Raw genomic sequence first — 123,929 nt, 5'->3', positions numbered from 1 at the left:
ATTGCATGCATTCTTGAGGCTCAAACTCTCAATAGATCTGAGTACGTAAATAATGTATATAATGTTGGATGCAGACTATCTGTTGTAAAATGAAAAAGCTTGATGAGAAAGAATTGTCACTTGCAGCTGCCTCAGGCTCATCGCAAGAAGTTATACCAAAATTATGACTAAAGCCACATCCTGAAAAAAGATTGACTGTCTTTAACGTGGGGATGTCAGCATTGTGAGGTGCATTCAGGTCAGGCTATGGATGTGTTGAGTGGCATCATGGAGGAATGAAAACTGGAGAAGCTCCAACAATCCCAGATGCATTGTGAAAAGTATGACGCGAGTTGCGTGTCGTTTGTGGGACTAATAGGAATGGTATCTTTGCTGAGCTGGTTGCCCTGCGGCACAAAGTAACTGGGAATGGTGGCTGGGGTGGCATTTTTAATCACTGTGCATTCAATAATGTATAGCGGTCGTCAAAAATTTGATAAGGTGCCACTGCGTTGTATTTGAGATGCTCAAGACATGTAACTGCTCCCTTTTCCCATACTTGCTGCCTTTGTTGGCTTTGATTTGAAAGTGTGGAGGAAAGCCACTTGGTTTTGGACTGAATGGAGGTAAACCGTGCTTATAGACAGCAGAGAGTGAAATCAAGGCACTTCCTTTTTTTTTCCTCCATGGCCAGTGTGGAGTGAGTACCTAAGCTGCATAGCTAGCAAGCAAGTTGGTAGAAGCAAATAGCTGTCGCATATTTAAAGCCTTCGCTAATGCAAAGTCCTAACTACTACTAGCGCTCGTGCTGCGTTGTCTGTCTTGTCCCATTATTCTCTTGCTGCTTTTTTTCTACGAGTCGGTACTAACAAGCTCATTATCACACCCTCTTATTCCATTTTTGATTTTATTACCTTAAAAGCCCCATAGGGGCATTACATAAGGAATGGGCGTAGATATATTTATTATACATCAGTTTAAGAATAACAGAGCACAAGTTATGTATACAACACACGTGAAAATACATAATTCCATCTCATTTTTAAGCTTTAAGATCTTTTAAGGTGATAATATGTGCTGCCTAAATGGATTGTCACTGCATATATGGTGTGACAAGAATTCTGAGAGCAGGGGTTTCCACAGGAATCGAATCAAGGGGGCGTGTATCAATGGCTGGGGGGCAGGGCGCAGGGGAAACAGGAGGCTAGATAAACTATACAAACTGTTTCTTTTTTAGTCCACTAGTTAAATAATAGACGTCTATTACCCAAATGCTCATCCCCGTGACGTATGTTTCCCTTTTTCTCTGCATACACCTGGGAGGCGGTGTTTTCTATTTACCTGAAAAAAAAACACTTATTTTTTAGAAATTAAGTTTTTACCGAAAAAGGTCAGTATTCAGTTTTTAAATATCTTACCATTTTTCAGCGTATAAGGACATTTTCAAACTTGTTTCCAGGGCCAATGACGAGATTTAAGGTTTTGAAACAACGTTTCGGGAGTGCACGAATTATGCAGCACTTATAAAGCGGGCACCAATTGCCTTTTGACGCTCACAATTTATTAAAATGCCAGGATTAGCTTCCATAGCCCTTGTGGTAGTGGTGGTGAATTGTAGCGACAGGCGGGTTTAGCCTGGCGATCAAGGCCGGCAATTGCTCCGCCCGCCCGTAGCCCTTCGCTTCACCCATTTGCGAATTTTAAATGTAGATGTTGAAAGAGCTTCTTCAAAGGTCAGAGTTGTAAACAAAGAATGGCCCTGAATCAATGAAGAAAGTAAATTTTATGTGTGTCTACTACACTCGGTTCAAGTCAAAGGTGGCCTCGGTTGAAATAATTTTGGGTGAGAACTTGTAGGTATATGCCTACTCAGCAAAGCTGTGACGCAGCCAGATAAACCAAGCATAAACACAGTTAAACACCATAGACCGGAAGTTTCGTGGGACATCTCCCAGTTGCACCACCTGTTGGGATTTTTTCTTAGGAGGGTCTATATCGATCCCTCTTGGACTTCATTAGATCTGCAAATCTTTTTTCATTCATTTAATCATCCTTATTTGCCCGCATCCCATACCCATGTATGCCCTGAGGCATTTACCCTCACATAAAAAAAAAAAAAAAACACCATAGAGTTATAGTGAGAAACTCTATGGGAAGCACCATGTCTGCAGGCTGTTTCTTTAAATTTAATTGCTTTATAAAATTTGCTTTAGGTTGTATCACTTGTTTCCAATATTGATTAGAGTTGTTCATATTTAAAAACATTCTCAATTTATAGTTTCGTGCGTCAAACCACATTCGATCCTTCTTCTTTTCACCTGATGCCCACTGCAGCTAAAGCTTCCTATGAGGCTTCAGAGAAGTTTGGTCCCTGGTTGGAAGTAAAGCCCCTTAGATTAAAGTAGACAGGTGCGTATTTTCTCTTTCTGTCTCGCTTTAGATGGTAACGTGGTATTTCACTCCTCCTTTTATTGGCACTTGACCAAACTGCCCAGACGTTTAATACAAGAATTGAAATGAGTAAAATTTAGAGATTCATGGGGGGAGGGAGTGTAGGGAAATCACTGTCTGAGAGCACTGTAGAAATATAAAAGATTAAAACTGGAGTAAACGCTTGAAAGACGCAGTTTTTCTTTTAAAAGAAATTAGAAAGACTGCATTAGCTAATATAGTTGTTGCGTTGGCTGTAATACAGTCCATTCATATACATGGCCAAGGAGTCCAAATGACTTCATTCTTATGTGGTTTTCCCTGGCATGGTACGCAAATAAACTTTTTCTCTCTTTTTTTGCGTCAAAGCAAACAGTACGACAACTACAGTGCCGATGATGTTTTCATTTCAGAAAATTAGTTTTGTTGGCGCTGCAGCCTTTGCCAAAAGTTCCGAAGCCATGCCCGCTACGGGGGTAGCCTTTGGAGAACGCCCGCCCAACGCCGCCCACAGTTCACGCCTACACGGTGGCTTTCGAACTTTTCGCAAAGGCTGTACTTTTGACCACGACTTTAACACACGGACTATTCTCCTTAAACGTCCTTATACCACATAGCAAGTGCGACTGTCAGCCAAACGGTGCATAACACCGCGCGCGCAGGAACTGTTGAATTACGCGCCGTTGATGTACAGATTAGTCACGGCCAATATGCACGTTTCATAGTTATTATCAAGCTCTGTGGCGAGTTACTCCGCGATAACCGCAACCTTCTATGCAAAACGTGAATATCTTCGATATCACGACGACGGTGTAAGAATATTATCACGACGCATGGTCTACAGCGCTAAACCGTAGAATGAAGGCTAAACAGGCATGGATGGATGAATGAGGCTCTACCCTTTGAATCGGGCGGTGACGGCGCGCGCCACCTAGCCTTGACTATGCTACATCAGCGCCGCGCTGGTTCTGTTACGTGAGCATTATTTTGCTCGCAGAAGCGAGGCTACGTGCGGTTGTCGCTGTGTCGCCCCTCCGCTCGCTTTTCAATCCTGCTCAAGGCGCGAAAACGTTTGCGCGCCTGTGTTTGTGGGCCGCGTTGCGTGTTGGAGGCATCGCGCATCACTAGTTCGAGAATGGCCGACGCAAGCTCGCAGCCCGCCAAGCCAGAGGGGTAAGTTGAATGAAAGCGACCAACGCGGGAAGCAACGCGGCAGCATGCACTTTCTGTCGACGCGGTCTCGCGACCCATGCTGCTCAAACAATACGCTGTGTAGTCGAAAAAAAGAAAAGTGAATAATATGTCGCGGCTGGTTGTGGCTACGTTCCCGTGGACCTCGGAGGTATGCGGCGCGCTGTTTTATTTGAGAAAAAAAAGCGCGCGGAAAGCGCGCGCGCAACGTCATTTTTGTGAAGCCACTGCGACTACACGGGCAGACTTGTTTCCCCCGCGTCCTTTTATGTCAGATGCGTGTTTCCTAAATCTCAGGTTGCGTGGTCAGTAAGTAAGACGTCTTAAGTGGTTATAACTGACTTAAAGTTTGTGTGGAAGCCTTGAAACCCCACTTAGCGCTTGTAAATGCACCGCCGTTCATTCGTAACGGACTTGTCAATATGCGAGCGGAGGCCCTACTGCCTTCTTTCGGTGTTATTCTTCAAGCTAATATCCTTGAGGCTCGTTATAACGGTGACGTCTGCTGTATGCGAAAATACAAATTACTATTACAGCCATTTTTCCTGCTACTCTGGTCAGTGCATCACAACCGGGAATGTGTTAACCTCACAATTTGACTACGTTCGCCCGACCGATGGGTTGTCAGTATTTCTGTTCTCGAATGCGCACTTCTTAACGATTAGCAGCTGTCTGAGACATTTTTCAAAGTAGTTTATGACGGCTATGCTTCCTTAATGTCCCCTTCTGATATGTTGAACAACGAATAACAACAGCACTAGCGGTACTATGTTCCACTGTTGTTACCATGACAATAGGTCGTCTTAGTACTTGATTGTCGTGCACAGAGCAGAGTACTGTGGCATAGTACAGTTAACTATTAATCAGAGTCTCATAGACAACCGTTAGTAAGTAGCACCAAGTGATGTGATCGTACAGACAACAGTAATGAATTAGGTGAACTTTTGAGAAGGCGGCGTCTTGGAAGTGGAAAGGTGGTCTTTGTTTCCGAATGCCTCTACAAGTATACTGGTTGACCAGACAAGCCTCTGTCATTGTTTTAATATACTGTAAGATTCTGCTGCGCTGGGGCTCAATTTTTGTACGAACGTGCTGTTCATCTCTTGTAGTGCAAATGCTTCAAAATTGTCAGTATGCTCTCACATTTCAAGACCCTTGTTTTTTATAATATGGCACAATTGGGTCAGTCAAGTAATCAGCTGTTTTTGAATATCTGCAACTGGACTACAGGGGCTTTACAATGCCCCCCTTCACCCATTACTGCACCTTGGCCTTCCTGATGTCTTCTACTTCTCGTGGCATCACGACATGTCTTGTCATGGAGTATAAAGGCTGCTGTTGTGAGAAAGGTAAAACGAAGTGCGGTCATTCGTGAATGGTTGAATATTCTAAGTGCAACAGATCCTGCACTGGCGTGTAGGACTGCTTTTGCATCACTGAAAGAAGACGGCAGATGAGGGAAAGTAAAGCCTGTTTCACGTGCTGCGATTCTGTGAGGCGGAACATTACAAAATTTAATTCTGGGGTTTTGCGTGTCAAAACCACAACCTGAGTGTGAGGCATACCATAGCGGGGGACTTTGGAATAATTTCAACAATCTGGGATCCCGTAACGTGCATCTCGGCCTAAGTACATGAACGTTCTTGCGTTTCACACCTACCAAATTTCGATCTCCGTTGCCGGGACTGAAGTTGGGACATCGAGGTCAGCAGCGCAACGCCATAGCTACTGGGCCACTGTGACAGCTCATGGAACATTTCAACTAGTGGCACCATGCTGCTGTGTTGCGAAGTTCGTTTCACAAGTTCGAGCATTTGTTGCTGCTGCAATAACCTCGTCCTGCGGCAAGCACATGCCCCCCCCCCCCTCCTCCTCCTCCTCCTCCTCCTCCTCCTCCTCCATCTTTGAGACGTAAGCACGATGATTGGGTGGATGGGTAGATGTATGGATGAATAAGCTGACCAGATTATGGACTGTAAGATCTGAAAAAATGGCGAATTTGCTCTTAGTTTGTGACCATAGCCAGTAAGACCACAACACTATTCTTAGAATAGGTTGTCATGGTAGCATCAGCCCTTCTGTTGATGTTCATTTCGGTACTCTGCAAAATACACTGCCTGGTATGTGCTGTATGCATCACAACTCTTTACAGAACATGCCTCTGAGCTCTTGTTTTACTTAAAGAGCCTTGTGAAGGGCAGAAGTACTTGTATGCATCCTATGATTTATATCACCTTTTCATAACGAAACTTTTAGGCCCTTTTATTATGAGTCATTGTCATTATTTTGATATTTGTATATTTTACACACTTTACAGCGACCCATTTTTAGGCCTCCTTACAGCCACACATCTACCTTTTTAACTCAATTTGACTATTTCATCACTTATACAATTCATTACCATATGTCATAGCGTTCCTTGGCCATAGGTGGCCCTTGTGCCGTTAAAAGCCATACATCAATCAAATCAAGGCACAAACACATTGTCGCCGCTGTTGTGCTATCCCTGTGCCACTGACAGGTCACGCATAGAGTGTTAGAGGGTCTCTAGAGATGCTGTGTATTTTGCAGCTGGCCACGGCAGCCTCATTTTGATGGAGGGGAATCGTATTGTGGTTTTGGCATGTGAAATCGCAGAATACAATTTTTAACATTTTTGTATTTGGCAGCTAAGTGCCAAATACTAATACTTTTTACTGTCGACGTTACACTTAACTGCTTTGGTGGTGGAGCAAGGGCGACATTCTGCCTTCTGCTGCTGGCACGAATGTTGTATGCAAGCACACTATGAGCATGCTAGTGTTCCTGCTGAGCAGCTGTGTGATTGTTCTGGTCTGAGCAGTGAATGCCAAGATAACATTATAATATTTCACTGAATGTTGACTAATGCCGCCAATTTCCTGTCGGTCTCATCTCGTGCACTATTGAGGTGCGATGCCTGCAGCGCCACTGGTAGGTGCCAGGGCGCTGATCCTTCTGCCCAGCAGGAGTTGCTTTGCATGCTGCGCCATGCCAACCTTGTCACAGCTGTGTGTGGTTGGAACACTGTCTGAAAAGTTCTAGTGCAGCATTAAACTTTGCTACCGCTGTGAGTGTTTCGCCCCTCAGGCAAAACTGGTACATATTGAAGAACGAGCTAGACCACATCAGTGCTCTAATTCTTTCCTTCCTTTCTTTTTCCTTTCTTTACAAACACTGTATTGAAACATTTTATGGACAACTTGTTTCCAGGGAAGCAAAGCCCAAGACAGAGCCCTCGGTGGAAGCGGCTATGCTGCTCTTCCAGGGCAAGAGACACCTCATTGTCCAGGATTACACATCAGCTGTGGTGAGCCTGCAGGAGGCCTGTGAGCTTCTGGCGAAATTGTATGGCGAGACTGGCAAGGAGTGCGGGGAGGCCTACCTGTGCTATGGACGGGCATTGCTCGAACTTGCCCGACAGGAGTCTGATGTGCTGGGAGATGCCTTGGGTGAGTGAGGTCCGTGTTTATTTGGCATTAGCATCATGGAGGAGCTTGCTAGCAGACAGATCGGTGTACTGATGTCCCTTGTATATGGGCTGGTCAACAGCTTTCCCACTTGTGATGTCACGTGCATGACCCTGTTGACATCATGACGCTTGAAGAAAGGACCGAGAAATCTTGGAGAGGAGCAAGTGACTGTTTTTTGAAATATTGGTTGGTTATTTACATAAGCCAACAGTCCTGAAATTTCGCTTTGGCTAAATTTGAGAGTGATTTGGATCAGAGCAAACGTGTGCAGCTGATATTCTAATTGACATTGAGAGAGAAAAATGGCGCTGGGCTGGTCATCTAATGTGCAGGTTAGAACAGAATGGGTACCAAGAGAAGGGAAGCCCAGTAGAGGACGGCCGAAGACTAGGTGGTGTGATGAAATTAGGAAATTTGCAGGTGCTAGTTGGAACCTGTTGGCACAAGACAGGGATAATTGGAGATCGCAGGAAGAGGCCGTTGTCCTGCAGTGGACATAAAATAGGCTGCTGCTGATTGTGATGAAATTTGTTAAAATTGAGCAGTACATACGACTAGAGCAATCTTGGCAAAGTCGTATGGCTGGTAATTGCATAGTTTTTCTTGTTAGCAGCCTTTTAACATTACCTAAGCAGGTAACACATGCACCTGGTAGTTGTTGCTACAACACAATTCCCAGCACACTGAGGTTTTTCAGCTTGCCACGGGCAGCTGCAGACACCACCTCACCTTGAAGGTCACGCTGAGAAGCCTCGTGCTGTATGTCATGCCGTAGGTCATGCTTTAGGTCTTGTGCTGTAGATCACGCACAATTAGCGCTGTGTCCTATTGTTCTTTGTCGCTGTCCATCTGTTAACCCTTTATCATGCGTCACTTCCGGCAAGCAGTAATGAGGTCATTTTGTTTTGTTTTGGTATAAAATTTTTTTTTTTTGTGAGCTGTGAATGCCAAATTTTTGCATGGAGGCTTCTCTATATCTACACTATCCTAAACTAGGTTTTTTACGCCATTCGGAATTATGGTCTATTGGCCTTCAATGTCTCAAAACAACACACAGACTTTGAGGCTCCGTAGTGGAGGGCTCTGGATCAGTTTTGACCACCTGTGGTCGAAATAATTGCCTAAATGTGTGAGTGAGTGTTCTTACATTCCACTTCCATTTATGTGTGGCCACGATAGCTGGCTATTGAAACAACAGCCTTGTGCTTAGGTACAAAAAGATTCCTATTTGTGCATTTGACAGGAATTTATTTTCAAGGGGGCAGTTTAGACCGGTAACATGTTCTTGGAAATTGCAATTTGCATTTCTTGCAAAATGCTTAATGACTAGCAGAGAAAATGACGGCCAGCCTATTGGTTATTTGTTTGCTGCGCATACTGCAGGGCAAGTATTCTCCACATGTCATAGATTTTGGATTTCATGGTGTTTCTCTGTATTTAGGTTTATATGCAGTAAAAGTATTTATAATGTACATGTTGATTTCTTACTCACTTTTGAGCGTAACGTAATTGCGCTCTTAAAGTAAAAAAAAATTATCGAACCACAAGCAGATGCTTAGGAATTCCAAGGTTGCACCGACCTTTGCGAGCATGCACGTGTCCTTCTTTAAGCTCTTGCTAAAAACCTTCCTTTTCTGAATCTATATCTGCAGAGTCTGAAGAGGAGAAAGACGACGACGAAGATGATGACGATGAAGAAGAAGATGGAGAGGACAAGTCGCGGGAAGAGGATTCAGCTGGTGAGGGCTGCTTCTTCACCCGTTGTCTGATGTGGAAGTGAGCATTACACCTTGTCCAGTGCATAGTGCATAATGCTTGTAGATTCTACCTGTATAATTGTCATGCAGCCATCTGGAGCACGTACCATTACGGTCACACGAAACACCAACGAGACAGCTCGAACAGCGATGTAATGTGGTTGGAGCACAGAAAATGTAGTTACAGAATCTGAAAAGAGTCCTGACATGACTTTCTCAACTTGTAATTATTTTTCATTTATTTTGTGTTATACGAAAATCTAAGCCCTCTAAAGCTCTTCAAAAATACTGGAAAGCATCAGATTAGGGTAAGTAATTTAGTACAATATATGTTTTAAGTAATTTACTACAATATATGGGTTTTAAGTAATTTACTACAATATATGTGTTAAGTAATTTACTACAATATATGTGTTGTGATGAACTGGGGTCACCTTCAGTACCTCCAAGGTGGATGCAGAACATTGTCGTTACACATGGATTGCTCCGTTCCGGCAACTTGACTGCTGCATGAAGAAGCGTCCACCAGGAGAAATGCGTGCAGCACTGTTAATTATTTTTTTATCAGTCATGCCTAGCTTTATCAGTATAGACAACATTGGCAAGTTTGCTGTTTCATGTCACAGTAATGCCGATTCTGCTTTTATATTTTGATACCACTTTTAATAGTATCCAAGTATATTATAAATGTTTTCCGACATTTATGCTTGCCAAGTGTTATCCTTTAATGGCGGCTATTATATTGTGTTATTTAATACAAACTGTGGACACAGGGTTAATGTAGGGAGCGCAAAAATAAATGAAAAAAAAAAACACACACAAAAGTACCCAAAAGTGTGAATACAATTGTCACGAAGCCAAGTGATTCCAGCATAAATGGTGCCTGGAAAAAGAGTATTAAATGTGTTGGTTCGGGCAAAATAGAGATTAAAGCATTTTGATTTATATAGTAGGAGGGGTCGAGTGCCGGTTTGTTATTGAGTAAAGAAATTTCAGTCATAATTACTTCTTAAGCAATTTAAGTAAGGAAATGTCATTAAATTAGTTCTGGGGAGCCGAATGTCAAAGGTTTGTTGTACACAAACTGGGCAGCCTACCTTTGGATTCATTCAAGGCTGTTTATGGGAGGACACTGGTCTTAGACAAATAGTGGAAAGGTCAGTTTTTGAACATTCAGGTCAGTTTGAACATCCTACAGTGTCTGATGCATTATCTCGGAAATTTTACTCATCTTGTATCAATATTCTAGCCGTAATCGCGTTTTATACCGTATAGCCTTGTTTAAGGGTCGCACATTCATTTCTTTTTTTTTTTCACAATTTTGACGACACGGGACTGAACCTTTTGGTCGAAATGGTACCGGCGCAGTCATCACTTGCGCATTCCGGATTCCCGGATGTGCTGTTACATCACAAATCAATGCGCATCCCTCGCCATCCAGCAGCGGCACGCAGAAGTACGCAGCGCGCGAAAATTCGCCGATGAGCGCTCGCGGCATTGGGACACCGAACGTGATTGCTTCTCCCTTGGAAATTTCCTTTTCCAAATTTGGGGCTGCCAAGTTGAAGGTGCGGCTCGTACACGAGTCAGTACGGTATCACACCCATGAGCACTATTTTTACTCATGAACGCACAAGAAAAGGGCCCTTTTGCGTGACGCGCAGTTTCCATTCTACATTGCCGATCGCAACCATCTTGGCCTTCCTCCACGAAAGAGCCACTCTTGCGTAGTTTTCGCGCCATATTCGCGCCACCGCTGCTCTGTGCGCTGAATGATGAAAAAAAAAGCCCGCGAAAATGTTGTCCCGATGCGCGATTCCATTCGTCGACTGAGGCACGTGACCGCAAGCACGCCACACCATTGGCCGATTTTTGCCTTCGTCTGTCCAGTCGGTCGTGGTCTGTCCTGCCGCGCGGGCGTGCGAAACTCGGTACGTACTGATGTCCAATTCAGCTTGTTACAAACCATAAGAGGCGCTGACCGTAACTTAGGCGATCAGATAAAAAACGAGGGTTGTTTAAGTTTCGAAAGTGCGTAGTAGCCGCCGCCGCCGAAGCCTTTCCCTGTGATTGCGGAATAGGCTTAGCAGATGAGTGCGGTTCAGGCAGGCGCCGCGTTCGTGCGGCATTTCAGCTCAATTACTGCGGCCCCACGATTTGCAAAAGGAGGCCCAAGAAAAACGGCAAGACTTTGCTTCAGTGCCGGCTACCAAGCGAAAACGGGATTTTCTCGCTCACGTTGACGTCGCCTTGGCTAGCTCGGATGCGATGGAGATGCGCTTCGTTATCGTAAGCCTCAATTCCATATATGCTCTGTTGTAAAGCGTCGTTTGCACGGTGTAGGTGTGGCAGCGGGCGAAGGGGAACGTTGTGACTGCGGTCTTGCCATAAAGATAGTCACCTCGCGTGCGATCTGGGCTTATCGCGCCTCGGCGCGTTATTCGCCGCGCGGGAGCGGCGTCTGATAACGTGCTATCCGTTCCTCGCGAACTGCAGAATCCAGGACAGCTACAGCTGTAATCTTTTTGTTTATTAAGTTAAATGCATGAAGCTTAAAAGTGCTGCAAGATTTTCTTTCCAGTCTTTATTTGCTCTTGTTACTTGTTCATTAGTAGCTTACTGTAAACACTGAACTTTTGATGAGCTGCTACATTGCAAATTGTTGTTGGATTTGGAAACTGCTTGCAGCACTTCACTCCTTGAACATTGTGCTGACCAGTTATGAATTTTTATTGCTTTTGCCCCAATATTTTTGTCTCGGCAAGCAATAGTAATGGGCTTTTAATTATCTACATAATTATATACTTTACCAAAAAATAATTGCATTTTCGAACCCATCTCAGAAAGCTCAATAAGGCTGCATCTTTTAATTGAATTTGGTCTAAAATTAAGTAAGATAGCTCTAAGAATTAAATTCATGACAGCCATGGAAGAATGCGCGACGTGCCATTACCATGATAACTATGTCGATCCAGTGGACCAAGTTCTCTGCTAATTTGGGTTGAAGACTAATGCTCGTGTTCGTAGTGCCACATTGGTCGTTGAATCACCATTCCAGGAGGAGGAAGCACATTTATTTTAACAACAAACACAGGCAGGTGACCTGCTTGTGCGCGGAGGCGCCCTCAGTTCAGGGCTCTTGCAGCTCTTGCTGTCTCCCGGGTCCACGGCACCAGCAGTTGCTGGTCACAAGGGTCCGAGCTTCACCATGTCCCCCCACCCCTTATGTTGCACTGAGTGTAGGGATCCCAGGCAATACAGGTGTACTCAAGCTTCGGTCGAATTAAGCAATAATAAGATAAGAGTTTAACAGATAAGAGAGCTTTTTGAAGCTTGTATTTTAGGAAACAGCTTTCGAAGCATGGTGGCACATATAGTATTGCAGGATGTGTTGCCAGTCAGGGTGACACCTTTTCTTGCGAGATAAGGGAGAAAAACAAGTTTTTTTTTTTCTACATTTGGGTCACCCCATTGCTTGCACCAATGCAGAATGCTATTCAGGCTGTCATTCAGGTCATTTCGGTTGCTAGTACAGGTGATTTCATTAAAGATGCAATCGTCCAGAAGTAGTTGTATTTGGATATTTTGTTTAATAACATCAACAATGCCATTGAGAAGAGGAACAACTAAAGGCCCACTACAGTGCTTTAATTTGTGATACTCCAGATGTGATCGGAAGGCGGGCTGTGTTGCCCGCCAACACCCACAAACTCTTCACCACTTCGCTTAAGTATTTTGCGGTCGAAGAAACAACTAATTCTGGAACGTCAGTTTATAAGCTTGGGTATTAGTTTATCTTGAGGTATCTTATTGAATCCCTTACTAAAGTTTAGAAAATTAAATAGTTGGTTATTATCAATAAAAGATGATGGTAGTTTCTATGACCTGGAATGTCTCAGTATTCTTACCATAGGTAGAATGTGAAAGTGGACCGTTCGACTTCAGTGAGACATATATTGTTTTGATGTTGACTAAAACTGTCCTGTTCGGCTTTCATTTAAATGTTTGTGATGGTATGTGCAAATTCTAATGCTTGGTAACTAATGTCACTCAAACAAGAAAAATTTGAAGTGCTTTTAGTCAAATTTGTTGATTGTGTATGCTAACCTGTAGCCTGGAAAACAAGCTCTTTGGTCCCTCTTGCTACTGTAAACAATTAATCAAATGCGCACCTGTACTGAAAAATATGCATGCCTACGTGTAAGTTAAGTACATTTTGCCCTCCATAAGCTTACAATGGCAGCTGCATCGATATTGGAAGTAGTTAAGTTTAGGATTTCTACAGCTGGTTGTGAAAAGGGATGTTACTCTATATGGCGAACAAATTTATTTCTTTTGCCTTTTGTTTCAGATTTCCCCTTTTTTCTATTGTTTTGGAAGGTTGGAGTGAGGGTTCTTTACAGTTGAACCTCCATATAGTGAATTGAATCTTGAAAGTATGGTTACCCATGGTTTATTTCGTTGAGTACACATATTCTTGTAGTGAAAATGCGAAATGCTCAGCGAGAGTAACTTGAAACTGTGTGTTCTAGATTCTCCTGAGACTTGAAGACAGCTTATGCACATATTTGCTTTTGGTTTTCAGTGGTATGTTTAAAACTGGAAACATTTCTTGTTTAATTGCCACTACCAGATGTCAGAAGCAGCATCTTCACGTGCATCAACAAAGTAATCATATCCTCATCTTTTATATGTTAAAAACTACTGATTTGCATAAATGCAGAGATTAAGCAGCATCATGTGGTGGGTTGCCACATGTGCATTTTCGTGTCATTCTGTGGTATTGGAAGCGCACTCCATTACTGCTTAAATAATTTAGAAAAGGATTGAAACCACTGCTCAATATATGAAGTACAAGGGGTCTCGGGATGCTATTACAAAGGTGTTTTCGTGTTAGATGCGATTTTGTTAGGCTGTGCTTTGACTGTATATTCAGAGTCATTGTACATGTGGCAACATACAGTGGTTGAAGCCAGGCTTGTTGATGCAACAACTCTGCTGCCCTGAGGCGCTAGAAGGCCGGCTCCACAGTTTTTCATGTGGTTTCCGGCTAAGTCTTCCGCGCCCTTGTCCCAAATTGCTTCCGCAGGATCTTCTAAGGAAGGTAGTGATGAAGAGAGCGAGAAAAAGCAAGAGCAGCAGTCTGGCTCCGCTGCAGATGAGAAAAAGCAAGAGCAGTCTGGCTCCGCCGCGGAGCCATCAGAAATTCCAGGCGTAGCGAAGGCTGTGGAATCGAAAGACACTGTTGGTAGTGGTGATGGTGAGGCGGTGGCAGGTGCTGCCCCTGAGGTGAAGGCACAACAGAATGGTGGAGGTGAGAGCCTGTACTTCGGGTTGCTGCAACAGCTCTTCGTACTCCTGTCTTTTTTTCTTCTCTCATCGCAGTCCGATTCGATTCCTGCGGACGGCTGTTTTCTTTAACACCCTCTTAACATCGAAACTTTCAACCATCATTGAGCCGACATTTGGTTTTAATGACAACTGGCATTGATGCCTCAATGACACTCGAGCTCAGGCAGTGGTGTCAAGTAAATGCAAAAATATTGCATATAACATTGGCTTTCCGCATGTACAGGCACAGCCGCTGCTAGTAGGAACACGGGAGCCTGTGGCATCGCTCTGCAAAGTGCCAATATTGGTGCCTAATGAAGTCTTGGCAGACAACTCGCCACAGCAGATGACTCTGGACTTTTTCCCAGTTGTTTTGATTATGCCTATGCTGCAAGACTTCATGCAGCCCCGGTGGTGAGGCACTCTGCGGAGCAATGCCACGGGCTGTCGTGTTCCCGTTAGCAGTAACTGTCCCTGTATGTCGAATACCATTCGGGATGGATTAGCGACACCATACATGTGCAGGAAACTTGAATTCTATGTAAAATGGACTGTAGTTGAGTTTCCTGTTTGCATTTCAATTTATAGTGATGGTATCTCTGGCCACAGAAGTTTTTGGGGAATCTTTAAAAGTTTGTTCAAGCCATCCTGAAATTAAAAGGTGCAGTTAGTCGCTCCACATGCGATAGCCACGTTCTGCCCCCGAATTCCAGAGTGTGTTGGAATAGCGCCAAGAAAATTTAGCTTTTTCGTAATGTCTGTGCTTTTTGCAGTCAGATATGTTAGCTGTAAAACATCCTCATATGTAACTGAGCAGATGATACCACAAAAAGCACAGGTGCAGTATCTTCCCAGGAAGCTGAAACAGAGCAATGAGGCATTGAAAAGCCAGAAAACGGATGCCAAAATAATTCAGGATTTAGCAGCTTCTGGTTGGATTGTTTGTTCTACATTTAGCATGATTTTGAGAGCTTGTGCTTAGCCATAATAAATGAGTAAAGCTTAACACTTTTGGATAAAGAACACTATTATTAAAACGATTGCGAATTGCATCTATAATCAATTCATTAGTATTGTAGACCACTAGAACCAATTTGGCGCAGCCACATAACTTCGCTTTCTTACGGAAGCTGTGTTAGTGCAATAAGGTGTCATTCACTTCAATGCCAGTTGAAAAATTTGGTTGTCATTGGTTTCCAAAGTTGTCAAGGGCAACCGTGTAAAGAGATAACACTGGTTTGTAATGAGGCTGGCCTTGCAGATGCATAGGCATAGTCACCTGGACACGGTATCTGTTGTTTTCACTTTTGTCTTTCTCCTGTTGCATTGTATCTCTTCTTCCATTTCCCCTGAACCCTGATGCTTGTCTTGAAACTTTATCAATTCTTGCATCTCTGAAGCTGCTTTCTTATTAACAGGCATCACTTTTCTGGTTTGCCGCTAGCATTCTTCTATTGTACTCCGAGACATTTGTCTTGCTGCTCCAGAAAGAATTGGACTATTCCACTCCATTTTCTTTTGCATGATGCTACATTAATTCTGTTTGTGTATCTTATCAGTGATGTTTATATTGCGTGAGATAGTCTAACAGTGTGTGCTCAAGTATAAGCGCCCAAATACTGAACATGGTCATGCTTTTTCATGAATTATTTTGCTTGCTGTTCTTCTAAGCTCTCTCCAATTCACTGTGAGCTTTCTGTTGCTTTTTAGAATGAAATTTTCTAAGGTGCCTGTGTGTTCTGACGCCATGACTTTGCAATTGGTTATAGTTTGAAAGAAGCCCCAAGAGAGAATCCTGGATAAACTTCCATACAATTTAATCTAGATTTTTTTCGGTCAAAAGTGGTGTAACTTTACTTAATAACTCAGCAGCGCTGGCTTGTTGCAATGTTTAGGTTTCTCCACAGCATTTGTTACATGTGCAGAGTGTCAGCAGCTTCGTAGTTTCTGCACACAACTGTAATGATAGCTAATGATAATGATAATGGTAATGATAACTGCCAAATGATGGTAAACTTGTGTGTTCCAGCTACACTCGCCACATGATATCCCAAATCATTTCACACCTTCTCAATGGGTGTAGTGTGGGTGTAATTTGTTAAAACAGAAGTGATGTCATTGTCGCAGAGCAAAAGCAAGAAAGTTGACAAGCCTAGTGCGAATAAATAGCGAGACTTGTGAAAGGTTGGCATGATTTGCCAAAGTTATTCACACGTGCCATCACTGCATTTCGAAAGGGGTGCTTATACCACCAAATTCTCAAATATGGGGGGGGAGTCTACAACAAATGTTGACAGCAAAATCTGCAAACTGTTCCTAATGTGCGCTGGTTAGCAATGGCGCTGTGCGGTTCCTAGGGCTTTACCAGAGGGAGGAGATAACGTGTGTACTTGTGCGATCTATATTTTAATAGAATAGGGGAGTAGATAAAGACTGGCTGAGGATGTTATGTCAATTGACCGAAAGAAAAACCTTGTCACCCTTATTCACTGGCACTCCAGTTTGGCACACCAAGATCTCGCCGCTACTTCAATATGTTCGTCACTGTTTTCATCATGCATGCCATGGGTTCACATAGTTTTAAAGAGCTGGGAGCTCGTTGATGCCATCTGGGCATGTTATCAAAAACCCATTTCAAGGTCCACACAAGATGACTCCATGGCTTGTCTTCGAATGCATAATACTAAAGTTGAGAGCTTTCAATATGTGCTTTGCACCTCTGTAAGGCTGCACTGGTGCTGCAGAAAATGAAGAGGATGCGGAAGAAGACCTTGAGAAGCCCGAGCCAGCGTTAAAGGAGGACACAGAACCCCCACCAAGTGAACCTGGAACTTCAACAGCGGGTCCCAGTGGTTCATCGTCTCCTCCAAAAGAGGTGCCTGTGTTAATAGCACCTTTCACGCCCTCACCTTGCTCTGCTTGAGTTGTGGCAGACACACTAACGTAGACACGGGGTGTAGGTTTGAACATCTGAGGTTAAATACAAGTTTGAAATTCTCTGAATGTGGGTTGTTTTCACTTTGAATGCCCATTGAAATGCCTGAGGTGTATGCGAATATGAAGGTGAGACCCCTGACCCACCTTCTGCAGTACCCCGGTAGCTATAGCGTTGCACTGCTGAGTTAAGGTCACGGTTTCTATCCTGGCCACTGCGGCCACATTTTGATGCGGGAGAAATGGAAAAGTGCTGGTGTACTTAGATTCAGGCACATGTTAAAGAACTACCTCCTGTATTATCATCCACTCTGTAGAACCAATACACTATGCCAGGCAAAATTTTGACTCCCTTTACACGAATATTTTCCGAATAAACTTTCTGAATATTGCTGTTTGTTGTACAGACTAGCTTTGACTATGGAGCAGAGAGCCTGTTTAGTGTGTCTGCAGAGCAACGTGTCAAACTTCTTTCATAAATGACATGAAAACTGTTTACAGCGCAAACACATGCAACCACAAAGTATAAGGGACAGGACACAATTCAGCGCTTGTGTCCTGTCCCTTATACTTTGTGGTTGCATGTGTTTGCGCTGTAAACAGTTTTCATGTCAAGTATGCACCAACTCGCCCAGAAAGAAGTTTTAATGAAGTTCTTTCATAAATGGTCAGCGTCTCAAGTGGTAAAACATTGTTCAGTATTTTGCACCAAATTTTAGCATTGTGAAGGTTGTCAGGCCTGCTATTTGGATTAAGGGGAAAAGTAAATAGTGTTATCTGTCGAATGGTGAAGACACAAAGTACAGATAAAGAGACAAGTAGCTTTCTCATCTGTGTGGTGTTAGTGTGGTGACCTTTTTCTTTTGTACTACTTGTGCTCTTCTTTATTGCTTCTTCAATAAATTATTCTGAGTGTTTTGTTTCTAATATCTTGTTATGATGTAATCTGTGCTCCTACAGCAGTTTCATTTTCTCAACTGCTGGCTTCACCATTGTGCAGGAAGATGTTCCCAATCTACAGTTAGCATGGGAGGTGCTTGAACTAGCCAAGAATATATTTAAAAGGTATTTAACATCTTCCATCATTCAGAATGCTTTTTCTTGAACAAGTGTACTTTTTCTGAGCATTTCGCAATTATTGAGGAGGTCCCCCTTCAGCACTGATTCTGGGATCTTCAATCACATTAGCTGTGGTGTCAGTCTTAATACAGTAAACTCTTGCAAACTCAAATTTTGCTATTGAAATAGCTTGATATACATGTCTTGAAATCTGCGGGATCGAATCCTGGCCACGGCGGCCACATTTCGATGGGGGCGACATGCTAAAACACCCGTGTACTTAGATTTAGGTGCACGTTAAGAACCCCAGGTGGTCGAAATTTCTGGAGTCCTCCACTACGGTGTGCCTCATAATCAGAAAGTGGTTTTGGCACGTAAAACCCCATAATTTTTATGTCTTGAAATCTTTTTCTGGGCATGGCGTCAACCCAAATGATTTGCACCTCGTATATTCAAAAGTTCTTGCACTAGACTTCAGATATCTCAACCTCGACTTCAAAAATACCAAGGAAAAGGCAACGGGCAGCATCGGTAGCATCACTTGCGTTCTCTTTTCCCCCTGCAGCAGCTCGCTAGCTGAGCCAGGTGCGTGCCAGGCCGCACTCCCAGCTTGTCTTTCTCCCTTATTTCCGTCTATCGCCACTTGCTCGGTGCCACTATGTTGTGGACTTCCACAGCAGCGGTGAGCTGGGTGTCGGCCATCTTTTTTTTTTTTCCCCCTTCTCATTTAGGATACTGTCAGTGATGCATCAATGTGGTTACGAATTTGAGCAAATGATAGGCACTTCTGAGCAGGCGCGGTCAGCCCCTGTGTTGTGCTCGAAACAAGCCTGCATCCAAGCCTACAGGGTTTCAGCGAGATCATGGCTTGACAAGGATGCTCTCATCATGCTCGCGTTACTGTGAGGCATAAATGATGCGCCACTTGTCGGCATCGTCTAAAGGCATGACAATTGTGCTCTTCAGTGCAGTTTCGGTTTTTGAAGGTAAATTGTCCAGTATTCATTACGGGGCAGAAAGTCAGTGTCGGCTTTATGGATGTCTGGAACTGTTTTTACCAAATGACCGGCTTCAAATATTGCACTACGATCAATTGTCTTGATTACGTCCCGCTGATAACGCTGTTGCCCACATACGCTCAAGTGTTTGCGTTGCCCAATCGATGTGAAAGTGACCGAGCATATTACTGACAAGATCTTGGAAAGAATCCATGTGGTCCTTGCACGGCCTGCGTGCTTCTATTTTAGTGATTTTGCTTATCTTGAAACTTTTTACAGCTTCAAGGTAACGGGTTTACTGTATGTGTGATAAGGCTTATCAAACCTGACCTTATGTAATTGTTTTTTTAACAGGCACTAGAAGACCTTTCTCAACATGTTTAAAAAAAAAAGTTCCAAATCTGCAGGCAACGCTGCTGTGAACATGCAAACCAAATATTTTACTGCATGCACCCTATTGTCCAAAATTGTTCTCTCCTGTGGCGTTTTATTTGCCCTAAGCAACGTCAGTGATGGCATTACTTCAAGTGTGACGGCCGACAGACACCAGCCATTGAGCACGCATGCACAGCCGGGTTTTATAGGAAGCGAGGAAGTGGTGCTATCTTTAATGTGTCCCACTTGACGTGCGATTGCTCATTTGTCATTCTTGGGCACCTTAGGTGCCAGCCTGTAAGTGTTGCCATATGCGTACTATGGAAGGAAAAAAAGAAAGGATTGATGAGCACGGCATTGCTATTGGCGACATTCCAGATCAGAGGAATTAGATAGCAACACAGGTGAACCACATAGTAAAAGAAGCGACAGCTTAGCTTTCTCGACGAAAGCTGTGCCATATCATAAAATAATCCATGTGCAGTAAAACATTGTTACCGTGCAAACTGCTATTACTGCAAACTGCTATTCCAAATACAGTGAAAGGATGCGTGCATGCGCAATTTACTTATTACCAGTGCAGATGACTTTGTCGCAGTCGGCAAGAATGGCGTCGTCCTCCGTGTCACCAAGGTTATCAGACAGCACTTCAGAAGTGCCGCTGGCACCCTCGAAGACAGCAAAGTTGTTAGATCGTGTGTTTTTAAGCACGCCTCTATATGCGGTAGCAATCACGGTGATGCCTAGTAGTTTAGCGTGTAGTTTGTGCCAAAAAGAAAAGAAAAACTTCTATTCCTGTCACGGTCCTGGAACATCAGGCGCATTCTGAAGCAGGAGAACTTATATTCGTGCAAACATGGTAATTCACATTTCACGAAACTGGAAGGAATATCCTGATTGCCCTAATGTCAAATTGTCAAATGTATAAACAAAACAGTAAGCAAATGCTTACTGCCTTGTCTTGATACCGTGTTGTCTTAGTAACCATGAATCCAATCCAACCTGTCCAATGTGCAGTCTTAACTTGCCCTTTAGAAGTCAGGATGTCCATAGTTCAGTAGTTGTGCATAGACCTTATGGACAACATTTATGCACTAACCAGTGCAGAGTCATTCAGTGCACTGTAAAAATGTGGGCATGATCCCAGAGTTCATGCAGTCAAAGAAGAAAGAAGGTAAGGTTCGGAAAATCCAACGTAAAGTAAAGGTCTTTATGTAAGAGCAAGCAGATACAAAGTAAGGTAAGATGCTTTAGATAAATTTAAGGAGTTACTGCATCAAGATGCCTCTGTTTACTGAAGGAATTCATAGCCCTCCTGTATATTTTGCAAGGAATTAACATGGAAGCTGCAGTTTTCCTCCCGTGATAAGCGCTCACAGCAGCAAGGATCGTGCTGCAGTGGAGACTTTTATTCTGAGTAGACACGGTTTTTACTACTACACGCACATCCTGATTGTTGTGCCATTAGTGCATGAACTGATTGTCCATCGCTATGTGGTCAGCAGGTTTGATGTGAGTGCACGGACTGCTGTAGAATCGCTTTTCATTCTCAACGGCTTCCACCATATTTGTGAAATGCTCTGAGGGCCGTCCAAATCAACTTGTGCTTAACAGGGCTAGAGGGCCAGTTTGGCTTATCCTATTTTCCTAATAACAAGGTTTGAATTAACAATATAACAATATTTTACTGGGCTACCCATCTTTCCCATGGTGGTTTAACAAGTGCGGTGCCAAATTTCCACCGAGTGATTTTAGTAGGTAGCAGGTAGTAGTCGGTTAGGGAGGCAAAACAATTTACAGTTGAGTCATTATCGAACTTTTTGTAGTATGTACTATTAGTAAGGGCACTATCGATAATGTAACGCAACGTGTGTCTGTGCTATGCATGTGGCGGTAACGATAGTAGTGCTCTGGTTTGTAGCAGTGTGTGATAGTTTTTGTAAACTATCATACTCAATTTACCGGTAGTTTTGCATCACTACTATCACTACTTGACGGAACCTGTGGCAAATGTGTCACACGCAGTTGTGAGTACGACCAGTCATACGTCGGGTTTCTCACAAAATCTTACAACGCATCTCCTGTTCTAGTTCTCAAACAGCTGATTGGGTCATTGCAGGCAGGCGGAGGAAGAAACCGAGAACAACAGGGACTACCGTCTGAAGGTCGCTGAGGTGCTCCTGAGGCTCGGTGAGATCAGCCTCGAGTCGGACAATTGTGAGCAGGCTGTGGAGGACTTCAGCGAGTGCTTGAGCATCCAGCGCGAGCTGCTTGAGCCCGACGACCGCAAGATAGCCGAGACGTACTACCAACGGGGGCTGGCCTACTCATTTGGCGGACTGTATCAGCAGGCCTTTGTAGATTTCACCGACTCCGTGCGTGTCCTCGAGCTGCGCGTCGAAAATCGCACCCGGTGAGCTATGGTGCAATCTTGTTTTGTCGGGTCCCAATGGCTTGTCACTTGACGGCTGTGCTGATGCTCTCGCATTATGTCCATGTGGGAGTTGGAGCTCAGGCAAGCACAGCCTTCCCTTTATATATATCACTGTTGAAAGATTGTGCACCCGTACTGCTCGCAACAGATAAGGCTAAGCACGTTCACCAAGGTATACTTAAGGTCCGTCTTAAGACCAGGTGTACAGACCCTCTCGCGCGGTGTTTGTTGTGGTGTTATCCGGCACAGTGGCCGTGCATTTGTTGTAAAGCAGCAAATCGCCTGGCGAAGACGCCAGATTTCTTTCATTGTACAGGAAAAGTTATTTGTTTTCATGTTGTCCTTTATTTTAAGGGCGCGCAAACAGTAATGACATAACAAAAGAGTGCTATGGTTGTGTTCGTCCGTGTTTTTCTTTTGTCTGTTCATTTGCACAATTATTTGTCATGTCAAACAAACCAGCCCGAACCCTGCCACGGTGGCATTACTGGCTTTGGCTAGGCTGCGATGGCCACATTTCATTGGGGGTGTAAGGCAGAAACACTCGTGTACCCTGTATTCGTTGCATATTAAAGAACCCCAGGTAGTCAAAATTAATCCTCCCACTACACCATGCCACAGAATCACACGGCGGTTGTGACTTGGAAGTACCGGGCTCGCAGCGTTAAGGAAAGGAAAACCCGCCGTGGTTGCTCAGTGGCTATGGTGTTGGGCTGCTGAGCACGAGGTCGCGGGATCGAATCCCGGCCACGGTGGCCGCATTTCGATGGGGGCGAAATGCGAAAACACCCGTGTGCTTAGATTTAGGTGCACGTTAAAGAACCCCAGGTGGTCAAAATTTCCAGAGTCCTCCACTACGGCGTGCCTCATAATCAGAAAGTGGTTTTGGCACGTAAAACCCCAAATATTAATTATTAAATTAATTAAGGAAAGGAAATACGGTCAAGACAGAGGATGATTATTGTTGTGGGACAAGATAAGCCCCAAAGGGTGCAAATTAAGAGTGCATAAACTTGAGGACACTTACTTATTATTCTGAAGATGCAAGAAATGTGGTGAAACCACATTTTCAGTTGGCAAAATTAGTTCGCACCTGCATGCCTGCCGAGTGTCCTGCACATTTTTTTAACCTTTATGCATTTGGGCTTGTTCTACAATTTAGCATACAAAAAAGTAACTGACAGCGACAGGGCAGCACGAGACCAGAGGTGTAGGTACATGCTTCGAGTAAGCTTATTCAGAGAAGTTCCCGAAACATGCGAAACCGGCAGCACCAAAGTTGCTGAAAAAGTTGCTGCGATCTAAATACGTATTGCTCTTTCAGCCTCTGCTGTTCCTAGTTTGCTGCTGCTTTATATAAATTTTAATGTTCAGTTTAGTGGATATGTACTTGAAGAGTATAAATATCACCAGATTGCTTTGATTTGGGCAATCGCTGTGTTTCTGTGACCTGCAGTGGCTGTTGGGCTTCTGAGCTCAAGGTCGCCTGTCGATGCCACATTTCAATTGGGGCAAAATGCAATAACACTCCTGGTACTTGGATTTAGGTACACATCAAAGAACCCCAGGGGGTCAGATTAATGCAGGGTCCTCCACTATGCCATGCCACATAATCATATCTTGCTTTCGACAATAACCCAGAATTTAATTTTCTGATCCTTTCAGGTTTGTTAATGAGAACAAGGACAAGGAGCGCGAGGGCAGCTTAGAGGACGACCCCGTGTGGGTGGCCGAACGAGAAGTGGAGGACTTGAAAAAGGTGTTGCCAGAAGTGCGGAATCGCGTGGAGGACACCGAGGACACCATCCGGCAGGACTGTCGTGCCCTCAAGGACGCCACCATCCAGAAGATGCGGGAGCGCTTACCCGTAAGTTGCAGTTTGCCACTTTTGCACTCTTGAAGTAGTGGTTACGCCCCTTTTTGCTCGTCGATGGATGGCAGCCATCATGTTTGATGCTGGACCGTGGGAGAACTTCCCGGGAGAACTAAAACAAGCTTGAAGGAAACTGGTCCACAATGTACCACGTATGGCTGCCGCAGCTAAAAATTCAATCAGTCCATCAAGCCGTTAGTCCACATTATGGATACACATGCCGGGAGCTTGAGAAATTACTTGATTATGCCTGTGCCCTCTACCACAAATGAGCGGTAGGGGGCACACAGTGCGGGGTAAGTTGGCGCGCGTCTCGACCGTGGCTACGCATGGCTGTAAGCGGGGCTGAGTAAATATGCTGCTGTGCACTCTACTTGAGACGCAATCTGCTACGCGTGTAAAAGAGTGCGCGTGCTGAGTGGATGTGGCACCTTGTAAGCTGTCTTCCCGCGCGCTTAGTATTGGAAGTTGTGTAATCTCAAGTTCCAGTGACCCGTTCAAGCAAGAGGTAGACCTACAGCAGGCGGCGCTATCAGCCGCGGGGGCGGAGTGCATGTGAAAGCGTAGCTGGCTTCACTTAATTCGAACTGCAGATGTGAAGGTGTCGTCGATGTAGGTGGCACGAAACCGTATTACCCTATTTACTCACATGATGATAGCACTTTCTTGCGAAAAACATTGACGCAAATTCAGGGGTGTGATCATTATGCGGGTTAAATTTCCCACGAAAAGAAAACTTTTTTTTTTTTCATCCCACATTTGTTGCGGATGACAGCAGGTAAATAAATAGGCGACTGCCGCTGTAACAGTGTGGAACACGAAAACAAAAATGGCGGCCGGCGGAGCAAGCTGAACACACCGAACGAGATTTCTTTTCTTCTTGTGAGTACATTATGCTCATTGATACAATTTCTTCCGTATCAGTAACGAATATCGTTATTATCGGCAAGTTTGCGGCAATAACGTAGCAATGACCACTTTGAGGGGCAGAAACAGAGATGGGCCAGTGACAGAAACCCATGGCGGGCATGCTGCGGAAACTGCGGCAATTGTCTTCACTACTATCTTAATACAGCACGCTTCCGCTAAGGGTGGGCAAATAGCTGTGTTAAAAGCGTCGGCGTATGAATAGGGTACACTTCGAACGTATCAGCGTAAACGTGGCTACTATCGCAACCGCTTGCAATTTGTTGCGTCCCCACGACTGCAGACACGAAGAATCGAAAAACACCTTTTTTGTTGTTGTTGACCACAACCATTATAAAACCAAGGCAAGTTTGGTTGTAGCTCTTTTTTTTTTTTTTTTAGTGGAAGTGCGGTAAGTGATGGATGAAATGGAGCATCTGTTAAAGAATGTTCGGTGCGTGCAGACCGCTTGGTATGTCTTGAAGAGTCGTTTGCATATCATTCGACAGATGGTAATCGCGATCACCATTATCTAGACTTGGCACACGACATATCTCTGTGGCAAGTTCATTACACGAGAAAGGAAAAAAAAAAAATCGAATTTTGACGCCAAAATTCAGGGGTGCAATCATTACACAAGTGCGATCATTATGCAAGTAAATAGGGTATTCGTTGCAGACTTCCAAATTTGCAAAATGAATTGTTTTCTTATTCATATTTGCTTTTTCCCCATTGCCCGATAATTAGGAAAATTCTACAACCTTCAAGTTTTTGTATTGCGCAGTCAAGCTTGTACAATGCTTCTTTCATACCAAAAACCAGTGTCAGCTGAACTGCCTTCCTGCTTCCATCGCCACTGTTCCTGATATGAAAAGTTTCAGAGCTGCTAATTAGCTTGTGTTTTGCTAACCATGTTTCTTTTCTATATCTATGTACTGCACAAGCTTGTGTATTTCCGCATGTTCCTGTAATGGCTGTAAATACAGTAGAACCTCGGTGTAATCTCATTACGTACGATGTTCCAGCGCCAGCATTTCGCGATTGAGAGCACAAAATGACCCAATACAGTTGCACCTATTTTTTACCAGTTTGTACATTCCTGGAAAACGCGATCAAGAACAGTAGCCGCCTGCTGCAGCAACTTCCCTGCAATACTCACGCACGCGGCCGCTGTCCGTAACGATTTCACTAATCTGCGAGCTACCCGCCGTGGTTGCTCAGTGGCTATGGTGTTGGGCTGCTGAGCACGAGATCGTGGGATTGAATCCCGGCCGCGGCGGCCGCATTTCGATGGCGGCGAAATGCGAAAATACCCGTGTACTTAGATTTAGGTGCGCGTTAAAGAACCCCAGGTGGTCGAAATTTCCGGAGTCCTCCACTACGGCGTGCCTCATAATCAGAAAGTGGTTTTGGCATGTGAAACCCCATAATTTTTAATCTGCGAGCTGGCTAGGCCTACTTCGTCCGCGGCTGCGGCATTTTTTGCGGTTGGTGGCGAGCTATTCTCGATGCTTTCTGAAGGAATGGAGCACTTCTGAAAGTTATAAGCTGATCGCTTCTTTTTGCCGAACTTGTGCCTCATGGCGAACTTCCCCGTTGGATCGGACATATTTGGGCACTTGTCACAAACCTACGACGAGACGCGTCGTCGTGTCGCCTGTGGAGTGGAGCAGACAACAGGAACCTTGCGCAGCCAACCACAGCACGCATTTTTGGTCACGTGCGCTAGTCAACGAATTGGATCACGCTTTCTGACTTTTTTTTCTCCCTGGATTTCAACGTCACTGGTGTACCGACGGAGTCACTTTTGGCGGGAAATTAAAGAAGGAAGGCTGCTCTGTCCGATGAGACCAAGATGACTGCGATCGTGCGCATAGAAAAAGAGCTATGCGCCGCGATAAAAAAGGCCGTCTGCGCGAAATTCAGCTCACAGATGTTATAAATTGATATTACGGACAAAATACTCTTCCGTGAGATTCGAAACTTGGTGAATTAAAGGAATATTAGCTGTAGATATCGAAAATTTCATTTTCAAAAAATAATTCTTTCGCAGTTTTTTTCGCCGCAAGGAGCAGTGTCCCCCCTTAAACTGCACTACAGTTAATGCATACTTTGCGGGAATGCCAAGCATTGGTTGCCCAGAGGCAGTAGGCTTTCCTGGTACTGTCACTCCATTGGCCTGTTGATGAGACCTATAAAGAATTGTACACATCATAAAGCAAGCCCGTCTATCAAGCCTCCTTGGTTTTTTGTTTTATATAGAGTTGGCTTGGGAAAGTTGGTGGTGAATGATCGATGTACAGCACACAGAGAAATGAGACAAAAAGAATGCCACAGGCACACTCGTGTTGTTTGTTTACGTTTGTTTTTATTTCAACTGTTTTATACTTGTCCAGTGCCAAATTTACTAAATTATTATTTTTTCCAATCCCTTTTTGCAGGCAACATCTCCAGTCAAGAGCTCAGATTCGGGACCTGTGAGTGCAACTGACGCTACTGCTGCCGTTTTGTTGACAGTGGTTTATTTCTTATTGAATGTGCCATGAGACATTTCAAATATGTCAAGTTTGCCATTGTCTCGTGCAGGAATCAAGCCGTCCAGTCAACGTCATCACACATCTGATAAAGCGAAAGGTTTGGTTCTTTTTTTTTTTCATTATCTCTTAACTACAAATGAAATCGGTAAAGGAATATACTGCTGGGCTAGTCAGTTTGTACTTGCAGTTAACGAGCACGCACACCTTTAAATGGGACGAAGGAAGGCTGGCACAGGACAAGTGCTAACTCGCAACTAAAGTTCGCTTGTAGTAGACAGCATACATATGAAGTGAGTTGCCTTGCCAATCAGAAAAACCAAATCACATATTTTGTAGAAACCTTTGTTCGCTGCTGCGTAATGTTACAGCTGTGCCATTGATACCAGCCTTCTCATTCTTTGGTGATGTTTTAGCAAGTTTAACCCATATCAGACTGATACTGCTTCACTTGCTTCTTTCTTGCACATTTGGTGCAGACCATTTTAATTGGTCGTCGCACGGGCACCACAGCAGAGAGCATGAATTTTTCCGGTGAGGTTTCTTTCAGTGGCATGTGCTGTCGTCAGACAGAGTTAGTGAACCAGGAGCAGAGTGTCTATTAACTGGGAAAACTGAAAATTTTGAGGGATTTTGAATAGTCTGGAAATACTTGGAAAAACTCGGGAAATTTGTGCTTATATCAGGGAAAATTCGCTGTAATTTTATTGAAAGGGAACAAAAGTTGCCCTAATGCTGACTGGAGTAACAGCAACCGTAACTAAACGTCTTTGATGCCATGTCGTTGGCTGGAAGAAGTTGCCAGCGTACAGTCAGTTTGACTTGACCGATTTTCCCGACGCCCGATTTTCGGGACATGCCCGATAGTTTGGACGGCTTCGCAGCTTCACCACGTACCCCATAGAGTCAATGTACAAGAACATAGCAAGTTTGGATGCTATAACCCTTTGCCGTCTCAGTTTCCGGATTTTTCCGGCATTAATCAAAGCCACGACCGCCACCATTTTGATTACCTTGTCGCCTCGAACCGGCGCTCTCGCACGCAGATCCGCTGGCAGCCGTAGCCACCACTGTGGCAATGCTAGGCCTAGCTGCTTCGACATTCTCTGTTAAGCTTCTTGCCATTGGGTGTGGTGTTTTCCATTGAAAGAATTTCCTGCTGTGAGCAATGGCACTGACTCCGCCTTTGTGGTCATCGCGATTGGCTTCGAAGCTCTAAAAGCTTCTGTTGCATAATGTAGTTTCCGAAAGTCAGCTTCACCTCTATACAGTAATGTTACTTGGTAAAGCACAGGCAAAAGTATTGCAGTGATGCATAAAAAGCATGGGAAGGGGCTGTTGCCACAGGACACAGTGTGTATTCCTTCATTTTACACACATTCACCTGCTATCTCCTGTCACAGTATGAGCACCAGTATGCCTAATACGTGTACTGACAGGCCTTCAGAGCTTCTTCAAATGTACCTGTGGCGGTTCAAGCCCTGATAGGCAGTAAAAGACATGCATTCATTTTTTCCAACTGGCCGATTTTTCGGACGTTTTCGCAACCCCCAAGGAGTTTGAAAAATGGGATTTTGACTGTACAATTGACCAAGAAGATGCTTCAAATGGTCTGTGGGGCGAACAAGAGGCGGAAGGAGAACAAGAACAGAAAGGACCTACAGATTAAAATACGAGAAAGGAAGCGTGCTGCCGCCGTTTTGAAGGAGCTTGAGCTCAAAAAACAGTATTGGCGGATGTCGAGATGCAGGTGTCCCTCATCCAAACCAAAATAAACTCTTTAAAGCAGTGAAACGCAACACTGAGGCGTCACGCGCGGGCTGAGAGTATGTCAGGACAGTTGAGGTTGACATAAGAGCTGTTGAGAAAGAATCTAAATTGTGACAAAGTTCCGGTCTCATGCCACTAAGCTTGCTATCAATTGGTAGAAATTCAAAAATATTCGCTTCTGTATGCATCTTCTTTTTATTCGTATTTGAGAATATCCGACTTGATTTGCAATTTTTTTTCGAAGACATCTTATTTGTTGCGCAGAGCTAAGGCTGCTGCTGCTGCTATTACCATTTCACTCATTTGCACTATTGCCTGGTGCTTCATAACATTGGCTGTTTTTGTGCCTCAACATCCTCGCCTAACTGCTTCTGCATGGGAACTGCTACGTCACTCTGTTTTGAGTCTTGAGCATGGCTAAATTTTAGTTACTGCTAATCGTGGAAGCATGTTCTGTAGAGCACGCTGCATCTGCACCATCCAAAGCCTTCTTGCATGTCAAAGTGAGGAAGGTTGTTTTCTCGGACAAAACAGCCGGACGCATTGCAGAGAACAAGTGACGAAGGCGGCTCTGCGGGAAGCTCCGCTGCCACGCCCAAGAAGATCAAGCCTGAGGCCGTCGACACCAATGGCGAATCTTCCAGCAAACCCCTGGCCTCGGTGAGTTTAGGTTAGCTTCATTGCACTAGAGCAATGTTATGCAGTAAAGCATGTGCAAAATGTTTCGGTGAACAGGACATAGTATGCATTCGTTGAATATACAAGCATGCAGGACAGCTGTTTCTGACTGTACCCACCTGCTTTGCAAAAAAGAAACCAACTGTGTGAGCACCGTCGTAGCCTCCCTTCCCCATTCCCAGGTACATTTCAGCAATTCTCCGGAATTTTGAGGTCCCTAGGTTGACAGGTACCGTATTTACCCGCGTATAACCCGCCCCTGCGTATAACCCGCACCCCTAACTTTGAACTCGGCGGAAAAAAAAAAAAAAACTCGCGTATAACCCGCACGTTTACCTGAAAAAAAAAATGAGCGCTAGAAAGATGCAACTCACACTCAGTGATCATTTCGTTTTCAGAACATTTATTCAAACGACCGCCACCACGTCACTGGTTATCCGATTCTTAATCGTCGCCGCTCTCACTACTGCCATCCAAGGCTTCATCGCCACTCTCAAAGACGTAGTCGTCCTCGGAACCATCCAGACTATTACTGATCGCACATTTTTTAAAGCTTTTGCGCACCAAATCGGCCGGTATCGCTTTCCACGCATCCACGATCCACTGGCACAGCAATGGAATATCAGGCCTTCGCACGCGTCCCGTCGGTGTGAGGGCGTAAATGCCGTCGGCCATCAACTGGGCATACAGCCGCTTCACGTGTGCCTTGAACGGCTTGTTCAGGCACACGTCGAGTGGCTGTAGCATGGACGTCATGCCGCCAGGTATTATGACGAGGTCGGTGCTGGTCTCGGCAAGGCGAGCCTTCACCGCATCAGTGCAGTGGCCTCTGAAGGAATCTAGTACGAGCATCGACCGGCGTGCCAGCAAGGCACCTGGTCTTCGCTCCCAGATTACTCGAAGCCAGTCACCGACTCGGCCACTGTTCAACCACGAATTTTCTTCCGCACGCACAACGATTCCTGGGGGCAGTGTTACCGCAGTGGAATGCCAGGTGGCGTCTTGCGTTTGAAAATGACATACGGGCGCAGTTTCGTGCCGTCAGCCAAAGCGCATAGCATGACTGTGCAGCGCAGCTTGGCATTTCCGCCGGTCAGCACGCTGACTGATTTGGAGCCCTTTTTTTCCATGGTCGTGTCCATCGGCATCTCAAAGTACACAGGTGTTTGATCAGCATTTCCCACCTGAGACAGCAAATAGCTGTGCTCCTTCCGAAGTGCGATCACATATCGTTGAAAGTTCAACAACTTTTCCTCGTAGGCTTCAGGAAGCCACTGGCACATGGTTGTTCGCCGCCGCATAGAAAATCCATGTCTTCGCATGAAGCGCTGAAGCCATCCACGGCTTGCACGAAACTCACGTGGAATGTTCAATTCCCGGGCCAACTTCAGGGCTTCCATTTGCGCCATCTCAGTCGAAACAGCGTGGCCACGACTTCTCTGCTCCTCAATGAACTTCGCAAGCTGCGTCTCGAGGTGGGGGTACGCGCCAGTCTTCGGACCCCGAAACGCTCGCCTGTTCCGGTTCGTTGCTTCGAGACTCTCTTTTTTCTTCCTCCAGTCGCGAATGCACGACTCGTCGACGTCATGCTGTCTTGCAGTAGCTCTGTTGCCGATTTCTTCGGCAGCGGCTATAATCTTTAGCTTCTCTTTCGCTGTGAAACACTGCCGTCGAGTCGCACTCATGATGCCAAAACAAAGCAGGCAAACAGTGCAAACTGGGGTAAGTACACTAAACAGCGCCTAACGCGAGGCTCAACAATGCTGGCCTTTCGTTGGCCCTTCATCGGCTTGACAAGCGTCGATGACGATGGGGATGGCGGACTACACGGGGAGGCCGCCGCACATTGCGGTGAAACCGACCCCCCCCCCCCCTCCCAAGGAAAAAATTCGCAGATAACCCGCCCCCCCACTTTTTAAACGCGTTTTTTCACATTTTGGTGCGGGTTATACGCGAATAAATACGGTATGTAACTGTGGAATTAAAGAAAAATGGGTTTTGGAAAACCATTGAAGCCAGGTAAAACTGGAAGAGCCCATTCACTGCCAATTATTATGCATATGCGCAAGTGAAGCGGGACTACCGAAACCGCAGCATCGCGCAACGCGATTAAGTTCATCCGACCTCATAACGAGCCGGCCATTGTTCCGTTATGACGCAGCAGCGCCAGGTTTCCTTGCCGGTGGCCGGGCAGCCGTGAAATGGTTGAATGTCTGCAACGCCAGATTCTCTCCTAATCTTGGCACAAAATGAGTCGTGAGCAAAAGGATATATAGCTCTTTTTCTGTGAATTTGCATATTTGCAAATTTCACTGCGCCTCTTCGAAAAAAAGGTTTTGCACTCACTGCTGCACTGTTCTTGCTCAAGTTTTGCTGACAGATCGCATTTTGCAGTCTATGTTGTTTAGTATAACACCACAGTTAATTGCCTGGTTTTTAACAAGAAAGTATGAATTCGCCTTCACTTATGGGGATGCGAGCTGCTGTAGCAACGGCGTTAGCATAAACTTGTCGCCGCTTGCTGGCAGCTGCAGAAAGCAGTCGGTCAGGGAGGTTTGTGAATATTTCATTAAGCTTCATAAATGTTTCTGCTTGACTGTGGCACAGACCAATGTTGTGGCTATATAGAGCGTTCCTGTACACAGTCAGTTCATTTAGAGCAGTCTGCTTGCTTGAACTGAACATACTGAATAACATTCCCAGGTGTCTTTAACTAATGCCTAAGAGCAGCCAATGGCAAGTGCGCTTTAGCCTGCGGAATTTAAACGCGCTGCTCCGGCCAATCAGCGCTCCACATCACATTGCGGGAAAACGCCAATAGCAACTCAACCGCACCGACGATGCCATTTTGCAAGGCGGCAAAATAGAGACGAATTCACGGTCAAAACGACACCAAGATGGCACGGGCAGGCCGCATGGGCCGGGAATGGCGCGCGCGCGAAGTTTGACTTACTTTCGGAATTTGCGCGTGTTTTGTTGGCCACAGTGGCCTCAAAAGTAGCATTTTTTGGGGGTACTTTACGGTTGAATTAGGTGCTGACAGAACAGGTAGTTTTATGAGACATACAACCCAAAAATATGGTTTCTCAAAAATCGACTTTATTGCAATGTTTTGGTTTTCGTAGGCCGCCCCCCCCCCTTAATCTACCCGAATTGATAATCCTCCTTAATACATCTTAAACCAATCATTGATCAACTGTGAATTAACTTTGCTAATCATTAATCACCGCTCGTCTCTTACACAAGAAGGGACATGCTTTGGTTCGCTTCTGGCCTTAAACCGCGTGATATTTTCTGTACCTCACAACACGACCTTGAAACATGAACAGAATTCGAGCTTTCACCTTAACCATAAGATTAGTCCTGGATGTCAGTGTGCATTCCTTTGTTTTAGGTTGGTGTAGAGCACCTATATTTTTGCTTGTTGGACCGCTGTACAATCCTTGTGATGTGGCCTTTGCCACAATCACAATGAACATGTTGTGAAGTGTCTTTTTCTCATTTTTTCAAGATGTTTTTGATGTTCTCGCAGTTCTGTAGTGATGATATCTCTGGTTCTATTTTTCTATTGTAATAATTATTTTCTTTGTCAGAAAGGTAGAGAGTTAGAGAGCGCTCGCTGTAGGCTCATAATATAAATATTACAGAATTTTCCGAAAGGTAATAAGTTGCTATTTTCCTGGTGTTTCTCATTGGGGTTCCCTTAAACACCTTGTTGGCCATGATAGTAATACCGTATTTATTCAAATATATGTAAACCATTCTTTTCAGAAATATTACCTGTAATTAGCAGTCGGCTTATATTCGTAACTACAAAGTCCTAACCTATATTTGTGATCAAAGCTGGCAGAAGTACCGAGCTAATGAAGTTCTAATGTGGAACAGAGCTGCCGCCGGAGCCGCGAGGGATTCTCAATTCTAGTGCGCACCCATACAGTACAGTAATAACTAATTTAACAAGCATGGTGTGACATGCACAAGCAAACATGAACACATCTCACTCGATGACTGTGGAAACTCGCTGTCGTAACACTCTAGTGAGGGAGCGCGGCACCACCTGCGCTTGGCCCAGCGCAGATCGCTTTCAAGGTGGGGCCGAGGCGATCATATCGCTCAAGTGGATCGTCGTGTACACGTCCTGTTTCGATCCGCTGTGTTGCTTTCCTTGTGAAGACCACCTCCTTCGGTTTGCGCCCATCTCACATGCAAGTTTCGGGTACTCTGAATGCCCATGATGCAGCCCGATTTCCGTCAGTCTCGCCACACACGATCACTTTCCCTTTAAATGTGGCGTCATGGTGAACTCATCACTTCATGCTGATAAAGAAAAAGCAGAAAATAGGAAGGCAGAGGGTGGACTAATGCCTGAGCACACATACTGCAGCGCATGGAGGAAGCTGAGGCAGCTAGGCTCGAAGCATGTGTGAGGCAGCCAACGTTAAATGCACCGTTTCTAATGGGTCTACCTGTAGTCGAGCAATTCTTTTTTATTTCTCGGAGAGCACAACATATATGGGTCGACCTGTATTCGTGCTCAACAATTGTTCAAGTAAATACGGTATTTTGGCAGCCAGCACAGCAGGCAATTGTGTATTACCTTCTGCTGGGCAATTTCGGAGGAATATTTAGGGTAATAGTGCATTGGGGGTGAAAGCTAGGGCGGCACTTTTCTGAAGTGTTTGCTACCATTGCACCAGTTACTAATCAGTGAAATTGTGTTTTACTTGGTTTCAGGAAATCCCGAAGGCAAACGACTGTGAAAAACCTGCCACGTCTCCTTTAAAGTCTGTGGCATCTTAGTGGATTGTGGATTTTAACGGCACATGCGCTGGAGACTGTATGCCCGCTTATCGCAGCGAGCAGTGCATGTGGAAACACGCCCTTCACAATATTTACTGCCTTGACCAGCATGTCTGGGCAGTTGTCAAAACCTTCACATCTGTCCGAGCAGCCGTTAACGTATTTTTATTAAGTGTGCGTTCCAGTGTACCATTTCATACTGTATAAAAGTACCATTGGCTGCATTGTATTTAAAAGTCAAACATATATTTCTGCGCGTGGTGTGTTTGCTTGATTGTTACTAATAAAAAAAGATGTCCCTTTAATGTAAAAACTGTGTGCTGCTTGTTATATAAATTTGTAGTTTCTGCTTATAAATCGGCATTATGCAGCAGTCTTGGTTTCTATTTTCTTAGCCCCACGAAGCCTATGGATGATTTTTGGTGCTGAATTTGTTGCCTAAACACTTGTGCAGGAAACCTAATGTAGAATCCATACCAGCATTTTTCACATGCTGGAGAGAGTTCTCAGTTGTCTTTGGTTCAGCAAATCTATGGCAAATTATTACCATATAATAAATTTTTACTCGATTATAATTTCACTGTTTCCTTCATACCAATATACACTCCGTGGCCAGAAATAAATGTGAAAAAGCTTTAATTTTCTTTGACGTGAAATTGTGTTTGGGCTGTGGTGTTACTTGCAAGCAGTGCTCTTATATAACAAGACAGCCACCAGGGGTGCAGAGAACTTGTCAACTCTTTCCAATTTGCCTGAAAGTCTCTTGAATTTACACAACTCCTCCCGATTGTATGAACATAACTCAATATTTCTCGAATCTTTAAGTGCCGGCAGAAAAATCCAAAAGTGCGTTCAGAAAATTAATTTTTTATTGAACATCTGGATAGCAATTTTTTGCAGATTTGAAATTACATAGCTGTAGTAAATTCACAAATTGCATCTAAAAATATACAAATGCACAATGAGGAGGCACTGGCAGAAGGTTCCCTTCATGTAACTTTGTTCATTGCCCTGCTGTATTAAAACTATTGCAATAGTAGACATCTAAGTCGCTCAATGTGTCTAAGCACTGAAAACACTGCCAATCATTGTCTCTGCGTTTATGCAGATGTAAATAATCTTCGGAGCTTGTCGACTCAATCAAATGAAAGTCTCGGTAAATGCAGAAGTGCACAATTGGCAGCTGCAATTTGTAATACCTCCACTGGACGAACGGAGCCTGTAGGCTCCTTAGTGGGCCAAGGAGGAAACCTTAGTAGGATGTCCAAATGGATTGCACCAGCTCGACCTACTACTGGCTGCCTAGAAGGCAGCCAAACACGAGGGCAAGACACATAACACTTCGTGCGCCACGGTGCTTAAGGGCACTTCAACTCTGTTTATGAAAATATACTCTGTGCGTGCCTGCGAACTCTGGATTGTTACAGCATCGGGTGTCAACCATGTTGTTTGGCCGAGGAGAGTATCTCCAGATAACTTTCCTACTTCACGGTTCACTGCTTCATCATTCATGCTGATTATGTGATTATTTATTATTTGTGATGGTTGTGTGCGTGGAGAGTGAGTACACAGTGATATTCAGTAAACGTAGGTAGGCTATTCAAATAAACAGTGTGTCGTGTTTGTCTCTTTATGTTTAAGGCATGAGCGCTATTGTTTCATTCCTTCTGTTTTTCATTGATTTCGCTGGGCTTGTGGGCTCTTTTGTTATCATGGGACAATGACAATTTTTGAGGGGTTTAAGAACAAAATTTTGTCTACTGCATATGATAGATTATGGAATATAGAAATCGAGTTAGTGTTTTCAAATACATAGGTTTCAAAACGAAAACTTTCCTCGATAAAAATTTCTCAAGCCAACAATTTTGTGGCAGATTAAAAAGGCAAACAACTGAAGTGAAGGCAAACAACTGCTGCATATGTGGTAATGAATCTGGTAATGAGCTGAGGGACCAGACTTGCATGACGTAACAAGCTGTAGTGTCATGTAAATGTGTGGCGCTTTAGCTAGACCTCAACGACACATGCGATCACCCAACACTCTACCTAACGGTTTTTTTTTCTTTCGTTTCTTCATTCACACTCGGCCATTGCATCTTTGCTTGCTTACACGGGTATAAGCCAAACTGATATTTTTTGCATCACTGGACGAGACACCGCTTTTTTAGACTGAGCCATTATACATTGTGTAGGATGAAAGTGAACAATTGTGCATAGTATGTATGCGTGTGTGTATGCATGTATATGTTTTCATGTGTTTTTCGATGATTGTCAATTCCATTTGCTCCATTCCCAGCAGAAGGTTGCTGGTCTGCATGGGACAACCTCCTATCTGTCCTTCGTTTCCTCCTTTTTAGGGGCTTTTTTTTTTTTTTTTTTTTTCAAAATGTAGGAACTTTTTTTGTGAATGCAAACAATTCTGCAAACTAACAAAGGAAGCCATCACTGCACACTGGTGAATTTCATTAGACATTTTGACGTTGCATGTTTCAACACTGTACATGCACTGTATTGTAAAATTTGCCTCGTGAACCTCGACTGTCTAAATCACCATCCTTTCTTTTCAGCACTACGAAGATGCCCTTTTAAAATAGGTGACTGGCAACGGTAAAAAAAGGTTAACATTCAAAACTTCGTTCAATGGGCCGCTTGCGCCATCTGGTGTTAACAGCCAACACAGCAACACATGAACTCAAATTGTCTCAAGGGCTGCATGAATTATGAAACAGTGCCGGTCAAGTTGGGCTTGTCATTCATCTTTTGCAAGTTTGCGCTTCGCGAGCTCGGCTTGTCTTCTGTCCTGAATAGGCCAAGATGGGCAGAGGGTTAGTGCCCCCCTCCCACTCCTTGTGCATACTTATGGTTACCGTTCATTAAGAAACATTGCTGACATCCTCAGTGACCATGAAGTCGCATTTGTGACAAGTTTGTTTTATTCCATGGTGGCCAAAGGTTGCACGAGTTCAGCATGCAAAACATCAAGGATCAGCTTAGGCTGAAAACTAGCGAGAGCTGTGGGGGTGCACTCTGCGCATTTTATTGTGCTCACTAGATTGCGTAGCTCAAAGTACCAACATTAAAACTGTCGAACTGCCAACACATAAGTGCTAACCGCATCGCAAGCATGCTTGATCAAAGGAATGACTAGTTCCACCTCTTTATGTGATTAGAGCTTCTTAAAGTTGCGTGAAGGATTCCCTTTGTACATGTTGCATTCTTTTTGTTGGTTCATGCTGTATGTAAAAATCACACGGTGGATCTTGGCTTCAGTTTTTTTTTTTTTTCTACTTTCAAGCAGCCTGCTATTTTAAAGATCACCGAAGGTGGGGGGAAAAAAAAAACGTGGTAAAGTTGCCATACTCAAAATGTCTTGCTAACGAGTGGGAACAAACCTTTCCGTGTTTTCCACCAATGTCTACGGAAACTTAAACATATGCACATTTATTTTAACTACCGTGTGTGATGTGATAGTGGTCTTGCAATGGCAGTGTTTCCCTTATTTGGACCGTTTCGGAGATCCCTCGTATCTTGGCTTGATTTGAAGTGACAGTGTGCTTATTGGATCGATTCTATGCAGTCACTCCTAACCTTGATCTATCTTGAAGGGTTTGTAGAGAACGCTTTCATTGGTGGTATGTTGCAAAAGGCAGGTACAACCTACCAGTCATGACCAGCAATTATAACCCCACTGTCTTAAGCATACTTGCTAGTCTGTGAACTTCCTTATTTGTAAAAATTCTCTGGACCCGACACCAAGAGGGAAAAGAAAGTACATGGCATACATTTTTTTTAAAGCTTGCCCACAGCACATGCCTTTTATGGGATATGTATACACACTTTATTAATGCTGATTTACTGTTAGATGCAGCACACAAGCAGCAGCAAATTTGGAACAACCTAAACTTTACAAGCTTTGCTTTCTTTTTTAAGTCTCAGTGACATTTATTTGTTGCTGATTTCACCTGCTTTGGGAACTTCTTTGTAAACTTGCTCAAAGAAAGGTACTTGCCTTTGTGTCCTTTCACCACCCAAAGACTCCAACATGAAGTTCTGACATTGCTGAGCGAATCCTTTTCAGAAAATTTATTTTTTCGCAAAACAAGGCCAAATTCGTAAACCTTACGAAGAATTCAGGAGAGTTGGCAGGCATGCACCTGGGGCAAAATCAATAATTTACAGGATTTGGTCAAGAACATGCACAAGATTATACAAATGGGAGAAACACCAGTTTTGGTATGTGTAGTGATGTGTTGAATTGGGCTGATTGCCATATGTCTAACTTCAACGTAGCAGCGTTAAAAGACTGGACAAACGCGGTGATGACTAACAATTTTTATTGCATGTCTAAACAGTGCTGTGTTCTTGTCATTGTCCTGTCTTTAGTATTACCTTCAAGCTATAGCATGTGTAATATTTGTGCAAAACTTTCAAAATGGACACAAACTATGTAAAGTTCTACTGCCTAACCTAAATGCCACGTAGTTATGTGGAACTCTTTGCAGTGTTAAGCAAGACCTTCAGCTGTGTAACATGATGCTGGCTAGGTTTAACCCCTTCGCTTCGGCCCGTGTGGCACTCAGCCCCGCCTGGCGTTCCATGCAAGAAAATTGCTCTAAAATCTGTGACAGGCATTGCACTTGCTAAATATCTGATTTATGTTCTGAAAAGGCTTCCGTGTCGGATGCAGTAAAAAACTAGAAAGTGAGCTTAATAAAAGTTTAAAACAAGCAGGAATGTGGAGTTCACTTTTGGGTATTTTTGCACTCTGAACTATTGGGCTTTTGAACTTGGCCCTTGAAAACTAAGCACAGCATTGGATCTTTCTGCTTTACAGTTTTCAGTAGTATGTGCTGAAAAAAAATGAGCTCTCTGAAGCCTGTACGCTTTTTTTTTTTTCCCTAGCCTGGTAGTCTTTTTGCAACAGCTACAACAGAGTGCAGTTTGACGAGCAGGAATCTTTCCATTATTCTACAAAGAACTCCTGCTGAAATTGTAGACAAATATGTTCACATCTATTGTGCAATACCCAAACTAGAACATAGCCTGCAATGTGCTGCCATCTATGAAAAATAGCCAGAAACAGCCAGTCATTGAGCAGCTGGTGAATAGCTGGCTGTAGAAGCGAGTGGGTTAAACAAGCATCAAGACCAATGATTCCGCTTCCTCATGTCAGAGCACCTAAGCTGCCATCACTAGCATGAAGTGGCACAGTACCTCTGCCAGTAAGTGCAGCTGTGAACTTGTAGGTTATAGTTGGCAACAATGTGCTAAGCAGTAAATTATCGGTCCAAAACAACTGTAATGAATTACAAGCCATGAATTGAATCTATGTAGGTGTATTAGCTAAGTGCCTTTGCTAGTGATCACACATATGCTTGTGATCCATGTTGCTATCTTCACTGTTAGGCATTGTGGCAGGATTGTGCGCCTGAAGTGCAGGGCGGCCCAACATGAAAGGGAACACTTAATGATTAAGAAACTATTGCATGTACATGCAAGTTCAAACATTGCTTGCTAATACTTCCAGAGTGACTATTGTTTTGAATGATTAAGTGCAACAGCACATTTCCTCTTGAGCAAAAACAATGAGAATGGATGGTCTTGAACGCAGTTTGGGTCCTTTCATCAATTCCCTATGTACAAGGGGTAATGATGGTGAGTGACGGATGAACCGTGCCTTCTGTTAATTCTCAGCGGTGGCTCACTCTGCAAACAAAGGTGAAGCGGTTTCTTGGTAGCCGTTTAATTCGCGTCCCACTATAATCACCTGCTCGTATGAATGCTTATGCTGGGAGCATGACCCTGGCATGTGTGCCGTTTTCTCCTGGACCTGTGCTCGCAGAACTTGTTTCATACAACACTGCTTTGTCATTGGCCAGCATTTGCGTGCCCATCACTCGTGACAGCAGCCAATTGCAGAAGTACAGAAAGCATATGGGGCTGCTTCCAACTAAGTGCTCTTTGCTTGATCCTCCAAAATGTCAAGTTGCAATACACTCCCTCTGGCTGTCTATCTAGGTCCAAGCATTTCTTTGAACCTATTTAACAAATTTGCAGATGAAGTTTGTTAGTGATGGGTGGCCTTTTAGCCTTGGCATTAATCAGTCTGTATCACAATGAAGCAGCTGAAGGGGTGAAAATTTAGAACTGCACCACAGACTGCTTTACTTATAAAATGTGGCATTGCGGACGTGCTGCTTAGCAAACTAACAGAAGCTGCACATCTGTTTCACCAATGTGTTTTTAACAATTATACATTTTAACATTTTAATTATACATTTTAACTTTATACAAAGAGCAACATGCTCAACAAAGGACTGACATCCCTATCAATATCCAGCCTTGTGTATGCATCGATGAACAGGTGCCTGTAGTGTTGATAATTTCAATGAACAGCCACACAAAGAATCTGTATTAGTGCTCACGTTTTGGCATACCTGGCTGCATTGGTAGCAATTTCACCTCTGGTGAAGATTATCATGGCACAGAAAAGGAAACGAAAAACAAATCAACACAGATTAACAACACAGAAGTAACTACTTATCACCAAAGAGAGCCTTAAACTTTTCGACATGCTTAGCACTGTGCTTGGTAAAGTTTGATTCTCTTATGAGCAAGGGTACTGTCTTCCCGCTGAGACACAGCCTGTTGACTAGCTCATTGAGGCCCAACTCTTCTGCGTCAAGATTTCCTGAGGGACGATGCTTTGCGTATGACAGCACAAACGTTGCGAAGGCGTATCCAGTCATGAATGCGTCAAAGCCCGCCCTGTGTAGCCCTGTTGTGAATTTGCGCTCTCTGTTTGAGACTTCTTCAGGAGAGTCGATGTCTGCCTCATCCTCTTCCATGGCAGTCAGGTCCATGGTCGAGTGCTCCGAGTCGGAAGCATTGGTGGGGTCCCGGGGCGATGACCCTTTAACTCGGTTACGTCTGCGGCGTTTGGATGCTTGGGCGTCGAGGATGTCGTCAACGTTGTGCGAGGCGCAGCATTGGTCGCCCTTGCCGCACCAACCATACCGCTGCAAAGGTGGTAAAAAATAAAGAATGCAGCAAGTGTTTTTACAGTTTGCAGTAAAGCAGATGCAAAGAAGACATTAATAGTAGTCCATAATTAGTCATTGTCTTTTGTGGCAGGTTAAATGCCTTTCCCAGAGATCTCCAATTATATAACCTGCATCAACCTAACCCACTTTATGTGTGAGATTTTTGTTTTCTCCTTGAATTCTTTAACCCACTTTATGTGTGACATTTTTTTTTCGTCTTCTTGAATTCTTTGTAATCTTAAGAGGACAATAAAGTGATAGATTAGTGTTTAAGGATCTGTAAGGCGTTAATATTATTGCAAACAGACCCTTAAAAATAGAGAAATTGAATATTTACTTTTTTCTGTTACTTCTGGATCACCCTGCACTTTTCTTTTTTAAATTGGTAAGCTGCCTGCCCCTTGCGATTTGGGGGTGTGTGTCAAATGCGCTTGAATCACTTTTCAGTCACCTGCAGATTTTCTTCTCACAATCTAGTTTTTTTGCAAATACTACGGCACCTTCACATACTGTGAAGGAGCGTGGTTATCAGTGGCAAGTTGGTTAATTTTATAACTTTGAAATGGAATAGTGAAAGTTGGTTATTATTGAGCCAAACTAGTCACTGCAACAATGTTATACCAGCGCTGGGCTGCTGTGTTATGTCGACAATCTCTGTAACACCAGCCAGCGTGTATAAGGCAAAATTCCCTCGGGTGTTTTAAGTTTTGCACACCCAAGCTTTGTGTACCCAAAGCTCCACACCCTGCTTACTTTCTCTTGTATGCCTGGCAGTTTGTGTCTTCTAGCTTTGGGTGCATAACATGAAACTCCCTTTTTTTTTTGTCCAAATATAGAAATGACATCCTCAGTCTTGCAACTCACAGCGAAGTTTTTGCAGATGTCTGCAGACATCTTCGCCGGCTCCTGTCTCAGTGCACAATCCCCGTGGTCAATTGAGTATTCCTGGTTGTACTGAAGAAACTGGATGCTGACGAACTGTCGACCCTTTGCCTCCTTGCAAGCATTATCTCTTTGCCTGCGCAGAAGTTGCAAATGATAGCTGAAGATCGCAACACTCGGACAAGTGAGTTTAATTCCCACAAAGCCCAAACACCATTCTACACAAAAGAAAAAAACTTTCTTCGCCTTTATTTCTGACCACGGAGAGTACATTATTATAAAAAAAACAGTGATTTATGTTATCATTAATTTAGTAATTAATTAATTAGTGATTGGTTTTCTGAGTTATTCGCAACTGAAACTCTGCTTTCACGTGTCAAAAACCCTAGAATGAATTTTGCATTAGATTTCCTGTGCTTAAATCAGAATTTTGAGGTAACGAATTCAGGGCATCAAGAATGATATGTATGTGGAGTTCAGTTGATGCTGCTGAGGTGACGGGCTTGCATAACAAATTCTTGCCATACAAGATGAAAGGGGGCTAACTAAGGGGCCTGATTTTTTATTAATCGAGAAGACAACAAAGAACGACACCGAGTACAACACAGGGGAAATTGCTTGTACTTACTAAGTGAATTAAAGAAACAATATATTAATGGCAATGAAAGTGGGTGAAAAAAAAACAACTTGCCGCAGGTGGGGAACGATACCATGTCTTGCAAAGACTCAGTTCGCAAAGACGGCAATGGTACATCAAGAGTGTTTACAATTACTGCTCAGTTAAAGGCAACATAGTCTCTTTGTTTGCATGTCATTAAGCTGCTTATAGCGGAATGCCCAAACACTTCACAGAATTGTGACCCCCCTTGACAGAAAAGGCTGCCATTTAATACAACATGTTTGCGACAACGGGAGTGGCCAGCCAAAATGTCTCCCTTTTACATCCAACTAAGTTATTTCTTGCCTAAGAAAAGAAAAAGAAAGGGTATGAAGTACCTATTGCGGAAGACGTACTCCAGGTACGACGCTGGCAGAGAAGCCTTGGCTTCTGCAATATACTTTGTGTCGTACACACGACCGGGGAACAAGTCGTTCAGGTCGGCTAAGAATGTCTGCAGAGACGGAGGCAATGCCAGGTACAAGCTATGGTACAGGAACACCGCGTCCATAAAACCATTGTGGAGGACAATTGGCTTCTGATGCACAACCAGCATTGAGAAGAGCTTGCGGAGGGAATGCGCGTTGTCCTCTGGATGGTTGGGCTGCATTAGATGCAATAAGCATTGACACCACTATGCTGTCAATCATACGTGAGAAGAATTTATTTGTTTCCAACTAATTATCTGGTGTACTTAAAGAGCACAGCAGGCAGACTTAAATATGAGTTACAGCATGAAAGCAAAACATGGACAACATAAAGCATCTGTACAGCAACAAAATATGGGCTATGATAGACAAATGATCCACAAACATAGAGCTAACTAATGCATTCTTTCATTTCCAATTTCATCACCACATAGTTGGCATGATTTGTCCCTGTAAGCTTAGTTTGGGGCTTTTATTAACCAGATATGTAGTGATGCAACATCACACGCTTTTGAGTTATCGCCTGGCAGTGGTGGTATTGATGCTTTCCTGTGCATACAGCATTAACTATACATGTCTATACAAACAGGTTCAAAGCGCAGTAAAAACGCAGCACAATAAATGAAACCAGTGAAATAGTCTAATTTGCACAAACTTGCCAATGTTTTTTAATACATGACATTACCAGCAGCTAACCTTCGTATGTTCGAAGAGTAAAATGCTCAATAAAATGCAAGTATCATGCACAATTTTTTTGAGTGGCTCACTTCTTAATCTGGTTACGTTCTGTGGACATTCCCGTTTTGAACTGCTGTCGACGAGCAAAGGCGTGTGTTTGTGCTCTGAAAGTCTGATCCAATTAGGTGGCATTGGTGTTTGGAGATATCGAAAAAAAATTTTTTCTGTATTGTAAAATTGCTAGAGATGTAAGGGCACACAAGAAACAAACTTACACGATCATTGCCTCGGTAGTAGGAAACTCCGAGGGAGTATTGTCGGTTGAAGTCAAAGCCATGACTGATGAGAAACTGCAACGACGAGGGCTCCACGATGTAATTATCTTGACAGAGGATAAGTATGTTGAATGTCTGAACGGTGAATCTGCACAAGACATGCACGGTTGAAATTGCCTGTCAGCGGCTGGTCACGAAATTGCATCGTCGACAAGACTGTCTCTTTGTCGTTACTAACGCTCATATTTGCGAACGCATAGGTCTTACCTAAGTGGGCCAGTTTCCGCCGACCTGGCATCTTGCCGAAAACACGAAAGTCCCATGGATATAATGGCTCTCGTGTCAGCTACACGGGACATTGCAATGTACCTATCTTCCACGGACCTGTGCGAGAAAACGAAAACAGTATCGGCGCAAAGTGATCACTTATGTCAGTAGACGTAGCAGTCTAAAATAAACGTACTTGGCATTGATTTCTTTTCTCTTTCCAATGCCACTAAGTTCCTGTGGAGAGCACAAAGTTGTTAAAGCCGCAAGTCGTAATGAAATAGTACGAAGGAATTCAAATCTAAACGGACTTATGTCGCCTTACCAGATCTATAGCTACAAAGAGGGATGTCTTCACGGCGAGAACTAAGGAAGGCCATATGTCGGCGATGTTGTCTTTCGTAACGTCCACGACGGGAACGCTCGTTAACTCGCTCATCGTAAATCCCGCGCTTATTAACCTCAATCGCTAAGCGTTAAGAGCTTGCTACCACCGACGTCACCACTGAAGCATTCGCTCACTGACGTTCAAGAACGAAGCGCTCATGCTTGAGCATTCGTTTCCAAATGAAAATCCGGGGTCCCGAGCTTCAGCGAAATGTTTCGGTGCGTAAACGAAACGCGCACGTTTCCGCGCGTTTATCGCCGGCACTGCAGTGCACTGTAAGTGCGCTTCCCTGCATGCCACTTGCATGCGGGTAAGTCTCGTATTTCGTCGCCATTAGTTCTTCACTTGTCGGAACTCCTCATTCTTGTGAAATCGCAGCTCCGTTAGTTTTATTTACGACGAAGGCACCGACACAATTCGACCCGGATGCTCTACTTTCCGCCGGTGACCCCGCTTGTTTTTCTTGCTACGCATCTCTCTCCCTAATGGCCTTCGGCTCACTTCCGCTTCGTACCTCGTACCGCCGCTTGGTGTTGTTAGTGTTGTGTGTTGTTGCGGGGCCGCAAGGCGTGCAGGTAACCTGCCAGCTCCCTGCATCGCAGGTGAAGCGAAGCGACAAGTCGTGCGATGCGTCGCCGACGGACGGGCGACGTCGCTACCGCTCTGGCCCAGCCTTCGCACCTCTAACCGACGACAGCGCGAGTGGCGAGTCGCGATGGCGGCGGACAAGCCAGTACAAGAGTGGACAGTAGGCGAGGTCGGCGAGTGGCTTCACGACGTTGGCTTGGGCAGGTACGAAGCGACTTTCGACGAGCACCTGATTGACGGGCGCGCTCTGTTGACCATCTCGGAGTCAGACCTGCGGAAGCCGCCGCTCGAGATTCGGCTTCTGGGGGACATCAAGAACTTGATGATCTGCATCCGAGAGCTGCAATGGCAGAACGTGGCCGCTGTCAGGCAGCTGCTGGGACCCGGCGAGCTGGTGCCCGCGTCGACGGCCGCGCAGACCATGAGCCGCCGAAATTCGACGCGCAAGAGGCGCGGTTCCTCGGACGGCACAGCGCCGTCGACCGACGTTTCCTTCGAGTACGACGACGATGAGAACACCGACGATGGCTACTCCGTCGGAACGGCCGCTGCGAACGGCGGCGCCTGCAAGCAGCGCCGTTTCAAGCCCGAGATCTGGAAGACGGTGGTGGGCATGCTCTACTTCCTCGCCGTCACCTGGATCACCGCCATCGTGATGGTCATTGTGCACGACCGGGTGCCCGACATGCAGACGTACCCGCCGCTTCCCGACATCTTCCTCGACAACGTGCCGCACATTCCCTGGGCCTTCGCCATGTGCGAGTTCACGGGCCTCGTCCTCTTCATCGTGTGGGTGTGCATCCTCGTATGCCACCGGCACCGCTTCATCCTCCTCCGGCGCATGTTCTCCCTGTTCGGGTCCGTGTTCCTGCTGCGCTGCATCACAATGCTCATCACCTCCCTCTCGGTGCCGGGAAAGCACCTCCAGTGCAAGGCCCGCCACGTCGGCGACTTCTCGGAGAAGATAAGCCAGGCCTTCGTCATATGGCAAGGAGGCGGCATGCTGATCCAAGGAGTGCGCACCTGCGGGGACTACATGTTCAGCGGACACACCACTGTGCTCACGCTTCTCAATTTCTTCATCACCGAGTACACGCCGCGCTCCTATTACTTCCTGCACACGACTTCCTGGGTACTCAATCTCTTCGGTATCTTCTTCATCCTGGCGGCGCATGAACACTACTCCATAGACGTGTTCATCGCCTTCTACATTTCCACCAGGCTCTTCCTCTATTACCACACCCTGGCGAACAATAGGGCGCTGATGCAGATGGACAGCAAGCGGACGCGAATATGGTTTCCACTTTTCTACTTTTTTGAGTCTGGTGTGGACGGCATTGTCCCCAACGAATACGACACGCCTTTTAGTTTGCTAAAGTGGTTCAAGCGCAAGGCAGCCAACATTGCTGTCAAGTTCAAATTCATCAAGACACTTTAGCACCATGAAGGTGGCATGTCAGCAGAAATTGCACCGAGATGCAACTGACATGGTCAGCTGTGGTATATTTTTCAAAATCCGTTGCTACAGGTCTTTGTGCACAGAATTTGTGAATCTTGTCGTGCAGGGCTGAGGCAACAATTCCCATACAGATATAAATTCCAAGTGCTTAACCAATCAAGCATGCCCTGCATACAAGCCTCTTGCATGAAACTCGTGCAGCAACGTTCCACTGCCCTTGGCATCATCAGTCTGTCTACACCTTTTTGCTACCTTACTAAGATTGCAAATTTCTGCGCCATGAACAGGTCTCAAGCTTGGTCTGCAACAGGCCATGTGGAACGCTCACTTTAATTACGCTGTTTATATTGGAGCACAGTATCTCCATAATGCTGCACGTTGTGCTGTGCTGTTCCACGTTTAAGTTTTTTGTGCACTCGAACATCTTGTACTGATGCGTCGAGTGTGACGAGTCCATGGTGATGCATCTGAACTTTCAGCCACACAACACCGGTTCCACGTTTTCTCAGTGCTTTGCCAGGTAACCAGTGCTTCAGCTTGCCAATGCCGCAAATTCCTCTTGCTTTGCTTTGCCGTTGCTCTCATGTATGTCCCGAGTCGCCTTTGTAAACATTCAGGAAGTCGTCCATGACGCCTTGGGGCATTGAAAGGGCATATAAATTTACACATTGCTTAGTAGCCATATGGCGTGCACATTTGCACATGACATCTCTGGCGCATCTTTATTTTGGTGAAATTATTCTCTCTGCTTTTGGTGCTTATCATGATGGCTGCGCACACGATTGTCATAACGGTTGAATGGCAAATACTGTGCCATCATCTTAATGCCTAGCTGCATCAGACTGCCAGAAATTGCGTATCTTTCGTGAAATGCATTGGCACATTGTCTGGCTCTAGTTAGCCTTTAGTGCACCATCATTGCGTAAGTTCTTGCCGAAAGAACATTGGCCAACAGTTAATGCTTAGGAATTCACCCTGCATGGCTGTAATCTCGAACACCATTGTAAGGCATGTCAATTCACATGCTCATGGGGTTGTGTAAAATGTTGCACCAGATATATCATGCGCAATACTGCATGCGCAATACTGCATGCTTCTTCTGAATCACTTGCACGGTGCCCCTGCAAGCGTCTGCTCTTGTTTTTGCACTTGCGTGGGCGTCAAGCGTTTCCTGACACATTGAAGTTCAAAGCCGACTTCACATGTGTTTGCAGACCTTTGTTTGTACCACATCAATGTGCCTATTGCCTTGAGCATCGATAGAATGACAATGGCACGACCATTCTTGATGAGTGGGTGCCAGTTTTAGACTTCGTATGAAGCATTAACGAGAAGATTTGCACATGCCGAAATACCGTCACGTGCCCACGTAACTTTTCGTAGTGCCAAGCATAAAGAAGCTATGACACTTGTACTGCTGTTGACGCCGTGAATCATTGCTTTATTGTTGCTCTTGGAGGCACTCGTGACTCATACCTGTTGTTTATTGAAATAAGATGTTGTTGCACTTGAAACAGTGTTAAAGCAGGCGTAGCTTGACTGTGTGCCATGTTTGGCACCTACATTGAAATTATTATTTTTAATGACTTGTGCTCTCTTAACTCATGACCACAATGTGAGAAAGGGCGCAATTTAGATTAATAGTTTTCGAAGCCTGGCTGCATTCCGTTATTTTTTATATTATAGTACAGCTCCTTGAAGCTACTTTTGTTTAGTATGCACAGTTCATTTATAGATTTTGATCAGCTGATGGTTTTACTTTAGTTCACATTGATCGACACTGTATCTTGTATCTGCAATCCTTTGTCTTCCATATCTAATTCAAATATGGATCAGCATGCTGCTCTGTGCCTTTGCTTGTTCAGTACACTTTTCACTTGCTTGTAACTTGTGTTTTGTAAAAAAAAAAGGCATAGCCACTTAATTACTCAGTAGGCTTTGTCTTCATTATGCTTAAGCAGTCTTATTTTATGCATACTCTTAAAAAAAAGAAAGAAAGGACTTGCTTGGCAGGTGACTTCAATTCTCCTATTTAAATATATGTGGAATGCAGAAATACTCTCATTAGATCTTCGCTAAACTGTTTTGAGCAAACTATTGTATTAAAAATAGCAAGTTGGATTCTTCTGATGTTGGTGGAAGATTCTTAATTATGCCTTCAACTTTGTAAAATCAATGTTTTCAATCCTTTAATTAACAAATAAATATATAGGAGCACCAAATTTACTGTTTCATAACTCTGCAACAGGAACAGATACCAGTACTGTAAACTGTACCTGTTAACAAATATGTACTAGGTTGCAGTTTACTTTGAAAGTTAACTTATAATAGATGAAGCTCAAGGGAATTGTGATGTGTTTATTTACGGTGGAGATGTTGGGTTGCTAACTTTGTGGTTCAATTTATTGAACTATTTTCCCGATTTCTGGCTCCTGAAAAAATGATAATTATAAGGGCTGTATGAAGAACTCATTATGTGCAGTTGCTAAAGTTCCCCTTTCTAAATGCAGCAGGTTACATTCCGACTAGCTAAGATGTGACTGAATGAGAGTGTTTTTGCGTTTCACATGCATTTTTGTGAGGAGGGCCTCAGATAAATGATTCCTCTTAACAATCACTGCTGCCACATCTGTGTTACGATGTTATCATTCCCTGTCCCCAAGTGTACTAATTTCTACTCCATTTGTTATCACAAGGTATAAGTGCTGCCCAGTGCAGATCTTTTTTGTTCCTTTCCATGCATGTTGAATGTAGTTAATTAATGTTGTTTGGTGGCGTTTGTACGATACACAGCTAGGTGATTATGTCAATGTTCATAGCAGTCATTGAAACTCCTTGAGAAACCACAAGTCTTGTAAAGAGCTTGAAAAAAACAAAAATCTTCAAATTTTGTTTTCTGCTGAGCCAAGCAGATGTTTGGGCATCTTGCCACAAGGTTGGTGCCATCTCTTGTAAAAGTCAAGCTGCTGCAATTCTAGTAGCTCTGTGATGGCCGGCGGCGGTTTGCTTGCTAAGCCGTTTTCTTGAGCCTTTTCCCTTGACATGGAAAAAGAAGTTTGCTTGTTCTTGAAAACAGTATTTTGTTTTGACATAGCATTGCTTTGGTACTTGATTATGCCTTGTTTGAGACCTAAAAGTGCTAAAATACTGTTTTTCGTCCACAGAAACTGCTACTAACTTTGTAAAAGAACTTTTGCAGCCAGGGAGTTACACACATTGCAGCGATTAGTTGTTGCTTGTCTAGAGGACTAGCTTATCTATGTATGCCGCATTGAGTTGCCCACCACGAGTCAAAAACCAACAAACTTCACTCAGTTGGCTCTGTGTTGCGCCGCCATAGCAGCCTACCTCTAGAGACTCAGTATATATATATATAGTTTATTTAGTCCCTCATAGAGTGATAATTATAATTGTTGCTGTGATATCTGTTAAAGGTATTAATATGTTTACATATATTTTGTTCTGTATTATGGTTCTTGTCACTCACGGATCAATCTCAAAAGGTCGTGTATGTGTACTTCGACGAGGTGCTTGCACAAGAAAGCCCAAAGTTGGAAGCTACCGGCTATAAATTCCAAAAACCGCAAGTTGTAAATTTGAAAGCTTGCATGGTCTATGCAACATTTGTCCTTTTGTTAATTGCATAACAAGTCGCAATAACTTGCATTAAGCTTCTCCTATTTATGTAAGAACTGGTGGATAAGTTATTCAATAAACTAAGTTTACATGATAAAATTGGTTGAATGTTTCTTTTGTTTAACTGGCTGGCATGCTGTACTGGTACCACGCATGCAGTTGTAGTGTTCACTAAGCATCTCTGTTGCTGCCTGCACTGAATGTTTCATGAACAAGCTAACAAAGTATATGTGGCTATGTTGACTTAGCCAGTAGCTTGTCTGCATTCAAGCTTCACAAAGAGGGGGTGTTTTGCAAATCATTTTGTGTGTACAGTACAATACAGTACTTGCTGATTTGGTACAGAATACTTAAATTGAAACCACACATAATGTGTGGCGATGATGCCAAACAAAAAGTATACATTTTCTTGGGACTTGTAGGGCTGGCTCAGTGGCCATGGCATCCAGCTTTGAGCACGAGGTTCGGGTTTGCAACCTGGCCGTTCTTTGGGTGCACGTTAAACGACGCTGGACGCAATCCCGAAGCCCTGCACTATGGCGTCTCTTGTAACCCACTAGCTTCAGGAAGTGAAACACCACAATTAAAGAAATTTTCTGAGGGAGGAAGCAGTGGCACAGACTATTACAACCTAGGTGGCAAAAATGCACTTCTTGTTCTGTTTTCTGCTTGTCGCTGCTATTCCTATCACTCAAAAAAAAAAATTACACTTTTGCTGTCGGCCATCACTGCAGATGACATTTGCTTCTTGTTTATTGCAGCCTGAACAGGTAGGCGCTGCTCACACATGTGCTATTGGGCAAAATTGTATGCACAATTCTACATCTGTGCATAATTTGGTCACGAACAAGCCAGTAATTGGGCCACTGAAGCCGATTGTACTTGCATGCCTCATCATTGTACCATTCAGTGTCCAGCTGTGCTAGGTTTGTAGAAAATTGCCATTGCTTAGGCTGGTGGAGCAGTTGGGATTGAGCTGTTCAGTTTATGCTGTTGTAGCTTTTAATTGGTGCAAATGAGCCTTGAGTTCAATGGCAGGGGGGCAGGGACTATTGAGAATGTCTCCATCAGTATTTTTTGGAGTCCATTTTGACATAGGAGCAATATTTTCCAGTGGATATGCTGAAAAGTCTTGCTACTGGAGAGAGTACTATAAAGGCAGGTGATGCTGCAGGCAAAGTGCTAGAGCATCATTCATAGCTGTGATAGCGCTGCTGGAAAGAACCTGGAAGTCTGTGAAGCCGAAGAAAGTGCAGCTTCTTGCTCAGCTCTGCAGCCATGGCATTAATTCAACGCATATAGCGTGCCTGTACTCAACTTGTGCTCAATGAGAACTATATTCATAATTATCCAACCATGGACATCAGCATTGTATTAAGGGTGTGGATTAGTGAATAAGAATCAGATTTCATTACTGTCCTTAGTTGTAAACAATTGGGATAGGATTCAAGAGCTCTTTGCTAATGAATTCACATGGTCCAAGCTTCCTACTACCGAGAGCCATATTTTCATGGCATTGCAACATTTGATGTCGCCAGCCACAATGCAAGTGCTGGTGTTTTTAAACCAGTGCAACAGACAATTGTTCCCTAGCTTGCCTCACAATCAGAGTGTTGCAAAGGTTGAGGGTTGAGGTGCAATGGTTCATAGATGATAACAATGGTGTCATCCTTGAGCTCATAAAAGATGCTTTGTGTCGGACACACTGTCATTACTGAAGACCACGTAAAGGACCATGAGAATAAATGCCTAATGGGTTAAACAGTTATATTCACATTGAAACATTATATATTTGCAATATATAATGTCATATATATTTGACATAATATATATTTTGCAAGTTCGAACAGTTTAAGAATGTGAAGAACATAAAGAATATGAACCGTCATTCTAACACGGATATATTGATATAGCGAAATTGTCTTGCATGAAATTTGGATTCTGAATTTTAACAGAAGTGTAGTAGTGCGTACCATTAACAGCTTGTCCGTGATCTATATGAATTGGGTTCTAACTGGACTATTTCAAGCTACAAACATTGAATGGATGCTGTAATCGGAGATTACATTGGGTGGCAGTAGAATTTAGAATAGTTCCTGCCTGGTTTCTGCAAGACCGCCACTAGTAAAACATTCCCCCTTGTGCATTTGCTGCGCATCGTTGCAGAAAACAAAGCCGTTGCTAAGCACGTCCGCCATTTTTGTTAGAACAAGACACTTTCAATGCACTCGGTCGTTTGTGTTCGTTTGCACCGCGTTTACGGTATAAAATTAGCATGTAGTCATGCATATTAAAGAAATACTGCTATTATTTGCACCAAAACTAAGATTGCTTAAATGATTTGTGCTTAACTTAAGTTGTGGTTATCGTAGCGTAATTATAGTGTGTAAGTCGGCATGATTTGACGATGCATTGCGACGAGAAAGATGTGTTAAAAGCGACGCCCAGCCAAAGGTGCGGCGACATATATAGATTTCCGTCGTAGCCGCTTGCTCGGCGAAAAACAAAAGGGCTATTTGGCTTTTATTTTAGTCCCGAGCTCTTTTCTCCCGGACACCTCGCGTTCCCGGAGAAACAAACGGCCTTGCCCTTGTGAAAGACATTTTTCTTGGCGAACGTTCAAAGGGCGGGTCGGGTTGCCGATGGGATCGGGCGCGGTCGGCTCGGCTCGCGTGGGCGTTGCGCAGGACTTCACACCGAGGATCTAATCGCGCCCACAGCATCAAAGTCTTTCGAGTACCTTGCGAATCGCTCGGTTTTTTGTCGTAACGCCAAACCCGCGACGCACATCGCCGTCTAGCAGACGACACCCGCCCGCATCCTGGCGTAGCAGACGACGCGCTCACGCACGCATCCCGTCGGGCAACTGTCGCCCCCGCTCCGTCCGTTCCTCCCCGTGCGCCGCCGCTTCCCGTCGAAGGGGCAGGGGTAAAAAAAAATATAGGTCGATAATCGCCTTTGATTTCGGCCCTGCCCGGGTTGATCCGCCGAGTTCTCGCACCATGACCGCACCATGCGCTACGTGAGTCCGGTATTCCTTTGTCTCGTCGCCGCCGCCGCAGCAGCAGCTTTCGAAACCCGCGCTGCCGATGCCTCGCGCAGCGGCGGCGGTGACGGAATCGCGGATTACGAGAGTTCCTACCAGTCGGCCGTAGAGTCCTACCTGAGCGCACAGTGGACGCAATGCATCGCGAGGCTGAAAGACGCTCTCGCGGCGTACGAAAGGCACGTCGGCGTCGTGGTGGCCTGTCGGACAAAGTGCCGCGCCGAGAAAGCCGCGGATTGCCGCTCGACAGGGGCCGAGGGCGCGACGTTGAACTCCTTCTACGTAGCGAAGGCGGCCGAAGCCCGCTGCCTACGGAATTGCACAGGTGTTTGGCACGGAGTGTCGGTCTCGTACGCGACCCTCCGTGATTTCAGGGATCGGATGCCGTACTACTACCTTCAGCGGTGCTACTTCGAGGTATGCCCATGTGAATGGTTGCAAAACCTGTTTCAAAAGTGCGAAATATACCCGATACGTGGTTTTCGCCATGTATTTTCTTAACGATGTTTCGCTGAACGTGTACTATATATATCTACGCTCAACTTTGAGTGATTTTAATTGCGAATGTTGCGAATTGCGATTGTTCTGTAAATTATTTCGCAATAAAAAGCTAGCTTGAATAATTACATCTCGTAAATAATAATAATAATAATAATAATAATAATAATAAAAAGCCGGGGCTGAATGACTACATACTTGCTTAATTGGAGCTTTGTTGTGATGTGTTTATATAACGATGTAATCAATAATTTATTTAATGTGCCCAGGAACTAAGCTAAGGTCTGGGTGCTGGTGCACAGAAAACAAACAATAAAGGTAAAAATGGAAAACAACTACGACCAAAAGTTATGGGTTAAAAAGTGGAAGGAACAAAGAAGCACACAGACAAAAAACAAGAAAGAACGAATAAACAGCTAAGTAATAATAATAATAATAATTCACTTGGGCCACTGACAGATGCCATAGCGAAGGAAGAGTATTAAATGATATATAACTCCGACTGTAATTGGAACTAGTGTTGCATAGAAGAGTATGAGGAACGATATGTGAAGAACCTGTTGTTGTGGGTTGAGAGCTTACCCATGCCAGAAGAGTATGAGGAACGATATGTGAAGAACCTGTTGTTGTGGGTTGAGAGCTTACCCATGCCTTCCTTTCTGTGTGCTTTTTCTTCAGCTAGGTGATACAAAAGAGGCCGCATCCGCTGCCTACACTTTCTTGGAACACAATCCAGGTCACAGCCTTGTAAGCTTCCACCTAAGCCATTATTTGGAATTGTCTGGCCTTAGCAAAACAGATCTCGTCCCTCTTGAAGTCAAGGAGTACCAGGTAGACTGTTTTTTTTCTTGTCATGTATTTAGTAATTGCTTTCATGAATTTCATGGTCCTTTTAGGCTAAGTTAACACTTCATCTTCAAGCAGTATTGATACATATTTTGTATGTTTGTATAAATTGTAGAAATTTTACCACATGTTCCTTACTCATAATATCTCTACAGTTCACAAATATGAATGTTAGAAAACATGATATATTTCAATTTGATGCTAAAGCTGGTATTGAAATGCCTGACCAGGCATTATCGGCATCATTGTGACTTCATGATATGAGGCAAGCTTTACAGATGTTATGTAGCGATAAGGATTATAAAATAAATTTAAAACAAATTTTGCAAAGCTACCTTTCTGAGAAGCTCATGCAGATTTCCTTTGTAGTTGTGCGCTACTCTCATCTGCATAATTTTAAAGTGAAGCTTCGTGCACCTCGTTGCCATATTAACTGTTTCTGCGCTTTGAATTGTCAGCTAATTTGCCCTTGCCCCGCGATCTGTAAGCCTTCTGGCTAGCAAATGGTAGAGCGACCGCCTTGGAAAGCCAGCTGAGTTCGAACCCCAGACCAAGGCAAATTTTTCTTCAACTGCGAAGCTACCTTCCTAAGAAACCCATATGGGTTTCTTCTGTAGTTTCACCTACTTTCGTGTGGATAACAATTTATTCTTTCTGTGCATTTTATTAGCTTTGTTCCACCTTGCAGATTTCTGCAGAACGTATTTTCTATGTACAGTAAAAAGCAAAGGGGGACGCAACATTGAGAAAGGTATTAAAAATGTATAGTGAATAATTTAAACAATGTTTATGTTGAACAAGAATGGAGTACTGGGCAAATTGGAAGAGATTTATGATTTACAGTGCAAAAGAGATGGAAATGATAGAGCAGTAGGGATGACATGGTGTGCCGATTCTTTCAACTACAAATTTATTGAAAACATCTGCCTATTAAATATACAGGGTCACGAAAGAAACCGGAAGTGAGAATAGACTGTGAAATATGGGGTAGCAGCATCAGTAACTACACTTAACTACACCTCACTGCATGTGACCACTGATTTTGCCACTTCATTTTTGGCAGTCTTGTCTTATTTCTTTCGTGACGCTTCATTTTAATCGTCACATTTTCAATCAGCCTTCAGTTGCAAGAGCCAGCGCTCGTGTTTTCCCTACTTCTTCATTGTATCTATCATTTATTACGCTGCAAACCGTGGACGTTCAAATAACACTAGCAGTTACGGTAGCAGCAGTGCTTGGAATAGAATGTGGTGTGGCCTTGATGTCATGTCCGACGCTCCTAAAAATGCTGTGAGCGTTTGTTATCCTGTAGCCTTGTGCCTCCACTCACCACACATTGCAAGGATGCCGCTTCGTAAATATAGGAGTTATTTGCGAAGCACCTTTCAGAACCAATAAAAATACATAAAGTTGATGCATTACTAAGCAGTACTTGCGTAAAGCTTGGCACGCAAAGGGAACTGGCAGAGGTCCACAATAGCAAATATTTATTTCCTGCTGCATTCCACCCTTGGCAATGCCGGGGAACATTAATGTAAGTTAACTCTGTCAGTTCTGTTGGCAGAAATGGTTATTTTAACAACAAATGTGGAAGGAGCACATTGCATCTAATGAGAAATGTAAAAGCATTGCATATTCGAAAAGAAATCCTTTTTTCTTCGGCACAGGTTGTCTAAGCAGCCATGCACTGTACAATATGGGAATCTCTTTTACAGTTTTGGTATATGTTGGATTACCCACCACTAGAAGAGTACTGCCACACTCCGACTAAATTGGTGATAAACGAGTAGTATGTATATATGGAAGCAATCTTGGCAAAGCTGAAGGGCTGGTAATAGTCAAGTCTTTTAATTATTGCAGCCTTTAAGTTGTACATAAACAGACAACACGTTCATCCATTGGTCGGCAGATGTGATGTATATTCCAGTATGTTGCCTCAGTGATTTTTTCAGCTCACTGCACGCAATTTTGGAGGTTGTGCTGATTAGCTGCGCCAATTCTCAACGTTCTGAGTCTTGCATCACTTCTGGTGAGCAGTAATGGCAGCGCTTTTAAATATTTTACAGTTTCTGGCATCAAAAATATCTATTTTTGGCAAGTTTCCTTATTACGCATCCGCTCGTATTTCAAATGCTAAATTTGTCGTGAAGGCTGCTCTATATCTATGCTTCCTAAAGCTAGGCTTGTTACGTGGTCCAACATTTGGTTGCAGTCAGTCTTTTGAATGACTGAAATAGGAAAAACACCGACCAGAAGGGAGAAGCTAAAAAAAAAACTCTTCAGAAAAGAAGTCTGTCCTTTTTGGTTGGCTGTTTTCACTATTTCATTTGTTCAACATGGCTCCTCCCGGTCAGACAAGATCTCATTGAACCATCAATATCGATTGGCATTTAAGGGCACCACTTTATTAGCATTCAAAGGTCCGTAGGAGCTTTAGTTTAAAAGAAAGGCCTGCAGGTAATCTTTCATTAATAGATAGCTGCATTGGTCCCCAAATAGAGCACATTTTTTTCCCCACTTCTTAGAAAGAATGTTGGAAGTTATAGCACTCTGAGTAATATGAGGTGCCTCCCCTGCACGATGGAAAACCTTGAACATGTGTAGATAAAACTTGCTCCACATGTGTTTTCGAAAGCAGTAATAACAGCAAGGCAAGCTTCTGTTACATGTAATTGGCAGCCCTATCCGTATGAATATTATCAACGTTTGACACTGGAGTCGCAAAGCGTACACAAAAATATTTGCCTCGATTTGGACACATCATGTTCACAGGCATGTGCATGGTTTTATCACTACCGCTCCTGCAAAAAATGTTCTTGCACCATATTGTGTGAGGCTATTCATAAATAGCGCATGCCACTCAAACCAAGACTTTGGTTGTTGTTTTGCCAAATGGCAACATGTTGTCTTGAACATAAAAGCAGCTCTTGGTCACATCTTGCTCAAAGGATGCGACGAATATTGCACAATGTTAATTTTACCATTAGTCTTAGAGGAGTACTGATGTGGCATTTCAGTACTTTAATTTTTGCATTAACTGAAGGTTCTCAAAACCAAAAAAAAAGTTCTGACACACTTCGTAACATCCTAAATAACTTACTGTAATAATTTTTCTAAGATCCAGTTTTTGTTTTTGAACTCCCTCTGGCTCGCTCAGTTGTCCGCTATGCTGCTACAACAGGCTGCACGAGTATCAGCTGAGCAGACCATTGAGCAAATGGAAGCTAATACCTTGAAAACACCCCAACATTCTGCTCCCAAATGATAACTTTTTGTGCCATGGCATCGCGACATGTACACATTGTCAAAAGCTAAACGAAAACTTGCTCATAGAAAAATTATAGTAAATTATTCGGGACACTCTGAGGCTTGCCAGTATTTTTTTTTAAGGTTTTAGGTCAATGACGTCATATGAAAAAAAAAAAGGAAGTATAGACTGTCATTTCAGTGCTCCTTAATTCCTCTCTAAATGGTCTGCACGTCAGCTACGCAAAACTCTGAAAAGTATATTTTTACCTTATGACCAAAAGAACAAGACAGCCAAGTGCAGACATGCAATGGTTAGCCATCTTTTTTCTTTCCTTCTTTTTCTTGTTTCTTTTTTTTGTAATCCTAAGTTCTGTAAATTGCCTCTTACTTTTGCCTTGGTCTCCTTTCACATTCTTGGATTCTCCTAGAACCTCTTTCGCAGTGCTACGAAATTGTACACGGAGAAGAAATATGAGGAGTGCTGTGCCGTTATGGAGGAAACAATCTCGAGCTATCTCAAAGCTGAAGAAGAATGCCGCACCCTCTGCGATGACTTTCTGCCAACCGCGTTTGCCACAAGAGAGTTCTCTGAAGTTGCTGCAGGTAATCCTCAGCTCGTAGCTGCATGATCAGGACAAATTAATTTTTGCTTCATTATGTTGGGAAAAAGTTGGGCGTCCAGACACAGACGTAAAAGAAAATGGAAACGGGGACAACGCAGAAACACAATGGACACAGATTGTGTGTGCGTTGACCATTACCCTGTTCTTGTGTGCATGTTTGCACACCTAACTTTTTTTCTAACATGAATCCCTATCAGCTAGCTCAACTTTCAGTCGTTCTTGCTTCGTTATATTTGTAACTTGCATGAATGTTGCAATGGCTTTTACAGTAATTGAAATTTTGAGTTGATAATCTACTACTGAGATGAATTTAATAAGTCCGTAGTAACGGAACACTTTTCTCATGAAAGAATAGAATTACGCTTTAAAGCAGTGTGAGCTTTACATTACTAAAGGCTTAAGTCTAGCCTTTCTTTTATGTCTCATTTTCTTTATATGTCATTTAAGCATTACAAAGTAATTCACAAATGAAGAATATCACCTTATGTGCAAATGGCTTGCTACCATAAAACCATAAATTCATCAAGGGCTAACTGTGTTAATTGGAAGAGCTGCAATTTTATGGTAGTGTTATTAATGCTATTACTTTTATGACTAGTAACCTGGAATAATTACTTTTCTTGCTTTTATTGCTGCATTTGTCCTTGTGCAGTTTAGATAACAAAATGGCACCAGATGTTTCCTACCTTGCTGTTTTTGCTCGTGCACACAGATAAAAACTGCTTGGAAAATGTTTGAATAGTTTGCTCAACTATTGCTACATGCCCTTTGGTTACCTTGAGCCTGTGTCATTGTCAGGCTGTTTGGCCTCACTTGCTTAATCTGGTAATTGATAAGATGTGAAAGGCATCAGTTTATGGCATAGCCAGGGCAGATAATGAGTACAGATAAGCCTCGAAACCAAAACCCAATGACGTGGTATCAAACCTTTTGTTATGGCAGATCATAATAAATGAAGTATTGTACTTTCTACTTGTTTATTTGAACATATTTTTTGCAAAATTGCATGGTGTTTATACGTAGCACAAATATGCCTTTGAGATGCTGACATTGCTTGTACAAGTTACAACGTTTAATTAAAAGCCACAAATGTTTTTCAACCCATGCATTCTTTTGTACTCACCTCAGACCTGCCACTCAAAATACTCATATTGTGAAATGGATTGACAATGGGGCCCTGTCACATACGTTCGAGATGCTCTGCACCTTTCAGATCAGGGCTATGTCACTGCATGTCAGGCTCCATCGACTGGCTTGTTTTTGTTTCATCAGGTCACCACTTGGCATCACTGAAGTGCAAAGAACAATGCCCCGGTCAGCTTTCATATTTGAGTGAACATCATCGACCAAACTTTTTTGCCGGCCTCTACCACTACCTTCAGTACTCCTACTATCAGTGTAAGTCTTGCTTCTGTACTTGTCACGGCTCGGTAACTATGACATTGTGCTTTTGAGCACAAGGTCACAGGCTGCAGCCGCATTTAAATAAAAAAGTAATGCGAAAATGCGTGTGTACCACACTTTTTGTGAATCTTATTGAACCCTGGGTGTTCAGAAATAATCCAGTAATGTAATGCAATTAATTAATCAGAAAGAATATCTGTCTATTTGAGTAATCCAGCTAATGAACGACATTATGCTATTTGCCACAGGCAATATTTAAAAAGTATGCATGGTCTAAAAATAAGAACACCCAACATTAACCTTGCAGTGGGCAAGTTACAGAAAGCCTGTGAGGCGACACAGTCTTACCTGCGACTCCTGCCAGACGACGCTGACATGTGGTACAACCAGGCCTACTACGCCCACCTACCGAGCACTCAAGACTCCTGGTTCAAGACGAGGCAGGTAAAGGTGGCAAAAGTTAATTGTGCTCACTTCATTGCACTCCCAAGGTGCCAAGCTTGATATAAAAAGGGAAATTTTGAATTAGGTTTGCCTGTCCAGCCTCTTTAACTCATGGTAGCATAGCTGCCAACTTTTGTGGTTAACCTGTAGTGCCCGGATTTTAGAGCTTGTTCACCATTATCGCAAAAGCTCTAATGGTCTTACGATTTATAATTTGTATTGAGCTTAGGGTAGAATCTATTTGAAAAATACAAATAGTATGGTTGCTGACTGAATTTCAGAGCCGCATTTTTCAGACCTGCTCGATTTTTCAGACGCACACCTGCATCAGCACCACCCACTTCACTGAACCCGTTTATAATGGCAACCATATTTTCAGCTGTTGTGTGAATATTAGATTAATTAACTTCATGAATATTTCTATCTAACACAGATCTGTGAGTAGTAGAGGAGTGTGCCTGTTTACAGCATTCCTAAGAGACAAATGTTGCGCTTTTTATTAACGGTTCACATTTTGAGTACTACAGCACTTTTTAGAATGTGTAACAAGAATTTAGTGTTTTGCAGCTTCGATCGTATAATGCTTTTCAAACCTTCAATTTGGCAGGTCTGTGGTCAGGTATAGCTAGACATATAGAATTTACCACACCGGTATCTTTCTTTAGGGATAAGTGAGGGTGCTTGCTAGGCTTAGTGTGTTCATGGTTAGCAAAAGAATAAAACAGCGCAGAAAATGATGCCGAATGCATGAAAGTTTCAATGAGCAACTAGAACATATTTCCGCGTTGACTAATTTCAAACTAGTAGACAGGAATGTATGGAAAGCGGGACAGAAAAACACAAACCAATGTGAGAAAAATAATGGGTTCTAGCTACACGTGTGAATAAGGAGTGCGTCTCTCGCTTCAGGAATCGTCCTTATAGAATAAAAGACATTCTAGCTCATTTCTTCACATGGTCACCTTGTCACCTGAGCGTGAATGGCTGTGACTCACACACTGATTGTGACTCGTTGGGGTGACCGGGGCAAGCCAAGATGGTCGGATGTCTGGTACGAAAGTTATGCTTAGAGAAATCACTAGATGGGAAAGCCAACATCATTTGGGGCACAGTTGCACATTAAGTTGCGATATACAGGGTTATTAAACTAGATATGCAAGTATGCCGGAGGTGGCGTGACTGATTTCAGAAGTCAGGCGCAGATGGCGCCACATCATGTGCATGTTCCTTTGTGCAAAGTGATAGCTATAGGCTATGGACATTGCACAGGACCTGCAGGTTGCAATAAAAAATGAAAGCAGTTTACCATTTGAATATTAGAGATTATTTTAGTGTGAGCGAAATGACTCTGTGAAATAAAAATAAATTAGTAGTACTAATACAGCACTAGCTAGTCTGGAACGAAAATTGTGTTATTGAAACTGGGTAAACTTTGTTGACGTGTTTATGAAAGTGATACCCTCACTTTGTTTTGAGGGTGGGTCTGGTTAATGTAACAATGATATTATCACATTGATTCGTGTCTTTGTTGATGTTAATCATGGCATTAAGTTTTGTGATGCCATTTACTGTTTTCTTGCCTGTTCCAGGAGGTCGAGGAATATGTCACACGTCGGGAGAAAGAGCAAGAGACAATAAAAGTCATACAACAGCAGCTCGACACGGTGCGCATAGTTTTATTTTATTTTGCCAAGTTCAGGAACTGTAAAGAAATTTTGTCTTTTTCTTATTCCTTGAGGCTTTAGTGATCACTTTATACTATTGGATACAGAAGCTTACAAAGCAAGGACGTTGCAGGAAATCTGTTATTGTGACGTATGCATGCAATTGTAAGCTGAGAGGCATCTGCAATGGTTCCTCAGCTATAGACTGCTCTCTGTGGCTGTGGGTTTCTATTCCCGTGTACAAGGATGTAGTCAAAGCGTCAAATTGGGCGAGTTGGTCATACATTGCAAAATGGTTTTTGCGCTAGAAGATGCGGACAAAGCGAAGGGGTGCAGGACACACAAAGTGCTTCGTGTGTCCTGCAACCCCTTTCTTTGCATGCATCTTCTGGTGCAAAAACCATTTTGCAAGGATGCAGGATTGATCCCTGGCCACAGCAGTTGCATTTTGATATGGGAAAAATGAAAAAAATTACTGTTTACTTCTGTTTAGCCGCCCCTGGAGCCTGCACTATTGTGCCTCCATGACTAATGTGCTGTTTTGGGGCATTAAATTTCGTCACTCTATGGTTAGTGGATTTGAGAAGCAGAACATTTGCTTCTTGTGTGCGCATTGTGATGCAGCTGCTCCAACCGTGAAACGATACTGGCTGTTTCCTTCTTAATTGTTCATCTTTGATATAAATAGATAAGGCAGCCCAAATCAGTCGGGAGGTATGCTTTCTGTAATGCTCATACATTTTCGTCTGACCACTTTGCTTTGAAATAAACCGAAGGCTCTTCACGGGAAACTGCAACTGATAAGACTTGCGATAGCAAAATCAGGTTTTGATTTCACCTTGTGGCACTGATGAACCTGCTCCTGCTACTCTATCACCACTTCAGGACTGTGTTGTCAAACTTGTGTTACCAAGGTGCTCATACTGTGTGCCTTAGTGAAGCCACTGTGTTTACTGAGGCGTGCTATTGTGGCACCATCTAGCATGCACTTGGCGAGTGATGACAGTCACTTTTGAGATTTAAATGAATGCCTTTAGTACCTTTTTCAGCCTTTTTATTTTAATTTAATAATTGTACAATGCACAAGAAGCTTGACAGACCAGTGCAAACACCGAGTGGTATTTAAATGTTTTATCACAGTCAAAATTTCGCATGATTGCACAAGGCACATATGACACACAAAAGCCTTCAGACAAAAAGCTTAATGAACCAATGCAAACACTGGGTAGTATTTAAGTGTGTTATTGCAAGTAAAATGTGACAGTGTTAGATGGTTATGGTTGTAAGAAAGTATAGTAGTTCAATACCCAGGTGTGCCGGAACAACCTGTTTGTAGCTTCATCATTGGCATTCAACGAGTGGTAGGGTACACTAGACAACACGAGTCTGATATTACTTTCAGCAGATGCTTTTATGAGGACAGGGAATTGTATGGCCGTTGACTCTTTACCAAGAACTTGGTGCATTTCCGTGCTTCATATAATGCAATTGAATTTGTATACATTGATCTTTAATACTGTAAAAGTGATAATTTTGGGCCTAAAATATTTTGAGAAGCACCGCACAGTTGCATAGCTACTAACTTTCTTTGTTGTTTAAGAGCCAGAGCTGTTGTGCGTGCCTTCTCTGGCTTCCATGGCTGCTGTCACAGGCACTGTAGGCACATTTCTTTGGTAGAAGGAGTGGCCATAAAGATATTTGTCCCCACCCAGTGTGAGCCACTGTGCTGTTGTTGGCAATGTTTTCAACGTTGGGCTGTCATGCATTGTTGTTACTCTTGTCGTGTCATGTGTTGTTGAGGTGTCGCTTCTGTCACCAATAAGCCAGCTGTCACTGCTTTGGGTGCCAGTTATAGTTCTTGGTTTGTGTTGCCATTTCATATTAAATGGTTTGAGCATTTTTCTTGACTGGAGTGCTGCAGGCTACTGGCAGGTTGATTGGGATTCAGTGAAATGAAATAAATCTTGCTTGTCGTTCATTGCAGGTGGTGGCAGCCCCTGAAGTAAGAGAAAGTCACTCAAAAGATGCATCCTTCAGCACAAGCAGTATCAGACTCGTTGAAGACGAGAAAGCTCTCAACGGAACTCGTGTTGTGGCTGAAGGATTCTTGACTAGGGACGAATGTTCAGCCTTGCTCTCGCTAGCTGACGTAAGCTTAGCAGTAGCATAAGTAAAGTGAATATGTGTAATAATGTTCTTTATTTTTTTTATTAGAGTCATTCTACTTATTGACATTTCTGTAGCTTTTTTTATGCATGGTTATTAATGTGAAAGCATTAAATGGGTCATAAGGTGGAAAATACGGCGTTGGTGGCATGATCACATGGTGGCACAAAAAGGCTATGAACCTATGAACCTATAAAGGTGAAAGTAATTAAGGTACAGTTAATCAAGATATATTTAATTAAGGTACTTGAACCCATGATCTTCAATGGGAGTCTAACCCACAACCATTGATGGGAGTTGCACCCACAGCCTCTGGTGTTAATTAAAGCAAAGATAATTAAACTACAGTGAATTAAGGTAGAGTTAATTAAGGAACTCGAACCCACAACCTCTGTTGGGAGTCGAATCCATGACCTTGCATTGGGGCATAATGTTTAAGCATTGTGCAGTGGTCGCTATGCTTTCGCACTCATCCACGTAGGGATAACTAAGTGCCCCTTGAATTTTGATTGCCTTTATTATGTCTGACTGCTCTGCCTTCTGGAAATTGATTTGCAATCCAAAATGCAGTAGTGTGCATTGAAAAAAAGTGTGATATTTTTACAACTATAACCTGCACCAGAGGTTCAATAAACTTCAAGTACAAAGTGAGATGCTATTTATACTAAAATATTAAATGCGGCTTCATGGCAGCGTGTTCCAGCTTGAGCTGAATCTGCAGGTGAAACATGGTTGCTGTGAAGCTGCAACTGATAACAAACATCACATATACATGCGAATATTGTTATATCAAAAATGTATCCGACAACAAAATGCCTTTGTTATACCTAATTTTCATTATAAGCATATATTCATTACATGCTTATTTGACTGTACACATTTCATATTTGTTTTGGTCTGTGTGATAACTTGTTATGTCGGCCGTGTTCATAATGTATAGGCTTGATTGTAAATGCACTGTGATGAACCCAAGCCATTCTTCAACACATGTGCTGCAGTGGAAGTGGTTGTGACTAAAGACAGAAAGCAGAGTTGTTTCTGGAGCTTTGCTTAATGCCAACAATTGTGGCAAGTTGCTTTCTTTGAAATTTCAACATTGATGTGTGCTGTTATTTGCTTTTTCGTTTTTGTCTTTTCTAGTGCTTGTAATTAAGAAAGCAGTGGGAGTTTATACAAGTGAAGGCATAATGCATGTAACTTATTTTTGTTTGGTGACAGTTGTGCAGTTGGGACAGCATTCTACAACTATGTCAGCGAAAATCATTGCGATGAAGTATCATCAATGTGACACTTTTGTAGTTACTCTTTAGTTCCTTTCCAGTAGATTCAGGACTAAAATCTGTGAAGCTGTTTGTTGCCTCGTGACATTGTCATTTTTTTTTCTCCAGATTGCTGCACTCACTGGAGATGGCTACGATGGTAAACAGTCTCCTCATAGCAAATTCGAGACATTTGAAGGGATCACTGCTGGCCGGATTGCACTTGTAAGTTTGTAACTAAGGTCTAAGCTCAACTGCTGTAACACAAGTTTGCCTCCACTTTGTGGATTTTGCACAAAGCTTGCGTGATTTATTAATGTTCTAGCTTTTTGAGTTATCGGTTAATGCTTTCTCTATAGCGTGGGTCACTGACGATGGGCCACAGCAGTTACATGCACCATACTGCTGTAATGACGAAGGTCTTTTTTGCAGTGTGGAAGTGACATCTTTGTGAAAAAATTATAAATTTACACAGGTGAAAAATTTGTTTGTGATTGGTTCCGATTGCAAGTGCGGTGTAGGCACCATTTCTGTGAAGCTCAAGAAAAATGCAAAGGTGCATCACGACACCCCCGAGGGATGTCACATGCGACCGCATGATGATATAATATGTGCGATGGGTCTTGGTGTGCAGCTACTGCAAAATCAAAAGATGTTGCCACAGTGAGCGGATTAATTTATCCTTATTGTATCTGTTTACCTTAGTTGGTAGCGCTTGAGTGATGTAGCTTGGCAAGCTAGTTGGTACATCTTAGATGTGCTTGTTCTTTGGACTAGTTCATACATGTGTCAAAAATAATGTGACCGGATCCCTTGGACGCCAAAGCAGGGCGATGGTTGAGGGTGTGAAGGTGGGTGCAGGGGTGGAGATAGAAACGAGATTAGACATTCATTCCAAGTTTTACTTATGTAAAGGGTACCCCTTTTCCATACTTTTCGGTAAATTTTCACTTGTGTTTCAGCATTATTCCGCATGCTTCCAACACCCCATGCATGACAAGCAGGATGGCATGGTCAGTGTGCTTTGGCTTGGCTGCGGCTCGTTAGCCAACCTATTGAGAAGTGCATTGTATCTGGATCAAGAAAACATACCGGCCATAATTGGTCAAGCGCTCTATAAGTGTGTGATCTTATAAGGGTTCGGAAAGCAAACCGTTTGTTCACCCTTGCATGATTGAACAGAACTGTGCTTTCGAGAGAGAGAGAGAGAGAACAACTTTAGTAAATATGCCTGCAGAGTCGGTTAGGCTCCCTCCACGCAGGGAGGACAAGCTTTTACCGCGACGCGGCCACTACGTCTGTCTCGTGCATTGTGCTCCTCGAGGTCTTGGTTCCTCGCTACTTCCGCGGATCCGAGAGGGCCGCCATCCCCTTCCTAGGGGTGCTCCCCCCTTCTCCTCGGTTTCGCAAGGTCGCTGTCTCTCTAGAGCTGCCGAGACCTGCTGGACGGCCTTTAGTTGTGTATCTTGGTCATAGGTCCTCGTTGCAGCCTCTAGCCGCGGCGGGATCGTCGTCTTCTCACTGGCTTCTCGTGGATTTCTACTACAGTCCCAAAGGATGTGAGCCGCGGTGGCTCTCTCCTTAGCGCACAGTCTACACACGTCACTCGCGTACACGCTCGGACACACGTGCTTAGCTAGCACCGGGGTGAGCAGGGACCCCGTCTGTAATTGCCTGTATAACACTGCCTCCTCCCGGGTAAGCCCCGGGTGAGGTGGCGGCATAGTCTGTCTGTTAAGTCTGTACCACTTCACTATTTCGTTGAAGGTGGTCATCTTGTCCTTGGCACTTGTCCTTGGCAGCAAAAGTGCCATTCTGAACAATCACACGAAAACAAGTCGACGGTTTTCTTTCTGAGCCGTTATAAAATCGCAGGTGCTGCTGCCTCACTTGCGGCAGGGCTTTTGCCGCCTGCATGGTGGCAGCCTGCCTCTCAAGTAGTTCTGAAAAAGGCACAATCACATCCAGGAAAGGCAACAGCCAATTCAGCTCCAACAGAGTGGGTATTTCAGGACAACTCGGAGAGGCCAAAGTGGGACAAAACTCCGTCTCACACATAAGCAGTGGAACAGTGAGACCACGAGGGTAAAAGCGGCATGTGTCTCACCTAAATCGGTACGTCTGGTCACCTTAGTTAAGAATGCTGTGTTATGTTAAAAATGGTTGTGTTAATGATGAATTTGGTGTTATGTGGCACAAGGGCCAAGTATGGCTAAAGAGCACCAAAGTGTGTTAAGGCGCACACAAAAGCACGGTGGCAGCCTCTCTTCTGTCATTTTTTTTTTCCACTTTGCATTCTTAGTGAGGCACCAAAACACATTCAGAAAATGTTAAGGAAGTATTCCTTATCTGTATACACAATGCTGCCACGAATGTGCGAGCCAAGTGTTATCCTGCTACATGCAGAGGGAACGTACAGTCTCACTGACAGCCAGTAGGGACACGTGTGCACGCTCTTCCAGATTTTCTAGGAAATTGGAAAGCAGTGGTTCTTAACATGTTCCGCCCTTCCTGTCAACACTCCTTTGTTGCTCTAGAAGACATATGTGAGACACCAGCCTTGAAAACTTACTGTAAGTTCTGCATCGGACGAAGGAAAAAGAAGTAGGAGTGACAGGCAGAGCTTTGCAGTTGGCACTGCTCCATCTGAAAGAAGCCGATGACTTGAAGGGGAATGGGGAAAAGTAAACAAATGCTCTCATTGTACGAGGGCAATCCCGAAAGTAATGTCTCCTATATTTTACATATAAAAACAGCTGTTTCTTTGCTATAATAATTGTATAATTACAAAGGTTGAAGAATGCTTTATTTTGCTATGTAATTGCCATTTCTGTTGATGCATTTTTGTAAGCGCTGTGGCAGTTTTACAATGCCCATGTCATACCAGCTTGCCCCTATGTCCTTCAGGAAGTGTTGAACCTCATCTTTCACCTCGTCGTCGGAGCAGAACTGCCGTCCAGACAAGTGTTCCTTCAACTTAGGGAACACGTGGTAGTCGCTCGGTGCCAAGTCCAGACAGTACGATGGGTGGGTGATGACGTTCCAGCCAAAGTTTTGCAGAAGATTGACGGTTTGACAGGCAATGTGTGGGCGGGCACCGTTGTGGAGAATGCTTACGCCCTTGCTCAACATTCCTCTGCTCTGGTTCGGAATTGTCCTTCTGAGTTTCTTTAATGTTTCACAGTACTACCTGTCAGTGTTTATTGTTGGCCCAGCAGGCAGAAAGTCAACCAACAGTACCTCCTTCTGGTCCCAAAACACAGTTGCCATGACTTTACTGACATACTGTGTTTGTTTGAATTTCTGTGGCTTGGGTGAAGAGGGATGCCACCACTCGTGCGACTGTTGTTTTGTCTCGGGTCTAAAGTGGAATGCCCAGGTTTTCTTACATGTGACAGTTGAGTCCAGGAAGCTGTCCTTTTCATCTGGATGGCGGCAAATAAGTTTGCAGAAGAATCAACATGTTGCCGTTTGTGGTCTTCTGCCAGCATATGCGGTGCACCCACCTTGCACACAGCTTCCGATGTCGCAACTTTTCCGCTAAAACCCTGTAGATTCTATTTCGGGAGACCTCAGGAACCAACATGTGTAAACCATCCTGAGTGATCCTCCGATCTTCACGCATCATTTCCTCAATATTCGTGACTGTTTTGCTGGAAATTGATGGCCTATCGCTCCTTTCTTTGTCGTGAATTTCAGTAAAATCGACTGTAAGCTCTTTACCACTTGCAAATCTTCTTCACGTCCATGCAAGACTGTCCATACACTTCCATTACTAGGTGATGAATTTCATCTGGTTTAATGCCTTTTGCGTTCAAAAATCTAAAAACTAGGTGAACTTCGCACTTGGCGGTAGCGTTCATCAGGAGCTCCATTTTAATGGCTGCCAAACCAAGACAGCATCCGAGCAAAGTGCGCACATGCTTATTCAGAAGTGGGGGAAGTGCTGCTCACAACAGTGTGGCCAACAACTGTGTTACCAGTTTCTCTACGTCCCCAAAAAGTGGGAGACCTTCTTTTGGGACTGCCCTTGTATCTTTGTTCATATTGTGAGATGCTTTTCGAAAAAATTTTTGTGGAATATATTCCTTGAAAGACACAGCACTCATTTCATCATGTTCCTCTGTTTCGAAAAATGGTGTTCCAGGGCCCCTTTAAACATAGGTCACGGATTTGACTCCCGGCCACAGTGGCTGCGTTTCAATGGCAGTGAAGTGAAAAGCCGCTCATGTTCTTAGATTTAAGTGCATGCTAAAGAACCCTAAGTGGGCAAACTTATTTCACAGCACTCTTTGACTCTACTAGCAACTGTGACATCTCTCATAGCCCCAATATTGCAATATTGCTTTGAGATCTTAAACCCCATGAATGAATGAATCAATCAAAGTTCCTCTGTTGCTTTGGGACATTGAACTTGACTGATCAATCAATCAATCAATCAATCAATCAATCAATCAATCAATCAATCAATCAATCAATCAATCAATCAATCAATCAATCAATCAATCAATCAATCAATCAATCAATCAATTGTGCAACATATGAGGCGCTCGTCTCAGCTCACCTTGCCTTCCTTACAGAAATAAATGTGGCACAGGGGGATATTTTGTAAGTGTCCACCTAGTGAGCATGGCCATTTCGTCTACTGCTGAAGGTCTGATTGGCTGGGCTGGGGTATGCATGAGGAGTAAACAGGCGCTCCCAGCCAATCAGCACCTCAGTAGCAGTTGGAATGAACATGGCCAAGAGGTGGGCACACCCACCCCTCACCCAGCCCTCAACTCTTACTGTGCTGCAATGCAGTGCACGAAGCGCTCATCAACTAGCACTGATGAGAAAGAAATTAAGTGATATTTGCAGCTGTTTACTGGCTCTGACACTCAGCTGCTTCAAAGTTTTCTTCACAGGTTGCTATCTGGTCACTTGGTTCCGCTGGTGCCAATGAGATAATTGCAAGGGTGTGGTCTTACAAGGGCGTGATGTTATAATGTCAATACTCATTGTCACTATATAATGTCATTGTCATTATATAATATATAATGTCAATACTCAGTACTGACACCAACTGCAAACAGCTGCTTCAACTTGAAGCAACTTTTGAGACACACATTCTTTGTGCAGCTCACGAGAAATGGCAGCGTAGACAAGCAGCTGGCCGAACTTTTCCTGGGAGCCAGTGAGCGCGTGCGGAGCTATGTTGAGTCTTACTTCAACCTGGATTCACATCTGTACTTTTCATACACCCACCTTGTGTGCAGAACAGCCATGGCTGGTAAGTCTACTTCACTTTGCTGCCACCATTTTTTTAAAATTTACGATAGTGTCGGCCACAAGGCTGTTACAGGGTGGTTTTAAGCCAACACAAATACCAACTGGGTGTTACAACAATGAAGTTAAAACCATTTCTACTTGCTTGTGGCACAATATACTCCGATGCTTTCATGGCAGGCAATGCAACAATGCTAGAGAGATTTCTCGCTGCTTGTACTATTCACAACAAAAAAGAGGTGTGTCACATATTAAAAAAGAAGATATAGGCATGCATCATGTTGTTTAATCTAACATAACCAAATGCAGAAACAGACAGTGAAGCCAGAAAAAGCACAGAGGAAAGGTGAAGGGAGATGAGACTAAAAAAGAAAAAAATATATATATATGCAGACCCAATGCACATGTTGGAGTCTTCCGTGGAGCGAAGCGTTAGGAAAGCAGCCAATCAAATACTTCACAACTAACGGCGAGGCATGCAATTTTGTTTATCTTCATCCTTTACAACGAGTAATCTCATGGAATGCATATGTTTATTCCCAACAGAAGTCACAACTTTATTGTCATGTAATTTTTTTTTTCGTTCATGCACAGCATTGCTGATAAGCTATGTCGAAATGCAAAGTCCAATTCAGGCAGATGCACAGTGTGAAACGAATACGCAGTGATGTAACAGTTACAAAGGCGATGTATGAGATGCTCGTTGAGGGAAGAATAGTAATTACAGCTGTATGCACAGAAAAATGTACGACTCATATAAAGCAACATTCATGGTTTCTTTACCTCTTGTGTCACAGTGGGACATAGCCAATCTGGAGGATTGGCCAAGAATGAGCACATCCCTGGCATCCAATACTGAGTGGCTAAATCGGAGAAAATAAAGTAAATCTCGGACTCCGTTGAATATACATAATTCATCATTCCATCAACAGATCAACGTGCTTTAGAGGTGCCTGTGAGTCTGTTATATGATCGGGTTTTATATAGGAAGTTAACCGCCACGGTTGCTTAGTGGCTGTGGTGTTGGGCTGCTAAACACGAGGTCGCGGGATCGCATCCCGGCCATGGCGACTGCATTTCGGTGGGTACATAATGCGAAAACACCCGTCTACTTAGATTTAGGTGCACGTTAAAGGACCCCAGGTGGTTTAAATTTCTGGAGTCCCCCACTACGGTGCGCCTCATAATCATATTGTGGTTTTGGCATGTAAGGCCCTGTAATTTAATTAATTTAATGTAGGAAGGTAATATAATAAATATAATTATTATCGGCACACTAGGTCAGCTTGTAAGGGTTGTGTAAGCCACTTCACAGATGATTTCATATAAGCTTCACGCATATTTCGACAAATTTACTTGCTGAAATAGTAATGCATCCAACAGCAGCCAGGCCGCCACGTGAAACCCACAAGAGTACACAATGAAAGTTTAAAACAGGTGGGAGCCAAACCGACATCTTTCACACTACGTACGCGGGACTTTACCAATTCAGCTACCTCTGTGGTCATCCTCCCATCCATGTTCTTGGGTATTTGCATAGGGAGGGAGAAGAGGCAGGGAGGTCAACTGCATGGTTTGCTACCCTACACGGGAGTTACGGGGCACTTGTGTATGTGTGCAAGGTTAGGCCTGGGAGCCTAAGCCAGTGCCGATCATGGCTGAGATGGCGGATGTGGACCATCCTTTTGACTGCAGGCATCACGTAGTATGCTAGCTTAGGAGCAGGCAATGGGCATTCGTGTTGACCACTTCTCTACTCTTGTGTCCTGTCTGCACGCCTCGCTTCTTTTTTGCATAATGAATCCTTACCAACTAGCTCAGCTTTCTGTCGTTCTGGGCCAATAAACCCTAGTAGTATCAGCTGTGCTTACACCTGGGCTTTGGCATCTGCTGTACTTATGTCCCAGCCACGCAGTGAAAGCGGGCACCGTGTGTCTGTTGTTCCTTCTTGTGTCCATGCTCCCCACGTAGAGCTACATTTCATCCGAAGTTACATGGCTGACCAAAAGACCACAATGCCACCCTCGTCGAGTGTGAAGTAAAGGGCTCAATTCCCAGCCATGGTGGCTGCATGCAAAAGCACTTGTGTACCTAGAATTAAGTGCAAGATAAAGAACCAGAGGAGGTTGAAATTCATTCTATTTCGGCACCCCACCCCTTACGAAGGCATCCCTCATAACCCAGGTGGGTTGCTTTGGGTTGACAAATGACCGCCAGAACAAACATTTTAGCACACGATCTTCCCAAGTCTTCGCAGCAGAGTCAAGACTCATCTTGCTTCCCTACCGTCGGGCTTCACACACTTGGCACGTTCACCATAAGCCTTGTGGTGCTTATGACAACTTGAAGTGCACCTTTCTGCCTCAGGAATAAGAAAGAAAACTGACCTGCCCACCTTGCCCTTGAATGACTAGAACGACAGGAGATACTCAAGGACTGTTCGAAGGTCGAATAACGTCACGGCGCAGCATATGTTCGACTTGGGTGGTAATGACACGACACTCTTCGTCAGAGACGCGGTACGGTCATTGACGTAACGGCTGATGTGAACCAGTATCAATGTAGTGCTGCACTTCCGACATGCGGCCCAGTTGAGGTTGTGAAACATCGAACAAACTTCTAAAGTGGTGCAGGAGATCAAGGAGGTCGGCGCGTTCGGCAGGTGTGAGGGTATCAGCGATGGCACTCGAGAACGCATCCCGGGACGTCTCCTCAAGCGCGGAAATCGAAGATGGTTGGCCGGAGTCGACATCAAAACAGTCTCCGGGGACGTCAACCAAAGACGAACAAGCAACGTAATAGGCGCACAGAGGGGATTGCAGAAGTATATATTGCTGCAGCTGCCGGCGATGTCAAGCGTTGCGAAGGGTGGTGGGAAAGATTTACGGCTCATGAAGACGTAAATGCATCAATGATGGCATCGCAAGAGAGGGCTATGAGGGCGAGGGAGCCAGGCGGAATATCTGTGTCCTCGCGGACAGTAAGTTTAGAAGGGCGATCACAATCTTCGTGCAATGGTTCGTCACACAGAGAGGAAAATTCAACTTCTGCGCATGCACAGTCGATCACGGCTTTATGACGGGATAAGAAGTCCCATCCAAGGATGACGTCATGCGAGCAGGTGGGAAGAACAATACACTCGACGATGTAAACAATGCCATGAATAAGCATACATATAGTTCAGGCTGCGTGCGGAGTGACATGCTGCATGCTTGCGGTACGAAGTGACAGTCCAGAAAGCGGCGTGGTCACCTCGTGCAGTGAACGGCACAATTTGGCAACTATCACAGAAACGGCCGTGCCGGTAACCACACGAGCGAATGCAGGAACACCTTCTACACAAATTTTGACCACATTAGCAGGACAGGCGCGAGGACTTAGACAGTTTGAATGGGGCGCAGTTCTTGCCTCTTGAACTGCGACATTCAGTTTTCCTGGTCAGGTGGTGTGGGTCACCGACGCATTGGGGAGAGCGAGCGTCGGCGAGGGGATGGCGAGCGACACGACGGATATTCTGAGAGGTCAGCACGAGCATACGGTAGGGGGGAAGGAGTGGCGTATTGGCGAAAGTGCTGGCTGCCATACTGGAAGGGCCGAAAGGCATCGCAGAACGCTTGAGGGTGATGGCGGCAATATCGGGCGACGTGTCTGGGAGTGCAGCAAGAATAACAGATGGGACGATTGTCAGGTGTCCTCCAAGGATCAGCTCTCGGTGCGGTCCAAGATGCAGCATGGGCGTCCGGTGACGCCGGTTGGGACTGGTTCGCGAAAGACGCCAATGGAGGCCTGCGTACTGCCTGCGCGTACGTAAGAGGCGCAGCCACAGGCAGGACTGGCCGTGCATAGGTGAGAGGCCTGGCGACAGGCTACACTGCCAGCGCAGAGTTGAGATTCGCGGCTGCAGGCGGCTGATGGTGTGCGTAAGGGACAACTTGAGTGACCTCTTTGGAAATGAGGGCGCAGACGTGTTTGGAAGATGGGAGGTGGGCTCCTGAGTGAAGGGGACTAAAGAAAGTTGGTGGGCAACTTCCTCATGCATGAAGTCCTTGACCTGCTTAATGAATGAGGATGGGTCGTACATGCTGTCAAGGCTCGCCAACAAGTTGTTGCTTCCCGGAGCACTCCGAGTCAAAATGCATTGCTTCCTCAACTCATCATAACTTTGGCATAGGCTGACGACTTTGGACACAGTGCGGGGATTCCTGGCTAGGAGCATCTGGAATGCGCCATCATCGATGCCTTTCAGTATATGGTGAATTAGCTCAGCTTCGGGCATAGCGGCGTTGACTCATTTACAAAGGTCCACAACGTCTTCAACGTAGCTCGTGAACGTTTCAGCTGTCTTGTGTGCGAACAGCGGGTCGGCCGAACACTTCCGTAAAGGTTGTCTTGAAGACTGACCATGTGGGTATGTCACTTTCGTGGTTGTGAAACCAGAGTTGGGCAACACCAGCCAGATAAAAGATGACGTGGGTTAACTTCGCTGGATCATCTCACCTGCTGTGCGCGCTCACCTGTTCATATGACACAAACCAGTCTTCTACGTCTTCGTCGTCTGCATTGCTGAAGATCTTGGGGTCCCGTTGTCATGGAACGCCGGTGCAGGTGACAGACTGTGAAGTCGGTGCGTTTGGGTTGAGCTTTCCGTCATGGCGGGCAGTAGTGCTCTTGAACGCAGCTCCAGAGTTTCAAGCGACAGGGTTTGAGTCCCAGCACCTCCACCAATAGAGAAGAGGTTTATTTGCGGCGTCTTACGCAAAGGTACAGCGACCGGGAACGGCGAGACAGCCCCAAGCACTGTCCAAAAAGACGCCAGCAATCAACAGCGCAAGCCAAGTCGAGCCGTGCGTTGGCGATGCGGCTGTGCCGCGAGACGCATCTTCTTCTTTTTCACACAAGCTATTCTAGATTGTTTACATACTTACGTTCTACCTGCCAAAGGCCGGCAGCTATGTGATGAAGCTGTGTGACGGAAGCTATGTTACATATATATATATATATATACGGATGGCCGTTCCACTCAGACAGTTCCACCGGCACAGTGGTTATACCATCATGGCCATTAAGCATCAGCTACAAAATTTCTCATGTCACAGCATCAACCGGTTTAGAATTTGTTGCCTTCCGAGGTGCCGTTGATTATTTTAAGCACCAACCACCTAATCAGTGGGCAATATTCTGCCACTCAAAGGTGGCCCTACAATGTCTTTTGTCAGCTCTTCATTGCGGGTCCTGTGAACAACTTGTGTCGTAGATGAAAGAAACACACCATCATATGATCAGAAAGGATGCAACAATGTGTTTCAATGGTTGCCGGCTCAGGTATCTGTGGCAACGAAGCTGCTAGGAAAGCACACGAAGGAGCAAAACATTGCTTCTCTGCCTTTGTCGAGGATGGACACAGCCCAGCACCTAAGCAAGCTAACGCACCAAATGATATAGAAGTGGCACACACCTGAATTCTCTCACGATTGGCTGCATCCTCTTGGTGCGTCTATACAACTGTGGCTCTTACCTGGACTTCCATGAAGGGAGGAAACAGCACTGTGCCGCTTACACCCGGGTGCTGTATTCACCAATGCATATAAATTTTTTATTGGAATGACTGATAGCGCTGAGTGCAATGCCTTCAGTGTCAAGGAGACTATAAAACATCTCCTGTGCTACTGCCCATTCTTTGAAAATGAAAGACATGACCTCTGCACTGCTCTAGATCAGTTGGACAGAAATTCACTTTGAACAAAATCTTAGGACCCTGGCCTCACATATTGCAGCTACAAAGGCCACGAAAGCACTGCTGCGATTTTTGAAGGCTTCTGGACTGAGTGACTGTCTATGTGTGATCTGGACTGAGTGGCCGTCTGTGACAGAGAACAGAGAACTGTTACTATGTCAGCGATATCCACAGTGGATGTTCTCTTCTTATATTAATCTTTCCCTCCCTTCCCCCAGTCGTCTGTTAACCTCTGTACCTTGCATAATTCACCCCTCCCCTCTACAGAAGAGGGCTACTAATGCACTGTCGCAGTTCTTACCAATAACAAACCTGCACAAATGACTCTAGCACTGACAAGTGTTAACTGTTATCCTGTGCTGTGAACAGCAGTGGTTGTATGCATGCATTTTCTCTCTCTATTCCCTTCTTATCTTCCTACAGTCCCCTCCCTTACTGTAAAGAGCAGGGTAGCAAACCAGATTTTACGTCTGGCTAACCCCTCTGCCCTTTCCTTTCTTTCATCTCCCTTTCTACCTCTCTTGGGTTGTTAAAATCCTTGGCGTAAGTTAGATTGTTTTTAGTAAGAATATGTTGTGCAGCTCCTTGAATGTGTGGTGAGTTAATTAGACAATCCACTTCACATGTGCTTCACAGATGAGCAAAGCTTACCGTTGCAAACAGTGGGACACTGATGTGCCATAGTTCTTCACTTCCTAAGTCTTTTCTCAAGTACATCAAGATATAGGCAGAAAAGAATTAAAATAAAAAAACTGGAATTTTACGTTCCAAAACCACATTATAAGGCACACTGTAGCGGGAAACTCAGGATTAATTTTGACCCCCTGAAATCCTTTAATGTGCACCAAATGCACGGCACACAGGCATCTTTGCATTTCGCCCCCACCTATATGCGGCTGCTGTGGCCAGTCTTAGCAACTCAATGCTGAAGCCATCACGACAAGTAGGTGGAATAGACCACTTATGTCAAAAATACAGGTGGGCTCTTCCACCTGTATTTTTTCACTAAAGGGACACCAGATGACATACTGAATTGGAAAAAAAAAAACAAAAACAAATAATGGACTTTGTGGAGCTGAGCTTTGATTCTTCTGTGTCACCCACATTTCGTGTCTGCAGGTGCTTCCAGAAGACCCGAAAGTGATATGAGCCACTCAATTCATGCGGACAACTGTATCCTCCAGGAAAGTGGGAAGTGCATTAAACAGCTGCCAGCGTACATCTGGAGAGACTTCAGGTACGGCATTGTGATGCACGCTGAAATCCTTTGAGTGGAAGCAGTGGGCACTTGAGTCATATCCTCGGCAAAAGAACGCACACAGCTGAACACATTAGCATACCCACAATGGTGACTTGAAGTTGTGGTGTTCTGCTGTTAAGCAGGAGGTCACGGTTTCATTCTTATGGTGATTCCATTCCATATGGTGGTTTCATTCTTACTGAGGCTCGTGCACTTGGATTGCTCATTCACTTGGATTCACGTGCACAATAAATCACCCTAGGTTGTCAAAATTAATCCAGAGGTTACCACTATGGCAATACCTATAGCCTATGTTTTACATTAATATATGAAAATTGATTGATCAATCATTGATTCTCTCAATGCATGTAACCATACAAAGTCATATAATACATAGTTATTTGTGTTCTATGAAAAAAATCTTTTTAACGAAAAAAACAACCTTGTTCGACCAGTATATTTTTATCTTATCCTTTACTCATGTATAAGCTATATTAGTAATTTGGTGAGAGGAGCAAAGCTACGTTTCTTCGAAGAAAGCAGTAGACCTAGCTTAGTCACAACAAGCTGTAGAGGTAGTGATAGACTATTTCGTACCTGCCAGCATTATCTGACTGATCCGAAAGAGCTCATATGTCGGTTTGTAATGTATCCAGAGTCTGTTCACGTTTTGTGCCATCTGTCTCTTTACTCACTAAAATGAGGGGAGTGGGCGTGTTAGCGTAAATTTAAGATGAAACGCTGATAGTTGTCACACTTCTTTCCCGTGTAATATTGCACGGTTCCTTGAAATAATGTTTCATTCTTGTTTTATAATGAATGTATGTATAACGAATAATTGGCATAAACTGATTGCAGAAGCCTGACTGTATCAGTATTCGGAATGTACAAAATGCCTCGTAGTTTATTAAAGGCAAAGCTTTCTTTGATAACTCCTGCAGCTTTTGCTAGCAATGGCTGCTGATGCCTTGCGAAATATCCCGCATACAGGAAATAGAAGGAAAAATTACGTTTTAGTAGGTGGTGGAACCGAATTTCGGTCTCCCAGCACAACAGCTCGATGCTTCTAACCACTAGACCACAATCGCATGCACATTTATCTCGTGCCGAAACAGACTAGCTCTTTGAGATATGCATGCTCTCACGCAAGAGCTCTCCGATATCTGAAGGTTTAGAACGCAGTGGTCGGTGGCGGCGCTGTGTTGTGTTTCTGCGTTGCCTTAGCAACGCAGAAGTCAACGGTCAAGGGGTGCGTTCAACACTGAAGTCCTCTGCATGCGTCTTACTGAAATGCACGACTTTGCCTTGCTGGCTCTCCATAACTTCACTTGCATTAATTCCCACAGTGTGCGAAATCTGCATGATTTTCCAAGTTATTTCGACCACCATAGTGTGTTTGTTATAAAGGGTTGTAAGTGTTGTCATGTGGACAGTAATAGTGGCTGTTGGGCATTTATTTCACTGCACTGCTGAGTCTATTGCCGGCTTCTGTGAGCATGTTTCAATCGCAGAATTTCCTACAATATATACTTGAGGAAACTCTGGCACTGCAATTGTTCAGCCACCCTAGGAGTGATGGGAAGTACATGGACTTGTCTGATCTTCATGCTTGTGGATTCAGACGTTCTTGTGGCTCTGTTTATCATGCTTTATATGCTTTGTTGCCGTAAATTTCAGAGCAAACTGTACTTTCTGAAGTGCAGAAGACGCTGCAGACATGCAAAAAATGGTACTAATTAGAACGGTTGAGCTAGTCGAGGTGGCCAAATCGAAATGCGCCAAGCTTCTCAAGGCACAGACTTGCCCAGGGTAACTTCATAAGGGCGTGTTATGTCAGTTGTCGACGCATGCGTCTGTGGCATAATGGTTTGAATATCAGGCTTCTGTGCTGCAGAGGCCCTGTGTTCGAATCCTGCCATCGCACAATTTTAATAATGCTTGCTGTATTATTTATTACGCCGCACTTAGTTGAAAATGACAAGTTCACAAAGTCGTGAAGCCGTTTGAAGCCGGAAGGACGAAGTTTAGGCAAATCTATGTACTTCGCATTATTCCCATGCTGGATCAACTGCTCCCATTGCAGCTCCTGTAGACACCAGTGCCAGAGTTCCCTCCAGTAATTATTGTATGAGACTCTATGGTTTCAACAATGGCGGGAGATCAAAACACCATTGTCATTTGGTGTCGGAACTAACACGGCACTAGTGCCAAAGGTGTGGAGCAAGAATGAAATCAGCACCACGCCGAATCCCTCCGAGTCCCCGATGCACCCAGTACTGTGAAGCTTTGGTTAAAAGCTGACACTTGACACTTTTAGTGAATTGGTCAGGATGAGTTGCTAAAACTGATCATCAGCAGTTCCCGCAGTATGAGTGGAGACACTTCATGAATTGTTCAGCTGGTTCATGAACATGCATGGAGTCTGCATGCTATTTGTTGTTTACTCATTGTTTTTTGAATGACGAATAAACTGAAACTGTAGGTTGGATCACAGTTGTTTGCATTTTACCTGCGAAGTATAATATGTGCAGATTTATCTGGTAGCGCCCAAGGTAAAAAAAATAATAGAAGCTTAACGCAGGATTTGCTTTGCAGCATTTCTTAATTTTACTAGTTGGTTTGGAACATTTAAAAATTATTGTTTCAGAAGAAATCATTCAGTACTAGGTGTTCTGAAAAGGCACCACTACAGAAACTGCTCGCGGACTTCAAATCACGTCACCCAAAGATTGCACATTACTTAAACATCAATCCGTGCTTCACTTTAACAGCATTAATATGGTCAGCTTTTGTGCAGACATATAATTTATTAACGCTTTCAATCTTGAGTTGTCTATGCTGTCGCCTCTATGCTTACTGTCTCAGAATCCTTAAAGCACAATTCTCATGCTGTAATATCATGACAACTTCTTTTTTATCTTGTATTTCAGCTCGGTCTTGTACCTGAACGATGACTTTGTGGGTGGGGAGTTTGTGTTTGCCAGCCAAAAAACCAGCATAGAGGTAAGCATTCTTCGTGGCCACCATGTACTACTAGAGCCTCTGTAGCTGTGTTGCTCTGTAGGAAAATTCAACAAACTTAGCCGAACTGCTGCTTCATTCGCATTCAAATGCGCATCATGTTGTTCCTGTGTCATTGTTTTATCTGTTTTCAGTCTTTGACTAATAGTGCTCACACTTAAAAATGAGATATCAGACATAATCTCTGGTTCCATATTTTCACAGGGGTGTTGTCAATACTGTTCCACGCTTGCACCATTTTCTTGCCATTGTCAGGTAACCTGTCTGTGTCGATAAGTATCCAGATAAGTGGTGAAGTAGAATTTTATGTTCTTCCTCTTTTATTTCCTTTCCTTTTATTATGAATGCGACAATAATTTGCAAATCTAACCCTACTAGAGTTGACTGAGAGCTTATATATATATATATATATATATATATATATATATATATATATATATATATATATATATATATATATATATATATATATATATATATATATATATATATTATTTTATTTATAAAATACTGTGGACAGGAAATCCAAGCAGGGTGAGCAGAATACGCAAGATTATTTACACAGAAGAACAGGATGAAACAAGTGTATAACACCTTTTTCACACAAATTCCTTGGTCATAAGTTAGACAATTAAGAAAGATTTAAACAACTTGGTTATAATACAACTATAATTATATACACAAGATAACAACATTATTTACACAAATGGTATACAGGTCACGGGCACTGGGGATATGCTTCAGTTAGTTTATTCCAGTCAGCTATGGTTTGTGGGGAAAAAAAGAGTACCGAAAAAGCATCGGTCCTTGCGAAAATAGATGCTAAAGAATGAGGGGAGTGGTGTTGAGTGGGTCCGCTTATCAAGGAGGATACATATTTTGTGGTGTGTAAGGCTAGCCTATGATTACATAAGTTTGAAAGAAACTCTAGTTGACTTTTCTTTCTTCGAATTTGTAATAGTTCAATGCCGTTTGCAGTTAGTAATGCAGTGGGGGTGTCGGTAGCCCTTAAATTTACTGCAAATAAATCGTACGGCTTTTCTTTGAATTCCAGCTAGGTTCATTATGTTAATTTTTGTGTGAGGGTCCAAAACCATAGAAGCGTACTCAAGTTTTGGCCTAATTAAGGAAAATTAAGAGAGTAGTTTAACATTAGGTGGGGGCAGTCTTGAGTTTGTGGCGTAGAAGGCATACTTCCCAGAATGCAGCGGTGCAGATAATACTTATGTGCAAGTTCCCTGACCTGAAGTTCCAGTTTCCATCTCAAGAGCATTTTTTATATGCCTTTCTTGGTTGCGGTGTTGTTGGCTTCTTTTCGTAATGATGTTACTTGCGTGAGCCCTTTGGTTCCTCTGGTTCATCCCACTGTGCCGCCATGTGTGCGCAGGCCTCTGTGAAACCAAAGTGTGGCCGGGCCGTGGCCTTCTCAGCGGGTGCGGAGAATCTTCATGGCGTGCTTCCGGTGGAAGATGGGCGGCGTTGCGCGCTCGCCACGTGGTACACCTTTGACCCCAAGTACCGTGAAAGGGAGAGAGAGTTTGCATACAACATCATCAGCCAACGCCGCTCGTCAGGGCGCCACGAGATGCCAAAACTGTCTAGAGAGGAGGGGGTGCGTCCAATGTTAGCTCCGCCACCTGGCCGTTCTGTCCAAGACACTGTGTTGCAGAACCATGGTATTAAGAACCGTCACATGGATGAACTATGATGTAAAATTAGGCAGAATCTTGCTAATTTGCTTGAAGGTGCATTATAGACTGAAAGAAGGCACTTACGTGGGCTGCAGTTGACATCCCGAAGTACAGGCTAAATGGTTGAATGTGACTTTACCGCTTATGCAATAAGGACAGCCCTTTCAGGCGAGCTCTAAAGCACTTTTTGATGTACTATACACATTGTGCATATAATCAAACCTCTATATAATATTCAGGGCGGAGCTTTATTCATTATGGTCGACATTGGTCACTAACGAATGAACAAAAATTGATGCCAACAAGTGTGGATTTCAATTCTTGCGACAGGATTACACAAACCAAGCACGCTCTAGCCAAGCTCCTGCCTGATGGGGGCTCTGTGTGTGTGTTTCTCATCGGTAGTGCCAGTTATCAAACCATGTAAATTTTATGTATAAAGACCTAATATAGTCAGGAGCATACTTACAGCTACTTTTTGCACAAGTTCTGGCTTCTTGCTGCTGATTCATGCAGCGTTCTTGAGCCTCGTCCAAACAAAAATTTGCTTCACCGTAACCGATACCACATTGGATGCCACATTTTAAATTTCATTATAGCATTAGAATGCTCATCGAAATTAAATATGGCTAACCAGAGTTTAGATTTACTTCATTACATCTGATAATTTGTAATATACATGTTCGTTGTATCAAGGCTCAACTTATTGAGCTCATTTGCAAGGTTGAAGGTGTCTCATGAAAAAAGGAAAAACACCCACCCACATGACTTTAGCAGAATGGCAGAAACAGAGCCATTTCATTACTCTTGAAAAAATCAGACTGCATTTAGGGGGGGGGGGGGGGCAGTGGCGGAGAAGAAGCACAATTGCCCTAGTAGATGTTTTTTATGAAGAATTTGTCTAACTCTCTTGTTTGCCTTTTCTTTACATTACTTTTCATTTGCTTTTGGTTTTAGCATATTTCAATATAAGACAATGCAGTGATAAATTTTAAGTTTGCTTTAATGAAAGTTTCCTTTCAAATCAGTCTGAATTTCATGGATATTTATATGTGGCAGATATCCCCAGACAACAATAAGGCAATAGTAGTTGAGAAGTGTAACCATAATCTTTTGATTCAGCTGTTGTGCAAATTTGCTTGCTGCCCTACATAAAGCAATGCATAGCAGTTATTTTTGGTGAATGAAAAGAGTCACATATGCAGGGTGACCTATGAGTGTTGGAAAAAGTAAGAATTTGTAATAATTCATAATGTATATACCGTAGCAAGATGGCGGTTTTCACAGAAATGTGCAAAACAGGATTTCTTAAATAAATTTATAGCCCGAGTAGTTACAATTTTTGCTGACAGGCGGCAGTTGTGTCAGTTGAGCCACAACTCAACCTCACACTGACAAATGAAACTACTGCAGCTACAAAACTTTTGTTATTAAAAAAAAATACAATGTTCTCTGTGCAATTCTGTGAAACTCACATGCTGCTATGACCTGTATATTTAAATCATAATTTTTTTTTTTTACATTTGTGTCACTTTACGATCACCCTGCATATACTTGGTCTCATGTAGGTGGGTAAGCATGGTGCCGCCTAGCAAAAAATTTTGTGATAGCAGCTTGCTGTTCTCGAGGTAATGGTAACCATTGCCTCAAAAGCAGGTGGTCTTTAGTGGCATGTATATTGCTGTAGCTGACATTTTATGTACATTCTCGTAGTCAATCTTATCATGCACGGTAATTTGATGTGCGAAAATGACAGCAAGCTTTTTCTTGGTATGTTTGCCTTTGTAGTCTGCAGTCAAGCATTTAGTATGTTGTCAAAGATAGATATCTTGCATTTTAAAGTGCTCCTTGTAATTTCATGTTCACTTCAGGTTACCTGCGCAGCCAGTTTGCTGTACAGATAAAGCTGGGATGATTACGACTGTCAAAGTCAAATGCTGTATATATAGCATGTAGGGACCACGACATGCAGTTTCACCAAACTTCAATTCTTTGGGAGTTGCATTTGGTTTTGCTTTTCTAGTATAGAAATTTACATTTCTGTCATTTTTGGATCGCCCTGCATATAGCTGGTTTCGTGCACATGTGTATAGCTGTGAAGATCATTTTGTGCCAACAGAATGTTAATGTTCCTGTTAAAATAGGCCAGCCATGTGTGATCACTTTGCACAACATTTCGATACAGCTAAATGCACGAGTATAAAATTTCGCTTGGTCTTTTCTTATTAGCGAACTGCAGCAGCAAAAAGATGGTGGAGGCCTGTTTGCTGTTGCGAAATTATTGTCTAAATAATATTATAAGCTCAGGTTCTTGACCTGATATAACTATTTACACACAAAATTTCTGTAACAATATTATTTGCTTTCAGTTTCAAAGCAACACGGAAGTGTGCGCATCGAAAACAGCACAACAGGAAATGGACCAGTGTTAGACTTCTCTACTGGGTTCACATATGGCATCGAAGAACAGCTTCTGAATCATAATGCCATATTTTGTCACCCGTAACATGCCCTGGCATATTACCCATGATATCGGCTACAATGCCCAAAGAAAGGAAAAGGAAAACAAAAGAACAGAATCCAGGCACATAACTAGTGCAAATTGCATACCATGTTCATATATACAGAAAACAGCTTCGCACGGTTATTGGTGCAAAGTAAAGATCCAGGACCAATCTTGGTCCTGGATCTTTACAATCACATCACCAATTGCAATTTAGTGCGAATATTAAGGGCTTGTATGTTGCACTCTTATTTAATACTAAATGTTTGCCAAATCAGTTGTTTGTTTTCAGGAAGAGTGCAAAAATATTCTTGATTCAATATAATAACTACTGTTTCCACTGAACCTTTGACACTTTTACTCTGATGACTCTGGTGTTCTGCATCCGAGTAAGAGGTTGTGAGTTCGAGTCCCTGCCATGGCAGCTGTATTTAGGTGGGAGCTGAATGCAGGAACATCTGCCTACTTAGATTTAAGTGCGCGTAAAAGAACCTCACGTGGTTGAAATGAATCTGGAGCTTCCCATCATGACCCACACAGGGTCACCATTTAGGGCCAACTGGAATGAAATTTCACATTAGCTAAATTGGTTGCAAAGCAGTACTGTATACCACTGAAGTAATCTGGGCAAAGCCGTGAGGCTGGTAATTGCATAGCTTTCTTGTTAGAAAGCCTCTAAACAGCAACTAAGCAGAGGGCGCGTTCACCTTGTGGCTTGCGGCTACGACATAAGTCCCTGCACCTCACTTCCAATATTTTTCAGCGCATCATGTTTTCACATGTTTCATCATGTTGCACAGTTTTTCGCCTGCGTGAGCTGCCTAATTTCTGAGGGAAAGGTGTAAAGCCATGCCGTCTAGGTGATATGTCACTACTGGCGAACAATAATGGAGGTGCTTTTTATTTTCTTCAGTTTTGGTATCGGAAACGGCTGCTCTTTGCAAGATTTTCGTGAGGCTTCCACTCGTATTTCAAGTGTAAAATTTTGTGCAGTGGTTTCTGCGTGTCTACACTAACTAGGTTTTTAGGCTGTCCAAAATTTCGTTTCAGTTACCCTTTAAATCCCATGGTTTGATCATTTCATTTCACACCATGTACTTTGGCGCAAAAACTTTAACTGGAAGCATTTAACTTAAAAAGGAAGATTACATTTCTTGCAAAACTACATTAGCAGGCCAGAATTAAAATGTGTGTTCTTTGCCCTTATGTATGAACAGTGCTTGTTTCTAGGCTTTATGCTTGAAGTCAGCTTTCTTGATGATTCTGCATCACTGGTGGAATAAAAGGGGGCTGTTGGGGTTTCTACCTGTAATAACTTAAACATCTTAGCAGCTTGTGTGTAGGTTTGAAGTGCCTATCATGTATTTACATTAAAAAATTTCTTGTACACGTTTGTGGGCTTAAGCAAACCATGTTTTTATACAGGCTCCAACACAAATATTTACAACAGATTGCAGAGTCTCTCAGGGCTTGTTTCAGTTGAAAAGTGGCATCTTGTGTACCGTTTTTTGCCTATGGTTGTCCAGAGTTTGGGGTACTAAAGGATGTTGTGTCATTGAGAAGAATAAGGGCAGAAAGATAGCATGTGGACAGGACAATTTTTTGGATATGGAGGTAACAAGAAAAGCACCCGTTCTTATGTTTTCTAACATCTAGTTGGGATTCAAGGGGTCAGTAGTCCTGTTTATTTGAAGCCGTGAACTCGGGGTGTGACAAAAAAAAGGACAGTTTATTCAAAACATTTAAAACCTGAGAATTTTTGTAGTGGCTGGAGATGGAGAGACTGTGTGATTACGTTGCTAGTCCTGAGGTCAACTTGGCCGAATGTTTGTCGATGCCTTGTTTTTCTTGCAGCAAAAAACTTTCAGCCAAAAGCCTTATTGTAACGTTCACAGATTGCATTTACTGGAATGTGACCTGACCTTGAGTATAGTGCCAGGGTCAGCCTTCTAGCGGCTGCAAAATAGGAGAAAAATAATGTGCATTATTACTATGCGCAGTTGCCCTTCTACTGCCGTTGCATCATGCTGCGCACCTTTGCATTTGTGGTGTGCAGGAAAGTCAACTTGCATGTATATCTTTGGAGGTTCTTTCGTGGTTGGCTTCTTTGCATTGCCCAGGCGACGGGTGGTAAAGCATAGTACCAAAGATAATTCTTTATTAATGTCAATTTTTTTTAATACAGCAAAGTAAGCTTTCCTAATAAGCTGGGGAAAATTAGGGGAAGAGGAGAGTGCCAGATTTGTGTTCTTGTGTTTTTTTTTTTCCTTTGGTACAATTGCCCTCTCGATTTTGCTGTGGGGCACCTATGTGTTTTCAAATTCTAAAATACTATTCTATTGTGAATGACTGCTATAAAACGAAGCCCATTGTTCATTAATCTACTGCACTACTGAAAGACAACGTAATAGGTTTTGTAGTGATTAGACAAAATGTGCTTACTTTGTGGTGACTCGAATTGACCAGAACTGTGTGTGTATGCGTCTGTGTTTATACGTTTCACTTTGTGGTGATAATGTTACAATGCTTGTTTTGTACAATGTTGCTTATTTGTATATTTCATGACACCTATTTTATCTGAAGTGTACGCATCTAGGCACATTGAATATGTGTTATGAGCATATTTATTCTTGATGAACGCTGCCATGCTTCAAATAAACAGTGCACAAATTTGAATCAGAAATCAGTGTTTCAGATTGCATAATGCTGATGTAGCTTAGCGTAACAGTTCAATGTGTTTATTCTCTGTTGATGTATTACTCATTGTAATACAATGTATTATACTCATTGAATTTTTCACGCTATTTGATTGTGTTCAATACTCCTCATGGAGTGTCATACACTGTGCAGGAAGAGTCACTTAAATTTGATCCTAAAAGTTTTGCATTATTAAACTTTTTTTTTAACAGGGAGATTACATTGTACATTACATGCAAACATACAGCTGTAAAGCCTGCAGATATCAACTGTTTTTGAAATCTGTGTAGGAATAACACAGCAAAAATGTGTGACACACTAGTCGGGGAGGGCAAGTTTGAAGCATTTGCTATTGCAGCAGTTAGCATATATTTTGCACATTTAACGAGTGCTTCTCATCTCTCCTCTCTCACCCTGTTGCCTATATCTCACTGAATACCCTAGCGAAGCATCTAACTGCTTTGGTCTGTTTGTACTCTTAAATTATCTTGATTGATGCACTTGAAATGGGAACAAGAAATCTTGTGAGTTGATCCTGACTGGAAGCTGGAATGCTCGCAAGGGAACATTTCAGCCTCGCGAGTTCATTTATGCTGTAAGAGTGCTGACAACATTCTGCATAGCCTTGGCCTTATTAGAATTTTTGAAGGCACTCTAGCCTACTTTCATATAATTAAAACTATTTCTGCTTGTCTTGCTCTGTTTGAATTAATGAGTCAGCTGTACCATATGCATACATTTTTATAATCCATGTGCAAGCTGTTAAACAAGAAATATCCAGGTGTGTCCACATTCGTAATATTTTATGTGTTGCACTGTGTTTCCTAGCTGTACTGACACAATTTGTCAGTTCATTAAAAAAGCCGAGCAGTGCGTGGAAATACATATGGTACTGAGTGCAACTCTATGCCCAAGAAGAGAGAGAGAGTGAGAAAAAAAGGTGGAAGGGGGTTAATACAAATAAATGCTACTCTTTTTTACAGAAGGTCAGCATGCGTGTTCACTGCATTGCATCTACTTAAGTATCATGAATGTCTGTGTATGCTACACCATAGCTCACTCTGGGACAGTGGTGATTGGAACCAGCGTGTTTCCCACACAAGACTGAAATCCTGATTAAAGGCGTACTAAAAGGACATTAAACACATTTTTTTTAGTCTAATGAGAGTTCTGGACCACAATATCCTAGGGGAAAAAAAAGAAAGAAGAATACTGGCAAGCCTTCATGAGCCCTAAATAAATTCCCTTAACAGGTGGTGTCCAAATCCACATCCCAGAGGGTGGCGCCCTATCGATTTAAAATGCGGATCTTAAAGGCCACGCTTTTGTAGTGTGAATGCGGCGGAAGCGACTTCGGGAGTCGGAAACACGTCATAGACGTCCGAGTTTTTCTACGAGGTTTTCGTTTTGCAACGAGTCTGCATGTATGTGGCCTGACGCGCAAAATGTGGTCACGTGGGAGCACGTTTTGGCGATCACTCACGTGGTCCCTCGCATGCGCGCGGGAAGCAGCTCACAAAAAAAAAAAGAAAAAAAAAACAGTCGGGCCGTGTTTCTAACGGCACCGGTGCTCGGGGCCGGATGACAAACTCTCGAGGAAGTTGCTCCGCAAGCGAACTGTGGATATGCTTTGCCTGTCGCTGCTTTTTGCTGCGCTAGACAGTTACTGCGGTCGACATAGTTGACGTCGTGTTGAGGGAGCATTCACCTCGTAAGGCTACTAAATGTAGTAGCTTTTAGTGACTGCTCCTTTCCTTTGATGTAAAGGAAGAATAACGATGTTGAGCAATAACTTCCTTCCTTTCCTTTACGTATTTATTTAAATAACCGCGTTAATTTCTGTCTGGCTGGGTGTTCCCATATGCTGCTTCTCGTTAAATGGCCCGTTCTAGCAGCACAGCAGACGACCGAGCAGCTAGCCGCAGATATCAAGTGACCACCTTTTGCGTTTGCGTTATTACTTTACTTGCTGGAAAACGAAACCTCTGGTTTGTAGAAATGCTATTATAGTAAATTATTTAGGGTGCTCTGAGGCCTGCTCGTATTTTTTTCAAGAACAAAAACTTAAGAGTAAAATGTTCTGTCAGTGCTTCCAGTTCATGGATGCGTCTACCATTGTGAATAGTGTAAGCGTTTGAACAGAATACAGTTGACATATGCGATGATTGCGAGGGACATTCGATCCAGTGCGCGGAGTTTGCGCAAAGGCCTTTTTGTTTTGTTTCAATGGGAATTGACCCGAAACAACTTACGCAAGTTCTTTTTTTTTTTTCCTTGCTGTGCTTTTTGCAGTGCATTGTACGTAGATATTCTCGTTCTCACTCGATCAACGTGGACAGTCCCTGAGGAGCGCATTGTGATCGGCTATAGCGCAGGGGTTATAATGCCGCGCCAATTGCGCCATTTTGATATTCAAGCAAATTGATGCCCCAAATTGCGCCGACAGCTGCAAAAAAAAAAAAAAAGACCGAAATTGCGTGAAAGCTGCGCCAGAACAGCTCTGGCGAAAGATCACGGTGCGCGGCCGTGTGCCGTTGCTCTCGAAGCAGCGTCCACGCGCTGCTGGTTGCTCCGTTTGTTTTCTTGGTTTTTACAGCGAAGCTGATATACCTCTACCCGCCAAAGCATTTGTCGTGTCCGTGGGCAAATGACCAATCACAACGGGAGGAGGCGCGCCGCTGGGTTCCTTGCAGCACCGCCAGCTGGCGCTTGCCTCCGCGAATCCGCAGCAGCGGCGGCGCTGGCCGTGCGGGGGACAAAAAATAAGCTCACCTTCGCGCGCAGCGTTAGCAGCTAACAAAAAAAAAACGTTTTTTTTTAATTGAAATGAATATTAGGAGAGGTTGGCGCCTTTATGGTGGCACCGGCTACTCCTTGTCACTTGGCAAAGGAAACAAATTTGCGTCAAAAGGGAGAATAGCGACACAAAACATGGCACTCAGTAGAACACTGGATGAATGAAAAATATACAGTCCAACAGTACATGAGTCGCAAAGTTCTGTGCGTTAGTTCAGTCCACGTACGGTTAAAGATTACGGTTGCATAAGCTGCAGTTGGCCAGGAAGCAGCAACTGTAGACTCTCGAATAGCAGCGCGAACACGAGGAGCGGCGACGGGAACAGCAACGTCAAAAAAAAAATATATTTAAAAAGCGTCCCGCACAAAGTTCGTCGCGCTCGGGCGTACACGCCAGTCAGTGGGCTTGGTTTGTGACTGCGGGCTGGTTTGTGACTGCTGCTCCTTTGAAAGCCGATACTGCTTCCCCCATCCAGACGTGGTGAGTCTTACGTAAGCAATTCACGAGCTACCTGGGTCGCATGTCCTGGCCGTTACGCTGCGGATAGCGGCGTGCCAACTTGGGCGCCAAATCCCATCGGCGGTCGATGACGTGCAACTTCAACCGCCTCCCACGCTTCGCAGTCGAACCCTACGCTCGGCCACGCTGTGGTAGGATTTAACTAGACTCCGCGTTGTATATATTGCTTGCGATCGAATAGTTTCCTGCTAAAAAATCACTGTAGAAGCAATTCTGGCACTGCGGTCGGTGCTGCTGCACTTTGTATTCTGACCCGCCGCGGTTGCTTGTAGCTAGTGGCTATAGTGTTCGGCTGCGAAGCGCGAGGTCGCGGGTTCGAATCACGGCCACGGCGGCCGCATTTACCCTTCTACTTAGATTTAGGTGCACTTCGCCTTTAAGAGTGGAATGCGATAGCGTTTGAAGATCCCCGAGGGCTTTTCACGCTTCCCGGCAACTGCTGCTTGTGTAACCGTGATGTTTCCCGGGAAACGCTGGCGACGAATGCTATTGGCCTCGAGCTCCACCACTGGAAAGGCTGGCGCCACCGTCGGCGTGACGTGCTAGGAGGGATCACGTGGACATAGCGGCCGCGTCGGCTGCTTTAGGAGCGCCGAAGCGAGCTGAAAACGAGCTTTCGTACGCTGCGGTCCTCATTTAGTGGCAAAATTTTCCCCCTTCGAGTGTCTCCTTTACAACGCTTGAAAGCACTACAATAGGTAGTGGCTGCCTTTGAGGGCGCGCAACATGGTAGGCTACTGCTCGGTGCCGCAGGGCCGGACGCACGTAACGGAGGCCGGTGTCAGACTTATTCACACGTAGCCGCAGGACAAGAAGCTGCGTGAAGCTTGGCTCGCGAAACATAAAACCGACAAACAGTCATCGGCTACAACTCTGGTATGCAGCAAGCACACACGCGAGGAAGATTTCTGCTACGGCGCCCGGTCTGCGATGTTCTGAAAACGCGCACTGAGACGCTCGATCCAGTCCGCTGCCCGACTAATGTCATGATGGTTTGGTCTATGAACTTGTCGATGCTATAGATACTGGCAAGTTCAGTGGAGTGGAAAGGCAGCGGTAAGAAGCACATTTAAAGAAAGCATGGCATATGGTCATGTTTATGTTATGAATTAATGCACTGGATTACAAAAAAAAAAAAGGAGCAGCGGGAAATTGCACGCTGAGAACACCGATAAACATACAGTGCGACGCAACTCGAGAAATAATATTGAAAGTTCAAAGAATTTAGAAGAAAAAATATTGAATCGTCGCGACGGCACATCGACAGTCCCTAGGCGTCGAAGTCTCTACAATGAAATTACTTTTGAAACGCTCTGATAGCGCCCACGCAACAATGGTTGCTTGTATACTGTCAAATGCTCATATTCTGCGGCCTAAAGCTCATGGCACGGTGCGAAAACGCGCGCGCGGAGAAAGCGAAACAGTGCGCGGACAAGCATGCTGTTGCGTTTCGCCTGTGACACGCGGTTTTGCCGGCGCGACTGCGGCGGGGCGGCAGACATTTTGGCCCGTGCGGCGTCGCCCCAACGCTCCCCGCCAGGCGTTTCCAGGCATGTTCCGATGCCACGTGTCTTCATGTGCGTGTGTGAGTGTATGTGCCATTGTGCCTGAACCAGGCGATGCGACAGCAGGGGTCATCCTCCCCTTCCAGTCATTGTGCCTGAACCAGGCGATGCGAAAGCAAGGGGTCACCCTCTCCTTCCAGTCTTTGTGCCCGACCGGCGGCAGTGTGCGTCACCTTAGCCCATTGTACACTCACGTGCTCGTCTATTGAGGGGTTCCTTCTTGCCCTCAACTGCGAGAGTATAAAAACAGCTGCCCCCGGACGCCAAAAGGAGGGCTCCGATTTCTTCTGTTGAGTAAAGTGCTCTCCCGTCTCTCTACTTCGGTCAACCTGACCGCCAACTCTTTGCGATGTTAAAATAAACAAGTTGTTTTGTTGTTACCAGTCGACTCATGCTTCGCCGGGACCTTCGGATGCTTCCAGTTGTACCCCAGGCCGCCAGGCCAACGCTACCCTTGGGGCTTGCGACCCAGGTACAACCACGGGCGTCAGCGCCGAGTTCCCAACAGATCGTACCAGCGGTGCGATTCAAAACAATGCAGACGCGCATTCGGTCGCTGCGAATCTGCGCGATCGCTGCATTGAGGCTTCGTTCTAATACGCTCCATTTAGTTATACAAACACTATAAGAACATATTTCACATAGTTTGCTCTCAGCGTTTACCTGCCTTTCACGCAAGAAGCTGGTTCGGGAGACTTCATCACGGCGACCGCGCGCAGTGGCGTTCACTGTACGTATTCGGTAAAGAGATAGAGTCTGTAAACGATTGTGTGCTTTCAGTTTGCCCAAGATTATTATTTAGACAGTAAAAAACATCTCTCGTTTCGAAAGTACTTACAGAAATGTCCGGGAGAGCTCGCGCGTGGTGTTTTCAGTGAGCGCTGACAGCAAAACCTATGAGGAGCGCGCCACGTGATCCCTCATACTACGCCAGCGAGGCGCTTCCGATAGATGGCGACTCCGTAACTCCTCGCCGCCAATACACGAAGGCGAGCTTTGTGGTTCTTTCTTTAACGTTGTCCAAGGAACCGAGGGGGCCGCGCCGCTCCTACTTTTAAACAGACCACAAACGGCAGATCGAAAACGTAATCGCGTTATAAAGGGTTTGTGTTTGAGTTTCTGCGTAACAGAATTGTTTTCTCGTATATTCAAATTACAATCCGACGCTATTATAATTGTAGGTTGTGTGTAAGTCGTACTTTACAATTCTTCCGAGGCATTTTACTATAAATCATTTCATGTAGTGCACTGCTCAATCGTTGAACGCTACGCCATATTGGTCTATCGGATTAGGTGATGCCACAGCTTTGCTGACCAACCACCTTCACGGCGTGGACTGAAGCCGTTTGTGTGTGTGTGTGTGTGTGTGTGTGTGTGTGTGTGTGTGTGTGTGTGTGTGTGTGTGTGTGTGTGTGTGTGTGTGTGTTTGCGTGCGTGTGCGTGCGCGTGCGTGCGTGCGTGCGTGCGTGCGGCAATAAAATTTGAACGATTGTGACGAACGGAAAGGCACGACGGTCACACATCGCGCGCTCGATGCGTATGCAGTCACTGGTTTTACTGCAGCGTAAAGACTATAGCCCAAAGCAAAATTAGTCTCTACTTCGTCTAAAAAATGCATACCACCATTAACGATTGAGCTATACAACCACGGATCACACAGACTTTGTGCGCGATACGCGCACATGTGAACGTAAACAGTACGAAAAATGACTTTAGGCTGCTCTTCAACACTTTAATGTTCCATAATGCAACGCTTTGTGACTGCTACTCCACTTAATAATAATAATGCCCTAAATTAAAATTTACATTCTCCAGACTGCGTTAAGAACAAGATATTACGTGCCCAATATCAGAATCTCTCTGCTCAAGAATTAAATTTCGTCTGCTCCAAAAAGACTGGGCGTTCCCAGCCCTGCGAACACTGAAGCAGTAAGAGCAGATGAAGTCATTCAAACACTCCACGGCCTCCGAGTTTGGTTTACGTTACTTCTGCAACGAAAAGCGTCGCCGAAAACCGGACATGCAGCACTTTCTTAAGCTGTTACTATTGATTTCTCGCTCGTTCGCAAGCAGCTAGTCGTTTGTGAAGTGCAGTGTTGTTCTGGTTTGGTTCTGGAGTTTGAGACGTTCGGGCGCCTTCCGCGCAAAGAAGAGCGATCGGCATATTGATAACGAAGTTACGCAACTTTGAAGCGAATGTACGGGTCCAGCTGTTTGATTTAGCTTTGAAGCGCTTTGTGGCCTCAAACAAAGAGAGCCACTTTCGGAATTAACCGTCCTTCAGTAGAGGTAGCAGAAGGAAGACATCGTCATTTAGTTCTCTACAAGGCAGCGTACAGGCGTGGAGAAAATTTTGGGGGACCTGCGAGCGCGTGTCGTAAATAAACAGTGCCATAGGACCATAGTGAATTCTTTTCCGCCCTCTGCCGAAACAAGCGCCCGTTGTCGAATCATGGCCTTGCGCATGCGCGTCCTTTTGCGCTCGTTCCGTCTTAAGTTTGGCAAGTTTGGCACGCCGCTCGTAGATCCTGCTAGATTTCATCCCTGCCTGTAACGCGCTCTGGGGTATAGCGCAGGCAGAAGGCGACGACGTGCTGGGACTTGGGTCACTTTAGTGATACACAAATCGGCTTTGGCTGCTGCCGCAATACACGGCGAAACTGTGTCCGCGGTGTTGTTGACCAGAGCGTGGCCGCATGCTCCGCGTGTCACATGCTTCATCTGAACAGGCTATGCGAAATTTAGCGAGCAGGCTTCCCCACTTGCTAGTCCCACGGAAGTCGCGGGTCGCGTCGTCAGTCAAGTCGAGGCTTACGAGGAGAGCAGAGGTCTATTATGCGTCGACGATCCTCCCGTGCGCGGTGCGACGTGAATGGAAGAATAACGGGAAGATTGGCGGCGCACGATTGGCAAGTCCCTCTCCTACCTTATTTTTTTTTTCTCAATTGAGACAAGTTCGTGGTTGGGTGACAGTGTCTTGTGCTTATTTCCCATGCAGTGCGCTGCGTTTTTAAACGCTGCTGAAGGTGGATGTTGCGTATACACTCGATTGCTTCCGCTCCATGCTGAACCACGTCCGCCATTCTAATTTTGGCTGCACAAAGAAAGGAAATAAATTAGGTGGTAGGCATTACGCTAGGGTGACCTAGAATACCTAATATCGCTAGCACACTCTAATTACGTCGCGGGGTCATCCTTCGCAAGCCAACTCTCCGTCATGTCAACTGTAAACGATGATAATTTCACTAATAATCTAAATGCGCTAATGAAAATTTTTTTAAATAATCACTTTAGCGCACACGTGATCGCAAAGTTGAAGCTCACGAGTAGCGAAGCCACGTCTGCTTAGTTAGCAGAAAGCCCAAGACTATAAGCACTACTTTCGGGAAATGCACCTGAAAATGTGCTACGAAACACATTGGCGCTCCAGCTAACCCTTTAATGACGGCACAACCGAAAAAAGTTATTTTCTATCCAAATGTGCAAAGCTTTCTTTATTTCTTGTGAAAGTAATGTCCACCTCTTCGAGTAATTCAGCTTAATTACTTTGTGGTGCTTTCTGCCACAGGCTATATTTAAAAATTCTCTTAACGTTATACAAAAAATTGCGGCAGAAACCATCGAATGTGATTGTGAAAGCCAGCGATGGATTTTTTTTGTAACTTGCTTCATGTGTCATCCGTGAATATGAAGCCTTATTATGCGCACATCAGCGGACACACCAAGTGGCAATCCCGCTGCCAGCCGCAATGCCGAGTGATACCACGACACAGTGTATATCGTAGTACCCCAGCTGAAACTTCGTAGCAACCCCGACTGTCTGTAGATTCCTGGCTGCAACTTCGTTGTAGTGTCTCTCCATCAAGCAGCGCAGCTGACGCGCGTGCCCTCCTCAGCTTCTTCTCCCCTGTAGTGCGTGACGTCACCCGGGCGCACGCCAACCAATCAGGTGTCGTGCTCTCCTGGAAGATTGGTCAAGAATAGGTTCATGCCAATATTACATACGGTGGTGCCGAAGTCGTCCGTTCGTGCCCGGTGGCACATACCCGCTGGCACCGTACCTGGTGACCCAAGTTGTCTACTAGGTCTGCTGGCCAAGACAGCAACCGGCACCGTACCTAGTGGCATAAGTCTCTTACCGGATGGTATAGAGCCAAATCGGCTGACGTCCGTAGCTTGCTTTAGTTACTTCGAAGTAGCTAAAACAAGCTATCGACGTCGGCCGATAGCGAAAACAAGCTATCGCTTAAAAAGAATAAAAGAGGCCATATGGTATATAGTTTAGTACTTCGCTTGGCGTGCGCCTTCGCCATGCGTATTGTGCATTTCGCTCGATTTGTATGCCTTTAGCTTGCATTGCCTTTAATTCGTAATGACAGTGATGCGTGACTGTCCGGCATGTTATATCATTTATTTCGTACTTATGCGGCATATTCATACTCATGCCGCCGCCATCGCTTGCGTCGATGTATGACTTCATTACGCCAACCACTTGACACCAACAGCCCAAGGATGACAAAGCCGCATTTGACAAAGATGGCCGGCTTGTCTGGGGTATACTTTAAGCATTTCCTCTCTCGTGGCCTTCGCCCCTGGACACAGCCGCAGCAGATGGTGAGCAAGTATGTTTATTTAAATAAAAGCGTGGAAGTCGTGCTCATGTACAGGTTGCCGTAGTGCATGGCCTAGCGAAGTTATAGTTCATGAACCAACGCTTATATAACTGCCTGTCTCGATTCGTTCGTAGCTTGGCAGCTTTTAGCATCCTCTTTCTAGTATATCTTTCCTTACGGGAATAGCCACAACAGGTGCGGTGATCTATACGAATAGTATGAAAGATGGAGTATAGCGCACTTTCGGCAGTTCATTTGGGTCTTCAGTGTTCACTTGGTGTTGGATCCTAGGCCGAGGTGACTGATGGTGTTAAGGGCCGACCCAGCAGGCCTTCGCAGGCAGGATCGGAATCGTCTCTGTTTCAATGCGCAAGTAAAGATAAATCCTCGATATTGGGCGGATGAAGTATTCCTTTGTAATCACTATACTCACGCACTGAAGCAAAACGTTTCCGATTCTGCCTGCGAAAGCTGCGGCGACCGTAGCTCCGAACGCACGGGAACTGGCACGCGGGCCGGTGGGGGCATTATACACTTTTGTGACGTATACCGTACAGTCGATACAGAAGACGTGCTGAAACAGCATGCACACGGTGCCCTCCCATACCGGAGGAAGTCGGCAAGCGACCGCGCGCAACCGCATTCCCGGCGTGTTCCGGTCGTGAGCTTCGTGTCATCCCAGCGGGAGACCAGGGGCGACAGGCGGGCGGGCCGCGCAGGGACCTAGACGCGCGTACGGGCGGCCAAGCGCTGACGCGAGGTTCCCTCCTGGTAGGAAAGCTGTGCAAGCCGCGTACGGACGGCGCTTTTGCCCTACACACTCCTGAACCTCCTTCCCCTTGCAACCCCCCACCCCCCTTCTTTCTGCGTCTTCTTGTCGTTTCCTCCACGGTTATCGCCGTGTTTCGCGTTTCCCTTCTGTCAGCGTCCGGCCGAAGCGATCGAACGGTCCGGACAAGGCCATCGAAGAATGCTTCCGCGTAGCAGCCTCTTCCCGTAGCGGCTGTGTTGCGATTCCGTTTTCTTGAAGCAGTGTCCGGTACACGGAGAAAGGCGATTAAGAACTGGGAGGGAGCGTCACGGGACGGAATTTAGACCAGGGAAGGTCGGCCCAACACGTGGTCCTGTCGCGGCAAGCTTTAGCATCCCCCGTTGTCGCGCTACCGGAAAGACACCGGGCGTGGCGGCGGTTACGTACGCATTCGCAGATGGCAAAACAACAGCTGTAAATGTATACGTCGCAACAAACTACCTAAGCTGCACATGTGTCTCGGGCGAAAATGTGCGCGAAGTGGCTGGCAAAGCACCCCGACCATATGCGCATCGATTAAAACCTACCGGGAACCAAGCACACTGGGCCGAGTCCGCCCAGTGTGCAGGGTAAGTGTTGGGCCGACTGTTTTGAGTGAGAAGGCGAAGGCGCCACGAATACTTATTTGCTTCTGCCATAGTCCAGTACTACGTGGGGCATTCCTGAAAGTTGGTTGACAAATGGGACAAAACACACGGGACAACACACACACACACACACACACACACACACACACACACACACACACACACACACACACACACACACACACACACACACACACACACACACACACACACACACACACACACACACACACACGCGCGCGCGCGCGCGCGCGCACTCACACACAATGATCGTGCGCTGTTGTAAAGTTTTTAGCGCTGTTTGCTTCCAAGATGTGTACCACTAGCGCAGTCGCATTTTGGGGTCATTTGATCTGTCTGTGCGCGCGGGTCAGCAAGGCGGTGTGTCACTGTTCGATGACGCATTGTGAAGCTACGCGGTTATGCCTATAAGCACGAGTAAAAATTTCCGGATAAGAGGAACCGGCAAATATTGGAAAACGCTTTGTGATGTTGCGGTGGCGCGCTAGCCAATGTGAGGATATATATATATTGGCTAGACCACGACCGTAACAGATGACACCATACCTTGGGTCTGGTGTTATGCTATATAGAATTCCTTCCAAGTGGATACGCCTTGCGATCTGACCGGCTGCAATTTGTAAATTTCAATATGGGCCGTAAAGTAGTTACTTTAAACACTGATTATGGATATTTCTTTTCTATTTCGCGCCGCGGTGGCTAAGCGGCTTTGGTGTTGCGCTGCTAAGCCGAGGTGGCGGGACCGAATCCCGGCCGCGGCGGCCGCATTTCGATGGGGGCGAAATAAAAAAAAAAAGAAAGCCCGCGTACGGTGCATTGGGTGCACGCTAAAAGAACCCCAGGTGGTCAAAATTAATCCGGAGTCCCCCACTACGGCGTGCCTCATAGTCATATCGTGGTTTCGGCACTGTTTGGATCTGACTGCTTGTACGATCGGATGGGAACTCGGCGCTGACGCCCGTGGTTGTACCTGGGTCGCAAGCCCCAAGGGTAGCGTTGGCCTGGCGGCCTGGGGTACAACTCGAAGCATACGAAGGTCCCGGCAAAGCATGAGTCGACTGGTAACAACGAAACAACTTGTTTATTTTAACATCGCAAAGAGTTGGCGGTCAGGTTTGACCGAAGTAGAGAGACGGGAGAGCACTTCACTCAACAGAAGAAATCGGAGCCCTCCTTTTGGCGTCCGGGGGCAGCTGTTTTTATACTCTCGCAGTTGAGGGCAAGAAGGAACCCCTCAAAAGACGAGCACGTGAATGTACAATGGGCTAATGGTGACGCACACTGTCGTGGCGCTGCGCACGATCTCGTAGCACCCTGTCGTGGCGCTGCGCACGATCTCGTAGCACCCTGTCGTGGCGCTGCCGGTCGGACACAATGACTGTAACGAGAAGATGGTCCCTGCTTTGGCATCGCCTGTTTCGGGCCCAATAACTGGAATGAGATCCCTGCTTTGGCATCGCCTGTTTCGGGCACAATGACTGGAACGAGATCCCTGCTTTGGCATCGCCTGTTTCGGGCACAATGACTGGAACGAGATCCCTAGGCGGTCGCATCGCCGCAGACGCGCCTGGAAACACCTGGCGATGAGTGTTGCGGTGACGACGATCGGGCCAAAATGTCTGCCGCCCCGCCGCAGTTGGCGCCGGCAAAACCACGTGTCGCAGGCGAAACGCAACAGACCGCCCCGCCGGGGGAAGGAGATCCCGATGGACAGGGGACTGCATCCGCTGTCCGGAGGGATGTCGCTCGATGATGCTCATAACCGAAGTCGGGCGTCCCTCGACGTTTCTTGAGCGCAGCGCACAGAGAAGGCCTCGTTCTCTTGTTCAGGTTCGCACGGGACACTGCAAAGTGACTTCGGGAGAGTTCACATTTTTGTTCTCGTTCCCGGTAAGCGTTAGAACTACGCTGAAACTCAACCGCTCAGTCAGCAAGCACGGCACAACCCTCACTAAGCCCTGCCAGGCTCTTTCCCCTTTTTATACCACTGCCTAGTTCCTTACAGTAGTCTAGCATCACTCAGAACGCGTCCACAAATTGAAAAATTGCACTAGAAAGCATATCATCACTTTGAAACACTAAAAAGCAATATGTTAAAAAAAATCCTGCCTCGGGAAAAAAACATCAGTAACAAACAATTTTGAGGCTGATTCCTACGTTAGGGGCTTCGACTTAAGCCATCGGCGTTACCGTTGAGACTCCCCTTTTTGTAACGCACCTCAAAGGAATATTGTTGTAAAGCGAGGCTCCAGCGCAGGAGGCGGCCATTTTTGGGAGAGATGGTCTGCAGCCATTGGAGAGGGCAGTGATCCGTCTCAATGATAAACCTCGAGCCGGCTAGATAGCATGACAATTTCTGAACGGCCCACACGAGACACGCACACTCTTTCTCGGTGGCGCTATACGCCTGCTCACGACTGGTCAGCTTACGACTAGCATACAGGACGGGGTGTTCTACTTCTCCATTTTCCCGTTGGCACAGTACAACGCCCATGCCTCGCTCACTAGCATCGCACTGAACAATGAACCCTTTTGTATAGTCTGGCGATCGTAGCACAGGCTGGCTTGTTAGGGCACTCTTTAGGGCGCTAAAAGCTCTTTCCTTGGTATCGTCCCAGACGACTGTTTGAGGCTCTGTCTTTCTTAGAGCATCCGTCAGGGGAGCCGCGATATCAGAGTACCTAGGGATGTACCTCTGATAGTAGCCGGCGACACCCAAGAACGATCGAACATCGGTCTTGGTGCGCGGTTGCGGAAAGTCTCGCACAGCGGCCACTTTTATTTCAGAGGGGCGGCGACGACCCTGACCAATCACGTGACCGAGGTAGACAACCTCGGCCTGTGCTAACTGGCACTTAGGAGCCTTGACTGTCAAGCCTGCTTCGCGCAGGCGGGTTAGCACTGCCCGCAAGTGTGTCATATGCTCAGACCAGGATGCGGAGAATATCGCTACGTCGTCTAGATACGGTAAAGCGAATTCTTGCTGTCCCCGCAACACTTTATCCATGAGACTTGAAAAACAGTATGGCGCGTTCTTCAAACCAAAACTCAACACTTTAGGACGGAATGTTCCCATTGGTGAAATGAACGCCGCATACCTACTAGCCTCTTCTGTAAGTGGAACCTGCCAGTAACCCCTGACAAGATCTAGGGTGGAAATAAACTGAGCGCTACTAACTTTCTCAAGGCGCTCCTCGATGTTAGGGATCGGATAAATTTGATCCTTAGTGATGGAATTAAGCCTGCGGTAGTCGACGCAAGGACGAGGTTCCTTGCCCGGTACCTCAACTAAAATCAAAGGGGAGGTATAGTCACTCTCACCTGCCTCAATAACACCGAGCTGTAGCATTTTCTTTACCTCAGCCTCCATAATATCGCTCTGGCGGGGTGACACCCGATACGCCTTGGATCGTACTGGCTCTGGGGAGGTAAGTTCTATATCATGAGTAAGTACCGAAGTCCTACCAGGCCTCTCAGAGAACAGACCTTGAAACTCTTGTAATAGCTGGTGTAGTTCGGTTTTCTGCTCAGGCGACAGCGGTGCTTTACTGATAAGGTCACTAATGACTTGACCGGTGTCTTCCCTGTTCGTCACTGAGCCTAGTCCTGGAAGCTCGACCGGAAGCTCTTCAGGAACGTTTACCATCATGCACACCACTGCTTCCCTTTGTCTATAAGGTTTGAGCAGATTACAGTGGTAAACTTGCTGTGCTTTCCGCTTTCCTGGCAGACTTACCACGTAGTTAACGTCCGACAGTTTCTGAACAATTCGTGCTGGGCCCTCCCACTGCACGTCTAGTTTGTTGTTTAGCGATGTGCGCAATATCATGACCTCATCGCCAACCTCAAAACGACGGGCCCTGGCTGTCCGATCATAAAAAACCTTGGCCCTCTGCTGGGCCTTTGCCATTGCTTCACCTGACAACTCCTGTGCCCTTCTTAAGCGTTCGAGGAGCTTAAGTACGTACTCCACCACGACTGGGTCGTCGCCCCTACCTTCCCATGATTCTCGAAGCATGCGAAGCGGAGATCGAAGCGAGCGACCGTACACCAGTTCAGCTGGCGAAAACCCCGTAGCCGCATGCGGCGCGGTTCTTAACGCAAACATCACCCCAGGCAAACACAGCTCCCAGTCAGTTCGATGTTCAAAACACAACGCTCTCAACACGCGCTTCATGACGGAATGGAGCTTCTCAACGGAATTTGACTGTGGGTGGTACACTGAGCTGTGTAGCAGCTTTACCCCACACCTTTCGAGAAAAGTTGTCGTCAAAGCGCTAGTAAACACTGTGCCCTGATCTGATTGAATTTCTGCAGGAAAACCAACTCGCGCAAATATGGACAGTAGTGCATTAACTATCTCAACTGAGCTGAGTTCTTTAAGCGGCACTGCTTCAGGGAACTTTGTCGCTGGGCAGATCACAGTCAAAATGTGTCTGTACCCCGTGGCTGTTACCGGCAGAGGTCCCACAGTATCAATAACGAGCCGTCTAAAAGGCTCCGTAATGATAGGTACCAATTTCAACGGCGCCCTCGATTTGTCCCCTGGTTTGCCCACCCGCTGACAAGTGTCACATGTCCTCACGAAATGGTCTGCGTCCCGAAAACACCCTGGCCAATAGTACTCTTGCAAGAGACGGTCCTTAGTTTTCTTAACTCCTAGGTGTCCGGACCACGAACCCCCATGCGACAAGCGCAACAGATCCTGACGATAGCATTGAGGCACGACCAGCTGATCGAACTCCACTCCTCTGCGGTCTAGATACTTCCGGTACAGGACTCCACCTCTTTCCACAAAACGCGCAGTTTTCCTGGCGATACCTTCTTTGACATTGCAGCGAATGTTTTCCAGGCTGCCATCCTTTTTTTGCTCGGCTATCAAAGCCGACCGGCTGACTTTTAGCAACCTATCAAGTCCGTCTGACGTAGGCGCGATGAGCAAATCAGTAGATAGCTCTTCTAACTTTCCCGCGTCGGGATTTTCCTCTCCAGTATCTGGCGCCTTCAACGCTACAGACTCAATTTTATTCTGTTCGGGCGTGCTCTGAATATCAGCTTGCTGCGCCTCTGACCCTTTTTCGTTGTTTGATAACGTCGGCCCCGCAACTACCGCCTTTGCAGCGAGCTCCCGAACCTTCGATCTGGTTAAGGCCTGAACACTAGCTTCACCAAACAAAAGCCCCTTCTCGCGCAGGAGGTGATCGGACCTGTTTGAAAATAGGTACGGGTACTGGGGTGGCAGCATAGATGACACTGCCGCCTCCGTCTCAAGCGCTCCGAAAGGTCCTTCAATAAGCACCTTTGCTACCGGCAGACACACGCTATGAGCTTCCACGGCTTGCTTGATCCATGCGCACTCGCCCGTGAACATATGGGGTTCTACGTAAGACGGGTGAACTACATCCATCGTAGCTGCGGAATCGCGAAGCACTCGGCACTCTTTCCCGTTCACGAGGAGGTCTCGCATGTAAGGCTCGAGAAGCTTCATGTTCTCGTCCGTGCTGCCTATTGAAAAAAACACAACTTTTGGTGTTGTTTCCGGACACTGCGCCGAAAAGTGACCCGGCTTCTGGCACGTATAACAAACGCGCGCTCGCCTCATCTCGAACCGCTTTCTGCGTTGGGCTGCCGCCGTCTCTTTACGTTTGGTCGGACTGCTTTCACTCGCATCCTCACTACGCGTGTCCCCCTTAAATCTCATGGGTGTGAATTTCGGCCTCTCAAACTTCGAGCCAAATTCACCCTTTTGACCGTCCTTAGCTCCGCGAGCTCGACGCGTCACAAACTCCTCGGCTAGCTCAGCGGCTCTAGCCACCGTACTCACGTCTGGCCTATCCAAGACCCAGTATCGCACGTTCTCCGGTAACCGACTATAAAACTGTTCTAGCCCGAAGCACTGCAGAACTTTATCGTGGTCACCAAACGCTTTCTCTTGTTTGAGCCACTCCTGCATGTTCGACATAAGCCTATACGCAAACTCTGTATATGACTCACTTCTGCCTTTCTCATTTTCCCGAAACTTCCGACGGAACGCCTCCGCAGACAGCCGGTACTTTTTTAGCAGACTCGATTTTACTTTGTCGAAATCCTCTGCCTCCTCTCTATCCAAGCGAGCGACTACGTCGGCCGCCTCGCCGGGTAACAAAGTGAGCAAGCGCTGTGGCCACGTTTCCCGAGAGAACCCCTGCTTCTCGCACGTTCGCTCAAAGTTAACCAGGAACAAACCAATGTCCTCTCCAAGCTTAAACGGCCGCATCAGGTCAGTCATTTTGAACAATACTCGTTCTCCTGCACCGTGTGCCTGACTTCCATTACGAGCGCGTTCCATCTCTACCTCGAGACGCTTCATTTCCAAAGCGTGTTCGCGCTCTTCTTTTTCTTTCTGCTCTTTAAGTTCGCGCTCCTGTTTCTCTTTTTGCTCTTTAAGTTCGCGCTCATATTTCTCTTTTTGCTCTTTAAGTTCGCGCTCCTGTCTTTTTGACCTCTCCTCAATAGTCTCAAGGCATTCCGACAGCTCGTCATCCTCAGCCTCTAACTCAAGAATAGCCTTTAGCAGTTCAGGTTTTCTTAGTTTGTCTGAGACATCCAGACCCAACTCTCTTGCAAGCTCCAACAATTTCGGTTTGCGCAACGACTTCAAATCCATGGCTGCTCTGAATGCTGCTTTCTCTACTGCTTACTATTGTCTTGCCGCAAACTAACCCGGCAGCAACGACAACCACAATTACCAGCTCTGTTTCTGACACTAACAAAAAGCCTGGCAACGCTCAGAAGAAGAAAGTCCCGCACTCACCAAACCTCGCAGGCAGGAATTCCGCGCAGTCGTTCCGCTGCAGGCAACCAGTCGTCACACAGGGCTCGTTGCACTGCTCCCGGATCGTCGTTGAGCTGCTCAGCATACTGTCAACTGCATCTCTTTGCTGCTGGCCTCCGTTGTCGTGATCTCGCCGCTGGCAGACAGTTGTTTGAAGTCGTAGGCGATCTCACCGCTGGCAACCAGATGTTTGGATCGCGACACTGGAGCGATCTGTTGGGAACTCGGCGCTGACGCCCGTGGTTGTACCTGGGTCGCAAGCCCCAAGGGTAGCGTTGGCCTGGCGGCCTGGGGTACAACTCGAAGCATACGAAGGTCCCGGCAAAGCATGAGTCGACTGGTAACAACGAAACAACTTGTTTATTTTAACATCGCAAAGAGTTGGCGGTCAGGTTTGACCGAAGTAGAGAGACGGGAGAGCACTTCACTCAACAGAAGAAATCGGAGCCCTCCTTTTGGCGTCCGGGGGCAGCTGTTTTTATACTCTCGCAGTTGAGGGCAAGAAGGAACCCCTCAAAAGACGAGCACGTGAATGTACAATGGGCTAATGGTGACGCACACTGTCGTGGCGCTGCGCACGATCTCGTAGCACCCTGTCGTGGCGCTGCGCACGATCTCGTAGCACCCTGTCGTGGCGCTGCCGGTCGGACACAATGACTGTAACGAGAAGATGGTCCCTGCTTTGGCATCGCCTGTTTCGGGCCCAATAACTGGAATGAGATCCCTGCTTTGGCATCGCCTGTTTCGGGCACAATGACTGGAACGAGATCCCTGCTTTGGCATCGCCTGTTTCGGGCACAATGACTGGAACGAGATCCCTAGGCGGTCGCATCGCCGCAGACGCGCCTGGAAACACCTGGCGATGAGTGTTGCGGTGACGACGATCGGGCCAAAATGTCTGCCGCCCCGCCGCAGTTGGCGCCGGCAAAACCACGTGTCGCAGGCGAAACGCAACAGCACGTAAAACGCCCAGACTATTTTTGTTTTAAATTATTAGTTTATGCCTTTTTCGATTTCTCATACACGTAACGTCCGCCTCTCCGAGTAATCGAGCTCAAGGACTGTAGAATTGCGTCATCTGCTACAGGCACATTTTATTTAAAAAGAAGTCCTGCGTAGTCTGAAGAAAACACTGTGTATTTTCTGTGGATGGCAAGTGTGCGACGTGGTTCGAAAATTCGTCGTGCCTCCGCTCCGTTGCGGTGTGACCGGAGCGAACGCGGCCCAACACGACACGCGCTGTCGCGTTCGCGGTTTCATCGCGCGCTGGGACGCACACGTAGCAGTTCGACCGCATCGCCGGAGGCGCGCACAGCGGGTGCTGATCGCGCGCTTGTGGCCGCCGCGCGGCACTGACACGACCCACGTAGCGACAGCGCGATACGATGACCACACCGACGGTCGGGTGAACCCCCCACCGCATGCAGACGCGTTTGGCCACGCTTCGTTTATTCGTTCTCGCTGTGGTTATTATATACTCCTTCGCGGTTTGTCCTTAAACGGCAAGGCTTGCATCAACGGCGTCGCGTGTTCCTTGCTTTTGAGCCGAGGGAGCGCGCATGGGTGTCGCAACTTCGGCCCCATACACTGCGATGACCCAATACGTAGACGTTCTGATCATGCATGGTCGCTGCTGGTTGGTTTTGAGCTTTCTGTCTGCAGAAGACGGGGGGAAGCATTTAGGGCCAGAGAAAGTGATGTGGCAGGTTGGATACGTACGAAAAGTTTAAGGAATATAGGGTTCAGCCAGAGGACTCTGGACAGAGGCAACGGGAAACCGCTGAGAGAGAGAGAGAGAAACAGATAAATGAAAGCAACATAGTTAACCAGGACTGAGTCCTTATGGCTGCCGCGCAATGGGGGTAAGGGAGGAGAGTGGCCCTCTGCAGCCGTGATTTGGCAGGCCATGGTACCAAATTGTCGAAGATATTGTCTAACGAGAGTGGCGTTCCGCGTCCGGCTGGGAGAAGCTTTCGTGTTGCTTTTGAGGTAATTACGAAGGCAAATGAAGTGCCTTCTGGCTACAACTTCTATCGAAAGAGGCTCACAAAAGACCTCAAGCGAATTTCTTTTAGACAGTCTTCAGAAGTATACTGTGGGCGTTCTTCTGTGAAGTCTACAAATTGTGTATCACAACCCGCGGACGCGTGACCTGGCACTTTTTTTGTTGACTAATGTCCGTCGGCTCTCTGCGAACAACCCGCTCTGCCGCAGGGGCGTCTGCGTCTGCAGGCGTTTGGTGCGTTGCGACACCACGGACCCGAGCACATGGGGGTCGGAGCCTCCCGCGCCTGTAGCCGTGTGCGGCTTAGCCGTGTCCAGGGAAAAGGGGATCCTGGGGGTTGAGCCGATGCAGAGCGCCACGACCTTTTTCGAGGTCCCTCGGCGGAGGCAGCGCACGCCTTTGGGCAGGTTATACATATAAATTCCTGTCAGACTCTACATTCCTAACCCTCGTCGGTGTTTCAAGTGCCAGAAGTGCGGCCAAGGCTGGCAAAGCAGCCGAGCTACCGACTCGCCCACGCAAAATGTGGAGACATAAGTAGGTAGAAAGATAAACTTTATTAAAGTAATAATCAGAAAAATCTGTAATAGTCATGGCCCCTAGAACAGACCTCAGCTGGCTCTTACCATCTTTTCAGCTCCCTGCATGAGCTTGAGCTGATCGTCGAGGGCCGATCTGGACAGCAGTGCCTTCCATTGCTCCCTCATGGTGTTCGTGTCGGGGTGTTCCATGTTGTGTAGTGTGCACTCCCACGCAATGTGGCATAGGGTTGGTGCGGCCCTGCACCACGAGCATTCGTCCCTGTAGGCTGTGGGGTGTATTCGATGTAAATATGTGTAGGTTCGTGTAAGTGCCTGTCTAGAGCCCATGGCAGGCAGCGGCATACTCTGTCTTTAGATTTCGATGGGGTGGTGGATATTGCAAGCGACTCCCTATGTGGTAATTAACGATGACTTAATACTCGAGGTAGACAGGGTCCGGGTCTTCTGCAGCCGCCGTGATAAGTGCTCGGTTATGCACGAATCCTCGAGCTGCTCTGTCGGCCTGCAGGTTGCCCGTGATGCCAGTGTGGCCCGGTATCCAGATGATGGTTTGGGTGGTGATACCCTAAGGGTCCTGCTTGAGTATGTCTGCTAGGACTTGTGCAGTAGGTCTTCCAATTCTTTCCTGTAGGAAGTTGCGGCAGGCCTATTGGGAATCCGTGAGGATCGTCAGTGGTTTGTTTGCGTGTTGGCCTTCGCGGATGGCTAACCCGACGGCCAGCTCTTCTTCTTCCGTGATCGTGCAGGGGCGGGTCGATGCAGCAGAGGTAACGTGGCCTCGGTGGTTGCATACCACTGCCACTGCGCCCTTGTTCGTCCCATACATGGCGCGGCCGTAAAACGGGCCGTGGTATTGAACCTGAATGTTTTTTCCATGTACTCGGCCCTTGCTCTCCTACTGCCGGAGTATAGGTTACGGTCCATGTTGCGTGGTATCGGGCAACGTAATACCTGTCCTGGACGTGACGAGGTATCGAGCAGGTTTCTTGGGTTCGTGTTGTTATAGCTTGGAACCCCAAGGTTTGTAGGACGTGTCGGCTCGTGCGGGTCCGCGCAAGTCTCTATTGTTGCGAGGCGTAAAGGGCATCTGTCAGTTCGCTAAGGATGTTGTGCAACCCTAGCGCCAATAATTTTTCAGTCGATGCATTTATCAGCTGGCGGAGAGCGGGCTTGAAAGCATTTTCAAAAGTGTGTCGGCCTGCTTCGTCTCGGACTGTGTGATATGGTAGGAGGGCAGGCTGTGTGTGATTCTGCCCACCACCAGGCTTCTGACGAGTCGGAGGGTGTCCCTTTCCTTCATGCCTCTGTTCTTGGTTGTTACGCGGGAGATCATGCGTGATACCGCCTTGACACTGGTTTTGAGGAGTGTAAGGGTGTGTGTGGCCCGCTGGTTGGACTGCATCCACATGCCCACGCCCTCAGCAACGGCTTCTCTGGTATGAGGCCCCCGTTGAGGCGTACCTCGAGTTTTCTTGTTGGGTCTGTGGGTACTGTGTGGTTACCCCGGCCTCGCCAGACTCGTAGGAGCTCAGATTTCTCGGGGCGGAAATGCAGTCCCCGTTGGCTGACATATTCTTGGATGAGATTCACTGCAGTTTGCAGCCGTTCTTCTTGTTCAACGAGAGTCGCTGTTGTGGTCCAGAGTGTTATGTCGCCTGCGTAAATTGCGTGCCGAAGACCTGCTACGTCCTGTAGTTTGCTTGCGAGGTCGATCATGGCGACGTTGAACAGCGTGGGTGAGATGACAGCACCTTGTGGTGTGCCCTTGTTGGTAGGGTGGTACACTTGAGTCCGGATCTCTCATCTCCAGCTCCGCGGTGCGGTGGCTCAGGAAGCTCTCAACATACTTGTGCCTTCGCTCGCCGCAGTTGGTGTCGGCCAGCCCTTCTAGGATTCCTTGGTGGCTGACGTTGTCGAAAGCCCCTTTGATGTCGATTGCTTGGAGAACGTGTGCGCAGCTGCGGGAAACGTTGCTGTGGACTTCTTCCTTGATTTTCAATAGCACATCTTGTGTGGACAGGCCTGCGCCGAAACCGAACATGGTGTCCGGCAGGTGCTTTTTTTTTAACTTCTAAGGGTCTCTGTAGTCTCGTGTTTAGAATTTTCTCGTACACCTTGCCGGGGCAGGACGTGAGCGAGATGGGTCTGAGGTTTTCAATTGCCAACTTCTTGCCCGATTTGGAGATCATGATTATTCGTGCGTGTTTCCACATCGCTGACACCGTACCTTGTTCCCATTGTTGGTTGAAAAGACCGTGAGTGCGGAGATGGACTCGGGTTTCTGATCATGGAGTTCGTGATGTGCTCCGTGCCCGCAGCTGTCTTACGAGTGGTGGCTGAGATGACCGCTCTCATTTCGTTTTCTGTGATAGGTTCGTCCACTAGTGGGTTGGGCTTCCCTGTGTAGGGTGTTGTACATGGTTGTGTGGGAACAGGATCTTCATAGCATTTGGTCTTGATGTGCCACGTCTTGGTCGTATCCAGGGTGCCACCGAAGGAGTCGCAGAATCTATACCAGTTCGCCGAGGTGAGTTGCAAGGCATATTCCTCTGCTTCCGCTGTTATTTGTGCTATGCGCGTCTTCATGCAGTTTCCTGTTGTTTTTCTGTTTTTTCCAGCGGCGAGTGAGGCGCCGTTTGGTATCCCAGAGGTGTAGTGCGTGGGGATCCATCTCTGGGGTCTCTTCCGTTCTGGCGATTTCCTTTGTGTGGTGTTGTTTATGTCGACGGAGGTTGTCGCACCAGTCTTCCAGGTTCGTGATTGTGTAGGTGTCCTGTTCTTGTGCTTACCTGATGTTTCGCCAGTCAGTGAGCTTAGCTGTGCCGATCTGCCTGCGTAGGCGTCCAGCCTGCAGTGTTATGTTTAATATGTAGTGATCGCTTCCCAAGTTTTCGAGTGTGTTGAGCCATTGTGCTCGCGTGGTTTGAGTGATGAATACGAGGTCGGAAGTGGTGTCGCGTGTTACGCTGTTCCCTTCCCTCGTCGGTATGTTCGGGTCTGTGATGTGAGGTGACAATGTTCAGTCAGTGTTTCTAGCTGGAGATTCTTCCAGTCCAGCCTCTGATACCCTCATAGCCTGTTCTGAGCGTTGAAATTGCACATGATTATCAGGGGGCTGTCTTTAGCGAGGCGGAGGGCGTCCCTAAAGAATTTGCCTATGTTTGCCCGCCTTTGGCTGGGGGGAGGGGTAGTAAATGTTGAGGACGAAGGGGTTCTGTTTCTGGTTGCCTTTGTATACCATTTCGAGACGTACATGTACGTCCACGTCGTCTATGGGTTTGCGTTATATGGCTGGGATGTTTCTGTCTACTAGTGTGGCTACCTTTCACTTGTCTTCACTTGTGTGGTATTCTTCGTAGCCATGTGTTGGTCGGGCACAGGGCTCTTGTAGGGCCGTGACCCCCGGTGGTTTTGAGGAATGAGCGATCAATTGTGTTAGCAGCCCTTTCTTCCTTCGGTACCCACAGCAGTGCCATTGCCAAATTTCTAAGTTTTCTTTGACTTGCCTCTATGGTTTAGGCATTGTTGGATGTTGTGGTCAGTGATGTTATGATCTAGTTCGGTCCTGCCACAGATGTGGTCTTGTAAAGGTTAGGTCGTAGTGTTTTTCGTAGTTTTATGGAGTGAAGCTGGTTCTTAAGCTTGCTGTCTACAGTGGCTTCCATGTGTTTTATTGCTGCCTCTGTACCTTCTATTGCAGTCATGGTTTGTTCCAAGTGAGCGCGTGTAACGTCCATGAAGGCTTGCATCTGGGTCCGGATGGCATCGATATGGGTTTGTAGGTCAATGATTGCCTAGTGTGGAGCCATCTCTTGTGATATTTGTGTGAGCTGTCTGTTTTCTTGTGTGAGTGTTTGTATCTGTGCGCGCATGGTCGCCAGTTCCTGTTCAAATTTCATAGATGGTGGCGTCTGTGGTTTTTTATACGAGGGGGAGGCTACTGTTGACCAGCTTACCTCGTGTTCATTGGTGGTAGTGCTCTTGAGTGAGGCTTCCCTGGTCTTTCGTTGGTGCTACTGGGTTCCTTTGTCTTTGAGTGCCGCGGTGGTTGGTGCTGCCTTTTGTTCTTGCTTGGGCGTCGACCGAGATCGCCGACTGGGCAACCGAAAGTGAGGGCGAGAGCAGGAGCGGGATCTGGACCTCGGGTTGGAACCGGACCGGGATCCGTAGATGCTCGAAGACTCCGAGTAGTCGGATGTGGGTATAATCCCGCTCGGAGCTGAACCACCGCGGGCGAAGGTCAGCCGCCTTGGTCGATTGAGTGACCGGGCGAGGCTGCCGTTGGGTTTTGGATGTGGTGGTGTAGGCAGGCTTCCATCTGGGTGGAACGCGCTTGAGTTGTTGCACTCTGTTGAGGCCGTGAGATGGGCCCCTTGGCACAGGGCGCACTTCTGAACACAAGTGTGTCCGGCGTCTGGGTTAAAGTGGTTGCAAACATTGCACGCACGACGAACCGCTGGTTTGGGGCAGATGTCTGGTCCTTGTCCAGTGGTTCTACAGGTAGAGCAGAACTGCCTTGTCGGCTGGTAAGGCATCTACCCTCTACCATCTACTCCATGTGTGCAGACTCGAAGTTTCTCCATAAGCTCTTTTTCGCCCGTGCCTGCGTCGGTGCCTTGTACGACACCTTTAAGCAGGCCCTCGGGTGTTGATAGATACATTTTCACAGGGTGTGATCGTCCGTGGAAGGTGAGGTTCATAATTTTCATGAGGGTGGCCGCCGTGGCCTCGTGAGGGGTGCTCACGATGATGATGATCAAGCCGTGTCGCAGGCGGACGGTGAAGTCGTCCCCCTTGCAGGTCGGCGCCCTTCCGGTGGCTTGGACGATCGCATAGGGCAGCTGTTGGGTCTGGAGTTTTGGAATGATGTGGCCCGGGGTCGGGCGGATGATGATTTTCATGTTAATGTGCGAGAGTGGAGGCGCGCGTCGGCGAGGCCTGCTCCTTGCAGCCACGTCTTCAGAAATAAGTGTTCCTGCTCCGCGTTCCTCGCAGGTAGCTCGCGACGTGGTTTTCACGGCGGCGGCTGGCGCCTGGGTTAGAGCTAGCCCTAATGGCGTGGTTTTCGATGCCGGGGTTTGTCCGACTGGGTCTTGCTCAACAGAGATTGTTGTTTTTGCAGGCGGCGTTTCCGATGAAGGGAAGCGACCGTTTGCTACTAGGATTCTTGGTTGTGGAGCTGCACTGACTGGACGGGAGACGGGCCGGCCAATTAAGGCCTCGTCAGGCAGGGACCTCGGGTGACTCTCGGATACAGCTTCCATGGTTTGGGTGTCGATGGGTTGATGGGCAATGGTGCCTGGGTTTCCTGCGATCGTAGCGTTCTGGGCTGGGCCGCCCCCAACTCACCGTCGACACGGTGGCTGCTTGCGGGTCTCCGAGCTCCCGCGCGCCAGCGTTCGGTGTCCGGCCTAACACTACCGTCGGTGTGGCCGAACGAATAAGGTTCTCGTTGGTCTTAAAAACCGCGGCTCACCGAAGTTTGGTTCCGCTGAGTCCCCGTGATGTTTACATAACTGTTCCGCTGATCCCAGTGGTACCAGGAGATTTTGGGCGCTTGGAAAATTCGAAATCACGGCGCTGATGCGAAGCACATCTGCACGCCTCGAGCTTCTTCATGTGTAGACAGATCACTCCTCCGAGTGGCGATACCGAAGCCGATGGCAATATCGATACCGATACTGCACCGAAGTATTCTGGCACACCCCACTATGTGAACTGCGTTGGCGACCGCCCGGCATCTTCGCGATTCTGTGAAACATGGGAAAGATGGAGCAACAAATGATTACCTTGAAAGCCAAACAAAATATTTCGTTCAAGACGCAAGGAAAAGATGCACAGTCTTTCACCGCACAGCTTATGCTGATGCGACGTGCCAGGAGGCGCCACTGCATCGTTCTCCGTAGTTCTGCGCCACTTGTCTGGTGTTGCGTACTCCAGGGTAGCGTATCGTACTGCTGCCGAGTTGTAGCGACTCCTGTTTATCGAAGCTCGGCCGACGTTACCATTGGGCAGCGTGGCGTTGTCGGCGGGCTGCAGGCATCCGGTAGACCATGGCGACCAGGCAAGGACGAGACGATTTCTAGTGCGAAACTTACACGGTTTATTCAAAGGTTGGTGAAAGGTGATAAGAAGTGAATGAAGTGTAAAAAAGTACATTTCGGAGCCCCTTAAATAGGCTCTCTACAATCGTGGGAGGGATCTTGCTCCCGTCAACGTCACGTAAAAGGCACAGCGTCTGGTTTGTGGATGGGCGCACCGCCTCCGTAGATACCAAGCCTGCAGCAAGGAAAGGGCGTCCCGCCTCCGTATATGCGAAGCCGCAGGTCCGGGATTGTAGACGCTTATCCTTCTCTTTTGCGCGTTGCCGTTTCGTGGACGTTCTCCTGTAGAGCTTGACAGTTCGAGGAAAGGGTCCCTCTAAAGTCGCGCACACACAAAATGGGCCTGTAAATAGGGCGGGGCGTCCGCCAGACCGGCATACACTCGAGACAACCATGGCGAATTAGGAAGTCACACTTCGTTTCGAGGAGGCATGGTAGTCGAGAATACATTTTGCACGGGGTGCTAGACGCCAACCGTTTATTGCCAGAGCGATACCGGGCAGCATCGGTGTACCTCGTATGAGGGCCTCGCGTATTTCTTGCTGAGTGCGCGGATTCTGCTTTGCCGACGCTCCTTATGGTAAGTTGGATCCATATTGCGCGGTGTACTTGCAACGCTTATTCAGTCCCGGACTGCAGGTGGGATTCTTGCTTTCTGGTCTGTGTCTGCAATTTAGCTTTCACTGTAGTTGAGGTAGCGCAAAACTGCACGTTCGGAGGGTGTGAGCTTGAGCCGCTCCGTAGAGTTGGCTGATTTTATGAGCCAGACAAGCATTTCCCACCTATTGTGGACGCCGAGCTTGAGAGTTTCTCAGTTGATGCCATGGGTGGGAGGGTCAAGGCTACTTTGATTGCTTTTCGAATGACAATTAACATTGAGTTTCTTGATTTCAGCCGGCCTGAGCGTTAAGTAGGGATTCCCGTAGGTGATACGGCTAGTTACGAGAGCTTGAATTATGCTTAGTGTGTCGTGCCCCTTGAGTACGCTTCTTTGGTTTGTGATCCTCTTCACGAGGTGGCTAACTTGCGACAGTGTCCGTTAGAGACGCAGGAGAGTGGCCGCCCCTGATCCGTCCTTGTGGATGTGAAGTCAGAGTACGCGAAGAGAGTCGACTGTAGGGATCTTGGTTCCGTTGAGCGAGACACTAGGATCGGGTTCGATATAGTTGGGTGGTCTTCCTCGTGTCCGTGCCGTTGGACGAGAAGCGCCGACTTTTCGGGTGCGCTTTGGAGACCGCAGTCTCGGGGTATCCTTCGATAGTATCGACGGCTTCTTGTAGATTGCGTTCTTGTTATCCAGTAGTATGTGCTTTGGTCCAGAGCGTGATGTCGTCGGCATAAAGGGCATGGCTAAGGTTTGGGATGGCGTTCAGTTGTTTCGATAGCTTGACCATTGCGATATTGAAAAGGAGAGGTGAAATAACGGACCCTTGTGGGGTTCCTTTGTCGGGTAGCCGAAATTTATCGCTGCGGAGGTTGCAGACGCCTACTGTTGCTGTTCGGTGTGTCAGAAAGCTGCTGATGTAGGGATATATTTGGGCTCCGCAGCCTGTATCTTCGAGGTTGCGGAGAATGGCTTCGTGGCTCACGTTGTCGAATGCGCCCTTTACGTCGATTGCCAGGATTGATGATTTGCCGCTGTTATCGAGGTAGTCAAGCAAGTCTTCTTTGAGGAGCAGGAGTACGTCCTGCGTGGATAGATGCTGTCGGAATCCGAACATGGTGTGCGGCAAGTGTCCGTTGTCCTCCAGGTGTGGTGTTAACCGGTCGTGCACCATGTGCTCGGATGTGAGCGAAATGGGACGGCGGTTTTCGATGCGAAGGGGTTTGTTGGGTTTCGGGACCATGATGACCTCCGAATGCTTCCAGGTTGCGGGTAGGTCCCCCTTTTCCCAGAAGACGTTGTAGTACTGTAGCAGTGCTGTAGTGGCACATTGTGGGAGGTTGCGTAGGAGCTTATTAGTTATTCTGTCCTTGCCGGGGCTGGTGTTTCTAGTGAGTTTGCCTAAGGCTGCGTGGAGCTCTGCCTGGGTGAATGGTCGATCGAGATCTGGGTTTGGTGCGCCGTCGTATGTCTTTCCGCTCGCTGATGAAGTGGTCTTGGCAGTTTTTGCTGAAGCTCACGAAGGAGATCTTGCTCCGATCCAGCGTGACTGTGGATCAGTCTGCGCAGATCTTGCTTCTGTTGCGTTTTGGTATGATAGGTAGCTAAGAGAGCGCGTAGGAGATGCCGGGTTTTCTTGGTGCTAAGTGTCCCTTGTATGCTGTCACAAAAGGTGTTCAATTTTGCCGAAGTTGCTCCGCGTAATCTTGGGCCTGTATGGTGAGAAGGGCGATTCGTTGCTTAGTTTTCTATTGAGCTTCTGTCCCTTCCACCTTTTCAGGAGGCTTCTTTTGGCCTCCCAGATATGAAGGAGATGCGGGTCGACTTTGGAGGTGTTGGTGCTTAGTTGGATGCTCTTGGTGTGGTTTTCTGCGGTGATGAGAAGGCCCTTGAGCCAATTGTCGATGTCGTCGATTGTTGTGTTGCCGCTGAGGTTGTTTCTGAAGGACTTCCAGTCTGTTAGTCGAGCAACTCCAGTCTTGGTCAGTTTTCGATTGTGCGCGATGTCAAGTTGGATAATGTGGTGGTCGCTTCCGAGCGTCTTCGAGAGTCGACTCCACTCGGCCCAGCGAACGTTCGCTGTAGACGTAAGGTCCGGGTTTGTGCCCCTGGAGACACTGTTCCCGACACTCGTGGCCTGCAGTAGGTCGTTCCAGAGAGTCAGCCTGTGTTGTTGAGCAGTGTCATGCACTCGGGTTCCCTTCTTGGTGGTGTTTGGATAAGCCCATGCTGTGTGTGGAGCGTTGAAATCTCCCATTATGACAACTTGACGGCCGTTCGTGCGTTTCCTGAGTTCACGGACAAAGTGGTCGAATTCCGGAAGTTGATCATGAGGAGGGCTGTATATGCTGGCGATAAAGAGGCTTTGCTGCGGTTTTCTGTCTGGTATGATCTCCAGTAGGGTGTTCTCGATGGGGATGTCTTCTATTTCGTGTTCTTGCGTTTTTTTGGTTAGGATGGCTGTACGTTGAGTTTGTGTATGAGCGGTGTATCCTTGAAGTCGAGCGTTGTGGGTATTGGTTTCCTGTAGGGCAACTACATCAGGGTGGTCCAGTTTGACGAATTCTTGTAGGTTTGCGTGCCGAGGACGGAAGGATCGACAGTTCCATTGCCAGATGCGCAGAGATTTTGCGGGCTCTTCCTTGTGGTTTTAGGTGTCGCCATCATGAGGCTCTTCAGTTTCACAGGCAGCTTCATGGTTAGGTGAGATCATTTCGACTGTTCGTGCGAGCCTTCTTTCTACCCTGCTCGGTGGTGTTGAGAAGGCTGTCGAGGTAGGACTTGGTGACGTAATTGTTCTTTGCGTGTGCTATGAAATTGTTGACCTGGGCTGTTCGGCTGGTGACCTAGCTTGTGACAGTGGCGGCTTGATTTGCGAGGGTGGTGACTTGAGTGTTAAGGGTTGCAGTCTTCTCGACGATAGGCTTGGTGATGTTTTCAATCAGGGCGAGGATGTTCTTTGTGAAGACGTCTTCGAAAGCCTGGAGGTGCTTTTGAACTCTAGCTTCGATCGCGGAATCAACTACTTCCGTGGTTAGCGTTGTAGATTATTGCTCGCTTCCATGTTCGTATTCTTTGCATCTTTGGAATAGTCTGTCTATGAGGCTTTGTTGATTTTGGAGCTTGTTCTCGAGGGCTCTTACGGCTAACGCTTTTGCCGATCCGACGCTTGCACTGACATAGCTGCCGGCCACTTCAGCGTAATTCACGCGTTTTCGGGAAAGCGACCGCGATCTTGATTGTGATCTTGACGTGGGTTTGCTACTTCTTGTGGTGCTACTGGAAGCGTTACTTGAGTTGGCGGCGCATCCATTGGCAGCCGTTCAGGGAACTCATTGCGGTTGGGGCTCCATCGCCTGTCTAGTTCTTGGATCCTGTTTTGCCATTGCTGCCTTACTTTGTAAGGCGGTGGGTTAGGCTTGAGCTATTTCTTGCGTTCTTTCCCAGCCGTTTCGTGTCCTTCGCAAATTTTGCACGCAGAAACATTCTGTTTGTCCACGCGCTCGAATGAACAAGAACACGCACTATACGTCAGCGGTGAAGTGCGCTAGAGAGACTTGGGGATCTTTTTTTTATCACAAGCACTTTCGATCGCAGTTTTATGCGAAAAGCTTTAGCTGTTAATATATATCTCTAATCCTCAATGCTCCGTACGTTCGAAGGGCCACGAGCGATCACCTGGTGATTCTAGCCGTCTACTGCAAATTTTCATGTTGCTTCGTATGGGATCTGCCGGCTACGAGCGGGCGAAGTGGCGCCTCACAGCGCGCGCTCACAAGAGGGGGTTACTGTCAGTTCCCGTCTCAGACAGCGGTAGGGAACGCCCCACTGATCCGCATCGGAATGTGCGCGCACCGAATTGACTTTCCTCTGACGTATGCAAGCGAGATAGGAGAGAAGAGATGGGAGGGAACTAGTTGCGCGAAGCGTACGAACGTATTTTCGCAACTCCTCCCTACCTGACATACCAGTTCTCGATACAGGTGTCCTTGGTAAGAAAAAAATATAGTAATGCAGATCGAACGCTCATGTTGGAATCTATGCGAAGCAGTTAATTAAATGCGGCACACAGCTAACGGCGATGCGTGCAGGTTGTGCTTATTTTCACTCTATGCAACGTGTGACCTCACGCGCCATTTATGTTTACGCACCCAAATCGTTCACGAGCTATTCAGAAATAAAATGCCAAAATCAGGCGGATGCGCAATGTGAGCCGTCTACGCGGCGATGCCACTGCATACGAAGGCGATGTATGGCGCTTGTTGCGGGAAGAACGGCGATGGCAAGTGTATGCACAGAGAACACATACGCTGTCCGTAAACTTGTTGCAATTGTTAGCCTCGTGCGCGACCGATGGTGCCGCTACGAACGGTGCTCCGGTGACATCAGCCGGAGGACTCGTCTTTGTTGTCTGCTGCGCTGCGGTTAGAATAGCTTCATTTTCATGCGTTTGCTTGCGCTATGACTTTGTGCTCGCGTAGATAGATAGATAAACAGTATTAAAAGAATAATAACATTCGCTAATGGTCGGAGCCCCTAGTCCAGGGCTGAGCTGGCTAGTGCCGTTTTCTCAGCTCTCTTTATCAGCTTGAGCTGGTCGTCAAGGGCCGAGCTGGACAGCAGTGCCTACCATTGCTCCCTCGTGGTGTTCGTGTCGGGGTGTTCTATGTTGTGTAGCGTGCACTCCCACGTAATGTGGTATAGGGTTAGTGTGGCCCGGCACGACGGGCATTCGTCCCTGTAGGCTGTTGGGTGTATGCCATGTAATATGTGTAGGTTTGAGTAAGTGCCTGTCTGGAGCCTACGCCAGGCAGTGGCATCCTCTGTCTTTAGATTTCGATGGGGTGGTGGATATCGCAAGCGACTCCCTCTGTGTTATTTCACGATGGCTGAATACTCGAGCTCGACAGGGTCCGAATCTTCTGCAGCCGGCGTGATGAGTGCTCCGTTATGCACGAATCCTCGAGCTGCTCTGTGGCCTGCAGGTTGCCCGTGATGCCAGTGTGGCCCGGTATCCAGATGATGGTTTGGGTGGTGATACCCTAAGGGTCGTGCTTGAGTATTTGGGCTAGGACTTGTGCAGTAGGTCTTCCAATTCTTCCCTGTAGGAAGTTGCGGCAGGCCTGCTCGGAATCCGTGAGGATCGTCAGTGGTTTGTTTGCGTGTTGGCCTTCGCGGATGACTAACGCGATTGCCAGCTCTTCGGCTTCCGTAATCGTACAGGGGCGGGTCGATGCAGCGGAAGTAACGTGGCCTAGGTGGTCACACACCACTTCCACTGCGCCCTTGTTCGTCCCATGCATGGCGGCGTCCGTAAAACGGGCCATGGTATTGAACCTGAATGCTTTCTCCATGTACTGGGCCCTTGCTCTCCAGAGTGTCAGTTAAGGTCCATGTCGCGTCGTATCGGGGCAACGTGATAACTGTCCTGGACGTGACGAGGTATCGAGCAGGTTTCTTGAGTTCGTTTTGTTATAGCTTGGAGCCCCAAGTTTTGAAGGACGTGCCGGCCCGTGCGAGTCCGCTCAAGTCTCTGTTGTTGCCAGACGTAAAGAGCTCCTGTCAGTTCGCTGAGGGTGTTGTGCAACCCTGACGCCAATAATTTTTCAGTCGATGTGCTCATCAGCAGGCGGAGAGCGGGCTTGAAAGCATTTTCAAAAGTGTGTCGGCCTGCTTCGTCTCAGATTGTGTGAGATGGTAGTAGGGCAGGGCTGTGTGTGATTCTGCTCACCACCAGGCTTCTGACGAGTCGGAGGGTGTCCCTTTCATTCATGCCTCTGTTCTTGGTTGTTACGCGGGAGATCATGCGTGATACCGCCTTGACACTGGTTTTGAGGAGTGTAAGGGTGTGTGTGGCCCGCTGGTTGGACTGCAGCCACGTGCCCAGCGCCCTGAGCAGTGGCTTCTCTGGTATGAGGCCCCCGTTGAGGCGTACCTCGAGTTTTCTTGTTGGGTCTGTGGGGACTGTGTGGTTACCCCGGCCTCGCCAGACTCGTAGGAGCTCAGATTTCTCGGGGGAGTATTGTAGTCCCCGTTGGCTGACGTATTCTTGGGTGAGATTCACTGCAGTTTGCAGCCGTTCTTGTTTTTCAACGAGGGACCCTGTTGTGGTGCACAGTGTTATGTCGTCTGCGTAGATTGCGTGCCGAAGACCTGTTACGTCCTTCAGTTTGCTTGCGAGGCCGATCATGGTGGCGTTGAACAGCGTGGGTGAGATGACAGCATTTTGGGGTGTGCCCTTGTTGGTCGGGTGGTACACTTGAGTCTGGATCTCTTCCATCTTCAGATTCGCCGTGCGGTGGCTCAGGAAACTCTCAACATACTTGTGCGTTCGCTCGCCGCAGTTGGTGTTGGCCAGCCCTCCTAGGATTCCTTGGTGGCTGACGTTGTCGAAAGCCCCTTTGATGTCGATTGCTAAAGGGACGTGTTCGCTGCGGAGGGACATGTTGCTGAGGACTTCTTCCTTGATTTGCAATAGCACATCTTGTGTGGACAGGCCTGCGCGAAAACCGAACATGGTGTCCGCAGTTGTTTATCTTCTAATAATTGTCTCTGTAGTCTGGTGTTTACAATTTTCTTGTACACCTTGCCGAGGCAGGACGTGAGAGAGATGGGTCGGATGTTTTCAATTTCCAATTTCGTCCCCGGTTTGGGGATCATGATTATTCGTGCGTGTTTCCACATCGCCTGCGGCGTACCTTGTTCCCAGTGTTTGTTGAGAAAGGCCGTGAGCGCGGAGATGGACTTGTCGCTCAGGTTTGTGATCATGGAGTTCTTGATGTGGTCCGTGCCCGCCGCTGTGTTACGGGTGGTGACTGCGATGACCACTTTCATTTCGTTTTCTCTGATAGGTTCGTCCATTAGTGGGTTGGGTTGTCCTGTGTAGGGTGTTGTACATGGTTCTGCGGGAGCGGGATCTCCATATCACTTGGTCTTGATGGCGCCGATGAGGTCTTGTTGGCTACCTGGGTAGGAGTATAGTAACCGCTCCAGAACCTTGTCTCCTTCTTTGGTTTTGGTGGGGTACAGGATGGCTTTCAGGATGTGCCACGTCTTGGCCGTATGCAGGGTGCCACCGGAGTCGCAGAATCTATACCAGTTCGCCGAGGCGGATTGCATGGCGTATTCTGCTTCCGCTGTTATTTGTGCTATGCGCGCTTTCAGTTTCCTGTTGTTTTTCTGTTTTGCCAGTGGTGGGTGAAGGCCCGTTTGGCATCCCACAGGTGTGGCAAGTGGGGATCCACCTGTGGGGTCTCTTTCGTTCTGGCAATTTTCTTTGTGTGGGGTTGTTCATGTCGACGGAGGTTGTCACACCAGTCTTCCAGGTTCGTCATTGTGTGGGCGTCCTGTTCTTGGGCTCCCCTGATTTTTCGCGAGTCAGTGATTTTTGCTGTGCCGATCTGCCTGCGTAGGCGCCCAGTCTGTAGCGTTATGTTTAATGTGTAGTGATCGCTGCCTAAGTTTTCGAGTGTGTTGAGCCATTCTGCTCGCGTAGTTTGATTGATGAAGGGGAAGTCGGGAGTCATGTCTCGTGTTACGCTGTTCGCTAACGTCGTCGGTATGGTCGGGTCTGGGATGAGTGTGAGGTGACACTGTTAAATTAGTGTTTCTAGCTGTGGACCCTTCCAGTCCTGCCTTTGGCACCCCTACAGCGTGTTCTGAGCGTTGGAATCGCCTATGATTACCAGAGGGCTGTCTTTAGCGAAGCGGAGGGTGTCCGTAAAGAGTTTGCCTATGTTTGCCCGCCTTTGGCTGGAAGGGGGGAGGGCAGTAGATGTTGAGGACGAAGGCGCTGTGTTTCTGGTTGCCTCTAATGTGGCTACCTTCCACTTGTCTTCTTGACTTGAGTATTCTTGTGGTATTCTTCGTAATCATGTAGTGTTGGTCAGGTACCGGGCTCTTGTAGGGCTATGACTCCCGGTGGCTTTGAGGAATGAGCGATCAATTGTGTCTGCAGCTCTTTCTTCCTTCGGTAGCCACGGCAGTTCCATTGCCTAATTTCTAAGTTTTCTTTGACTTGCCTCTATGGTTTAGGCATTGTTGGATGTTGTGGTCAGTGATGTTATGATCTAGTTCGGTCCTGCCACAGATGTGGTCTTGTAAAGGTTAGGTCGTAGTGTTCTTCGTAGTTTTATGGAGTGAAGCTGGTTCTTAAGCTTGCTGTCTACAGTGGCTTCCATGTGTTTTATTGCTGCCTCTGTACGTTCTATTGCAGTCATGGTTTGCTCCAACTGAGCGCGTTAACGTCCATGAAGGCTTGGTCCGGATGGCATCGACATGGGTTTGTAGGTCAATGATGGCCTTGTGTGGTGCCATCTCTTGTGATATTTGTGTGAGCTGTCTGTTTTCTTGTGCGAGTGTTTGTATCTGCGCGCATGGTCGCCAGTTCCTGTTCAAATTTCATAGATGGTGGCGTCTGTGGTTTTTTATACTAGGGGGAGGCTACTGTTGACCAGCTTACCTCGTGTTCATTGGTGGTTGTGCTCTTGAGTTAGGCTTCCCTGGTCTTTCGTTGGTGCTGCTGGGTCCCCTTGTCTTTGAGTGCCGCGGTGGTTGGTGCTGCCTTCTGTTCTTGCTTTGGCGTCGACCGAGATCGCCGACTGGGCAACCGAAAGTGAGGCCGAGGGCGAGAGCAGGAGTGGGGTCTGGACCTCGGGTTGGAACCAGACCGGGATTCGTAGATGCTCGAAGACTCCGAGTAGTCGATGTCGGTATAATCCCGCTCGGAGCTGAACCACCGCGGGCGTGGGTC

The 123,929-nt window shown here is 45.9% G+C and overlaps 4 protein-coding genes across 9 annotated transcripts; 3 read left to right on the top strand and 1 right to left on the bottom strand.

The window, feature by feature from the left end:
* The first annotated feature begins 3,381 nt into the window (after positions 1-3,381).
* Positions 3,382-34,915, top strand: LOC142560344 (protein HGV2-like). Of its 6 annotated transcripts, none has more exons than XM_075672358.1 (12): positions 3,382-3,582; positions 6,832-7,070; positions 8,744-8,830; positions 13,938-14,162; positions 16,906-17,054; positions 18,114-18,178; positions 21,665-21,958; positions 23,645-23,846; positions 27,200-27,235; positions 27,345-27,392; positions 29,597-29,722; positions 34,475-34,915. In XM_075672358.1, the coding sequence occupies exons 1-12, from the start codon at positions 3,545-3,547 to the stop codon at positions 34,538-34,540; spliced, it is 1,575 nt and encodes a 524-aa protein (XP_075528473.1). In that variant the 5' UTR covers positions 3,382-3,544; the 3' UTR covers positions 34,541-34,915. The 6 variants fall into 6 exon arrangements, with proteins under 6 accessions (XP_075528473.1, XP_075528472.1, XP_075528471.1 ...); XM_075672357.1 differs by lacking the exon at positions 3,382-3,582 and adding an exon at positions 3,854-3,909; XM_075672356.1 differs by lacking the exon at positions 3,382-3,582 and adding an exon at positions 5,219-5,391 and having other exon boundaries at positions 16,924-17,054.
* Positions 34,916-39,404: 4,489 nt separating this feature from the next.
* Positions 39,405-45,510, bottom strand: LOC142560342 (target of EGR1 protein 1-like). Its single transcript, XM_075672351.1, has 7 exons — positions 45,097-45,510; positions 44,968-45,008; positions 44,772-44,888; positions 44,505-44,652; positions 43,462-43,727; positions 42,448-42,601; positions 39,405-41,559 (listed from the first exon to the last, which is right to left on the bottom strand). Exons 1-7 carry the CDS (start codon positions 45,208-45,210, stop codon positions 41,077-41,079), a joined length of 1,323 nt encoding a protein of 440 aa, XP_075528466.1. The 5' UTR covers positions 45,211-45,510; the 3' UTR covers positions 39,405-41,076.
* Positions 45,511-45,706: 196 nt separating this feature from the next.
* Positions 45,707-48,988, top strand: SMSr (Sphingomyelin synthase related). The gene has a single exon (XM_075672352.1). The coding sequence runs from the start codon at positions 45,875-45,877 to the stop codon at positions 47,183-47,185; it is 1,311 nt and encodes a 436-aa protein (XP_075528467.1). The 5' UTR covers positions 45,707-45,874; the 3' UTR covers positions 47,186-48,988.
* Positions 48,989-53,294: 4,306 nt separating this feature from the next.
* LOC142560341 (prolyl 3-hydroxylase 2-like) lies at positions 53,295-89,181 on the top strand. The gene is made up of 12 exons (XM_075672350.1): positions 53,295-54,305; positions 55,065-55,217; positions 58,910-59,084; positions 60,377-60,502; positions 60,816-60,952; positions 62,542-62,616; positions 64,601-64,765; positions 66,171-66,266; positions 71,163-71,313; positions 78,163-78,280; positions 81,214-81,286; positions 82,692-89,181. Exons 1-12 carry the CDS (start codon positions 53,856-53,858, stop codon positions 83,010-83,012), a joined length of 2,040 nt encoding a protein of 679 aa, XP_075528465.1. The 5' UTR covers positions 53,295-53,855; the 3' UTR covers positions 83,013-89,181.
* The last annotated feature ends 34,748 nt before the right edge of the window (positions 89,182-123,929 follow it).

Source organism: Dermacentor variabilis, chromosome 10, assembly GCF_050947875.1.
Source record: "Dermacentor variabilis isolate Ectoservices chromosome 10, ASM5094787v1, whole genome shotgun sequence".
In the NCBI taxonomy this organism is placed as follows: Eukaryota; Metazoa; Arthropoda; class Arachnida; order Ixodida; family Ixodidae; genus Dermacentor; species Dermacentor variabilis.
Note: the sequence above shows the minus strand (reverse complement) of the source record. Positions and strands in the feature narration are given on the sequence as shown.

Coding starts and splice junctions, on each gene's coding strand:
- LOC142560342 (XM_075672351.1), bottom strand. CDS start 45,210: ATGAGCGAGTTAACGAGCGTTCCCGTCGTGGACGTTACGAAAGACAAC. Junction 44,653..44,771: donor GCGGAAACTGGCCCACTTAG/GTAAGACCTATG, acceptor TGTCTTGTGCAG/ATTCACCGTTCAGACATTCA. Junction 42,602..43,461: donor GAGTACGTCTTCCGCAATAG/GTACTTCATACC, acceptor ACTTCTGCGCAG/GCAAAGAGATAATGCTTGCA.
- SMSr (XM_075672352.1), top strand. CDS start 45,875: ATGGCGGCGGACAAGCCAGTACAAGAGTGGACAGTAGGCGAGGTCGGC.
- LOC142560341 (XM_075672350.1), top strand. CDS start 53,856: ATGCGCTACGTGAGTCCGGTATTCCTTTGTCTCGTCGCCGCCGCCGCA. Junction 55,218..58,909: donor TTGAAGTCAAGGAGTACCAG/GTAGACTGTTTT, acceptor GGATTCTCCTAG/AACCTCTTTCGCAGTGCTAC. Junction 81,287..82,691: donor GCCAAAAAACCAGCATAGAG/GTAAGCATTCTT, acceptor ATGTGTGCGCAG/GCCTCTGTGAAACCAAAGTG.
- LOC142560344 (XM_075672353.1), top strand. CDS start 5,234: ATGAACGTTCTTGCGTTTCACACCTACCAAATTTCGATCTCCGTTGCC. Junction 8,831..13,937: donor GCGGGAAGAGGATTCAGCTG/GTGAGGGCTGCT, acceptor TTGCTTCCGCAG/GATCTTCTAAGGAAGGTAGT. Junction 27,236..27,344: donor AGAGCTCAGATTCGGGACCT/GTGAGTGCAACT, acceptor TGTCTCGTGCAG/GAATCAAGCCGTCCAGTCAA.